We start from the raw sequence: 101206 nt of genomic DNA, 5'->3' as shown, positions 1-101206 counted from the left end.
CCTAGAAACAGGCCCATGTCATCCTCCCCACAGGAGAGGATCATCGCTTGAGTCATTCAAGATGTCACCAAGGCCCTGTAGCAGTTTTTCGACGGTGCCAATCCATCTTGGTTGCTGCTTCATAATCCTCTGTTCAATATTCAAAGACATATCTCAAGGTAGGAGGCTTTATGCGACATAATAACAGTATCAATGGCATTTAAAATATACTTTTGTAATTTTATACCTAGTTTAAAATGTCTGAAATGGAACCTTTGATAAAATGTATGGAGAGTCCGCTGTCTTGGGTTTCTTGGAAGTAGTTGTTTTTTTTCATTTCTGCCCCCCGCATCAGTTGGCGTAATTCAGTACTCATTGAACTGAAAGCACCTGAGAGGAAAAACCTTCACCACTATACTGTCACGGCTCCCGGGGTTCAGGCCTGTTCGCAAACGGGTAGAACTTGACCCCTACGAACGCCGCGGAGGCCGGCTCGTACGCGGATGGCCCCGGGTCGGGACGTGGGCCGCGGGCCGCGAGAGAGGACACAGCTGCGTCTCCGGAGGTCAGGCCTCTCCTTATCCCCCCCTGCTACGGCTGCGGATTAAAGATTAGCGGAGGAGCTGCCGAGGCGCGGGCACCTAAGGGGCAGGTCCGCAGCGGGCCAGATGGAAGCAACAGCTGCGTGGGCGCGGTGGACACACAACCCCCCTCCCCCCCACCCTCCAGCCTCCCTGCCTCCGAGACGTCTTCTGCCAAAAACCATAAACATTTTGTAGATTTAAATATATAAAGCTAACGCAAGGAACAGAGACAAAGACGTCCTATGAATATATATCTTCTTCCTCCTTGCCCCGGGAGTACTGCATTTGGAAATGATAAATTTGATTCCTTAGCACATCCAGTTTCACTCACACACACACACAACATTCTTTCAATGTTCCACTGTAGATGTGGCTTGATTTCTCACGCATGCATCATTTTGCATATCTCAGCGGCTGTGCAACACTGCTAATAATTTGTCCACTTTTAACATTCGAATATTTTTATTTTCTGCAGTTGATCTACTGCCGTTTGATTCCTCAGTTGGTGGCTGCTGCTGGCTGCGTCTTCATGTGTGGGAGAGAAATTGGGTTACTTCCAAGCAGCCAAATTCAAATTTGAGCAGCGGAGTCTACCGCGGTCAGAACGCATTCCGAGTGCCCTCGCGCGGAAACCAGCCCGAGCGCCCCGAACGCCTGCGAGAGCCCTCGTCATCGCCACGGCCCAAGATCACCTTGACGCACCGGCCCAGAGCAAACATCTCGTGTATCTAAGGAAGGGACGGCTCGGCGGGCCCGGGGACGAGAGGCGCCTCGTTACGCTCGCGACGCGGTGATCATTAACCAAATGACAACTCCGCGGGGGACACGGATCCTGTTCCGTCACACAAAGCGCCACAGTGGAACGATGACATATTTTCCAGAAGTGGTTCAGAAAACGGACAAGCGAAGCGCCTCCTTAAATAGCGCGCCAGAATGTAAACACCTTCGGAGGCAAGCTCATCTGGACCGGGATCCAGCCGAATAGGACGTCTCTTTCCGTGGAGCTCCCCAAATGTCTGCTTTTTATTGTTGGTAGTTAAGTAACCCCATATGCTATTTTTCCACGTGTGCGAGACTGCCACGTCCATCATAAAAAGGGAAAAGCACACAGGCTTTAATTGCATATGCGGTCAATGCTCATGGCTCCTTATCAGCAAGTTACTCAAGAAAATAAGCAGCTGAACAAATCATGCACTTTCCCTGCAATGTTGTCAGCACTGTGTCTATCAGAAACAGTAAAAACAGCACGCATTTATGTACTTATGTTTTTTTTTTTTATTATATCCTAACAATTGTTTTGCATCCCAGAGCAGAATTAACAACTTTTACATTTAAGACAATGTTTTTTTTCCCATAAATAACACTGAACAAGCATATTACAGCGATAAATATTAATTTACACACTGTAAAATTCTCTGTATTACAAAATACAGTATATGTGTAATGCACTTGATACAATTTGTGGAGCCATTTCACAGATCTTGATTCGTCCTAATCCGGGCCAAGGTGTTTTGTGTATGACCTTGTTTGAAATGGAGATTTCTGCCACAGAGCAGGGCTTATCCGGTGCTGTGAAAGACCCCCTCCCCTCCCCTCCCCTCCCCCTTAGTTGAATTCCATTGTTGCATAACTATACGTCTATGTTAAGTAGAGCCAGCAGATATAGCGCGATGGTATTGATGTATTTAAACCATACAAGGTTTGCTGATTTTTTTTTTTTTTTTTCCACTTTTTACATTTCCAAAGCAACAACATAAGAGTCTGTATGGTCCATCCTTACATCCACTGTTTTGTTTTTTTTTTTTTATTTTTTTTTTGCATTTGTCTTGGCAGAGCTAAGTCAAATCTCCCCGCTCTACTCCCACAATTGTACCAACAAGACACCTGCCTGGAACATGAATGCAGCAAATCCGTATGTAAATAGTGTCCTCACATGTTCTAGGCAGCTGGAGTTAAAAGGCAGGTTAATACTGTAAGCACAGGCCTGGGAATGTCAGATGCGTACAATATTGTCCAGTTGTGGGTTTTGTTGCGTTTTCGCTCGCTTTTCAAATATTATTGCTATATTCAGAACTCACAGGGCCTATGCAGTCTTAGCGAGACAGACAGACAACAGGTTCAGGATACACGTTTGCATTGAAAAATATCCAACAAAAATAACCAGGAATGTGTTTCAAATAACCTAACATCGTCTATTGAAATGATGTCTTGCCCAGCACGGCATTTATAACCACAGTAAGATAGTTTGTCTGTTATGAGTAAACCGTCAGTTGTATCAAAGTCAGCTGTATAATCAAGAGAAGAAAAAAAAAAAACATTAGCGGTGTTGCAATTTTTACGGGAGCCCTTGTCGACATACAATACCAGCGTTAATCATTCAAACGTTGAACGGAAATCTGAAAAGCAGCAGACAGGAAATAAAAATATATATATATGTACAGGAAAAAAAAACTGTACATCCACTCATTGTTAGGGACCACACCGTATCTGATTGTCTGTCTGAAACTGAGATGCCTATCATGACGATGCAAAGTCACAATTGCGTCAAGTCTTATAAACAGCTACGCTTCGTCTTCCTGTAGAGTATTCATGCAAACGCTCTCCCCCCGGTGTTTACCCATGGGCTGCATTTTAAAAACCCGAAACAGAATCGAAGCTGTACTTAACAAATATTATTTCATCGGCCTGCTGGGAACTGTGAACCTTTTGTGGTTTTTGGGAGCTGAATCTGTGAACAAAAAAGTTTTACGATCATGTTTCTTCCCCATCTGACTGATCAGATTCAGCTCTGTATGAAAAAATAAATCTACTTCACCCAAAGCTCAAGTCTTTTGAAACTTAATTATGTATAGTTAAATTGTGCATGAATGGTTTGAACTGTAGTTTCCCTGCACATGTGGTCATGTACATTACAGTCAGTGAGTCACGCTGCCTAGGGGCACCTGCCGAGTGGCTTAACAGCACTGTTTAACTGCTGGGCAGACGTGGCCTTGTCCCTGCTGTTGCTACCATACCCTGCTCTCTAAAGCGTAGCCTCTTGGCTACCGCTGCGGAGGAGGGCCATCCAGCAAGTTTTACAGTCCGAACTGGTTCGAACGAGATTGCGCGGAGGTGAACCGTGCGGTTGCAGGCGTGTGCTTTCGAGCGGAATGAAAAGCCCACGGAGCTGCATGCTTCCCAGATCAGAGCCAACTATCTCGCCGTCTGCCGTTTCCCGGGATACGAGAAAAAAAAAAAAAACGTTTTCCCAGAGAGAACCCGAGGCTGCATTTCAATAGCCTCGATCCAAGTAAGTCATTCAAGGCTCGGAATAAGGCCATATCTAACTTATCACTCTAGGGCACGATGGTAGGCCATGCCAGTTCTCCCCCAGCGTGTCACGCTAGTTATATTATGCAGGCTCATTGGAAAACTACTGGAATAATTACATGGGAAAGCATGATCTCCAAACAGCGTGACGAGAGTCACTCTCAGCTCACAGAGCCACTCCGTTCACGATGTAACGCGTGACACAAAGTAACTGTGACTCCTCTCTTCTCTGTACCCATGAAGTGTGGTGAGAGAGGAGTTCATTGTGGTGGGGTGCTAAAGAACAAAATGACACACTTCTGCAGCGCTGACAGAGGCTGTTCTTGGGAATCGGTTTTCAGATCACTGGGTTCTGCCGTATTGAAACAGACATTCTTCCTCTGAGCCATTTCTTATTTGTATTACACCAGAATCTGTGCTGCGTGATGAGCACAGCTTCCAGTCACGTCAGGAACTAGGCCACTGAGGAGTTCAGAGTGAATGCCTGTCTACATGGGACTACGAAAAACAGTATAATATGAAAAAAAAAAATGGCAACCAATTAAAACCCATTCTGAATGCAATTAGAGATCATTGTCATAGTTACTGTAGGAGGGAGGAAACATGATCCGACTTTTATAAAGGCTAATGGCTGGCTACTGCATCCGTCTGTCTGTTGACTTAATCAAATTTTACCCAAGGTTCTTGGCAGGACGTGGTAAAATTCTGGCTGAGAATTTCGCCTTCTGCCCCACCTGTTCCTATTGGAGCTGTGAATCCAAGAACCATGGTAGAAGAGATTGAGCAGGGCATAGTTTCCCCAACAGGGAATGCAGCCATGGTTTTCATACAGCATATGCACAAGGAGGGCATGGATAATCCCTCCACATCTAGCACAACTGTCCAGCTGTGCTCACGGACAGCTTATTCCATCTTGCAAAATAAAATAAAAAAAGTGTTATAAATGTCACCGTACCTAGGCCTATATAAAAAAGAATGCCCTTGTTTAACTTCTTCAAAACTTTCAAATGTGGAAAAAACCACAATAAAAAGTACCACGATACATCTGAAACTAAAGCACACCTTTGTGCATTCCAGTAGTTGTCTCGAGAGCGCCACCTGTGTTCATTCCAGCTCATTACTCACCGTAGAAACCTCAGCATGGGCGTGTTTTTGGGGGCTGAAATGACTTTCTCTCCAGCATCGAACAGACTGGTGTTTGTCACATACATACGCCTGCTTAGCCAACTATGAACTTTAAATGGATCAAATTAAAAACTCTAAATTAGTACCATATTTGAGGAAAAAAAAAACAAAAAACAATGAAGCAATTAAAAATCCCACTTAAATGTACTGCAAAAACCATCGTTTTAAACCGCCATTCTAATAGATAATTAGTTCAATACTGGCTCAGTGTTCATACACATCTCACGCTAAGGGAGCGCATAGACTACTCAGCTTGCATCCGATTGGCAACTTACACTTGGAGACAAGAGCGTCTGACCCCATAGCTCTTTGCTCAGGCTTGGTGTCGGCAGCAAATACTAGATACCCCCCCCCCGCTTGATAACACAGTACTGGCAGGGGGCAATGGCGGCGCTGCAAGCCACCAGAGCTGTATTTCCACACATTCATTCGTTTGGTGCGTCTTTACCTTGGCATTCAGTCCACGACTGCATGATTGCAAATGATAATAATAGTAGCAACAATAGCAAAAACGCACAGGACAGGAGATTTTGGCATGAGGTTTAAACCACGTTGATCCCGCCCCCCGCCGCCGTCCGCTTGCTGCAGTAGGTGGAGCCGCCGTGGTTGGCGGCGCTCCCGTTCATGTAGGACGACTTGAGCTCCATCTGGCAGGCCGCGATGGCCGCGTTCAGCTCCACCTGTGCCCGGTGGACCACATAGAACATCAGGCCGATGCTGATGATGATCTGTGGGAAAGGGAGGTTACAGTATTGTAAATAAAGGACGCGGAGCCGACCTGGACTTACACTGGGGATGCAGCGTTGCCCACAAGAATGCAAGAATTCCTAGCAAGTGCAGGTCATAAGCTCATGTTGATTAAGTCGTAGCAGACAGCAGCATACCATAGTGGTAAGGAGCAGAGCTTGCTACTGAATCCTTAGGCAAGATACTTAACCCAGAGTTGCCTCAGTAAATACTCAGCTGTATAAATTGATAGCATGTAAAAACTAACCCATGTAAGATGCTCTGGATAAGAGCGTCTGCTAAATGCTGATAATGTAATGTAATGTAAGAAGTTTAATGATGAGAACAGGCCGTTCAAGAGCGATATTATCACTGTGTCAAGCCTGGGCTTGAATGGCGTGGCTTCCACTGCAGATCTGGGTAGTTCCATGTTATTCCTTATCAAGGACGTTGTGTACTGGTTGTGTATGTAGGGGCTCAATAAGAAGGGAATGCCTCTAATGTTCTATAAGAAGGGCACACAAACCTTGGTCCTGATAGTGCTGGAGATGAATTTACTCCATCAAATCTCTTATTCAAATAAGTGGATCCGCTATAACACCAAACTTATACATTTGAGCCTGTGCATTTAGTGAAATGCTGAGAACCTCCAGAATATGGCCATCTTAATCAATTCAGCGTAACATGATTTATTTGATTATGTAATTCAGAGCTCCGATGGAACAAAACCAAGAAATTTCTCCAATGCTCCCTTGGCTGTGGTTGGTCTCCCCCAGATTATAGTGCAAAAATGGAAGAACAGGACACATCCTTTCAGTAAATAACACAAATGGGTACTAAGGGCTCTTCTCTGAAAAGAATATTAATAGTTGACAATTATCATTCAAAATACATATATTTAAATGAGTGTGAAATTTAAGTTTTGTGCTTAAAAAGGCAACAAGCATGTTGAAATGAAATGAAAGTGTGAAGTTGGACACACCAAATAACTGGCCCTCATCCATGAATTTCCAACATGAACTGCACTGAGCTTTCGTTAGTAAAGGGTGTCTCAATAGCAAAATGGAGGGAGCATAAGAGTGCAATGGAGCTTTTGGTTCCCTCATGGTGCCATGTTCCTGAGTCTGCATCCCACTGCACTCAGAGGTCAGAGCCTCATCGCTATGTCTCAATCCGAGGACCACCACAGGACTCCTCTTTTCAGGAGAACTTTCTTGCCACAGTGTCAAAATAAATGTCACAATCAATATCCAAGGCTAATTTGCTATTGGGTCTGTGAAATGTATATTTAAAATAGCAAACTTCAGCAAACCTTGTTATTTTAACCTTGCTATCCGTGTGACAGTATTATGTATTTGTACTTCTACAATGCTCATTTGTTTTGCTTACACTGTTTACACACACACATATGCATATATGTCTTAGCTAAAAATAGAGGACGCTGAGGAGCATTACTTCAAAATTACCCACCAACAGGAACTCCCCTTCAGCAAATAATTCATGCATCTCTTTGAACCAGTGTCTTACGGGAACAGCTCCTCTTTACCTATGCAAGACACTGCAAGTCTTTTGCACATGACAAAAAGGATGTTTTGATCCAAGCTGGATTCCTGTCCGGGAGCTGGGAGGTCTGGGAGCTAAAAGTGTGCAGACGTCTATGGTCCTGTACCCCGCCTGTCTGACGGCTGATGAGAACTGAATGTACATCTGTTCCCTGACTGCCGCTTTACTTACGCAATCTCTGATTCGCTCATCTTATCATGATGTCGGGAACAGTGGGGTAAAAGGGAACAAAATCCATTCACATATTCATAAAACGACTGAAACTGAGCAACTATCATACAACTTAATAGCCAGTAACTAATTGTCCAAGTCTTTTTTGTCCTTAAATTTTTTACTTAACTACATTGGCTTTACATTTAATTAATTTTAGCAAAATGACTCCTTTTAGCTGAAATGTTATTGCAGTGTGGTGAAACAAAACCCATCGGCCGGATGGTGGTGTGTGTTAAAGTGGTTGTGGTGGTGGTGGCGGGGGGTGCTCAGACAGGGAATAGGTGTCGTTGAAAAAGCAGCCGCGGTTGCTAACAACACGGCAACCTACTTTTCTGCTCGTCAGCGGCAGATAACAGCGCTGTCTCTGAGCAGTGACACACCCCCTTGTTACCTCCCTGCCTCTGACGTGAGGCACAGACTCGCTTCGCCTTGAAGGTACTCCATTTGGGACGGGGCCAAGGGCCCTTACACGGCAGATCTGTGAGCGCTTCATGCGCCTCACCAAGCATGCTCCCTGGGTTTTCCCTTTGTGAGAGAACCACCCTGGGTGTCCTGACAAACACGACAGCAACCAGGCAGCCTGCGGCTGTCACAGAGATCAGAGAAGAAAGGTAGGACCCACCCAGCCCTTATGGGAATGATCCCACGTTACGCCCCAGAAGAAAATGCCCCACAGGCGCAAAGCCACGTCTGCACTTTCATCAGAAGCAAAAATATCTTTCTCTGCCCCCGAGGGACAACTGGAAACATTAAAGATATTTTGCCACCACCTGAAAATCTTTGTTTTTGGCCAGTTTTGGTCAACCAAAAACATGAAAATCCTTTACTGAAGAATGGGAGGTTCTTGTTCAGGCCTGGATGATGTCAGACACTATGAAAATGCAGTATGACATGGTGGCTCCATTATCTGCTGAGTTATGCGTATAACAATACATGGACTTTAGCACCATGCTTATGTCACTTTGGGAGACATTCCAGCGCTCAGGTGATGATGCAAGGTGGGAGAAGTTGGACACACTGCCCAGGCCCGCACATGTGTAATTGCGGTGTGATCGTGACGTCTCTGCCACTCACCTGCAGGCTGAACACGAAGTAGCCGCTGACACTCTGCTCGGCGATGACGTCCTCCATGGTCCGGAGCGTCGTCCCCAGGTAGGAGTTCAGGAGCTGCGTGGGGAGCAGGCCCACCGTGGAAGCCACTAGGTAATTTGGCAAGGACACCTCTGTGATCTGCGGCAAAAGGACAGCGCAAACAAGCTCTCAGACAGGCGGCGGACCCACGGCCGCGTAGAGAGACTATCCGTTTGCAGGGTTAACACGGTTTGACACATTGTCAGAAGCCATTCTTCATACCTCAGAAGTCACACATATAGGAATCAGACCAGTCGACTCAGACCTATGGCGAACAGGTGCAGGAGTGTCAGCCCTAAGACATACACCTGAGTGCAAATTCCTGACAAGAATCTGTGGTTTGTTTACACTGATTTGGAAAGGTTTCCTTGACTGGCCACGTTCTTCAAAGCATCAATCAGGTGCCCAGACTGCCAACCACAATTTAATAGAACCAGTTTGTGCGACCTTTATACCGCCATACTTGGCAGATGCAAAGCAAGTACTTTCGAGGGTTTCCTGTTGGTTCTTTTTCTTATGTCAAAGTCGACGCCCATTGTCTGTGACTTAAGACTTAAGAAGTTTACATCCATTTCCCTTTGATGTGGATTCGTGTGAGGACTGTGTTTGTGTGGCTGGATTTAAGTCTCTCAGTAGTTACCCGACGTATAACAGCCTGCCGCTTTTGGTTTATCGATTTTACAAAAGCATCCGTGCGGAGAACCTTCAGCCCACACTGAAACCACGCTGCTTTAATTAAAGACGCTAGGCTACAGCCCCTCCTGTTCGCTAACCCCGGACCACGCAACAGTTTCCACAGTCTGTAAAACTGTCGTGCTGTTCGACAGGCGCTGTAGTTTCTGTTTCGCTGCAACCTGATAGTGACTGTTGCTTTGCATCCTCATAATACCTGTGGTCACATCCTGCTGTAACTTAGAAGAAGTGTGTGGCAAACGTGCATATTTTTACCAGGTCCCTTCCATGTTTAGAGCTTCTACCATGACTGCCTGCATGAACTGTGCCCCCAAAAGGTCGCGACCTTTGAGGAACAGCAGACTTGAGCGCTGGCTGAAAACAAACGCTAACCTCATTTTCACAGCTAATTACTCAACCACATTTAAACGGTGATCCTCAAGGCTCAAAATCCACACGACCCCTTTCCTGCTAATTAGACAGGTCACCAAAGACAAAGAGGGCATTAATATACGCTCAGTATATCATGTAATTTGATGCAGCCCAGGTACAAATAAGCGTCTCCCTGTCGATGGCTGCCAAGAGACGGTTTTGCTTGCTTTGCAGTGCAAGCGTTTTGGGTTACCCTTATAATGCAGCGCCTTCTGCTTCAGCAAAATGTGCAGAGCATATTGAAATGTTACCACTGACACCGAAATGTGCTTACTGAAAGCAGCCTCAACACAATTCTAGCGTGACTTATTAAGTACGTGGACGCAACGCACCCTTGAGTCATACCTTTGTGTTGGTAAAAACACAGACAGAACGTGGAAAAGATTACCGCGGCGTGAGCCGTCAGGTAGGCTTAATTGCAGTAGCACAAAGGGGGCATATGGGGGGGGGGGGGGGGGGGGGGGGGGATGTTTATTTGAACCTGCCTCAGGGTGAAACGGAAACTCTGGAAGAGAGAGCTTGTGCTTATTAACCTGCTTCAGGAGTGAGAGTGAGAGCCTCCGGTGATGCTGGCGAGCATTCTGAACGCTCCGTCCTGCTAATCCTGTCCTTTTCGGAGAGCAAAACCGCTACAAATACAGCTCCGGGAACACTCACGGCAGCGGGAACAGCCTCGGCCATTTTCACAAGTCTGCCATAACTTCGCCAACAAAACGGGGTTGGGGGGGAGGGCGGGCTCTTTCGACTGCTGACGCGCCAGAAAGCCACAGTGGTTGGCTTTCAAGCATTAAATTTCTAAATTATAAAGCTGCGGGCTTTCCGCTTGCCCAACGCACCCCCGTGGTCTTATTTAAGAAGTGTGCCAATCTGATGCCCCCAAAGGAGTTGCCACCGACAAAAAAACTGCATGGGTCATGACTCCACAAAGTACAGGGAGGTGTGGTTTTTAGGACAATGGAAAACCTAGTTCAGAATCCGACTCCTGGGCAAGACGATCCTTATTTGAATTCAATTGAAGCAAACACCTAGCTGTGACAAAGAGCTCAATGTATGCCCTGCTGTTCACACAGTCAGCACAAGCCACAAAAATGTAAATTATAACATAACCCACCCCACCGTCAGAGAGGCAGTTAATGAACACAGTCTCCTCCTACAGTGCTACAGGGGGTAACATTACCAAACCTGCAGAAACACTATGCCAACAGCATTATGGAAACAGTAAGATTACTGCAACCATGCGCAATCTGTGACATCCAACAGCCTCATTTGTTAAAAGTTCTTGTTCGCACAAATTCCCAGAACTTTTACATGTGAAATGAGTGATCTACCGAAGTGGAAAGTAGCGCGGCGGCGCTCTTTTCGACAGGAGAAGCTCATTTTCCTCGTGGCAGAAGAGGTGAACTGCAGGACTGAAGTGCAATCCTGTCTCCTCTTGACATGATGCATTATTAATGACGGCCAAGGCCAACGCGATGTTATACTGTTTCTAGCAATTTCAGCAGAAGTATTAATCTTAGTATTAATTTCTACAAATGCCTTCTAGCCTTGCATCTTGTCTACATCTCTTGCAAATGTCATTACATGTCCTAAAGCTTGTTAACTACAAGCTCTGGAAACATACCTCTTAAACAATACTTGTATTATCTACTCTGCTGAAAAGTATATAAAGAGGACCAATGTCTACCCCAAAAAATTTATACTGTAACGTGGGTAAAAATACTATGAAGCAACTTAAGTCTGTCTGGATTTCAGCAAAATGCTTATACCTGTAGTACAGGCACTATATAGTTGTGACGGTAGTCATGGTATGTCAGAGCACACCCTTTGACAGCCTATGAAATTTAGCACAGGAATTTGACTGCAATTATGCAGACCTTATTAAGTCAGTATGTAGTCCTTTTATAGCACCATTCATCTAAAGTGTTACGGGCAGACCCTCAGGCAGTCTGAGTGCAGAAAGACAGACTCTACACCTCTTTCAAATGAACTACGGGGCAAAGTCACAGTATGTGTCAGCGCTGTGTGGGTTGCTCTGCACACGCTGCACAAACGCAAAGCCGGACCCGAGAAGGCCGACCTTCCAGGGCGAGCCGCCATTCGTAATCGCGGCACGCCTGTCAAGCGCCTGTGGTCATGTACCACTCCAGTGCCGAGAACTTTCAGCACCGAGTTACCAGACAATGCTCCTCAGACCGCGATTGTATTTCAGAGCAGGTAAGGGTGATGTCGTGCAAAACTATTATTATCCGGGGTCTGTGGACTTAAGCCATCTACTGCTTGGCTAAATACCACAGAGCAAGGACAAATAGCTTATGAAAGAGAAGGGGGAAGTTGTGTAGCCAACAGGGGGGGAGGTATGAGGTATGAGGCAATGTTGGCTAGCAGATGCCCCACATAAAATTAAGATAAAGATAAAGACAGGGACAAATGTTACCTCACAGGTATGGCATATTTGCTGTAGCATAAATCTTGGAGGATTAACTGCGCCCCCATTATATAGTGACAAATGGAGATACAAGCATCCCCCCCCCCCCCCCCCCCTTTTTCACCTAGCAGCATCTGTGTTTTCTACTATAGTTGTTAACTAGTTGTAAATTAATGTCAGTTTTAAAGGAAACTCTGTTTATTGTTAAAATTGGTTTTGTGTGCTCCTTACTTTGGTTATTTTCCAGATGCCCATCTTACATCCACAACCTGTTTTGTTGGTGGCTGCTCTAGTTTACTGCTGAATCCACGCACATCCTCTGAATGAGCACAGGCTGGACACAAAGTCAGCCCTGCATTCAGGTGTTGCTAGACACCTCAGTCACACGCAACTAAATGACAGCACACAATGAACACCCAGTACAACACTAAAGCTAGACGTTTAAAGGTGTGAAGTAGAGACAATGCAGAAGAAACAATAGTTTACTTTCTCAGCAAAATTTGATGGATGGCACCCACAAGCACAATCACTACCCTAAGTGTCAAAACAATACGGCTGAAACCAAGTAATTCACATACTACGTAGCTTGCTTTGTCTGAGAAACTACTTTGCCATCACGTGTTAAATAGAAGCAGAGGAAAGATTTGTAAGATTTAAATAGGAGAAACAAACATGGAGGTGGCTAGTGATAGGGGTAACGGTTTATTATAAAATGATCAGCTACTGCAATGACAACCAGACATCTGACTCCCATCCACTTTCATCTTCAGCTTAGTGGGAGGGTAGCTGGACCCTAAAGAGGCATGCACGGATTTGTAAAGGCATCTAGAGAAGAATGTGAGTCCATTCCAAATAGAGATGGGCAATACAAGGACAGTTACAGACCTTGAGCCTCATGGAATCAGTTCTCATTCAGTTCTGATCCCATGTCCGACCCCCGTTCTCCCAGGAGCGTCCCAGCCCCCTCCTCCCCCACCGCTGATAAGGAAGTCAAGGTCAAATATCTGCCCGGTATTGCAAAATTCTAAGAATATCAATATCAGCTGTTCTTTTTCAAACTTTGTCAGAATACGCATTTCCAAAATTTCACCCGCAGCGCAGAATGCATAACCACTGTACACAATAGCTAACTGGACGTTACTTTTGTACTCACCGAAAAAACTGCGTTTTGGAGTCCAAAGGGTATCGGTGTGAGTCTTGCTAAGGCCACAATTTTAAGTCCACTTCCACCCTCAACAACCCTTATGACCGCACTCAGCTGTTCACTGTTTCCAATCTTGGTCAAAACCCAGTCCGTTAATAACCGCTTACAAACGACATGGGCGATGAACGTCCCAATCAACACCCCGACCATCACCAGCCCCATGCCCAGCACGAACCCGTACAAGTATCCAGCCGCCACGTTGAGAACTATGTATCCCCAACCGCAGGGAAAGGAGACTAAAATCAACCCAACGATGAACAGCAGAGCCCCAACCAGGCTGTCCAAACTCTCGACCCAAATAAGCAGGTCCTTGAGGTACTGGCGCACGAGGGCCACCGAGGAGAAGCAGACAGCTGTCAAAATGCACACGAGCAGAGCGCTTTTGAAACAACAGGTGGTGATACAGCACGGATGCCTGGCGTCCCCGATGAAAGAGATCCCCGTCTCATTGTTGATGTCGTTCTCCAGGTCCACGTCCAGTTTCCCACCCGCGCCCCGCTCGTCAAACGCGTTACAAATTAAAATATCAATTTTATCGCAGTCCATGGACTCCTGGGCCGATCTTTGCAGCCAGCGGCTCAGCTGAATGTGCCCCTTGCCTGCCGTGTGTTTCAGGACTTTGACGAAGAACTGCAGCGTTGTAGATCCCGGGTTCCACATATTTGCCCTTCCAGGGGAGTCCTGACGTCGGGCAACTTCTACATGCGCTAACGTTCGCTCGTTAGCTAGCGACGTACCAAAGCGTCCTCGATCGGAATGTTCAGCTTGCAGTTATTTATTTCGCTCGTTTCCTTGCATTTGTATAACTCTCCCAGCTAGCCAGCGGCAATATTATCCATCAAGATTCCAGCTGATGTCGGACTGCCTTGGATCATAGCAAGTACCTAACAGTTGCAGAAAATGTTGCTAAACGTTGCCTTATGTAAATAAAACCCATTTGCTTGCAAGGTACCTAGAATTAGCAAAAATCTTAATTAGCAAGCTAGCTAGTCTACAGCACAGAAGACGATTATCCGATATAGCAAGTCAGATAAACAAAAGCAGTTCTCAATTCATTAATCCCGTCCGTTTGTTCCCATTACAGGAATTCATTCAGAATGCCAAGCGGGTGAATTTATCTAGGATACACCAATCTAGAGTCATGCCAGTTCAAGGACTTGTGGTGTACATTGGCTGGCTTCTTATCCTTTGTAACAAATGCCATACTCACAGTTAACATCGCAGTGCACGGCATTGACACTATCGAAAACCGTTTGCTAGCAGGCTAACACTATTAGCTAGTTAGGTAGCTATATATTTAATGCGTTAAGATCTCACTAACAATTCATAGCCAAGAGATGATAATGAATCTGTGCAATCCTCCAACTTTTACGACTTCTGGCCGTGTTGCATTAGCTAGCGCTAAATCATTGCAGTGCGCTCCACTCTTTTTCCGCCTGCTCCAAGTCCTGTTATCCAATTCAACGTTTCTGTCATTGCACTATCAAGCTAACGTTGCTGCGGTTTCATCGATTCAAGCAGAATGACACTGCACTTAAGTTAGTCCGCGTCCTATTATAGACAAGCAACCTAACGGTGTCCTAATTTTCACTTTACCCACAATAGTGAACGCGACAACGCTGGCGACGCTGTTTTTCAGACCACTGTTTATTTTCCCAGAATGCCAAGTACGCCACCCACGTGACGACAGCTGTTTAAATTCACGTGGTGGTATGTATCGCGAGATTGACTACGGTAGGTTCGATTCAATGAAAAGGCTGTGTACCACGTCGCACATCGGATGCCAATAACTTACTGTGTAAAACTGTACACAAGGATAGTGTTACCAAAGATTCGTGCGTCCTGTTTAGAAAGGGACATAATTCAGTGTGTGCTCAACGCATTTCTTACATTTTACCAACGATTTGTTAAGATCGATTCACATGCCCAAATTAACATACCAAGTGTAATCAACAAAGCTGGTGGAGAGAGACGTAAATTATGCATTTCAGCGGTTAGACATTTGGTTTGCTTATTTTAACGTAAATTGATTAATATTTTAATATATTATGCATTTTAATTGTGGTATATTTAGAAAATATAGTTAGTAATTAGAAAATATAATATATATATATATTTTATAATTACGTTAAAAAAAAACTGAACACTTTTTTCAGGAAGACCAGCGTTGAACGTGGTAAATCTTGCCACCTAATGATATTGTTTTCACAGGGCAAAGGCAATAATGATATTGTATGTGTTACGGTATCCGATGTGTTATTGCTATTATTTTGCCATAGCTGTGTACCGCTCGGAATTGGAAGACATATATCATTTTCTTCCTGACAAGGCGGTGGCGGTCTCAGGCTGTTTGAAGGGCAGGGGCGAAAAAATAAAAAGGGCACCTAGTGCACGACATGGGGCCCCACCAGCGCGCAAAAAGATATGATGCATCATGTATGATGAAATAGTCTTCATCCTTGATTAAGATTAACATTATGTTATTAGGCGATCCAGATTAAAAGTATAACCACACCTCTATGATAAAAACACACAGGGAACGATAAACCTTTAAAATGTTTATTTCACAAACACCTCCGAAGTAAAACACAGAGGGAACTATTAACATTTGTTTCACACACACACACACACACACACACACACACACACACACACACACACACACGTGATAATGTCAATGAGAAAGCTATGATTTGGGAGCTTAATACTCAGGGAAGGGAGATGGTGGGTGGTGGATGTATGCCATCTTTGCCACTGACTTGTGGCAAAGATGGCATCCTATTACAGTGCCACGTTTAAAGACACTGAGCTCTCCAGTACGACCCATTCTACTTCCAAGGTTTGTCTATGGAGATTGCATGGCTATGTGCTTGATTTTATGCATCTGTTAATCAGTGTGGCTGAAACACCTGAACTCAATAATTAGGAGGGGTGTCCACATACTTTTGGCCATATAGTGTATGTCAATGACCTCATTATGGTCAACTGGGATATCCCTCTCAATTGACAGCAGTAGAAGATTGGAGAGCCTTCTTTCCCCACATCAGTTTCTGAGCTGGGTTTTGATCAGCTTCAGTTTAGAGAATGATCGCTCTACTGTAGCAGTCACTGGAATTGTAGGATATGTTTTGAGGAGCATAGTCAGACTAGGGAAAGCTGATTCCACATCATTGTCTTTAAGGCACCTTAGCACAGCTTTGACGCAGAAAAGATTTGTTAGCGGCCATACAATGTGTTTTGAATGTAAGCAGGGTTTGAGAGGTAAATTCAAAATCTTATCAAAGTATTTGGCGGCACCCCTAGACTGTCGTCATGGCACCCACTTTGGGAAAGCCTGCCCTAGGGAGCACATTGTAGGGGAGACTGTAGGGCACTGCATCTCATTTTCTTCACTGGGATTTTTTTTCTCTCCATTGCAAGGGCACCTCATCATGTTTTCTCACTTGGAAGGGGAACTAAAAGGGCACTTCATGAGTTTTTTTCATCAGAAAGGCACCTGTAGGGAACCTCAAGTTTATCCCATAGTAAGGGCACCTATCACACCTATCACCACATCACATTTTCTATTCTATCTATTTGGAAACTTCCCCACATTCTCACACATGTAGGGACACCCTTTACAGCACTGCATTCCATTTTCTCTACTGGAAAGGGACACTGTCATGCAGGGGCAGCATAGAGGGCACTTCATAAGGGCACCCTTTTCCATTGGAAGGGCACCAGTAGGGAATGTCAAGTTTAGACCATTGTAAGGGCACCTTATAGGGCACTGCATCACGTTTTCTCCACTAGAAGGGCACTCATTAAGACATGTTAGCGAATTTTCTTGCTCTAGCTTGCACATCATCATAATTTATTGCATGAAGGGGCACCCTAGAGGGCACTCAATCATTTTTTTCCCATGTGAAGGGCAGCCAGTAGGGTAAAGGTTTCTTCACCCACAACAGGAAATTTTAAGATGAGAGCATTCAGACTATCCTTTTAATGCTTCTGGAGCCACATTTGTAGGACATCAATACTAACATGTATAATAAGTTGGAACCATGAACTCCAGCTCTCTTAGTGAACAAAGTGTCTCTTAAACCAAGATATAAGTATATGCTAACAGGAAATGTGACTGAAAAACTGTATTGTTATTTAATGATTGAAACATCCTATTGTTTTGTTTGACTTAAAATGAAAGCAGTTATTAATTTTGTCATTTGAATGCCACATGTCAGAGAGAAATACATCATATAATGAAATGTTTTTTTTTCCCAGGGTTGTTCTTAGGCAGTCCAACTCAATTTGCATTTGTGAAAACCACAGGAGGTGTGTTGCATTATGCAATAAAACATAATATAAAATAATAGCATGCCTGGTTGAAGCATTATTTAGCTGGCACTTGTTGTGATTCTGTTTTTCCTTTCACATACTCTTAATGCCATCTTCTATTAATGCAAAGAAAACTTAAAAATTATATGGGGAGAGTTTACAGCTGAAGGCATCCATCAAATACTGTCCAAAAGTGTTCCAGAAATACTGTTTGTATTGTTAATATTCCAAAATCATGTAAGAGCATAAGAATTTCAACAATATGAAATTAAATGTCATGTTGTGTAATATCATGCTGTTTAAATCTCCTGATTTGCTGTGGCACAGCAATGAGCTAGGATCGTCTATGGCCCAGAGACAATCTAACCTCAGTATGCTTTATCCTATATTTGAGTGAGTAATTAGGTCAAACAGTCCTGAGTGACAGTGGGAGAAAGAAACTAGAGAAGAGTATTACACTGGGGATACGCACACTTTACGGGTGGTTGAGGTGCTCTGTTGGTACAGTCAGATTCTGCTGACAATACCTTCACTGATGGCTGACACCAACTCTATGTATTGAATTGGGAACAGCAGCCATCAATGGCAGAGGAACATAGACTACATGTGGAACACACCATGGTGACTACAGGTTGGCCAACAACAGTTTTTTGACTGTCAGGTGTGTGTAATCCCAAGATTTTGCAGTTCAGAAAGTGTTTCTTCAAAATGAAGGTGTAGAAAAGAAGAACTGTGTGGGGCTCTTATGGGCACCCAGCTTCAGAGTAAAGGTTCAAAACACAATGAAGTCCTTCTCTCCATCAGGAGTTGGTTCAGTACATCTTTCTAATGATTTCAGTAAACTGAACAGTGATTAGATAATTATCCTGTACGCTGGGGGGATTTCACCTCCACGCTGGACACGACTAAGGGGTATTTGCAATGGCCTTTTTTGCCCAATTCAAAGGAGAAAACCACCCTATCCACACCAATGGTCTTTTCCACCAGAACCATTTTATTTTGGTGTCACTTGGGGATCCAGCCACCCTCCACTGGTTGATGGCCTGTCTCCTGCCTCGCTTACAGCATACCATAATGAACGGAGAGTTGTGGATGTTCCACGATCTCCCAAGTTGTTTGATTCTGTTAGTGAAAAGAGAGGAACAGAGGGAGCTGCAGTTGGACGTTGACCTGCAGTGCATGCCCATAATTCTACAGCCGACTGCAACTGTGAAACAGGAGGCAGTCGTCTGATGAGTAAATCAGCCATAGCTGTTTCCTTGGTTAGCTTACTGGACAGCCCTGACAATGGCCCTGCAGTAGCGGGGCTGATGTATGCGTATGCATTGGAGGCAGAGGTGTCTGGAGGCCAATGCGGCTGCCCGCCGATTGCCCGATTCCTTCTGCCCCCCTTAACTCTGAGCACAGCTGGTGCAGCAGGGTGTTGCTGCTACTGCACGTGTCATCTGGGTGTTGCTGAGCTGTGAGCTGCGTGTGGACAGCGTGACCAGAAAGCCAGGAATCAGCTCATCACAAACTTGTCTTGTGGCTGATTATTCTAGGGGCACGTCGCTGGCCACCAGTGTAACGTGGTGTCATAGAAGGCATTGGGATGAAACCATTTGATCCACAAGATCACTGGGCATTCGAACTCATTCGTTGCATACGTCTGCACACAGGATGTCAGGGGTTAGACCAGCCTGTCGTACATAGTTGCACTGGTGTAATGTTGGCATGCTAGACCGTGTCCATGTTCTCCTGGACAATGAGTGGGACATTGTCTGTCTTAGTATGCATTGCAATACTGTCCACCAGCATCCCGGACTATAAGGCCTGTTCCTTCCAAAGCTATGTATGGGGGACCTGAGGGTGATGTGTATGCAACTTAAAAACATAGCTTAGATGTCCTCGGATTTCTTCAGCATCTGCATGAGTATCTGGTTAAGCTTTTAGCTGGACTCTGTCCTTCTGCACATGGTAGACTGATGTGTGGTTCTGTTTGATAAGTGACAATTCAGGGAGTCAGAATGGAGTCTTATACTTCTAGATGTAATGTCTCATCATTTACATACATCTTATTTACATATACACATAAGTAATACATGTCTTGTATATTTTTCATCTGGATTTAATACTTGTACAGCTATTCCTGTTTCTGAATTGATTATACATTTTACAAGCAGACACAGTGTTGGTGCTGTGGATTAGGGAATTTATGTGTGATCAATGGTAAACGTTTGTTATCTGATTAATTAGTTTTCAAACATAGGTTTTGCCTGGGATGTCTCCTATACCCTGTCCTCATCTAGGTCGACACAAATGAGATTATGTACAACACAAATGAGTTCACTCTGGTAAATTATGCAAACAATATGGCATTAGCCTTCTTTTTGAAAAGAAGGCATCCTCTTAACGTATGCTTATTTCATTAACATTCTCACTTTATGGTCTGATAAAAGCTTTTTAGAACTGAATGTTCAGAAGACTGAGATGTGGAGAGAGACAAGCCCTGGAAGCATTCAGGCCCCTATCTGAACCCTATCTGAAGGTAAACCTACAAGCCGTGAAACAGGTTTCATGGTTTAAATATTTTCACACTGTGCTAATCCAACATCTTATGTTTGCTACAAATGTGTGTAAGTTTTTTCTATGATGGAGCAATGACTTTTTCCTCTTAAAAATGGAATAGGCTGTAGGCCTATATTAGGAAGGATTTTAGGCTGTAATATTATGATCTTTCGCTGAGAGTATATTGCATTTTAATATAGCTCAGTCCCTCAGATAAAAATGAAACTATTTTTCTGAGCTGTCAGTTACACAAATGAAATAATAGGTGCAAAATTATCAGATCTATACCATGACACAGTAACAAGTAAATCATTCTAAATTATTGGTGATCCCATACATCCACTCAATTCTAAAATTTTACATCAGGTTGATAATTTAAAGGCACTCTTGTATGCAGAAAGTATTGGAATTGATCCTTCATCAGTAATTTCCATTCTTAGAGAAAGGATATGAGGTTTGAAAATGACCAGATTTTAAGAGAAAAATGAGTCTGATGATAATGTCCTAGATACCATGTAAAAGATTCTTTGAGTTGAGATCCTTCCTTTAGTTTCGAAGTTGCAGTTTTCCTTTGACTGCCTATGGATAAGCTGTGGATTACATATTGCCATGAGGCCTCCCCTGGTAGTGTGTTTCTTGGTCCAGTTAACATATAAATCAATCACCCTGCACTGGACAACTTACAGGTCATAGTTCCAGCAGACCTTATCGGCTTTGTGGGTAATTGTTCAACAAGTAACCTCTTTAGAGATGGGTCATTGTGTGTGAAATGGGACTGGCTTGTAGTTGTAACATGGAGATCGGCACTTAGGCAACATTTGTCATTCATATCATAAGTATTTTGTTGAGATATTATTAATTTATTATGGGTACATCATTCAATATCGTACACTATCATAATTTCAGTAATATAATAAGACTCAGACACATTAAGTAAAGGCAATTTGTTCACAGCTTGTCACTGTGAACATGGCTCCGAACTGTATGTAAATTATCTATAAGTGGAAATATGAGTTATACAAGTCAGACATTTCTACTCATGAAAAAAACTACAGGCCTCTGCAGAAATTTAGCTGTGATGCATTCAGATTACACCAAAAATGTTTCGAGAGGTTTGAGAGCTGTCTCAGAGGGATTGATTGTAAAATTTCCATCTGCCTCTCTAGCAGCCGGATGGAATAATTGTGGAGCTCTCTGTAAATGACTCCAAAAAACTGACACCATCAATGTGCTCGCTGCTAATGTTTGTGGTGTTGAAGGTCCTGGAGCTTCAATGAGCCATGGTCATCGGGAGACATATTTCAATTCTCCTGGATAAGAGCTAGAGAAGGTCAATGAATGCTTGTCTCTCATTGGGGAATCTCCAGTACAAACAGGACATTTAGAAAGGTCAGCACCATATGAAATGAAGCAGAGGAAAATAGTGAAAAAATATAAGAAGGAAACCAGACCTGCTGTCATCATTTGAACTATAGCCTTACTATGGTACAAAAATGATTGCTTACTTAAAAGAAAATCAATTTTATACAAGGAACAGCGATTAGAGGTAAGTGTTGACTCTCTTGTGAAAAAAGCTCTCTTGCAAGACCAGTTTGGAGCTTTGGAAAGGCAAAAGGCTAGTTGAGAGCTGAATGAAATCCAAGGTCTAGAAGGTTTTCAAGACAAAAGTGGTAGTGGAAAATTGATGTGGAAATATTGCAAATTGTAGAATGATACCAGACAAAAAATAAAATAAATTAAAAAAAGACTCTATCTCTGTTTTGGTTCAAGAGAAAATGGGACATTTTAAGAAATGGCTCCCTCTGTGTAATTTATGTGAGGCATACAATTAAAGATGGTCCACCCTTTTGTGATGATGTCAACATTTGAACTTCACTGTGATTTCAGGAACTGCAGTGTACCTGTTTGAAGGGATGTGCTTTAATCATCTGTGTGAAGTCCATCATTGGTTGCGGCTGTCGTCATCTCATGACACAGTGCAGGCTTGATCTGGTGGAGCTCAGCCAGCATTCGTAAGAAACACCTTTAATGGCTGGGCCACTCAGGAGCCGCATTAGACTATTTAGCCACCGGTTTGTCTCTGTTCCTCTACTTTCGGTAATGTTAGCTGTTCAACCTCTCAAACCTTTATTAGCTAGCTAGCACTTCATAGGATGAAAGAAGAGCCAAGCTTCTCACAGATGCTGACAAAATAGTTTTACATGTAACTGTTTACATGTGTCCTGTAACTGCCCTTAGTGTCGCTGTGCACAATTGGCTCAAGGGCACACCAGATCAAGAAACCCTGGAAAAACAACACAGTGGAAAAAAACAGAGGGCCATTAGCCCTTGTTTCCACGTATACTAGCTGTCATCGTGGTAAAAGAACTGTTGTGAAGTTTATGACTGAGAAAACCTTCTCCCTCAGCAACAAAACATTCATTTCCTATTTTGTGGTCATAGATTTTTAGTCTGTTGGTAACTCACACAGGTCATTTAGCTGCAAGCCACCCACAGTAGCTCTGTGTTTTTACCAGGTGATGTTGGATGTTGCTACATTCCCAAATGATTACATCACCTGCGCAGAAGGAATGTCATTGTCACACGTTACAATGGTTTGTTGACACAGAAGTAAATGAGGCAACCCTTTCTGTGCAATGCAATGTTGTCTAAAATAAAGTGTGGCAAATTCTTATTTAATGGCTGTCAGGCTAAATTAAGATTAATGTCAAGTATGCCCAAATGACTAGCACCTGCACTCAAATGCCCATCATTAAAGTAGAGGCAGGATTGATCAGCTGTTTTGAAATAAAATTTTAAAAAGAGAAGTATTTAGTGAGGTTAGTGTGGTATTCGCTTAAATCTTAACATAGCCACTGCCCCTTTTGCCTTTTGAGTCTTCAAGGTACATTAAAGCAGTAAACAAAATAATTTCTTCTAAACATGCCTGTCATGGTATATTATCACCACTAATGTCTATGATTATGCTTGTTTCTGCAATTAATTCTAGTCACCACAAGAGAGAGCTATTGTTCAATCTAATGCTCTGAAAGGATAACTAAAAGGTACCAGATTAATACAGTAACAGTCATTATGCTCATGTTTTTTTTTTTTTTTTAACCAGGGACATTGTATGTAGTTGATAATACTAAATACAATGATAATAAGTAATATCAAAATAAATACGAGGATTTTTTACCTATAAATTTATGTTAGTCATCTATTCTTTTACTATTCTTGAGGATTTTCTTCACCAGTGTGTCTTTATTGTAACTTCACTGAATTTTATACAGTTACACTGAATTGTCTTTGCACTTACAAATGTAATGAAAAGTAACATACACAGGAAACAGTGGACATAAGCTCCAAAGAAATTAATGCCATCTTGCATGTTTCCCTTCAACATTCAGTTCAATTCAATTCAATTATATTCCCACCATGCTTCTTGATCTGTGTCAGAATAAAATACATTTGAATTGGGATGAACTTCTTACAACTGCTGATGACTGGTACATATAAAATTGTTAGTTCAGATCCATTATAATGAAATGTACTTCATTACAAATCAAATATACTGTAACCTGGCAGTAAGAAGCCACCCCTCTTATCAGCATAGGAACCCCTGGGCTCCTCCACAGTAGGAGAATTACAGAAACTGGTCAAATTAATTGCCGTTGTGTTAGATTTGATTGTATTTGAGTCATGTCTCGGTGACCTTTAGCAATTACAACGCCACATTTACATCTAATAGTATGCCATTGCATTGTTGCTACATAAAACACTTAAAACTTCTGTAATGATACGTTCAGAGGATCAGTTTATTTTAATGTCTGTTCTTTTACTTATATATGCAATGCAAATTGCTAGAGGAGTTTAGTACCCGATAATGCAAGGAAATAATGCAAATGTAACAATAATCTTTTTTATTTTGCGTTATCGTTGATCAGTAAAACTGTAGACACGTTAATTCATCTGAGATAAGCCAACACAGGGGCTAGCAGTCAATAATGAAAACCACTGTTTTTCTATACATAACACATTCCTTTACTCCATACTAAGAACATCGTTAAATGCACGGTTTTTGAGTCTGCCCGGCACAAGTGTTCAGGACAATCAGAATAATTCTGAGCCAAAAGATGTTAATATTCAAAAACACATTCCTACTGCCTTACGTTATTTGCACAAAACACGGCCTAATCTGACACCAGTTGCAGGCAGCGCGTTTTCCCCAGCGTTTACTCTGTGTCCTACCTGGTTTTTGTCGCAAGAGGCGCGCTTCCCATAGAGTTGCGGAACGAGTTGAGACGCGCCCCACTGCGCAGCGTTCGCGTGTGTGGCATCTTATTATATTGCCTTCTTAGCTGAGCGCTTTGAGTAAAGATTAAATCCACTCGTATTAGTTTGTGAGCGCGAAGAAGAAATGGATTGCTCAGAGGAAGTACAGTCTCTGTCAGATGAAGCCAGCACCCCGATGGAGTTAAAGAAGGGAATGTCAATATTTCTGGATGTGAGTAGATGTAGATGTGAGTGATGGACAATTGTATGTTTGTGTGGAATTGTAATTACCTGTGTACAATGGATGAGGCTGGGATAAAACAAAGATTATATTTTAATATCAACCCTTACTGCTCAAATAAATGCGATAAAGCCCATGCACAGTTTCGTATAATCAAACTTTGAAACATTAAAATGGCACTATACATCACTGAGCAAGTAGTTATATTTCATGCAAGAATGACTTTTTACACCTACGGTTTGCTCAACGGTAGAAAGATGAAAGACATGGTAACGTTGAGTCTGCATGGTTTGGTCTATATGGGGTAGCCAGTCGCTAATAGTTGTAGTCGTATTGAGCATTACAGTTTTGTTCAGAAATAGCACGAACATCTTGAATTACAGAACTAATTCGGTGTTAGCTGGCGGCGTTGAAAGCAATATGGATTTGACTGAAACAGCCAGCAACAGATGGACCCCGCGAGACCACCGTAAGATTTTAAAGGAACGCAGCGTCTCGTAAATGTAAACGATATTTCTGCGCAATTGACAAGAGCTGGCAATAAGCAAACAACTAAACAAAAAACATAAAATACGTTCGTTTGTGTTAAAAAACAGTGATGATCGCCTAATGTCCTGTTACATCTCAATGAAAAATCTAATAATGACATCCTCCATCCCTGACAATCTTTCACGCTCGAGGAATGTTGACTTAATTTGACAATACTGACCTTTCCATTTTGCCAGCTGATCACCAGTTCCGTTTAAAATATCTTTTTTTTTTTGCCATCTAAAAATGTTACGTCGAACTTAACACGGTCGTTTGCCAAAGATAACTATAAGCTAGCCTATATTCATGTGTGCGCAAATATAAAGTTAATATGAATTCAGTTGTGTGTGAGGTAAAATGTTGTAACCAATTTTAGGTAAGCTCTCAACAGGTGTTTAATAACCGAAATGCATATCATACTGTCATAGGGAGTATTGAGTTCCCCAGCCTAACACACAAATTGGGATTCTGTCTCTTTGAATACAGGAGGCTAGGACAGAGGCAGAGAAAAGAGGAAAAACCTTGCCTCCTATTCCTTATTCTTATCCAAAGACTTATCTAAAAGAAATTCCAAAATATTTATTTTTTTCTGTTGAAAATAATCAGTCCAAAGTAAAATACATTATTTACAATTCTGTGATAGTGAAATATTAAAATGTACCATTGATGTGGAATCTTGGTACTTCCCTCCTGGCTTTGGTTGGTGTGGAGATGCAGCACTGTGAACACTGATGATACGTTCCATCTCTTTTAGCACTGGGATCGTGTACTGGTGTGAGAATGGGATTCAATCCCAGTTTTTGGGACTAGTGTGATTGCTGGTCCACTGAAGTCTGGAGCATGCATTAATGGAAACATATGGAGCTTTTCACTGTGGGTCACTGCTGGTAACTGCAGGTATCCCTGATCCTACATCAGCCAAAAAGGTCCAGTTATCTTCAACCTACTGTATGGGAGGCATAATTTCTGTTCAGAAGGAGGTATGGGGCAGAGATTCTCTGCTGTGGGAACAGTGTAGTGTCCATGCTTGTGGCTGCTGTTATCAGTATATAGAGGTGTACCACCTTGCTACTGTGTCTGATTATAGTTCTTCAGGTGGCACAACCTTGATATCCCATCTCCCCTCTTCATGCCACAATATTTTGCAGACAAAGAAGACACGTGCAATATTTTCTACATATTATTTTAATTTAATCCACGGTACTGTATGTCAGTTTGACTGTAACTGTAAAGAGTTAAACACCCTCTAGCTATCGGTGTTTGTACACATATTGTCTTTGGGGCTACAGAGAGAAAATGGAGGACGCATTATTGTTTCCCTGAACTGTTTTATGTTTTCGTGCTACACCATTCCTTTAGGTCAGCCTATACCCTCTACGTCCACCGATCCACTGTGGTTATTCTTTGCGGTGATGGGAGAATGATTGCCCATAGAAAACAAAAAACTGTCCCATTTGTCTTAGTTAGCGAGGGAAAGAAGACGCCGGATGAAAGACAGAAAACGCCGAGCGCCAGGCTCAAGTGTTCAGCGGGAGCAGGAATAAAGAGAATGTCAGAGTGTGGCATCACTCTCCCGCTTCTATTTGCATACAGAACATGAGTTGCGGAACCCTCACTATTCATAATCTAGAGTCTCTTATTGTCCTCTGAGTACAGACAGCTGCAGGTGATGATGTCCAACATTTTGAGTTGTTGGATGCAGTAGATGGAAATGGGGTGGGTGGGGGGGGGTAATGCTGAACGATTCATTGCCATCATGCTAATACCTTTGTTCATGAGCTCTTATGTAACCCTGAGGATGGTTTTAGATGGTTTTAAAGCTAAATGAAAGTAGAATTGGGTTTTGACTTTGTGGAAGGGGTGCTGAGTTTCTCTGCGCCGTGTGCTATCCCGGGCACAGGAGGCTGCTGGACCTGGTTTGTAATGGCATGTGTGTTCAATGCCATCTCAGCTGGAAACCTTTCATGTCGCAGACACTGGAGCGCCAGAGGGGGGCATCTATCGGTAGATAACAGTCACTGAGGTACAGCGGCCGAGCCACAATGGTGTCTGGGAGGTTTTCTCTGCTTTTTCTCAGAATGGGCACAGAAGACATTTAATGCAGCAGACACTGGGGGGGGGTTTGGGTTCTTTTAAAGGCTTATAATGTGATCAGAAGTGAGGTCCCCCCAAGGTCCCCCTTGTTCTTTCCATCCACGCTATAACCCCTCCCCAAATGACATAGGAAATCATGTCTGAGGCAGAGGTGTGAAGAGCTCTTGGTACTGGGGAATGGCAAACTGCATAGACAATTAATACTACAGCCATAGGCAAAAAAAAATCATTCCTCTCTCACCAAAAACACTGCACCAGTTAACCAAGTTAACCAGGCTTTGGTTGGACATAGGGAATGAAAGCTGAAGGGAATGTTGTTTGAAATATTGGACTGCCTTTACTTTGGGAAATGGTTTTCACAGGAGAGAGAGAGGGCAATTAAATATTTAGCATAACAGCAGGATCTCATACAGAAGATTCATAAGAATGATGTAATTCGGTGTGCATTTTCATATGAATTGTCAGTGCAGAGTTATTTCTACAATAACATTGCAACAGCATGCAATAGTTCTGTGAGGAGATACAGTAGTCAGACATATCTGCAATTACACCACACACAGGACAATCCCAGCGAGGCATCCTGACATTTAGTTAATGTGTTTAACTAAATTAATTTAGGTAATGTTTAACATATCTAATGTCTAAAAACAGTGAGTTTCTGTGTTTACATAAAGCAAGCTTAGCTGTTCCTCTCCATCCATGAGAGGACTGACTTTAGCATTGTCCACCCAAATGTGTTGTTTTTAATTATCGAGCGCCAATCCTGGCGCCGGTATAGTCTCCCTTTCAGGTCGGCGGCGTCACAGAGCTGGCGACAACGGAGGGCCGTGGTTTCAAAGCCAGCGCGGTCATCACTCTCCCTTTCATCTCCTGTTTTTTTCCGAATTAATAATTCATCTCCACAGCGCCTTTGAATATAATCACGGCAATGTGTGTTGTACTCTCTGAAGATGTGAAAATTCCATGACGGCCCCCTCTCTCCTCTTTTCTTGTTTCAGATCTTAAGGAGAGCAGATAAAAACGGTAAGGGTTTCCCCGACGCCGCCACCGGTCCGCCTGCGCTGGGTTGGACGCTTGTGTTGCGCTCTTTCCGGGGCCGAAGGATTGGCTGGGCAGATGTAACTTCTCAATGAAATACCATTTCCATTTTCAAACTAATGGCTGCTGTTTCCCCGTTGTCATGGAAACACCGGGATAGTTTTTAATCCCTGTTCTCTAATGACAAACAGTTGATATTTTAGCACTGTTAGATAGGTGTTGGGGAAAAAAAGTGAAACATATTTTCTGTCCTCAAAACACATTTCCGTTATAAAATTGTGAGTAATGGACAGATGCCCCTGGAAGACCGCACAAATGAGCATCGTGTCATATTTCGCTGGGTGTGTTTGTCAGCATTGAAACAAGTGTGTCCACTGTCTGTTTTAAAAATGGCACTTCAAACCAGTTACCTTTGTGGTGTGAGAATTGCCAATACAAAACACATTTAAGTGGTCCTGAAGGTAATTGTTCACATTTTACTGTATGAATGGCTGTACTTAATACTGAGGATCCACATTCATGGAATTTTGGCATAACTAGGTAAAGAAGAAACTTCTGAGTGGGCTTTCATACAACATAGCAATTCTGGATTCTGCCAATATTCTGGTCCTGTGACTAATGACATTGTGAGAACACAAATAAATGGAGCAACAATTATCAGCATTCATTATATGCATGGTTTCACATGTAGCCATTATTGCACCAAAATGTTGCAATTTTACACATTCAAGCACGTAGAATAGTAATGACTTTTCTTTTTAGTATTAGATTACATTAATAATTGGCAATATTTTTTTCCAAGTGAGAGCTGTGAGCTTATTTTATCCTGTCTGTAGATTTTTAAGCATTTGTAATCGTGAAACCCATTTTCGTTCCACATGTTTGTGTTCTGAAAATGTAGCTAGCATTAAATAAGCTCTTTTAAGTCTTGAATGTTTAGTTGCCAGTTTTATGTATACACTCTATCACACCAAAACTCATGGGACGTGGGTAGTTATGAATAAATCATGTCCTTATTCCAAGAAATTAATATGTTGGTCTGCCTTTGGCCCTGAAGACTGCTTCAATGCATTGTGGAAGACTGTCTACGATTGTCTGGTTGTACTCCACAGCTCCTTTAAAGCATTAGTAAGTTCCCCTACTGAAGAAAACCATCTTGGCCTTGCCCTAAATCGCCATTCCAGTTCATCCCAAAGATGTTCTGTTGGGTTAAGATCTGGGCTGTGTGTTGGTTCAAATGTTACAGGCCCCCCGATATGAGGGTGCACCCACAGTTGTCTCTTTATATCCTGATCTCTACATGGTATTTATTACGTTTTTTTTTTAAGATGTGACTTATTGTGCGCACCTGTGGATTGCAATTGCACCCCTCCTGGCACCAGGCCTACAATGTTATTGTCCTAAAACCACAAAACACAATAGTTTTCCTGCAGTCAGATGTGGTGTCCTATGACTTTTGGTTGGATACATATGTGTGTGTATATGTATGTATGTATATGAATGTGTTTTATACCCCATTTTGGTAATGTGTCTTGCAAAGACAATGTTGATTTTGGAGGAAAAGATGGTATTTGGTCATTAAATCTAGGTGTGGGTAAGTCATGATAATCAAATTCATTCCCTTCTGCTATAGTGAGTGGAGACCATTCAGGAGACTTTGCGTAGAAACTATAACTTTTATAATTTTAATATAATATGCATGTGACCTTAACTTGATTACATCCAACTTCTGGTGATCGAATTGGAACTATCAGGCAGCTTTGAGCAGTTATTCAGTAGCAGAAAGTGGAAAGTTACTGCAGATATCAGATCGCTTTGCACTGGCTTCTGACTGATGAAAGACACCAGCCGGTATAGTAGGTATACTTTGTCTGAATGTACATATGGAACACGCACGCACACACACACACACACACACACACACACACACACACACGATTATGTTCTCTCAGCCAACCATTTCCAGTAGATTAGTTGACATGTTGCTTAGAGGCTCCAATTATTCGAATTTGGAAACAGAATATTGTCCTCAGTAGCCTCTCAGTGTTTTGCATTTCTGCATATTGCGTCTCACTGCATGCGACACATGCATGGCAGTAGCCAGCTAACAGGAGGGAGGCAATGTTGTAGCTAAAACACAGCAGGGGTCTTTTTTGACTTGGCATTGGAAGGGTGAGTGAACATCAGACAGACCGGATTCTATTTTAAAGCATCCTCCAGCAAGCTGTGCCATAACACATTTCTTCACTGTTTCTCCACATGAGCACAAGTGTGAATTATTCCCCCTTAAAGAAGAGCATTGTCTGCATGTGTTAATTGGGGAGGCCGCGGGTTCCCGAATGTCACAGCTTGCGGCGGTTTCTTGGTTTTGTCCACGTGTGAATGTGGACCTGGCTGACCTCTACCTACTCAGAACCATCTTCATCTTGTATAGACTAGTGTCTTTCGTCTGTATATCCTGTGCTTCTTTTGCTGTCAGAAAATTCCTGGCCGATCATTTCATCTGATGTTTTAGAATTAGTCGTCAGGCGCATTTCACTTCAGTTATGTCAAAGCAGCGTGATTTTGGCATCAGTAGTACATGATGTAAGCGGGCTGCTTGCACACGCGTGTGTGATGTGCAGGCTAGCGCAGTGCACACGCAACACCGCACGCGCACGCCGCACACACACACCTGCTCAGAGAGGTGCGTGGTGAGCTCGCGTGAGCCCGACTTGGAGCCCGGTTGGTGACAGCTTTTTTTTGGTCATCGCCATCCTCGTACACGGTGCCTGCTTTCGCTGCAGCCGTGTTCTGAGCCTCACGCATGACTCACTCGGGCTCACTGATGTCATAGTTTGTCGAGGACCCCGAGGCTAGAACAGGACAACAGGGGGCTCTGCAGCGTTCCGGCTCCCTCACATGCATAAACATGAGCCAGCCTGGAGATTAGCGCCACGTAAAGGCTGCACCGCGCTGCATTGTGCTATCCCAGTATGAAATACAAAAGTGCTGCTCCCCTTTCTCTTTCAACCTCTGTCTCTCTCCCACCCGCCTTTTTCTCTGTCAGAATGTGAAAACCTTTTATATGCTAAAATAAAATGTGATCACAAAAAGAATGTAAAAACATTTGTGAGGGAGACAGTATGACTCAAGCGGTGATTGCAGTTTATTGTGACTATCAGGGCATGAAAGTACAGAGTGAAAATGGATGTGTCATTTACAGGGTGATGCGTCTCTCTGCTCTGTTACTACCTGAAGTCATGTGATTTGTTGCAGATGATGGAAAGCTGTCCTTTGACGAGTTCAAGGCCTACTTCTCGGACGGAGTCCTGACCGGAGATGAATTGAAGGAGCTCTTCCACACCATCGACACTCACAACACAGAGTAAGGCCGGCCGATTCAGCTGCTGTCTCTCTCTGTATCTCCACCTGTTTCCAGAAATATGTCCCTGAACATCTGAGCCCCACCTCAAGGATTTACATGTCATAGTAGTGATAAATCTATTGCAAGTAGACCTTTCATACATAATGTTTACATGTCACTTTTTGTGCCTCATGTTCAGGGATGGGGGAGATTAGCTTGATCAAGATTAAATTTTAATGGCCATCATTGTACATGTTCACTGTCTGTCTTTTCACACAATGTATTGTAGCAGTATTCCTTCGGTAAATAAGCCAGGCTGACTTATCTGATTTCAGTCTTATCTTATGGAGGCAGCTTGGACAGTTCACAGGATAGATTTTTATAGATGCTGTTTTCTCCTTCGCCCTTTGATCACTGTTGGTGGAGCTTGAGGTGGATTTTGCTTGTTTGTGCCTCGAGCTCGCGCTGCTTGTCTTGGTGACTGATGGCTTGTGCTCTGAGCCGGTGATCGCTTTGTCACCCTCCCCTAGAAATAGTGTTATGACAACAGGGCCTGCCACGAGTAGCGTCTCGAGAAGCAGGGAGCACATAGCAGGCGGGGGAGTGCTTGGCAGGAGCTCGCTTACATTTCATCGTCTTCATCGTCATCCTCCACGTCATTGAACTTAGTAGCAGCGGTGCCATCAGCATCATCATATGCAACACTGTCATCAATCTCAATATCAACCATCGACCTCACTATCAGCATCACCCCATGCATCAACATCAGCAATGTTATCATCATCATTACGTGCAGGAGGTGGGGATTTGTGCAGAGATATGGTTCCAAATAAGAGGAAGACCTACAGAAGCTCATAATTACATACTGAGTGGCCTTGCACAGCTAGAGAAAACCCACAGCACTGTGCAGCGGACTGTTAGGAAAGGGAATGGGAGGCGTTTGATCTTTCCCATAGCGTTAATACTAAGGGCTCTTTGGTTCGCAGTGAAGTCTTCACAAGGGAAGCCCATTGGATTGCAGTCAGCAGCAGAGCCAGCCTCTGTGATTTCCCAGTTTGACTGAGATGCAAATAGCTACTGTGTAGGAGCAGGGCGGCTCACAGCTCAGGCCCAACACTGAACACTGCTCGAAATAATTTGAGGTGGAGACATTTTCAACTATAGATCTTCGATTGTTCTTGGATCGTTAACAATAGCACAATTATCTTATCATCATTTCATAAAATTGTTAGTTAATAAAATCTCAGAATAGGAACCTTTTTTATCCCCATGACCTGCATATGCGGTAATGAAAAACAAAACCGGGCTGTGATTCTTTGACCGCTGTTGACTCTTTGAATCAGGAAATCCATTCCATCACCAGCTAAGTTTTTTATTGGAATTTCTGACCATTATTGCTCATGGGAAACTGAAAATGTTTGTCATACTGACCCAAGATATGAACCACAAGGACACATTGCTACAGAGCTCAAGAGAGATAGTCTTAAACCTTTCAAAGACTAGTTTTTCAATGTGCCTTGAAAGCTTTGTTTGTACATCAGTTGGATATGGATAAAATCAAACTTAAAAGGCATCTTGCTATCCCACGCTGCATACTAAACATGTATTTATTATCTGCTGCACAGTGTTAGGTGAATATCATACTTATTTCCCCCCAAGTCAGATGCTACCAAGTCACTCATGTCATCCTGGTTTCCATGGCAGCAGCTTCCCAAGCAGATACTCGGGGCCCTTTGTAGTTTGGTCTTGATATTCTCATGTTTTTCATGTGGCTATGAAATCTATTAATAGCAGCTCATCTTTTAATACCATAAGCACTGCAAGAGAGGCCTATATGTTGAAAGGGATTTTTTTTTTCAGAAATAGGAATGAAAGCGAGACATGGACTCTGGAAAGCAGAAAAATGATGCAAGATTTATGAATCGGCCCTGTAGAATTTCTTATTGCGTGTTTCTTCCAATCTGAAACTTCAACGCTCGATTTTTTGCAGGGAGGCACCATTACTCAAATGCTGATATTAAGAAACATTCATCAAAAAATGTTTCCCCAGTACATAATGGGGACGTACATTTAATGTCCCAGTTGAAACCGGACTGTGTCTGAGGGTTTAAAGTGAGGAGCGTGGAGCCGTGTTTCTCATAGTGCGCTCTACTGTGTTGAATTTGTCATCGCCGTTGGGAGAGCGAGGACTCTGGAGGCCCCGTGGCTGCATGCCAGGAAGCCCAGTGCCCACCTCCCAGCGCCGCTCTTCATTGTCTTTTTCACTGATGCCTCTATAACTCCGCCTCTCGCGGAACAGGTATCGCAATCGATGCCATTTTGTAACATGTCTGTTTCTGCGGGGGTTCCATTAACAAAGAAGGATCTGGAGCTGAGCCGTCTCGCAGACGTGGAATCGATCTCAGAGCTGTGGGAGAAAGGCTGCGAAGTATATTATGGATTTTTGACATGTTACTTACAGTTAGTCTGGACCAGTGGGGTCGTCAGGGCCGGCTATAGCCCTGAATATTTTAAGCCTAGCCCCGTATATTTTCGCCCTGAAACAGGAGGTGTTTATAGCAAAACAACAGACAGCCTGTGTAAGAGAGCGGAACTTGACTTGCAGCGTCCGAAGGTGTGATAATATTTATTTCTTATAAGGTAGATATAACCTCCCCAACCCACCAATGCTGATCTCCCTCAAAAAAAGACAAGCCCCAGGCAATCTTGACTTAGCCCCTGATCTTTTCAATAGCTAGAAACGCCCCTGGTCTGGATGTCTGCCGTCTGTTTTTGGACATGCGACGTTATGTGGATATCAGGTGGCAGGTCGGCATTGTAAAAGAGATGTGTAATTATATGGTGTGTCCTATTTCGTATGATTAAAATATTCTGAATTATTCTGTGGGGCAACCCAGTGTTAAGAACCATCAAGAAACATCTGATTCATTAAGATTTATTTTATCAGAAGATGCTATGTGGGAATAAAGCTTGTAAACATTAAACTGGAAATTCTGAGGATGCTTGCAGGTACAAACATGACATTCAATTTGCTTGAGACTTTCAATTTGCTGTATTTCAACAGATATAAACATAATATGAAATGATGGCACTATAGCATGGAAACAATATTATACAGGCAGAATCAAGTGTGTGAGTCAGCTCCACTGATGTGTTTTGTCTTGTATTTTTCCAACGCCCTTTGCAGTTGAAATCTGCATTGAAGGTTATGCCTTGATTGGACATGTGTAGTGACATTTGCAACAAAGCAAGCAACCATGTCCCTGCTGAGAAAAAAACACTAGTTGTTTAACCTCATTTCAAGTCTGTTTGGCCTTTAGCTATAGAAGCCAGTGCAATCTGCCTGTTCTGGCAGCGGAATCCATATGTCTGGGAACCGCGGTTACCACATCTAGCGGAGCGGAGGTGTGGTTGTGAATGTGCAAGACTGAAAATGGAGATATTTTCTCATAGGGTAATTTATTTATAAATCAACATGAATTATTATTTTTTTTTTATCTCGAAGGTAAGACAGTTTGTACAACTGTCAGAGGAATGCTTTCATTTAATATTGCATAACCCACGAAAAGCCGTACCTTTGGTGATTGATCATGACCACAAGTGGTAAAAGGACAAATCTCGTAATTATTATGATTAGCATAATGTGACTCTCAGCCTCTTACTGCAGCCGCTTGCTCTTGCAGGGCCAGTCACACTAAGTGACACTCAATCATTCCCCAGTGTAAAAAAAAGAAGAAATTAAGGGTTCACTAATAACATTGAGTGTTTGGAAAATATCAATAGGTCATAAGTTAGAGCTACTGGCGCCCTAGTAGTGAGGTAGCAGATGAGAATGCTGCTCTCAGACTACTGCCATACTGTGCAGATCTCCTGTCTTTGCAAATGTTGAATGTAGGATTAAAGGCAGCTTTAGTGTCTCCTTCTGAAGCAAACGTTTCAGCAGATGCAAGAAAGATGAAAGACACTTCCTCCCCGCCCCTCGATGCGTCTGTCATATAAGGCCCATTTGTGAGCAAATTTGGCTGCTTGGTGTTTGTAATGAAAGTCTGCGGTGATGACATTCTCAGAAAGCATACACACATGCACATACACGTGTGCTGGCAAATGGACACATACACAGGAACACGTGTGCTCAAACAGACATGCACATGTACATGTAAAAAGACAGACAAATAGACAGACTGACTGACAGACAGACAGAAAGACACACACACGCAGATGCGCTCTCTCAGTTTTTGAATGCGAATCTGCTTCTCTCTCCTGGGAAGAGCAATAGGAAGGATGAGGACTGTTGTCTCTGAGCTAACCCCATTCAAGCATCTGTGCTTGTAAACACTTGGCCTGTCAGTCAGGCTTAGTGCTGGGCTGGTGTGTCTCGCCCGGGTTCGAGCCCCTGCTCCATGCGGATGGCCTCTCCACAGCCTGTTCCATCAGAGCTTGTGCTCTGATGCCTCTGCTAACAGCCATGTGTTGTCAGATCCGCTTAATGTCAAATATTTAGCCGGTCAAATGCGTTTTCTCCAAACTTTGTTTAGTATTCTGTTCTCATGCTCTAACCTCTGAAAATGGAGTTGCATAATTTGAAATTTGCTACATCAATGATGGAGGTCAACAGTGTTTGCATTTTTGACAGTTTTTATTTTTTTTATTTTTATCCTGTTTCAGTAATGTGGACACTGAAGAATTGTGTGGTAAGTTGAAATGATTTGCTTGCCTCCACATTAGTAATTACGTTTGACATCATTAACAAATGCACAAAAACGACTGTCCTAAGGTACACATTCTGAAAATGGGATGACAGTATTATGTAGGAACTATGTAGGAACTGATTTCACCAGCACTTGCACAGTAACTATAAGTAGAAGTTTCCGATTTAGGTTTTACTCACTGGTATTCCATCAATAGTCATTTATGTTAAAAACTAACAGGTAGCTCATTTCACTCACATTGCAAGAGCTGTGAACATTATTTGGCTTAAGCTGTGGTACTTGGTCCATTATCTCTAATGTTTGTTTTCATTTATCTTTTCACCTAAATGTTTTTCCTAACAAAAACTTTTTGCTTCTTTTTAAAGAATACTTCTCTCAACACCTTGGAGAATATGAAAATGTCCTTGCAGCCTTGGAAGACTTGAACATCTCAATACTGAAGGCTATGGACAAAACCAAAAAGGTATCTCATTCTGTTCAAGCAGCTGTCATTGGTTATGATAAAATATATCAAAGGTATTCACACAATTGTGTACAGTGTATGGAGTAGTATACTGTAGCACACTTTAGGTGTGCTGTGACAGTATTCAGAAGCTGTGTTTTGGGGGCGTTATTTTTTGGGGGGTGGGGGTGGGAATTCCTATATATGTCTTTACAATGTTTACAGCTGTGTATTAGTGAATAGCAAGTAGGAAATTATATTGCATGTGGTCTCTGCAGCGGTCAAGGTGAAAAAGAAAAATGGCTTCAGATCAAAGGCGCGGTCCATGCTGCGACTGCTCTCAGCTTTGAATGCATAATCGTGCCTGCCGCACTAAATGCAAAAACTTGCTGGTTTCGTTCCGCAGAATATCCTCCAGTCTGACAGCAGTGGCGGTGTAGATTAGCGGGGTTAAACGTCCCTCAGAAGTGTGCTGTCGGAGGAGGCGGGGGGAGGGGCTGGGCCTGGGGGAAGGCGAGTGCGAGCGGGTGGGCCGGCATCGACAGCGCGGATCAGAGAAACGCAGCACATTAAAAGGCGAGCTCTCCTGTGGTCAGTGGCTCCGCTTCCAGGACTGAACAGGGAACATCTTTTGAGGGAGAGATATGAGATATTGGTATTCTCAGCCTACTCATGGAGTGCAGTGGCAGTTTTTTTCCCCTCCCTTTCCTAATCTTCCTTCTGCCGTTCCCTGGGCCCTAGTGTAAGAACAAGATGTGCAATTTGCAGAGAGTCATATTAAAAGGCACCTCTCGCAGATGGTGGAAGGGGATGGGTGAGTGTGGGGAGTGCTACAGACAGCAGGGAGCCGTCTGTGCCCCCACAACGAATCAGACTCTGTTATATCATCAGGTGGGGTCTGTCTAATATCACGCGGTGCTTGTCCACTGACCTTTCAGCCCAATTCTGTAGCCCTGTGCTCTCTCCTTGAGGAAAACAGTGAGGTGAGCACTCAAAGCGTTGCCCTACATACAAATCCACACACTTGATTTTGACTGTCAGAGAAACTTCTTCAATTAACCTGCACAGCTGGACGCAAGGAACTCTCACTGTGCATTGCATTTCTCAGCGAAAAAGTCATTGGCAGTCAATGGACTTGACATTTTATTTTACTTCATTAGCAGTATTTCAGAGCTTATGTGCCAATGTGTGAATTTAAGATAATCAGTATATTAAGGCACTGGCATTTTTCAATATTGCTAAGGCATTGTCAGTCAAGTACCATTGTCATTGTGTGGGATCGAAACGAGTCTCATTCTTTTGTCGGGCAAATGCAACCAGTGAGGTGCGTGTTGCATCCTTTTCTGCCTTAGTTCAAGCATTTTGCACACCAACTCGCAGTCACAAGTCACAAATACAGTTTTAATCTTGCTAGTTGTTGCAAGTGTTGCTTCACAGTTTTCTCAAAATTTTGGTTCGTAAGCACTAATTTGTGGTTAAAGGCGTAAAGGTGTAAACGTGCTGGAAGGAAAAGTCACAAACTACATAGCTTCAAACCCATGCACTGACTATGATGTTGGTAAATGCAGAGGTGATGGAACAGGAGATGTAGATGCTTTTATGGGTGCTTTTATCTGTGTGTCTGAAACGTTGGCAGGGTAGGAAATGGGATGAATGGGACATTGGGGTACTCTGCCATTTTCAGCAGTAATAAGGTTCGTTAGCTTTGAGCCACCCACTGCAGGGCTCCTGAGGTGAGTCATTTGAGAAGAGATTGCCGGCTTTATGGGACAGAGCAGCGGCAGCCTCGTCCACACAGCATGTTTGTGGATGTGCCCATTGCTTTCCTCACTGCTGTCAGAGATCAAAAACAGTATGATTAATGCTGGGTCATTCACTGATCGCCTAGGAGAACATTACTAAGAAATGATTGAAAACTGTGATGTGCCACGTTTTATACAAAATGTGTTTTTAAAAAAACTCCATTCATCATTACAGTATATATTGAATGTTGGGTTAGTTTTAATAGTGATGACGACTATTGCCTGACGACTTGCGTTTTAGGGGATTCTGATTCTCTCTTGATGACACCATGTATAGTGCTGTGGAAATATACTAGAAGGTTATTAGACTTTAACCGCAGTCCGACAGCATAAATTATTACATCTACAGAAGGAACTGTTCTAGTAAGATCTTAAAATATGAATAATAAGATAGCAAGTTGTGATAAAAAGGTGCCTTAAAGCCTTGGGATATGCCGGCATGAGATATTGATCACGTTCATTTAGAATAATGTTTTAGCAAAGTTTCTATTACTGCCAAAATGATATTGGTGAATGTAACATTGTGCAAAATCTTACACATTTGTCAAAAAATGGGGAAGCTGAAGGGTTGTTAAAAAAACCCCTGCTACTGACACACACACTGGCAATACAACCCCAATATGGATGTAACACTGTCTTGGTGTTGTCACAACACTGAATTTTAAACTTGACAGCGGCATCAGCTCACAGAAACACTGGCATACATTTCTGCCTTGACAATGAAAGGAATTAAGAAAAAAATCCATCATATTCTGTGGAGGTTACCTTTGGAATCGATGCAAACGCTGGCAGTTTGATTCTGAAGATAATTAGGGAGCGCTGACATGCCTTGCCTTTCCTCATGGCCGTTTTACGTGAGCTTTGAGGGAATTGGCATTGCTGCAATACTCTGACACGGGGAATGTAATATGCCTTGCAGAAGTGTGCGTGAACATTAATGACATTAGTGATGAGCGTGCACAGTTTACAGCTAAAATTGTGAATAGGCACGGATGATACATATGGACTCTGTATGAGTGGTCAAACCTGATGTTTACACCTCCTGACTCCTGTGGCCACAACCTACCAGGGTTTATAAGTACCTCGGTATCTTCTTATTTATGAGCAGAGATAAGGTTTAAATTCAGTCATAGCACTGGCTTATGCTGCTTGATTCAATGAAACATATTCCCATGTATGCCAGGTATCCTGCAGCCCTTCTGGAATTTAATTGCACAGCCAGCACCCTTTTCCTCCTCACTTTCCCTGTCTCAGAAACAGACTTAGAGCTGATTACAGCAGTCTACCATCTATCTACTCAGCACACAACGTTTTTTTCACCACAGACTGACCTTTTGGTGAGTGCCTTAGCATTAATGGGTGACTAAATGAGGTGGGAGTCTGAAAACCGTGTAGATTTAGCACCACACCGATAATGCCAGGCACCGGCAATTACTCCCGTCAGCGCAGGAACGCTAATTCACGTCCACGTTTTAGAGAGGTTTTTTTTTCTTTCAAAAAACATTAATTGTCACATTGGGTAATGCAATCCAGTGCTGTCCTGCTGCTTTCAGAGTGGCGAGTTTTTGAATTTATTACAGCGATGCGAAAATAAGACCGATTTCCCACCCCCTCCATTTCCTGCACCGCGTGAGCAGGAATGTGATTACCTGGGAGCAGTGCAGTCACCGAGGCCCGAGGCGCTGGTCAGACATGACGGACGACGTACCGGTGGTTATCGACGAAATCTTTTTGAGGCGAAAGCTGTGGAACGGCAAGTAACCACTGTGATGGATCTTCATTAATTATTTGCGAGTTAGATTTTTTTCCCCTTGCAGACATTAATGACGAAAGTCACGCGTTGGTTTGGAAACGATAAATCGCGGAAATGTAGACACGCAACACGATTAGATGTTGAACTTGAATGCTGCGGCTTGTTAGGAGTGCCACAATATTATGAAGAGTAATTACAGCGGCATGTAAAATCGTAGCCTTTCAACCGCAGCCCCACTGTAAATGCCAAGCATGATGCTACCAGAGGGGCTAGTCTGCCGTAGGTCTGTGCTGCGTTTTGAGAATTTTTATCATATTCCTAAACACAGTCATTCAGAAAGGTAGCCCTTTATTGCGAAGAGTGTAGGCTTTTGCGCACCGCGGGATGAAAGCTCGCATTCAGCTCACCCATCTATTGCACACTGCACTGAAATGCAGCCGCTGCTAGAAGGCCAGAAAATGTCAAGCCATCAGATCAGTCAATCTGCCTATAGTTTCTACTGTGCTGTAATCAGACCCCCATTGGAAGGGGTTGGTGGCCCTGAAAAGGCGTGACGCAAAAAGGCACTTTTCTGTGAGCAAGCATATGTGAAAAGAGCATGGATGTCGTAAGATTAGCCCCTGCTGCATAAATAATGTGTAAGATTAGAGAGTGATGTTTTTTGCTCGGATTTGGACTTTTAAGTGCCTGATTTTGCTCAGGTGATGGAGTTTGTCAGACAAGGTATAAGATATGGGACATAATTTATGGACTGAGTGAAATTACAGCTGAGAGCGAGAGACATATTTTATGAGAGCATAGGAGCCAAAAACATTCATATCTCATGATGACGACATCATATACCCGTTTTATCATCATGTTGATGTATAAGTGAACACATCACTGTATGGCTAAGATACATTCAGTTTACATCTAATAGGGTTTTTAAATGCACACGTCAAAACGCGTTGTTAGAAAAAGCAGACCAAAAACCAAGACGAAGACCTCTCGCCGCATTCGGAACTTTCAGAAACCTGTCACGCATTCTGTCGCGGGAGCCCGGCGAGAAGTGACCCTGCTGCGGTGAACTTTTTTTTAAAAAAACGAACGGTTGATTTTCGCGACATGACGCGTGCCTTTCGGATGGAGAGGCAAAGAGCCAATTAAGCTGTCCGCGGCCGCCTTGTCTCAGGAGCACGGCGAATGACACGGATGCTGCAAATGGAAAAGCACTGGCTGAGATTGCTTCAGAAACAGGTTTCAAACTGACGGGTTGGCCCTTACGCATTTCGGAGAGGGGACGCCGGGACGCATTAGAAACCGGGAGTCCATCACCTGTACGTTCCCTCTTAAAAAAAAGTAATTTTCGCACTTAAAATTGGAAACGAGGAAGTGTGGTAAAGGTGTTAGAAACGAAACAATATGAAACACCTCAGCATTCCTTAAACTCGTTTTACTTAGTATACCAGCCTTCAAAAAAGGATAGTTTGCTATTGAGCTGTATTGCTGTTGGGCACAACACAAAGAGAACTAGGAAATACTGGAATGGAAGCAAACTGTTAAATGATGAAACATAAGCACAGAATACCAAATGATGGCAGCAAAAAAAAAAAAAAAAAAATGGAATAAAATTATCATGAAACCGTAGGCTGACAAAACATCACTTACAGGACAGAGATAAAAAGCGATGCGAAATCTCGCAAAACAGCTTGCGCGCATCAGATTCGAAACTCTCGCTCCATCTGATTCTGGGCTTGTTGTGAGACAAGGCAGTTTCAGGGAGATGCACATGAGTCACGCCGAAACAGGGAACATGAAAGATTGTTACAAGGGTAATTAGGAAAGTATTTAATTCTGACAGGGTTTTCTTCCCCTAAATAATTTCAGCGTGGTGAAAGGCAACAGGAATGAGTCACGCAGTGTTTTCGGAAGCTTGGGAGGGCGGCCTGCGCGCAGGAGAGACGCAGGCGGAGAGGTGTTGGGAGCGCACGTTCGAGGCACCTGTGCCACCACACATGTGCTTGGTCGAGGGCAGAGATGGGAGGGATGTTGTCCGGGCACCATACTCATGATGTGTTATTATTTTGAAGGGATGTTGTCCGGGCATCATACTCATGATGTGTTATTATTTTGAATCAGTGGTGGGACACGAATGGCTTGCTGTTGAAGGTTGTTTTTTCCCCGAGATGGCCCATTAGAAATCCAGTGTGTGAGGCTGAAAAATTTATGTGGGTGGTAGTGCCGGTGGTGGGGGGGATCCGGCGGCTTGGAGGTTTGGTCACAGGTTTGGTCTGACTTGGCCCTTGGCTCCCCATTAGCAATTAGCAGATGGGACACGGTTTCCGATGCTGTGCAAATTGATGCGTTTGTCTTTTGCAGTCCTCGCAGAGTTAAACGGGGCTGGCGATTAGCGCCTCGGACAGCATGAGTGTGCCCAGAATGTCAACGAGAATCTGTTATGTCTCGGGAGGGAAGGTTATGACTGGTGGTTGATGACATGGCGGTGTGATCTGGAAGGATATGAGTCACGACTCATGAAATACACTTGACCTCCTTTGATCTTCGTGTTTTGTATTCACATTGTGGTTTGCCTCAAATCCTTTGGAAAGAAAAACAAAGATATTAATACACATATTAGTTAGTGCCATTCCTTTCTAAAACCAACCAATGAATTTGTTACCAAATTTAATAAATGAATAGATGTAGATAAATGAATATATCCACACATTACATGACAGTTGCTTAGCAGACATTCTTTTCCAGAGCAACTTACATATCTTAATTTTTTTTTACATTATCCATATATACAGCTAGACACTTACTGAGACATTTGGGTTAATTGTCTTGCTCAAGGGTAAAATAGCAGTGCCCCCTTTGGGAAATCAAACCGGTAGCCTTTTTGGGTTCCAGACCTTATTCCTTACTGCTTTACCCCACTGCTTCACACAGTTTCACACCATTTTTCAGTTGAAATCACTGTCAGACAGAAATCATCTTTGGTCTGGATGTTGGATGCTGGATACGCGTTGTTCGAATGATGGCGATTGCGTGTAGGAGATGCATGTGGGAGAACACCATTCCCTGAGCTACTCCTTAGCGATTTAGAATATAATTAGACACTCCATTTCTGCACGCTGAAATCTAATAACTGTAATAAAAGCTGCCAATAACAAACACATTGCTCAATCTTTGCTTCGGGAGCGCTGTCAAAAAGGAACCAAATCCAAAAAAAAGTGAGAAATGAGTACAACAATTTGGAGTATAATTAGCTTGGCGTGACTTTCAGGAAAGGAGCGCACTGGAATTGTTTGCAAGGTCTATCCTTTGCACCACTGACTCCATCACCTGGTGCCTTGTTAAACTGTATAAAGGAATATGTGTGTGTGTGTGTGTGTGCGTGTGTGTGTGTGTGTGTGTGTGTGTGTGTTAAAGCCACGCTTTTGGCCTATTGTCATTGATGGTGCTGGATGGAATTTGCTGTGTCCTGTGTTCAATGGTATAGCTACAATGGCTTTCAAAAGGGGTTTATATGTTGTTTTGTCTGCCGGATACTACAAATATGTTTTGAGAATGTGCCACCAAAATACATAAAGGAAAACCTTAGGTGTTAAATTGTGTTTCATACCATCAAACTGTCAGGTTTTCTACAGAAAAGAAGGTAAAATGTATGTGGTGCAAAAGCATTCCACACATATCATTCCACACATATGTTGAAGATCTGAACATTTACTTGTTTGTTTGGGTCATTTCAAGAATACATTTCAGACTGTTTTAGCTTGTACCACGTTTTGCACCCGCAGAAGAAGACATTTCATTACAGAAATTCAAATTAAAGTGGGTTAATCAAGAGTGGTTTCATTAAAAGGAATCAGATCAAAGTTTTGGTTTGATATCAAAACCAGCTTATCAGCGAGAGCAAAGCTGTAAACACCTGGTGTAAGATGAGGGCTCATTAATGCTGCTCTCTCAACATCTCATTCACAGGAATACCAGGAGTCCACCCATCTGGAGCAGTTTGTGACACGCTTCTTGCTGAAGGAGACGACCAATCAGCTTCAGTCCCTCCAAAGTTCCCTGGAGTGCGCCATGGAGACCACGGCTGAGCAGACCCGCCAAGAACGGCAAGTGGCCCATAGTTACATGTCAATTTCAGCAATGGCTGAGCATCTGCAGGAGCCCAGCAGCCATATTGAATAAGAGTCACTCAGAATATTGGTGTTTAATCTATGATGGCAGCTGCTGTGATTGTAGATTGTCTGATATATACATACTGCGTTTATGTGATTTCAGGACGGTGTATTAGAATGGATAGAGTAAGGAAGTCATATTCAATTTTATTACAGTCCAGTGACTCTGTGACATTGAAATGCGCAGACCACACAGAATGACTACCCCATAATTCTGACCACACCCTTATATTTTACTGTGGTGATGTGTATGTGGGCACTACTGATGAACACTACTAGTGGAGACTGGCGTTGAAGCACAATGCAACCGGCACGATAAGCAAAGGTAACATTTGTAATTCTGCATTTCACAGCTTTTGCTATTCATGATATTATACATCCAAGGATGATGTGAAAAATCATTATTAAGCTGTAGGCTAATGTTAACAAAAATTGTCAACTAACATTTCGCGGTTGACAAAGCTATGGAGCGGCATACTATAGCAGGCCTAGAGACCAGTGCATACACACTGCTAATGTCCACTAAGCACACTTGCAATTACCAAATGTTCCTTGGCTCATATGTTTAGTAGCTAGTATTCATCATTGTGAATTTTTGCCACTTTAGAAATGTAGATTTTTTGGGACTTGCCCAAATGAAACTGGTATCATGCGTTGAAGTAGTAGTTTGTTGGATCTATAAAAATATCGTACCTTGCAGTAAGGTTTGATACTATGAGAGAATGCAAAAGGAATGGCCTAAATGCACCTAGGCTGACAGGAACAGCTGCATTCTGCACAAAACTCATCTTATTAAAGTGATCATCATTTTGTTGTATGGACGTTTGATATGCTGTCGCTCAAATCGTTGCGCCCACCTAGTAGCGATTGTTTTTAGTGCACCTGTATAAATTCGCTCCAACATTCTGATGGAAAGACAGCTAATTAGTCATTTGTAATTATTTACTTTGCCCACTTCCAAGTCCTGGTGCCTGGAGCCCGGATTCTTCTGCAAAAACAGGCTGTTATATTATGCGCTGTACCTGCAGTCTGATGTGCGAGCTCCGCCACAATGGACCTGCCAGCACTAAGCTCTGACTCACCAGATGTGAGGTGAGGGAGAAGCTCGGGAGACCCCATGCCAACAGCCGCTTATTTAAAACCTGGAATCTGGGCGTCTCGAATTTAGAGCGCCGTTCGCTCGCGCACCTGGAGGATTTGCGTGCCTCGGAGCAGGATGTGACCGAATCAGCTGGCTGCGCTCGCGCCCGGCTGGCCATATGGCACAGCTGCGCTCCACGGCTCGCCCCCTCCCCGGAGAGTCCCGCGCAAGTGATGATACATTGATGTGATGTATGAAGCGCACTTAATTTCTTTTGTGCGCAGAGGTTCAGGCTTGACCGTGCCATCAGGTGTCCTTTTTTCTGGACATATAAACATCCTCACCACACTAATAGGAGGATTGTGTGTGTAACATTTATCCTAGTAGTTAGCTGAATGTTAGGTAGTTGGATGAGACAAGTGGGGAGTTGATTATTGATTGATTATTGGTGTTTGATATATATACAGGTATATGTATATATAAAACATAGATGCATGTATATATACACACTCACACACACACACACACACGTATACGTACGTACTTACATACACACACGTATGCATGCGTACGTACATACATACCTACGCTAGTACCGTTTCATATGCTTATTAATCAAAATGAAAATGAACACGCAGCACACAGTACTGAACTGCCTGTCTTCTGTACAGCTATATTAAGTAAACAGTCAAGGCAGCAGAGCTCCTGTCTCCCGCCTGTCTCTCCTGTCTTTCCAAAAGGCCCTGTGAGCATAGATAGATTTGAACATCTGACCTCTCAACCACAAAGCGCTTTAAATCACTCCTTTTTTTCCCTTTGCTTTCGCAAGTAATTTCAGAGCTCAATTCCCAGTCCTTCAGCTCCTTTACGGCAGCTCCTCAGAGGTCACCCCCAAAGCTTTTACTCAAAGCGCCCCTGTCATTCTAAGACCTTGCAAACATCACAATTGCATTTACAGACTCAGGATCAGCTTCTGCTATAGTGCTTTGTTCTCATTTGGTAGTGAATTAAAGCTCCTTTTTACCCATTAACACAATGTTGTGAGTTCGGTAGTCACTTGTGTAACAATGTAGGGATAAAAAACTGCGATAGTTTTCCTCAGGCAAAGGAAGAGGCACCATAATGGTGAGATAAAACGAGGGCCCTTATCTCATTGAGGGTGTTCATTAGTCAATCCTGCTCCATTCACTACACAACAGATGCACCATCTTGACAAGCCAATACAAAATGCACCACATTTAAAGCAATTAATCACTGTTTGTTTTGACTCTGTTTCTGTGAAATCTTTAGATTGATGATTCCACTGTAACACTTCTGAAGGAAGATCCCAACTTTACATTGCCACTATAATTAAGCTTATTTTTTTATAACTAAACCTATCTTGATAGTAATTGTATAGTAAACCATATATATGATGTAGTTACAATTATGAAATGAGCAGGATGATTATATACAATATATATATTCAGTTATGGTGTACATTTAATTATAACAGCTGTAAAAGACCATCATTTAGGGCATTGCTGGAGTGTTAAAGCAACACAACAAATACCCATTATGAAAAGAAGATTCATAGGTGTGAATGTACCATTTTGCCTGTCCAGTTCATTGTTTTTCTCTTTATCGTCTGTCATGGATTATGCCCTGCGTCTGATGGGCTTAAAGTTGCCGGTGTCCAGAACAAATTGAAACAGCACAATCCATTTTCTATTCTGTCTGATGTGTTTAGCGCAGTCCTCTCTGAAGCTGCAGGGAACAGCGGGAGGAAAGAATGGGACCAGGGTCTATCAGGAGATGCAGTCTGTGAAGGATAGCCTCTGCTGACCTTTAGCGTTCACCATGAACTGCAGACAGGTGTGGAATACAGCCTGCCTGTTTGGAGTATGGCTTGCCATGTCGTCAGACTCGTAAAACGGCAGCTTGGACCGCTACTTTGAAAAATACCACCTGTTGTTGACCTTCAAACGTAATTCAACATGCATGCCTAATTAAACATTCTCCAATAAAATAGGTAAGACCCAGGGAAAATGTTTAGCTGGACAGTGACACACATAAGGCTCATTTATGGTATACATCCCCAAGGTGCCTTGTGAGTCTGTACATATATATAATGTGACTTAAAAGAGGAAAGTGAGGCTGAGACAAGTTAGATTTTGGTTTCCCAGAAACTGTAAGCTGTGACTTGCAGAAAGTGTAGAAATCTGTCCGTCAAACACTTTTTTGCATCTAAAGGATGCCAGCACTTTAGTGAGATGGCAGAGGCACTTTGCAGAGACACTTTAAACACTTTAAAAAGAGAACTATGAGGAGTGACACCAGAAATACGAGACTATTTATGAGATGAAAAGGGCAGCGCTGAACAGGAAGTGTGTCAGCCTAACATCTCGTCTGGCATTTTATCATGAAAAACTATCAAGACCCTGTGAAAAAAACAACATAGCTCTCAGTTTGAAGAACACGGAGACGTCTATTTAAAAGTCAACAAGCCGCTGTTAATGCGACTCTCGACATAATTTGAATCCTTCTGACAGAGGGTGGGCTGCCATGGGCAGACATCAATTGAAATTTTGTTGGCTGGCATCGGTGCACTCAATAATGTACTGCGTGATTTGTCTTGTGGTTGTCTGCGTGCAGGTGCTGGTTAACTACTGTGCTCATCACTTCACTGAGGCTAAAAGCTGCTTTCTGAGAGGGGACCTGTGTTGCGTTTGCATGTCTGGAGGATCGTACGCTGGATAGTAGATATAAAAGAGGGTAATTAGATTGTGTAGGGACTCTGGTTGGAGAGGTGGTCCAACAATGGTTTCTGGGGTGTTTCCTTATGGTATGGCTTATGGTAATGCTTTTAACCACCGATAATGTGTTGGATGAGATAACATCAAATAAGGAAGCACACACACACACACACACACACACACACAGTAAATGGTACTCACCTGCCCCCTCCAAAGTAAAAAGTAGTTTCGAGTCAAATTTAGACAAGACATTTTTGGGGGTGTCCCATCACTCTGAATCCTTCTAATGGGTAACGCTGTAGAACTGAACGCATCCTACTAAACATGTGGAAACTGGACATGCTTTTCCATCCAGAATAACCCATTTTATCTCAGCCCTAACAGAGTGTTTTAATGTGCTGATGTAAAATGATTCACTGCCTGCCTACATTGTGTTACTGTTTGTTTAGAGCATTTTGACCTAAGCAGCAGCATTTACTAGGATCATGAACCTGCCTTCCCACATATAAAACACCCCTTTTCTGACGCTCCTCCTGACGGCGCTGCGTCTTCATTTCACATCTATATAAAACCCGGTTCGGAGTGCTGCCTCATCCTGCAGGAAGAATATAGTTAGCACTGCACTCTAACCTTTTTTTTCCCCGGTGAGTCATTCCTCCGGCATAAATCAGAGGCGCTGTAGGGCTCTGCATGCAAAGAGCTCCCAATTAAACCTTTCCACACAAGTGTTTTCGAAGGATCCAAACACACAACAGGTAACACGCAAACGTCACCTTACGGAAATCTTCTCTGATCTTGAAACTGAAATTACCTGTTGTACCTTTTGTTAGAGGTTGTTCTCCTTTCTGCTGTAGTATGGATTATGTAACTGGTGAAGCGTGCACCTTCTGGCCTCTGTGATGAGGGAGGGGGAGGGGGAGAGTGTGCCCGGGGGGCGTAAGGGGAGATCCTTGCCGCCTCTCGGCGAGCGGGAGAGAGAGCCGCTGCCATGTTGAACCGCCGCGCTTGTATTTCCTCCAGGCAAGGACCAGTGAAGCCCGAGGTGCTGTCGATCCAGTGGTCAGGGAGGCGATCAAATCGGAGGCTTCAAAGGAATAACAGCCTGTCTCCGAACAACCCGCCCCTCAGCATCGTCAATTCAGGTGCGTTTATTCTTAGCTCCGCCCCCCCGTTCCCGGGAAAGGGCAGCCTCACAGGCTGGGCCCGACGGCCCCTTGCACTAGGAATGCAGAGAGACACCAGCTCCTTAACTCCCATGAGGCGTCTCTCGTTGCATGGGTAAAAATACACTCCTTAAGAACCACGCATGTCATAGGGGCCCGTAGTTTCTTTGCGCGAACATTTCCAGCATTAACATAAAACACTAGGATCCTTTTATCGATTTCTAAGTTGGAATAATAAAGACTAAAACACTAGGATCCTTTTATCGATTTCTAAGTCGGAATAATGAAGACCCTTTGTGCCCCACCACTCTGCTCACTCTGCTTCTGTAACTTTCTGCTCTCCCCACCTGAACAGATGGTAACACGGTGCCACAATAACGGCGTGTTTGAAGCTGTCCTGACTGACCCAGATTTATAGAACAGTTTGTGATATCTGCAGTGCACTTTTGTATCACAGGCGAGACACAGGTGTTCTGTTTCTGAAAAGGTTTGAAATTGAAATGAAGGGTCAGTATAACTTCAGATCCGAGTTGTTATGCTGCGGCCTCGAAAGCAAAGCTATTCTGCTGCTCTGATTGATTCTGGCTTATTCAATTGTGCCGAATCAGAGAGAAGGCAGCAATGCATTGTGGGTCAGCTGGAGGGAACAGAAACGGAGTCAACCCCCTCTGGCAGAAGTGAGGCAGATATTTTGTCCTCTGTTGTATTATTGCTCTCAGGTCTTTATGAGGAAGACAACCAGTGGATGACCCAGATCAACAGACTCCAGAAACTGATTGACCGCTTAGAAAAGAAGGTACCAAGACCTCAATTCTAGTGTCTGTTAAGTAATGTTTAAGATGTTATGGTGTGAACAGTCTTTAGGAACATGCAGAACTTGTTAAAATGTCAGACCTATTCGTAGACCTAATTTTGAAAATCGTGTGTCTGCTTCACTGTGTGCCTCTTTCTGTCTCTTATTCTGCCTCTCCATCTCATTCTCCATTCTTCCCCCCCCTCTCTCTTTACCTCACTCCCTCTGTCTCTGTCTCTCTCTCTCTCTCTCCCCCTCCCTCCCTCCCTCTCTCACACTCTGTGGGTGATGATTGATGTATTCTGAACCTTGGAGGAAACTCAATAACCCATTAGCAATGCAACAGGAATATAAAGGCACTTTGTCTCACACACAGCCGGGCACGCTCATGAGTATGCACGCATACACACACTCACGCACACACATGCGCACACACACGCGCAGGCACACGCAGTACCCTGGTCCTCCCGCAGCGGGATCTAAAGTGAAATGTTGCTCTCTATTTTGCATGGCTGCTGGACTTCGTCGCCAGTGACGCAAATGCTTCTTTTCCACAGGAACTGCGGCTGGAACCTGTTGAAGAGGAAATCTTGGAGGGGACCACTAAAGCAGTAACTCATCTAGAATCTTTTTTATTTTACAATGATTTACACCTTAGTGCATGAGAAAAAAAAACAACCACAGAAGTTACCACTTTATTAGCTAACATAGGTGGCGAAGAGAAGTGCGTTAGCAAGCAGAGCTTGGATATTACCTGCATTCTCTTCCTGTGGTGTCTGTGAGTCAGTTTGACACTGTGAATATATTGTCAGTGCAACAGCACATTCATTTTGGTTGTAGCATATGCATGTCAAGTGCTGGAGCTCACTCGCCATGGATGCCAGCTGGTATCTGTCGGGAGCCAAGACCGGTGACATCATTCTCTGCCCCAAAGGAAACCCTTTGCATGAACAGTCATTTTATTTCATGTTTCTGTCCGTTGAAGAGTGCTCCTCATTCACAAGCGTCCACCACACTGTAGCAGCTGTGCGTTCGAGTCCGAGGGTCAGTAAGAAAGGAGAAGAAAAGGATGTGTAGAGTGTAGGAGAGGACATAGTCAGGCGGAAAGCGAGGAGAAGGAGGGGGAGTGGAAGAGGCTGCCCTTACACCGAGAGTCGGGAGTCGCGCAAAATGAATACAAAGATTTCGCCCCTGCTCCTTTTTAAACCTGGACTCGCTCCGGTGAGAAATCCACATGCCTTTTGTCAACGCCAGCGGTGAGAGGGAAGGTACACGCGTCTGGCAGGGTTTGGACTTTCTGAAAAGGGGTATGACGCTTCACACCTGGATTCCCCAGATGAAGCCAGGCCTGATCGGTCCTTTTTTGCGAGCTTGCGAAGGTCAGTCCGCGTTCCAGTCTGTGAACACTTCTGTATCTTCCCTCACTGCTGCCTGCTTGCAGTGCATGCTGGGAGTCACGGTAAGGCATGAGGGTTGTCATTAATGTTGACAAACAGTGCGCTGATGAGGAAATAAGGTGAATCTCCCCGAGTCGCATAATTTCGAATCAGAGCATGAGCCTACCGTATGCGGCCTCTAGCTTTTGAATTTTACTGAGCTGGAGAGGCGGTAATTGGTTTTATGTGTCAGTTCGCGGTGAGAGATGCAGAGAGCAGGAAAGAGAGGCTGAGATAGAGAGGAATACATTTACTCTTGCCATGGACTATGTTACTCTATTTCATGGTTGAGGGAACAGACAGAATACACCGGCAGTGGAAAGCGCCTCTGATTCAGAGTCCTCTCAGCGCACGGTGTGAAACGCATCATTACAAGCCATGCGTCACAAACCCGCCGCCGCGAACACCTCATCACGCGCTCGCAGTCACAAACACAGCCGCTACATCACACGGCACCTGATCGCAGGAAGCGCGTCACGCAACCCTGCTGTCGGGAGACGCCTTGTCACCGACACCTGGCCGCATATGCATGTGCAGAAGGCCCTTACCATTCACAGATTTGGGATTTGCAGTTTTGAATACTCATGCCAGGCAATTCCGCAAATCCTCAAGCTCATTCTCTACCACTCCAGCTCTCTATCCTTTATTTTCACATATTACATTCTGTTAGAGCATTTTTACATCAATATGCATATCAGTCACTGGTTTATAATATTACTTCATTATGTTTCTTCTGAAAATATGGTTGTTTTGTGTTGGGAGGAATTCCCATTCCCGATAAGTCTTTATAATTGAAATGGTACACTTTTACATTTCCAGATTTCCCTGTTTACTGGGATCTCTAGCACGTATCCGTTGGGAAAGGCAAAAGTTTCCTGTAATCACAAAATAAGCATGCCAAGTGCAGCCTCACTGATACATCATTACATTTTATAGGAAATCCCGCAGCACACAAGAACAGTGTGCCCTTTTTCATTACTTTAACAGTCCAACGGTCACCAAGATTAAAGCTGCTTGCGGAAACCAAAGCAAAAAAACAATTCCGTGCTTTGAAAGAACAACAAGCTGCCCTGCAGTTTTACTGAAGATGAGCCACTGCTTGATATAGCCGAAAACCGCCAATGTGTCAGGAGCGCGTGACAGAAGCCCTTTGAAGGCTTACATCACAGACGCCTCATTACGCTCCTCTCCCCAGCCTCATTTGACTGAGGGTTACGAGGGGGGAGCGCGGCGGCGGTGTAGGCTGCGGCGGGGGCCTCGGAAAAGGGGGACGTTATTGGACACGGCACCGGCGATAATCCCGCGGAGAGGTCACAGGCGTCCCCAGGGAGGGAGCCTTCACTTCCCATTCCCGGCTCACGGGCGCGCCTGTCACATGGCGCGCAGCGCCGCGTCATGACGAACATCAGCTATCGTTATGTCAGCGCGGGCGCGCTCGGTGGACGGCCCTCGCTCAGGTGGATTAAGGGGCCTCGCAGCCCAGCTGCTCGCGCATGTCCGTCACCGGTTTAACACTGCTGGGTTTTTTTAGTGGAGTCGAGGTACGATATACTTTTTTTTTTTTACTTTTATTGTCCCCTTAGGGAAATTTGTCTTGGACTCAATGCTGTGCACATAAAATGCCAATCACAACAATAAAATGCACATAACAAAATATTGCACACACCCCGTGATAAAATACATTGCATATTATGGGTGGGGGTGTGGGTCGCGCATTTCTCAGGGTTCCTGAAGCCCCTCTCCCTGTCCTCTCTCTCTCTCTCTGTCTCTCTCTCCTTGGACAGCACATCCTGATCGTCCAGCGGCAGCTGTCGGTGCTGGAGGAGGAGCTGGGGGAGTTCCGGCTGGCGCTCAGGCAGTACATCGAGTGCTCCAACGCGCAGACGGGCTGCCTACAGTGAGTTCAAACGGGAACGCTCACCGCGCGGGGGCCCTTTGTGCGCTCCCCCCCCCCGCCAAAGGCCAGACGCGAAGGCCGTGCCACGCGGCCGTCACTGAGCCGAGTGGCTGCTGACATGGTTTCCACAGTTCCATATGCCTGGCTTATTCTCTCTCTCTGCATTGCATTACATTATTGTCATTTAGCAGACGCTCATACCCTCAGCAGCTGTAACATAGGTTAGAATTTTTTTTTTTTTACATCACACATTTATACAGCAGGATATTTGCCAAGGCAATCCTGGGTTAAGTACCTTGCTGAAGGGTACAACAGCAGTGCCCCAGCGGGGAATCCTGCTTCTTATTACTACAAGTGATACAATGCCGCCACTCTCTATCTGAGAGGAGCTCTGTCCTTGTGTTTCCATGTGATTGCTTTTGACAAGGAATGTACGAGGTGTTTAAAACCTCGTTGGCATTGTCATTTCATTAAGCCAAATCTTTGGTCTTCATCCCAAATCTTACATCCCAAAACTTTCACCACTAGTGAATGTTGAGTGTACTTCTAAGTTAATATGCTGTTGAACAGGATAGTCAGTACATTGGCTAAGATTTAGATTCAGTCTGGCTGGAATTGTCAGGGCTCAGGCAAGTACTCAAACGCGGACACGAGAGCTTCAGGTTCCGAGGGGCTTTATTGATAGCGTCAGGCGAAATAGCAAAACCAGAACAGGCAGTGTTGGTACGGGAACGGGCAGGGTCAGGAACCAGGCAGTCAGGCAATCAGGGCAGGGCGGCGAGCAGGAACCAGGTCAAGGTACAGGCAGGATCATAACCAGTAGTACTCACAGGCAGAAACCACAGAGGGAACGAAACAGGCACAAGACACTGCAACAAACTGGCAAACAAGACAGAGACAAGCAGGGATGATGTAGGGCAAGACTGACAAGGAGATGGGAAGCAGGTGTGGAAGGTGAACACGATCTCGGTGATCAGGTGGGTGGAGACAGGGCAGAGAGCGGATCAGGGCTGAAACACGAGGAAAAACAATAAACAAAAGCACATGGACCAAAATGACAGATGGGGAGAACATAAACACAACAGCTAGGGGGCCGGAGTACTGACAGGAATATTAGTGCTCCTCCTTTTTGCCACTACTACTATCAATACTGTTAAACTGAAAGAAGAAAAAACAATACAATACCTGGAATTATTATCTTATCATTGCAAGATTTTCTTTTCCTGTAACATTCTTTTTATTTTTATGAAGGACAGAAAGTTGACACAAACGAACAGTTTTTCAATCTGTGAGGTAAAATTCAATGTAGTATTACTTAAGGGTATAAATTCAGTAAGGATGTAGTTTTGGAGTAATCCATTAATGTCATATTGGAAGACATTTGGTTTAGCCCTTTGTGAACCTAACAACTTATGTGACATTTCCTCATGTAGTTCTCCTTTACCAATCGAATTCAGAGTCTGCTGACTCTCTATGACCATTTGGTCAAGCTCATCAAGGCACCTGAACCACAGTGCTGTGCTGCATACTCTTTCAAAAGTCATTTGGGTCAACATGACAGTCCCAGAATCACGTCGGAGAACAAGTCAGTCAGAAGAAAAGGTCGAAGGCCTCCAAGTCCAAAAGACAACCTTAAGTAGAAGCGACTACAGGCATCAGACCCCGTGTAGGCCCGAACAACCTTTACTGTGATTCAGGGGACCCCGAGAGCCTTTGACAACTCACAAGAAGTATCTCCATAATCTTTGCTCCCCTGGCTCCCTCCAGCTGATTGGTCAGTTCGCATCAGCAGGAAGCCGTGAAACAGAGGCCTGGGTGGGCTGCGCCTAGCGACACGAAACAGGAGAAACAAAACGCTGTGGCTGTGCTGACCTGTGCCTCAGACACGCGTGTTTACAAAGGCCCCGGGCCACAGGAGTGACTCACCGAAGTGTTGTCTCGCATTCCAAAAACGGTAACCTAATGTGGCCCCGAGCGTCTGTGTTCCCTTTCCCGACCGGCAGCAGAAAAGGTCTTTTCGCTTCTCTTAAACGACTGCATTACTCTGAGCGCAAATTTTTCAATTGCTGAAAACTTTACAAAGCCATCCAAGGGAAGCCTCTGAGTACAGGCTTTATTCTATTTTGAGAAGCTCTGCTGCTGAGTGACTGACACATTTCAAGGTAACAGAGCAGTGTCTGCTCAAACAGACAGGATGTTTGCCAAACAAATGTCAAGCCATATTTTATCTGAGCAGAAATACTGAAATTGCTGTGGCTCTTTTTCCTTATTTTTGAGTAAGGAACTGATGGATGTATTGTATTTTAAAATCTTTTGCATCATTACATGTTTGCCTGTCTGTGTTATTAATTAAAAATGTTGTGTGAGTCTATATGAATAGAAAACAAGTTTCCCCATTCGAAGTTAGGACAGAGGACCACAAGATTAAGGAGACATCCTGTGGGGTTACATTGAATGCTTCCCCATGCTAATGGGTTAATGTGCTGTTAATACTCTAAACATGTATGTGATTTTTGCTGTTGGCAGTATTGCTGTCCAGAGGTTGTCCAATGAGTCCCGCTTCATACTGTATGAGTTCTGGGAGCACAGCAACGTGTGGAAAAAGTATGTATATCTGCAAGGGAATGTCACCTGTGATATAGTCTCAACAGAATAAGTGCTTAGAACTTAGATTTGTGGTGAAATTTTTATTGAACTAAAAATACTAGCTTATAAAAATATACGTGTGTTTATGACTATATAGTACACATGTATATTGGAGCCATTCAAATATTTTACATATTGTAATATACATATGCTTGTATTTATGTATGTGTTTTATCTGACATTACTAGTATTCAGAGCAAAATGAGAAATAGAAGCTCGGATTAAAATGTTTTCGTGATGTTTTGTAATACAACTCTAAACTAGTAGCACAGTGTGTGGAGGTCTGTTTTCCAGAAGACTCGGAGTGAATGCAGACAATAGTTGTGTTCTTATTTTGTTTGGTCTCTTCTTGCAGTCATCTTCAGACCAACTACAGTAAAACCTTCCAGAGGGGTAACGTTGATTTTCTGGAGACGCCAGAGATCATGACGACAATGCTGGTCCCAGGTAGAGTCCTGAGCTTCCCCCTCCCTGAGACAGCTGTGTGGTCTCTCCTGCCACTCCACCACGGTGCATTCCTGAGCTCATGCTGATGGTGTGACGCTGTTAACCTTTGTCAAATGCGACGGAGTCCTGTCTGCGAGGAATTTACGAACACAGAATACTGATTCCATAACCCCGGAGCTCATAGTCTAAATTGCAGTGACAAATATGTGCCTAAGTATTGTTTGTGATATGCTGAGGAAATTGTTAGCATTTTACTAAAAAACACTGGCGCTCTAAAACAGTTATTATGTTGACTCAAGCATGGAGAGACAATTACCTGCGATTTCAGAGTGGTTGATTTCAAAGCGAACATGCCCTTAAAGGGGCAGGACGGGCAGGCCGCTGCGAAGCACCGCACGCCCGCCGATCCCTGATGTTTGACGGCGCGATGAGTGGCCACGGGCGTTTGTGAATAATGGTGATTGACAATGAGCATTAAGAACGTTAATGGATGGCCTCTCGCAGTATCACAGAGCGCTGAAATACAGGCGTTGCGTGTGCCTTCGCGAGACCCTCTGAAGCGAAGCGTCGCCATCGGCCTCTTAACGCAATTTTCTTTTCTTCTTTGCAGCCTCGTGGTGGGTGCTGAACAATAACTGAACCTGCGTGTGCTTCGAGGTGCTGTTAAATCGGGGCCGAAAACATAGAGTCATAGCCGTAGTTTCTGTCAATAACAATCAGGCTCCTGGAACTGCACTTGTGTTGGTGTTTATTGTGAAACTTGGTGACTGCATCAGACCGACATGTCCCATTCTCTGTATCTATTGATCGTCGGTACCACTAGATATTCTCTCCTCAAGCAATGACTCAAGTGATGGGATTTTTTGGCGATCCACAGTCCTGCTACCAGATGAAGGTTTGAAATTCCTATTGTACGGTCCAGTCATACAGTGTGATGTAGTGTACAGTGTGTTGGCCGTATTTGTAGCAGTACCTGTTGCAAACGTGTGTGGCAGTGCTTTTTGAGATAATCTACCTATTTGTCACCTGCCCACCATAACGTGAGGAAGTTACCATTTGTGACAGATCACGTGACCTACTGTGTACAGTTAGCATCTTCACTGTCTTCTAAGTCTGTAGAGGAATTTGTCATAAATAAACATACTGTTTTGTTGTCAGCTCCTTCTCCTCATTTAAGTGGCTATAATACTGAACATAGACTGAACTCTATTTGTCTGTTCTTTAGCCTCCCATTAGAGTAATGTTTGCATGAGGCAGGAAGGTTGAAAGTAGTAAGAACCAGTCTAATGAACAAGTAATGAACAAGTCTCTTGCTCATATAACTTGGATGGATGTACGTCTGTTCTTTTGTGCTGGAAGTCACTCTAGTGCCTGCTAATTGCATGTAATGACTAATGACTGAAACAGCACCATTTCTGCAAGCCTCTTCGCTCTCCAAACCTCATGCACAGAAAAGCCATTGACACTTACTGGGAATAATCTTTTGCTGACGAAAACCTCAGGAGGGCATTAAACGTAAGATCCCCAAGTACTTCTTGTCGGATTGACATAAACAGACACATTATAAATATCCAAATTTTATTCTGCATATTTACTCTGGAAATATTTGCTCATATGTACTCTGGAAATACACAGATGCCAGATTTGTTTACATTCAAGGTCATTTGTCCATACTATTGTATAGGCAAGTAAAAATACATTTCATATTTGCAAAATGATATTTATATATACATACATATGTATACATGCATAAGTACTGCATCAACATTAATATGCCAGCTGACATAGACTGTCATTGTGAATAACCTGTCACTGTTGTAAGTAATATTACCATGACATACCAAACCAGAATGTCATATAACATTACGATTCTTGATTTGATCTGCACATTTTAGTCATCTTAACACTAATTTTTCAGTGGCCCTTAATTTCAAATGAATTTGCTTGATATATTCATGTAGATCAACATGAGTGTTGTCTGGATATGTAGAATCCTTTAGCTTCAGAAATCAACAAATTATTCATCTAAAGATTATTGCGAGGACGTTAACAAATAATTGAGAGACCCTCACTTCAAATATTCACGACCACACGCCACCGCAGTTGAGGGACATTCAAGCCTGCGTTTAGGCGTCACTGCCATCTAGTGGAAATCTTAAATCAAAAGTCCAACATTTCGGCATTGGGCTAGTCTTTTCAAAGGAAAAAGCAATTCCATGATAAATGTGGTTTTGTTGATATGAAACGTTGATTATCAACATGATGGAAGACTGAATTTAAATCATGATGGTATGAAAAATCAAGCAAATTACTTTAATGGCATGCCCATGTCAAAAAACTTTCTCTTAAGGTAGAAAATAGCATCTGATGTAATATTCACAACACCACTGAGGCACTTAAGACATGTAATTTTTTAAAACTAGGATACAAAAATGTGCAGGGACATTTCGTGGGCACGAGGATACTCCTCAACATGACTGTATGTTTTGTAAAGCCAGCGACCAGCTTGTTGTATAACTCAACACTGGAACAACAGTGCCACCTATGGGACAATATTTACATTGCGTCATGTTTCACCAATGGATATTCCTGTAATTTCAGCAAGTTACTTAACATACTGTCGTCTCCTTCAGGCGTGCAAACTCTGTTACTCCCTAATTACATGGAGAAAGCACCATGCAAAAATTGCTGCTCACATTTCTTAACATCTTCCAGATTCCAAGTGTAGCCTCCCTAATTCAACACCTCTTCAAAAAAGGGGTGAAGAGATCATACAAGAAGTCTTGTTTAAAAATATGTATTTCCATCACAAACAAGTACAGAATATTTTTACATTCCTGTGGTTTACCTCATCAGCATAGATACAAGTGAAACTGTAAAGTGAAATGTAAACTCTAAAGCCACAAACCAAAAACAACAAACAAAGCATTTTTGTTTTCTGCCTTTTTTCACACAACAGCATGAGAAAGTATAGAAAGGCACATAAATCATGATAACGAATGAAAATGTCGTGATAGAAAGAATATTAACAACATCAGAAATATAAGCACGTAATAATGACAGCTGCTTGAAAACAGTTTATGCTTTTTGATGGACAGCCGGGGTAACATAATCATTTCATTTCCCCCCCTTTAAAATCTGTGTCTGTGAAACTGCTCCTTAAGTTCTAGAACATCAAATAATCTGCCCGCTCAAGGAAAGAATCAGTAATAGTAATTAAATAATTAAAGCATTGCTGCTGGTTTATCCTCCAATGTCTCTGTTTCTGTGTTTCCTCATGTTTTTTAATGAAGTGAGTCTAAGTTCTAAAGAAATACACTTTCACTGTGAATATTTAGGGGCGATTTAGAGGCTTTGGCTCAGACGAATGTGACAGAGTTGTTTGTTAGTTGACAAACTTGCAGACAGGGCCAAAGTTTAGGGTGTGGTGCATCTGTGGCTCTGTGAGATTGTCATTGTATGAAAATGCAAATGAAAAGATACTTGTTTCTAATCCCCGAACAGGGTTTAGCATTCAATGAAGCACACGAACTGCATAGGAAGAACACAAAGATGTGATTTCACTAACAAAGTATTTTTGTTCTGAGCAAGTAAACCGACTGGAAATGAACATAGTGTGAGATGTATGCTAATCTAAGTCTCTTTGATATGCCTTACATGAAAACTGAAAAGCTTCTCATCTTTCTACAACAGTAATCCCCAAATATATTAACTCAGATCTCATGATTATCATTGTTTACAATTTGATTCAGCCCAAAGAAATCTAATGATCCCAGAGTATCACAGTAATATCAGTAGGACTGGTAGATGTTGTAGCAGTAGTGTTACAATACATTAGGTAGGGAACTGAACTTGCAACCAAAAATACAAATTCACGTGGGGCACTGCTGAGCAAGGTGCCTAACCTGGATGGTCTTCTGAAATCCCCAGCTGTGTTACTCAATAATATATATATTAAGTTGAACTACAGTATGTATATATGCCTGAATTATAGGCGATTGTTAAGAAAATTAATTAAAGGATTTACCTTGTAGCATAACTGATGTTCACCTAAGTGATGCAGTGGCTATGTTTTCAGAGATTTATTGTAGATCCCTTTTTTCTGATATTTGCCTCACGAACAAGAATATTCTTAATATGACTTCAAAATTTGCACATGTGTTATGGTTTAAAATTCCAGTGGGACAACAGTATGAATAGCTGCTTTATCTATTTTAAAGAAACTCACAAAATGTTACAGCTAGCACCATATTTAAGTAACTATTCACAGCTGTGTCTGTGTATTCTATGTATGCATATTTAATTGAAGCCAAGATAAGGGTGACATTAAAACAACAAGCAAAGATAGTGTTCTGTATTTAAATCACCTAGTTGACTATGGGTCAAAATAAATTTACAATGACTATACAATAATCTGTATCCTTTGGTGTTAAGGCATGATAAATATGTGTTTCTTGGCGCAATAGTATTTAGTAAAAAGAACAAGTGACACTAATAAGACACCTATTCATGCCTTGGGCAGTCAAATGCTAGCAAGGATGTTAATTAAACACAAGTCCTAATCTTTGGGGACCGGTGGAGGTAAGCGGTTTAACCAAGCATCTTTAGATTTTAACGTTTCTGTACAGGAAGTGTCTGATTGTGATGATGTCTATGCCTTACACAGCCTCGATATGTCTGCCTGTGTTATAGGCTATGCCTTGCTAAGCTATCTTGGTTCCTAGGAAATAATCCAGTTTTCACTGGTGTTCCAAGTGTTTGAAGTAGTGGCTCTGAGCAGTGAAAAATGACCATGTCTGTGTGCCTTATCCAGTGGAGAAGCAGTAGCATGGTGTGGTAGTTAATGGAACTGGACTACAAAGAAGCCCAGAAAAAGGTGAAAAAGAATAATAATAATAATAACAAACAAACGTATCAGCTCAGAACTATACCTTTTGCACAACACAGAGTTGTTGTAACTCTTACAAAAGCCCCTATTATGAAATGAGTGGGTGAGCCAAAGAAAAAAGAGAACCTGATGGGCCTAGCTAACCGGTTCTGTGGTGTCTGGATGGTGTTACACAGACAGCCAGCTTTGTGACAAATTGCTTGTTTCCTGTAGCCTATAGACTTCCCCATAATAGTTCATTTCTTTCTACACAGATATAGATAATATATATACTTTTGGGTTTGTATTGATACAGGTGTAATTCTGCGACATTTGTGGAGTGCAAAGGTTGCAGTGGTTCGCCAGTGAAATATTTTTTTATATATTTTATATTAGCACATACAGTAGGGACTCGCCTTGTTTTCGTCACAGCAAGGTAAAGATTTCATTCCACAAGAGGACACTCTTGCACACGGAGAACATTATGGCACACGGACAACATTATGGCCGCCTTTATGATGTAACTGTGTATTTTTAGTCTTCTAACACCATGACCCTCCTCGGAGGCGTGGGACCGCAGCGAACAACACATCTCATCACCGCGTTAAAAATTCATTTCCAGAGCGCATCACCGGTGTCACGCTCCCTTTCTGCGGCGTTAATGACTTTTTCAGGCAATGCTATCCGCTAAACTACTTTTTGCTATTAGAAACGCAAGTGATTGTAATTAGTGAACGTGTCTCGGTTGTAGGAGATATCGGAAATGTTAGCATGAATGTAATAATGTGACACTGGCCTTTGTGTCAGCCGTGCGGCAGATTGATGGCATGGGGTGTCTGAATTGCAGTAAGGTGAGATGGATTACTGCTGGGGTGAAATTAAGAATGAGAGCACACCCTAAATGCACCCTCCGTGCTACATTAGCGGCTCTCTGTGAACACAAGCACCTTCCTGGAGAAGCTGCACCAGACAGACTGTGAAATGCATGTAAATGATGGTGTGTGCTGGCGGCATGGACTAACGCTGGCTGGCGGCGGTGCCACCTGGAGGAATGGGGGAATCTGGCCATTTCCTGCGGCTGTGAGGGGGACTTCCTGTGGGGATTGGTGGTGTACATCACACAGATGGCGCAACCTGAAAGCGTTGCCGCTGGTGTGAAATGATTCAAATACATACTTGGACATTTAATTAACTCTTGGTATAAGAGGGATGGCTTAGAAAGTTTTTTTTGACAAGATTCGAATCATATCTTTCAGTGGATTTGAATCCAGGTCAGAACTCTTCTCTCCTTACTGGGTTGTTCCTGGCATCCCAGCAGAGCCAAAGAACGCAGTCCACTGTACCGTGCTCACTCCCCCTCAGCTAAGGAGTCATTGTTTTTTGGTTCTTCCGCGGGTGTACAGTCCTGCAAAGCTTCCATCATTGAATCATCAGTAGGGGGACATCCATGAAGGTGTTTAGCATGGTTGTAGTTCAACATATTGTCCAATTAAGCATTTTCCGTGGGGTTCATTTTCAAATATTTACTTACAGAAAATGAAATATTTATTTAATTAGTGTATTTAATAAATTAATACTCATATTTAAATAAATGTGCATATTTGTTTATGAAATACACATATTAAAAGATACATACACAGTATACTACCAATGAATCACCCTTTTATGGTGGTGATCTTTAACACCGTGCTTTACTGGCATGTTGGAGTGATGAAAAAAGGCCAAAGGTGACACTTAAAAGGTGAGGTAGATTGACACAAACCTGCTTGAAAGAATAACCACTGAAGCACACAGAAGGCAAGAAACATTTTACATTTTTATTGATAAATTAACCTTTTTAAAAAGATCCAAGCCATATTTGAACTCAAGCTACTGTTTCAGTTTGCTGAATTAATTCTGTACAAAGAGTTTCTGATTCCTCACATTCAGAACGAGATTAATTGTGCCCATTTTCTCAACAAAATGCTGAACTATGGTAATGCTATCAACATCTTTTCATCAGTCCAGGGAAAGCACTGTGAGCAGGAGGGAATTACATACAAGCCGTGACAGAGAGCAAGAGGGTGAGGCGGCAAAAATGTCCGCCAGGTACTTTTCTCCGACACCGACAGGATAAAACACCAGCTTGAAAAGGAAACTCATGCACGTGTGACTACTAGTGTCTGCTTTACAATTTCACTTTCATTTGGCTAATGAGAAGGCTGTTTGAATGTACAGCACTACAGTACACAAATGAGTTGGAGACATAAAAGATTAAAGACAACAAAAAAAAGATTAAACTGATTGGTGGTGCAGCGTAACAAAGACTGAAAAAACACTAGAGCAAGTGTGAGCTCTTTTTCTGAAAGGCTACTCCTAACACACATCTGTACGGCAACTTTGTTGAAAATGGCACAAATGGATTTAACAAAGATTTGACAGAGTCAATTTGTTCAGTATATTAAAAACAAAAAAAGCATAAATAATTGTGTATACAGGCCGGTTCTGACACATGACATATGACGTCTCAGCTTTTTATGGCTGGGTAATCTAGCAGCGACACAACAGAATTGCATAAAATTGTAGTGCACTGGGCAATTTTTCTTAAAATATTACCTCATTTGGTCTAGTTGGTAACAAACTCAGTACTTAAAACGTGTACAATTTCCAACCAGCCTTGGCCAGCATTGGTCCTGGAGAGCCCAAATCCAGCCCACATTCAGATACATCGCACTTATTAAGACTTGAGCACCTTCATTGTAACACCAGTGCCTTTTCACTGTGTAAATCAAGAGTCCATTTGGACAGAAAACAACATCATCCCAAATGAAATAAATCCAACAGCCACATACGTAGGTGACCAACTGCGAGCTCTGAGGGCGACCCCCCCCAATACCTGGGCTGGATCTGGGTTCTAGAGGACCCCCTTGGGTACGGCCGACCGCAAACTGGCCGAATGCGAGTAAAACGGAAAAGCAAAAGGGCTCTTTATTGGACGGGGTGGGGACAGGAGGTCTACGCAAAGCTGTTTTCTGGATAACTCACTTTAATGGCTCCCCAGTAACATGCCCGCACCAGACAGATGAGGCCCAGGAGGTAGGCGAAGGCCCAGGACACGTAGGTGGCGTGGTAGCGGCTGGCGAAGTCCTGGGTGCCAACCTGAGAGAGAAAGGGGGGAGGAGAAGAACAAATAAGTTTGGGCTTCCTTCATGCAGCAAAGGTACAACAGGTCCCCCTTTGCTTAGCATTTAACTACACCAACAATGCACTGCTTCAAACCTTACACCAATCAGCCAAAAGACAACACATATATTTTTGTCATCTGGCAGACAGTCTTATCCTGAGTGACTTACAAATGTTGTTTAAATGTTATTTATTTGTTCATTTTTTTCATTTTCATGTATTAATAATAATAAACATCAATGAAAATCATAAAAGACAATTTTATTGCAGTATATATGCTTAATGTGTAATGGCTTCTCTAAAATAAAGGCCATGTGACCAATCACGCCAGGGGAGTGGGGGCTGGGCATGCACTCACAGTCAGCCCGACACCAATGAAAATGCAGATCATTCCCACAGTGATGTAGGCACAGCAGCGCCTTCGTGGAAGAGCGCTGCCCACGGAGGATCTGAGGGGGGGGGGAGAAAAGCAGACACGGGGCAGGTCAGGTCACGTCACGTCCAAACTAATCTAATAAAGCACTACTCTGTTGGATGCTGGGGGACTGCTCCAAAATGTGGTGCCCAAATTCATTCTGAACAGCCAAGCATGAAAACGCAATGAATATGCTAAAAACCTGGGATTATTCTCATAATTGAGTATCAACCTATTTGCTACAGATAGAAAAGAGGGAGAGCATGTTTGAATAGGCAACTACACAGATGAAGATTGCAATTAACACACTCAAAATGCAGCAAATGCTCAGCTTGCTATTCACTCCTCCCAGACAAATGCCAACGTTATATTGCTGCAGGGATAGATGGATACACAAGATCTCTGAAGTATTTTACAGGCAGGCTCAAAGCAACATTGTGTTGGTACTTCATCAGACCTAGATCTTGCAAACCTTTGAATGTTAGTGTATGGTTCACTTTAAGTACCAGCTCAAAGGGGAAAAACAGCTAAATGGAAGCTAACTATGGAAGGTTCTCCCAAAACTAGTAACCTTGCATGTCTGAAACGATTATTGTAACGACACTGGTGGGCAAAGATAATGTAGATAACTGGACAGCTCTGGCAGCAGTTCTGAGCTTACATTTGGCTAGACTTTATTGATTCTATTTTATCAGTTTGCCTGGCAAGCCTCATATAACCCTGCAAGTCTGCCTGGAGAAGGGTGTTTGCTACATGAATAAAAAATAAAAACCATCAATAATAATTTGTATTCCTGGAAAAGACAAGTCAATACTCATCATGATGTTATTTCTGAATGTCTAATTATGACAGCTGAAACAATTTGAAATGAGATTGGTCTTTATTCACTGAACTGGATTTCAAAGAGTTTGAATATGCAGTCTGAATATTAAAAAGGATTATTGTTTGAGGTCTGCAGTCAATTTCCCTCTGTGACTTGTGCGAGAATGTTCTCAAAAGACAACTTTTGTGTTTGAGTATTTGCTAATCAGAAGAACAGCTATGGCAACAATCTGCGTTCCCACTTTTGTCTGCCTTTTGGAGGAACATTACAATGAGATCCTGACTCACTGTGGTCATCAAAAGGTCCTGTGGCACTTTATCATGAGGAGTAGGAGGTCCCCTAGTGTCCTGAGCAAATTATGAATTACGAATCAGGTTCTTCTCATTGTGCCATGTAATAATCTCTCAGTTTAATTAGCTAAATAATCCCTTCCCTTTTCACTACAGCATATATGTGGTGAGTGTTTTGCCGTAAAATGGCCGCTGTGCATCACCCACGTGGGTGCTACACATTGGTGGTAGCTCAGGTGAGTCACCACCCATTCACTGTGAAGTGCCAGAGATTCTTGAAAGGCACTATTTAAATGCAACACATTATCATCATTACTGTTGTTATTATAATTATCTTCTTCCCCTTTCTATCACAAGTCCCATTAGCACACACACACTCCACAGAGCAGGCGCATTGCCTAATCTACAGTTCCACACTGCTGCCCATGCCCTGGAGAGCTTTAGAGAAAAAAAATACTGTCATTCACAACCACTCATGACCACTGCAAATTCCATTGGGGGTTCATTGCAGGCTGGTCAGATGTTGAGTGTGCTTGGTCATTCAGGAGGAGAGGCAACCAAGCTCAGTAGGATTTACATTTACATTTATTTATTTTGCAGACGCTTTTATCCAAAGCAACGTACAAAAGTGCATACAGTAAGTATAGTGACAGTACGGGGACAGGTGGTACCACAAGTACAAGTGTAGTACCACAATGAGACAGTAGCTGTCAGCTGAGAGGAAAGTCTCTTTGAGGATGCAGTACTAGCTAATTTATACAACTACAGGGTATAGGGCAACTAACAAGATCCAACTTCAAAACAGTGCAATGAGTGCCAGAGTAAAGGTAGTAACAAGAAACAAAAAAACAAAGAAGAATTTAATTAAAACCCAACAGTGCATGTCACAGTGAGTCTAGCAACAGAGACATTAGAACAGCAGCAAGTATATGGCTATTTAGAGAGGAACCTTAGCCAGATAAGCGGACACTTCCATTGCTTGATTATTTCTGTCAGACAAAGGCACTGGCAGCAGATCACATGACCAGCGCGGCTCCGAGTGGAGTCTCATTAGGGCTCCCGGCAACTCCTCACGTCTCCCATGTGACTAGATTGGCCAACATTCTTGCGGAATTGTGACAAATCGGCTGGCTCGCACTGAGTTCGACCTAATCTCCCTCCTTCCCACTTATGGACCTTTTTCATATCTGCCTAAATGGCGTTTTTTTCCCACTCTAAGAAGCTCAACATACAGTCTGAGCCTCAAATCACTTCCACATCATCAGATAATATATAAATCACCCTCTAAACCAATCCGATCAATGGCCTCGATCAGTAAAGATGCTGTAACAGCTGATTATGAAAACAATTAAAAAAAAACAACAAAGCGATTTTTATGTTAGCATAAACATATCCTCATACACTGTTGGAAAAAAGAGATCTGAACACTACCAGGTTTCCAACGCACTCAGCTACATGTTTGACTCCAAACCCACACCCATGGAGTTAAAGCTGCAGCCTCAACCTTGTTCTGTGAAAGGAATGTTCAAATGTAAAATGTTCAAAAGGCGTTCAAAGGGGGGACAACAGTGGGTTTCACTGCTGCTTCAAAGCTCACAGAGTCTGTTCAGGAGCAATATGCCTCTATTACATCAGAGAGTCATTCACTTCCTCGTCTCCAGCAGCGCAGAAGCATTCATTTCACTGGTTGCACTCTGGCAGACCGGACACCTGTGGGCAGTCCTACGTCAGGCACTGCTTGCGTCACTGACGCCTCTGTCAAGTCGCCCCGCTCCCCTGGCTAGTCCGCACTGGCTAGCCTCATTGTTTGCTAGCTACAGGATTATCCATTCAAACTCGAGCTGAACCCCTGGTCATAATGCTAGTCACATGCTGACATTAGCGACTGCAGTCTGAAAGAGGAGGGGAAGCACAGACGCTAACGTGAGTGTGGGTTACTCGAATCTCCAGGGACCTCAAATGAACTTCAGTTCGCATAAATCAGCTGAGGAAATGACCTATATGCGGTATGACTGAAGTCATTCATAGACATGAAATTTTGATGTATGTGCACTTCACTGTACAATTAAAAAAATAACAACCTTGAAATTTAAGGCACTTACATTTTTTTGCAGTGTGGGCACTTAGCCAGCGTGTTAAACCGGAGCTCCATCCACTGTGAACACAAACAAATAGACATCAAGGCAGAGAACACAGGAGCGACACGCATGTCCCGTTTCACGGGACGCACTGAAACCGGGTCTAATACACGGTCGACTCGCTTCCCTCTCCAGGTGAGAGTGATTCGGGAGAGCAAGCCCAAAGAATCGAGAGGGAAGCTTCCACACCGTGGAGGTCTGGAGCTCGATGATACCCGCTTTTCATCGCAGACTTCCCGCCGAGTCCCACAGAGGAACAAAGCAGTCTGAAGTCTGGAAACATGCACTTGTTTTGGGAGGGGGGAGGGTAACGACCTTTCCTGAGGGTCAACCAGGGAAAAGATCAAAGACAAATGACCCGTAGCAGCTATGTCTCCCCCTGTTCTTCTTCCACCGAGAGATTTCAAAAGCTCTCAATATTTGGAGAGAGGGCGTGACAGAGCGTTTAAAGGCCGACTTTTCGTAGTGCTGATATTCTGTTGTTTTTTTTTTTTTTGAATCTCAGCTAACAGAATTGTTACTTTGTTACGAGTAGTGCTCGTTTCAGGTTCGGAGGGAGTTACGCTGTTATACTGTGTTAATACCACCACCCGAGAAACAACATAGCGCAGGGCAGAGGGAGCCAAGCTTATGGACCTGGAAAATGGATGAGGCTCCTTCGAGAGGCAGGCCAGAAACAGTCTGGGATGGTGAGGCATCGTCGCTGCCCTAGACGCCAGAGGTATAACGGGTAGACAGTAAGTGCGAATGTTACTTCTACCACTATATTACTATACTACTACTCTACTGCATATTATCGCCGAAAACCTAGCACTACATGCACACACACACACACACACGCACACGGACACACAATGTCACACATGGACACGTGCACAGTGTACAGACTCCAAGGATTCAGTGAGCCACAGATATTCCATACTATCACCAGATAATTGGCTCCTGTGTTTCTTCCCTCCTCCTTACTCTATAAGTTAGGAGGTTTGGTAACAGTAGGCTCGAGTGCCTGTGTTGCTATGCTACCCATCGATGTTCTGTTTTAGACCACGGCCCTCCAAGAATGTTCATAATGAGCCAGCCAATCAGAACACTTACAGCTTCACCAACAGCAGAGGGAGCTGAATATCTGGTACATGTATAGAACATCTGTGAATGAGCCTTTAGTATGTGTTTGGCTGGTGTAGTGCACAGATTTGCATCAGTGGGGTACATACGAGGAATGTGTTCCCGCAGTGCCCACACACCACACGCATGCCCTCGGGCTGGATGGGCAGGGCAGGCTGCGTGGGCTGCTCCTCAGGAATGACCATCACTGGGCTCAGGTTGATGATGCGTCTGCTACAGGAGGGAACAGAAGGGTGTGATGATGTCATAACGAGAACTTGCCACTTGAAATCCCTTTTTTTTTTTTTCCTTTTTTCCATTTAGTGAGACTTGAATGAAGGCTGTCATGGTGATGACTGAAACTTGAAGCAACTATTGTCCACCAACACAGACATGCCCCACTGGCATGCCATGGCTTAATATGAATATGCCCAAGATGTCAGATAATTTGCTAAACACGTACCTCTTTACATTATGTAACATGATATACCTAAAAAAGGTCACGTAAGGCCTCCTCAGTGGTTCAGTTGGTTAAGGTACCAATTCCAAGCTCAGGCTACAGCCCTAGTCATCACAGGTTTGAGTCTGGGTTGTGCCATTAGCTGACAATGACAATGACCTGCATTCCCGCCTTCACAATGCTCAGCAGCATCTGCTGGCAACTCGTCAGGCGCCTTTGAATTCCTCAGATGACATCACTGGGGGTTGAACCTGTCCTCTGTTCGGTGTTTACTGTCCAGTGGTGCATTGTGGGGCTTGTAGCGTGTAAAATAGCTGCTGGCTCAAAGGATTGCATTCCACATGCTTCAGTACAGACGGTCAGACGAGTTTTACAAGTTTAATGAGTCTAATAAGTTTAATGAGTTTAATACCATTGGTGGTTCCAGGGGTGAAAAAGGCAAAAAAAGAAAAAAAAATCGCACTTTAATCGTTATGAAATGAACAGATTTTGTGGGCATAGTCATGATGGATAAGAATTCCAACAGACTCATTAAGCTTTTTCTCTGTATGTTAGGTAGGCATTAATGCACCACTTAATGAGCCCAATCACAATATTATTAGTAATTCAAAGCTCACATGCTCTTTTGCAGTGCTCTAATCATGTGTAATGTCCTTCCACTCTTCCTACAAGCACAAATTTACCAGCGCTTAAGAGTCCCGAACACTGCCCTCAAAACTTCAAGCAGTCACATGTCATAGCCACATGACAGTGGATCTTAAAGTACAAACTTACCATCAACGTGTACAACGTGCAGTGTCTATGTTGAAAAGGGAAGATGCTACAGCTCTGCTTATTGAAACTTACCAGTTGGGCCTTGGACATCCTATCCTCCGCGATGTGTCTTTGCAGATTAGAAGGCAGTTACACGGACATCTCACATACTTCTTCCCAGTTGGCGGGTTCTTGATAGGCTGGGAGAGGAAAGAACACCACCTTATTAATACCCCTCGTTAAGAGAAGCCTCATGAATTTGCAGGCTGCAGGCCTAAGATCTCCTTACCAGCTCTACCAGGTATTTCCACCTTTCACACGTTACCCTGGATTGGCTGCTTGGCTTGAAACATTATTTTGTGCCTTGACTCAGGAGAGAGAGAAAATAATTGGTGGTGCTGCTGTATTGATTAACGTGATTGTAATGTGGTCATGGGCACAAACTCACATCAAACGCCCCAGCCATTTGAGTCTAGACAGCAGGAAGTATCCGCTGTAACAAGTGCACCACTACTGGGGTCAGGCCCGCTCTGATTGACTGAATATTTGATCCCCTTTAAATGGGTTTGACTGCTGGGAAACATGCTCTATATACAGAGAAAGAACTGCAGACTGTAGAGTGATTGTAAAATAATGAGTCATTGTTTCCCTCGCTCAGTCCTACAATTGAATGTGACCATTCAACTGAATACCAAAGGTAGGAGGCATTTCTTTCGCATGAGAATGGAAAAATACATCAGGCGAATGCAAGAGACACTCGGATTCCTCATGCAGATTGACACTTCACAATGAATAAATGTCACAAAGGTGTCACACGCAGTCGATTTGGAAGGAAGCTGTTGTCACTTTATGTGATGGATTCGTTTTGGTGTTTACCCAAATAAAGCAGAAAAAATATGTACGGAAGGATATAATCGCTTCCTTAACAAAAACATAACTCATTCTTAGGCAAACAATCACGCATGCTAATTTTACACAGGCTATATATACAATTTATGCAGACATAAAAAATGGGTGAATAGGTCTACAACATCTTCAGTGGGTGAGCAGTGAAGTGATTGAGTGGTTTATGACTGGCGTCTAATTCAATTTTGCTATGCTGTTCTGTAGATATCTAGCTGCCTCTCAGAGACGCAGGCTGTGGAAGAGTTGGGCTGAACGCAAAGCTCTGAGGCTCATTTTAAAAGCCAAAAAAGGCATCTCTTGATGAGCGGACGCCAGACCGTCCTTTCTGGCCTGTAGCTTGGCAGGTGGGGAGCTGTCGAGGGGTGGGAAATTATCCTTAAATTATCAATACTGCCCAGGACTTTGTGTTCCTTTCCCCTTTTTCAGCACGATTAAGGACATTCCGATTATCACAATAACGCACCGTCATGCTGCCTCTCCACTTCCCGGCACTGCTCTGCTAACAGCTTGGCCAATTAGGTTTCGGTTAGGCACCGATCCAGAGCAGGGTGCTGCGGTGTCTGTGGCCCATAAAATGGCAATGACTAACAGAAACTGCATTTCCTTCTGATGGTGTCAACTGAAACAGACGACGGGGTGTGTGGTGGCAGGGGGTCCCTTAAAGCCCTGGTCCAATTACGCCACCTATCCTCCACGGAACACCACGCACACACACCGCTGTGGGTGGAGGCAGATGCCGATTCCGGCCATATGGCACTCGCCGAAATCAATCGCTCCAGCTGGATGAGTTGTTTACTCCCGTTTCCAGTTGGGCCGGGGTGGAGGGGTGTGCTGGTGGGCTGCAAATCCCCTAGCTATGCTGGAACGCTGGACAGGACTGCGGAGGACTAAAACTGCAACGGAGCTCTGACGCCACACACTCAGACCCAAGTATTACGACAACCAAGACCTGAACTAATTAAAACTAATAAGGACAGTGAAGATAATGAACCGAGAAGGAGAGGACAGCCTGGCAGAGCGCCTGTGCAGCAGCACAAACCTTACCAGAGTGACCAAAAGACACTTACACACATTTAATCAGTACTTATTTTCTTTAACTAGCTGCTGAAAATCTAACACATTACCTACATGTTTACTATTCAGAAAGCAACTGAAAATTTCCCCCCCTGGGAAAGCCTCCAGCTCAACCCCTAGCAGCTTTTGTTAGTCCATACCAAGGACATGGGGTTGACAGGCGGTGATGAGAAAGTGAGGCTGAACAAACAGCAAAATGGATGGACCAATCAGGGACTGCCAATGGCTCACTGATCTGAACCAGCTGAAGCGTTTTTGCTAGAGGAGAGCAACGTTGTCTGACTGGTTCAGGTGAGTCAGCAACTGGCAGCACATGGACTGCAAAAAGAGCCATTTGGAGGGCAACTTAAGCGACGTTTGTCTTTGAAGAGGAGCGGGCGGCGTTGTCAGGAACAGGGACAGGAATGGGAATGGGACATGGGGGCGACGGAGCAGCAGCGGGCTCACCGTGGCCTCGTTACACACGGTGCACTTCACCACGTGCTGGTGGAGCTTGCCATCCAGGTTGATCAGAGACTGGCACACCCGGCAGTTTATGACTGGCACTCCCCCAGCGTCCGGGCTGGCGATGGCAGTATACGGGGGAGGGAGCTCAGCTGCAGGGGGGGACACAGACACGGGTCAGAGCACCACCCACAATATCTAGAACATCACAATATCACGCAAAATATTTAGATACAATATCCTGCATGTGCATCAATGGTACCTTCATGTGCTTTTACCTCTTACCTGCTCCATAAAGCTAAACCATTTTAGACTGCAGTAATTCAGGAGAACTGGCTTAATACACATGCAGTGTCTTTCTCTGCATCTGCAATGCACGGGCCAATTATAAATCTTATAAACTTATAAATCAGCAAAGTAAGAGCCACCAACTTGCTGCACATTTGGAACTTCTTGTTAGACACTTCCTGGGGTTTACTCTCAAACAATTATTTACTTTCCTGAGCACTTTAAAGCAGTTGCATATTCTAACAATAAATACATCAAAAGGTACTATACACAATCTTTTTATTTTCCAGAAAGCAGCTTATGATGCATTTTGAGGGTTCAGACTCTTTTCTCTCGAGAGCCAAAACCACTAATAATACTGCATGTTGCCCTGTGTGAAATGAAGGAAATGAAGGAACACAGGTCCCTGCTGTGCATTTGGGGTTACAGTCGGAACCGTAAACCTGTGCCGTAACACGCTAACCCTGGACCATGCAATGTCACGGAAAATACACCGCACCACAGGATGGCTTATAGACTCTTCCAATAATGTCCTTTCTCTCGCTCTGTCTGATGGTGTGGATCCTGGTGTAATATCTTCCCATCAATTTAAACTGCATCCCTTCATGTGAGAAGGGCAATGCCAGATATAAGTCAATTCCTGCACCTATTAGCGCACAATGCTGTAGACAGAAACCTCAGCTGTCAGGGCACCTCTCATATGCTGCTGATGGGGGAAAATGTGAGCGTGATGCTGTATCATTAAATGCCGAGCAACGTCCCATGCAGAGACTCCATCTCAAAAAAACAGGACTCCATACCCCACCATGCATCACTGTTTTTGTTTATTACACTATGTATAATGTTTTCAGGGGTGCATCGAGTGATCAAATACATTTTAGTTCATACTTTTTCAGTTAGATTTACCATTTACAATGGATACTCAAGAAACCATGGCCAAACATACAAATTCTTACTTAGGCTAAGATTCGATCTACCTGTAATGCTCTATGAGTAACAAATTCACAATAGCAACAATTACTCAATGAGCACTTTTTATTGCTAAAATTAACAGTATGTGTAATAAAAAAAAAGGTAAATTTGGAACTCAAAGACAAAGCTATCTGTGGGATCAACCTGAATGTGGCCTTTGACCGCACTGGTGTAGGAGTCTGGGAGCCAGCCTGACAAGACCTGTTCCAGGATTGAAAACCGATAATAGGGGTCATGATGGGTGAATGACCATGATGGCGAGTGATGCCTCATAACCCAGTGAGAGAAGAGGACCTAATCTCTTGTTGGAATACTGTTGCTTATCAGTGGTTTTGTAGGAAAGGGAAGGAGACTATGCCAGAAATCTTTTTATACCATAGCATGTTTTACAAAAAAAAAAAAAAAAAAAAAGTTTTTTGCATAACTTTCTCATTTGTTGTAGCGGTAAGAAGAGCATGAGGTTGCAGATGTAATTCTCAGATGGGGCAGTGCCATTGTAGCCTTGAAAAAGGCACTTCTGCTGAATGGCTTCAGCACCTTCAGTAGCTGTGTGAGTCGATAATATGGAAAACATACCGTATGGAAATCGGACTTGGTAAGGACACATGCCATACAGATAAACACAAGTAAAAAGCACTCACAGCAAAAAGGACTCGGAGCACAAATTTAAACCTATGCCACATTAACTAACATCAAACAGTACAGCATATAAAGTACATGACTTACAATAGTGTATATTACACTAAAACATATGTTGGGACTCATGAGTGGGCAGTATCACCGGTAGCAATTTTACCATGAAGGTGGTACACGCCACACACCACAGAGTTCCATTTACATGTACTTCATATCCGCCATACCAGTCTGGCATCTGACTCTCTTGGTACACTGGGGTTGAAATGTGCAATGCCTTGTGGTTTCCCTTACACCACTCAGAAGACACTGAAAGGGGAGAGGCGCTTTGCACCACAGGCTTAACGGCTGGAGGCAGCTTCACTTGATACTGTTGTTCAGCCATTAGGAGCCCAGCCGACTGGGATATGGAGCTCACTGACAATAATCCTCCGGAGTGAGAGACCGATTTTCTGTGCAAGCACAGTAAGTGAACACATTTCATTAATACAAACTACCAATACTGGACTTCCTCCTCCACTTTGTCTTATTTGCTAAGTCAGCAGACACCTTGCTAAGGCTAAGTACTTTTATCAGAAGTACAAACCCACTGCTCAGCCCAGGGGTTCCCTAACATCTATGTCAATCTGCTTCACAAAAGTGCTGACTTATTAGGTCATGCTTGGATCTTAGATGATGCAGGACAGTGATTACAGGAGAAAAATAATTCAACCGATTGGCTTTCCACGCCCTGTATCCTGTCTTCCACCAGCACATAAGGGATAGGCTATAGACATTTGTGTACATGTTAATATAATGGATTATGCAATTTATGTATAATAATTGGACTTGTGATGGTGAAATTGGTAAATTTATAATCATTTCCAGTTGTTAAGGGCCTGAGAACTCAAAGTAAATCATGAGGTGGTCCCTAGACATTAAATCATTGCTCATTATTGATATAGATAAATGATTCATTCCCACACAGTACTCTGAGGAGTCACTCCTCCAAGCTTGGATGTTTGAATGCCCTCTGAGAGAAGAGAATGATTCATGGCAACAATTTCATAGGGATAGAAAAAAAATGCAAGAAAGCCTTTCTATCATATAGTTTAGATTTGGGTGGCTGAAAAAGTTAGTACAGAGTACAGTTGGGAGCGTTACAACAGTGTGTGTGTGTGTGTGCATACTTTCATTCACAATTTTCAAATCTGGGGCCTTGCACCTGTGAAAACCTATGGGTGTGCATTATGGTCCCTTTGCCAGCTCCACTGTGAGATTGCAGCTGTCGCAGTAAACAGATATAGGGGCTGTCGCTCTTAGGGTTCCTAAGTCAACACAATGACACCCTTCTGGAACATTCTGTTTCCTGCTTGGAGAATGACAGTATTCAAGTAGATAACACGTGAATCTGGGCTATGGAACAAAAGCATCCCATATATCCTTCCAGTGCCTATACAGTCTGCATAGAACCTAAATGGTACGTCTCGCCCAGGTACAGCATCTCAGAATCCCTAAATAATCCCATGCCAAATCGCACAGCTTTTTGCTTTTTGTGGGTTTAAGAATTCAAATCATGGGCTTATTGTCTGGGTTGAGAAACTGTCTATGTATGCACAGAGCTCTCGGTATTAACCTAGAGAGATCTGCGGTACAGAGGGCTGATTGTTCACAGATTGGCAATTGAGGGAACTGTTCCATTTCTGCAGCAGACACAGTAATATTACCATCGATGGTAAAATTTTTGAAAGTATTTTCCTGCATTAGCCTAAATCTTTTTATTAGCCAACAAAGCCCGAATTCAAAATCCCAAATTGTCTTTAACTTGATCGTGTGACTTTGCTAAATGATGATGCAACTCATGAATCTCGCGATATCATGACACCAGCACTATGTGCAAATCTCCCAATTCACGTTCAGATACAGCTCTTTGAAATGCTTTCCAAATAGACCACAGAATTAACGAAGATGCCGTGTACAGGTCAGCAGTCATTATTCCTGCCATTGAATACAAAAATCTCACACCTTTAACAGATATTCTAGGATACATATTTCTGGAGTTTCTAAATAAAAACATGACAGTTTGACACAATCTTAAATCAGATTATTAACAAATAGCCTTCAACTGTACCACCAACATTTTGTGAGAATTCTTCAAGCTGTCTGCATGGACACAGCTCACCACACTTTCAGGATAGTTAGGGACAAAGTTAATAGGTTGAGTACTCTAATATAAACCCATAGTCAAACATTTTCACTTTCAGAAAGTGATTCAGTTTTTCATAACAAACAGCAATCTTGGAAGGAATGAGATGACAGAAATCATTAATCATTAATGAATAAAGATCAGAAAATCAGACAGATGAGGCACTGTTAAACAGAACACTTCCTATAGCCATCTATTATGTTGTAGAATTTCATTTCCTGTAATCCTCTGGAATCCCAGTTTACAGCCATTTATATATGCTTAGAATATGTCACTGGTGCCTCAGCATCTCTGGTGTTTGGCTGCTTGAAAACCAGCGATGTATAAATAAATGTCTATGTTTAAGCAATTTACTCATTCTAGCACTTGGAAATCCATGTTTTGTCTTCTTCTGGAAAAGAACTCCAGACAAGAATTCTATTGTATTCAGCACACAATGATTAAAAATGATAGTTACCAGCAAGTGATGGATGTCATGTTTCGATCGGCTAAGACAGGAGGGCAATTTGCTCGCCATTCACATAATCTTGTCTCATCTCAAAACCAATACTAAACCATCTAGCACTTTGAATGCATCACTGTGAGGAAGGCTAACTTTTACTGTATGAAGTGTGTATACCACAGCAGTCAGTCCAGAGCCTGGCTTTCTCAGATCGTGGAGGTGATGAACTTGCTTGAGTAGATAGGAACAGTCAAGTCTGAATAAAGAGGCAGAGGCTACTGTGCCTCAGCCTATAATAAAGATTGGCTATAATTAACTATGTCTTTTCATGTGTTTTACAGTAAACAGGGAAAACTAGGTAAATTTTGTACATATTTTCTTGTGATATTGTACTGCTATTACAGGATTTATTGATTATTTATTATTATTGATTATTAATTTATTAAGTCCAGTGTTTGCAATAAAGAAACATTTGGCCACAATGTCACCATTGACTGTTAACATACTGCACAGCACTAGCTAGCAAGTGAATAGTCAAATACCTTTGTAGCTGGTTAAATCATGAAAACATTCTAAACACAACTGAAACAGACAGGCATGGAAATACGTATTCATTACATCTATTTAATACTCTTAACTTCTCTTGGGAAGTAGAATTTAGGAAATTGAAGGTTTCAGAATTAAATGCAACTCCATTCATTTCTGTTGAGTTTGTCACGCTGTTTTTCCACAGTCATAACTAACAGTTAGTTAGTTTGCCCTCTCACAGGTGTCATAATACTACTTAGAAATAAACAGAACAAAGACATGGCCATAGCTGCACAAGAAAGCACACAATGGCTGTTTCTATACAGACACTGATGTATTTTGCCTTATGAGCACTGCTTAAATAACACTGCATTCATGTGCAGACACAGCAATTTTCTTCTTTACTTTACTCTTTTGCATTTCTTTTGCACTTCTTTTTCTTTACTCTTTTGCATTTCTCTTGAGCAGCATTGTGGTTGTCCACTTACTACATTAGCGCACGCTAACTGTGATAAATGTTTGTTTGTGGCTTACATGTGGTTGCTCTCCACTTCTTTGATTGCCCCCTTTCAGTGTTAGGTCATTGGGTCTCTCTCAGTCTGACGGTGACCTGGTTAAAGCTGTTCACAAATGGCTTACAGAAGGATGCCAAAGGCTCTCTTGTTGAATGTGAGCTCAAAAGGGTAAAGCACAGAACAGTAATTGTCCATATACCTACTAAAAACGATCTGAGTAAGTCCAGGAAATGCACCCGTCGTGTTTATGGGACCTTTCCTGCGTTGAGCTGGGATATCCCGCAGGACTCTACTCGGAAACAAACCCTCGACAAATAAGGGCGATGGGCCAGTTTATTCTTAGGCCTCCCGTGGCCTGGCTCCACAGGACTGCCAGGGAAGGTTTAAGGTTTCATGGCACTCTCCACAGTGCAATAGCCACACATCTCGGAATTGTACTCCGAGTTCAGAGAAGACTGGAGGCCCAGCTCAGCAGTTTCAAACTGCAGCCACAGCTAATCCTTTTCACACATAGACATACACAGACTCGTAATGAGATCTTCTTTAGGAAAAGGAACTAACAATGATCTGAGGCTGAATAATCTACGCCTAAGAGATGTTCAACATACGCCACTAAGGTGCCTCACCTCCTGTCTACTGTGAGAAAATGCACTCTCTAAAAAGTGTTACAAAGTTGTAAGGTCACTACTAGACCATTCTCTGCTGTAAAAGTAAAATGAGGATGGATTTGTATTCAACAGACATGTCCACAACACTGGAATACCAGTCATCAAAGGTGACATTTGTCAGTTTGTGGCTGGATTCACACCATTGGCAAAAGAAGCCTGCAAAATGCCTTAGGGCCTTACATGTTCAATAAATCTGCTCATTTCCACAGATTAGAATGCCTGGTTTTGTTGAAAGGAGACCTGCATGACAGGGAATACAAAAGTGAATATTTCAGGGGGTTACCTCACAACTACAAAATGTTACGCTTTTTATTCCCAGCAGAGATCAGCCTTGCCATTACAAAATTTTCCCGTTTGTGTCCATCAGGTATGGTTCACTTAGCTCTACCTCTGCAAGTCATGTGGATGACCTTGAGCTTGACATTCAGCATTCTTCCCACCAAGTAATTTTTCTTGTGTTCTCTGGGAAGGTAAACTCAGGTGAAGCATTTTTGTTGAACATTTGAAGTGTGCCTCAGTCATATCTGTAAGGTCCATATACCTCATTATTACAACTGAACACTTTGCTTGGATGTAATAATAGGCTTTTTAACTTTGGACAGAAAGGTTCAAATCCATTTTAATTTCAAATAAAACGCTAATGCACATTAATAAGGAGGCCAAATCTTGATGCCTTTTCAGAGAACAACTCTTTTAAGGGTTAAGGTTTAAGGGTCAGGGGTATCTGTTTTCATCTTCCAGCAGGGCCTGTCCAGTTCTATACCATTTGCAGTTCTTTACAGCGGGAGAGAGATTGCTTTCGGTTTCTGTTCTTCACCGCTACTCCTGTGTGGAGATTCAATCTGGCCACCCGACGTGTAGATCTGTCAGTGCTGACTATGGCATGCCGTTTATACTGCGAACTCTTGGTGACTCCAAGCCTCTGGCTCTGCACGGGACTGGCCCAGCAATGGTGGCCTTCTCCTGTTCTGCTGCCTTATTTAATGCGATGCATCTACATCACTGCACAGCGCAATAACATTGACAGAGTAGGTACTCCTATGAATTTTTATTTGGCTGGGAGGGCAGATTCTTGATATGGATAGGCCCTCGTTTCTGGAGAACGCCATGTGCTGTAACAACTGCAACATCCCTGAAACTGGTTTTGAGTCATCCCTCACTAGGTCGGTCTGCTGATATCTGTTAGCACTCCTTGATTCTAACATGTACATATTTAGTTGGACTAGTGTTGGGTTGGGTAATAACTGTTATGCAATTTAAATGCGCTTTGAAATATGGTAAGTATGTACTAAATACATTCCCATATTTATATACAAATATAGAAACAGCTTGCCTTCTACCTCACTTGCTAAATGCATTGGTTAATAGATAAACAGTCCTGTGCTTGGCTGATCATGACAGAAAAGAACACATTATGTTATACACACAAACTTTATACCCTGAATGGAGTGGCATTTTGTACACATAACACACAAGATTGTATCCAATAAACTGCCAAATCTAAAATACTGACATAGTCTATGGTTTGCTCTAGATGGCTGTATTGCTTCCCTTCCCTTCCTTAAAAGTGCTTGTTTACTTAGAATGACACTGATTGAGATAACAGCCAGTAATGGTGGGGTAAAACACACTCATTAGTACAGTGTGTATGTGGCTTCAAAAAATTTATCTACTCTGTCAGACTTCACATTCTTGCCAAATACAACGATTCACGGGCATCACCATAATGCATTGGGCACTAAATAATTAAATATATCTTGTAGAAAAACATTAAACTAGCAAATGTTTCAAATACTAAGGCAACACTCAGTATGTGTCCCATCTGCATGTATTCAATTTATTAGTTATTATAACGGACATTTAAGAAACCATTCCATATGAAAATAACAGCATCATTTTAGGGAAATATACCATTCACACAGAGCAAAGTAATGTTGTCTTTCCGATCGCTGTAACCCAAGCCAAAACACCCCACCCGAGGAGATTTCAGAGGCTAGGCAACCGTAGCACAATAGAATCGTGCCTCCAGAAATTAGACATCCACTGGTTATCTCGATTGCCACACCGTTATTTGTAGTGGATGGCTAACAAGCATGCTATCAACAGCCGCACTTTTATTTTGCTCAGAAAAATGAGCAAAATAGCGACTATGTTATGCAAATATATTTGTTGCAATGGTACAATTTGCCAATACTGTGAAAGACTGAGGGCCTAATTCTACTGCTTTTACTGTCTAAAGCTCCATCTTTCTCAACCCGAATCACTGATCCGCTGCAGATGCCCTTGCCCGCTCTATCTGACGCGCTATACACAACATTGCACAAGAAGATACGCCCAAATGAATCAGCACGGAGCGTCTGTCATAAGGCCGTTTTACTTGTACCTCTTGGACTGGTGTCCTGCAGGTACGGCGGTGCTGTGGGTGTGACATTCCCGGAGTTTGGTGCTGACAACAGAGGGGATCGTTCATCCATGCCGTCAGAGGCCATGTCTGCAGCGGTTACACCGGCGGAGCTGGGCAGCGTCGGCGACAGCGAATAACAACAACCCCCGTCGGCTTCCCTCCGTCCGATCTTTGGGAAAGGAGCAGTGACTCGTGAGAAGTGCTCCTCCGGCTCCGGCTAGGGCAGCCTCTCGGAGGCGGGGCGACATACGTAAACGGGGAGGGAAGAGCAAGAGAATGCGGAGTAAGGGGCGTACCAAAATATTGGTGGCTGATAGTTATTATTTATAGTCATGCAGATTCATATCTGTGTCTATGCGTGTATGTGTGTGTATTTATGTGAGCGCGCGTGCGTGTGAATGTTCATGACTGAGGTCCTTAATCATGAGATTCATGTCCATTAGCTATACATCGGATCGTTGCATGTGGTACAGTGCATGGTGCACAGCAATCCGTTAACCACTTATCCTGATTATACAGGAATGGGACATTAACAGACCACGGAGAATCAAACGTGCCTTTAAATTCACATGCGGGTACATTTTAATTATGAGGCTGTTAACAGAGTCCGTTTTCATACACGAGTTTAGGATTAGTTGGGCTGAAGCTTGTGGTACCACTCGAGGCAAAACTTGCACAGAACATAAAACGCAGTCCGAGTAGCAGACATTTTCAAAAACTTAAGGCACGCCAAAGACACCAGCTAATTTCACCTGGAGGTAAATGAAAAGAACTGATAACATCTAAATCATGTGAGAACACCAGGCTCATCATATCAGCTGTTAATCATTTGAAAGAACAATTCAAATATCAATGCGCCAGCTATTGATTACGTGGTTGAGGTTAGAGTTAGGTTTAGGGTTTGTTAGCTTTAGGGTTTGATTGCCAGTATGTCTAATCAGTCGTGAAAGAACAGAGAAATGGGATGTGAACAGTCCCTTGTGCACTTGTTTGAGAGTGTTAGCTCTATATTTTAGTGCTGACACCTCTAGAAAAGAGGCCCAGTCTCTGATATCCCCAGAAGATAGGCAAGCACCAATCTATCCAGGTGAGATTTCTCCTGTCCTTGTGCAGCTAGGTTATTGCTGAATGCAAGTCTATCAGATCAGTAACCATGAGTTGTTTAGGCATATGAGCAAGTACAAACCTTCTGCATTCTGTCTGATATTTTCTCCTAATAACCACATTATATAAGCCATTTTGCTTTTGAAAGCAAGTTAGATAAATGTACAGAAAATTAGACATTCTGCAATTATTCTCCCCTTAATTATGTGATCTATGATCTGTGATCATTGAGAGCATTGGGATGTGTGGAAAAACAGTCATGGGCATTTTTTCTTACTGTTTAATCTCACTGATGGTAGACATAATATGCCTAATCATGATCTTAAATGTACCACCATAGGCAATCTAATGTCTTATTTCATGGCTGAGTTGGAGCTGTGCTTATGACTTTGGGGTATCCACTGTGTCTTCACAAGGATCAACTGATTGCATTTTCTCACATTATCCAAAAATGATTTTGCATATTAATTAACTTCTAATACCCCCTTTCTTCCATAGAAGTAAACACAAATAGAAACTGATGGTGGATGTTGGTTGCTTTGTCCAAGGGGCTTTGAGCACACACACTTGATCCATTTGAGCATTCATTTCAGTGTGACACATACTGTCTGTGAATAGAGTGACACATGGCATCATGGGGTTTTCAGATATGGGCTGCAGTGTGGTGCAGAGGTAGGGAGCAGGGTTGCTAACCTAAAAGCTGCTGGTTTGATTCCCCGGTGGAGAACTTCTGTTGCACTTTTAAGCAAGGCACTTAGCCAAGATTGCTCCAGTAAATATCCACTGGATGCTAGGAAGCTAAAAAAGGATGCTGTGTCTGGTCAGCAAATAATGTGCAAGCACTGGAAATTAGGTTGAGTCTGGAACATTTCTGGGACTGTCACTTAATCCTGCTCAATGATCAGTAAAGTGAACAATAATGTCTATTACGGGCAGTCATGCAGGCTTTGACAGGGGGAATTCCATATATGGCATCCCTGGCCCATAAAAGGTCTTGTCCAGTGAAGTATCATTGTGTAAGGAAAAACATACATAACTCTCATCTCTATGTAATGATGCCAGCAGAGCATGTGACACAATGACAGAGCAGCAGTGGGTGACAGAACCTCTAAATATGTTTGCTCAGCAGATTCTTGCATCTAGGATGAATTACATTGCTTAGAATTGTTTTTATGTTATCCATTTATGCAGCTGGAGATGTGTAATTCAGCAGTTACGGATACAGAAACATTGGCCTAATGTGAAAGTTAACTGATAACCTTTGGGTTACCTCCATGCAACAGTAGCCCTTGTTCCCTTTGTATGTGTGTATTGTGATGGTTGATTAGATTAGCATTTTAATCACATGTGGCTGATAGGGTAAATAGTAGGGTCTCCCATTTTGGGTCTCCAAGCTTGTCTCATTTGACAGCCCACCAGTTGACTGTAAGCAGTGCTTTCATCACAGCAACTTCATCAGATCCCTAGTAAATTGGATTAAATTTATATTTCTGTCTTTCTATTCAGGAAATCCTCATAACAGAGAAACAGTTAAATGCAGTGAGCTGCATTAATTTGTCTACGCAAGCACAATAGTATTGGATTGGGCTTATCATGAATAGTGATATGTTGAATTGTCTGTTTAAGAAAAAAAAATCAGGAATGTATCTTGTATTTTCCCTTGCTTGATGATCTCAGAAGTAGTGATCCTGAAGCTAGCTATCAAACCTTCTCAGCTATCACGAGTAAAAACAGTCCTCAGTTGTAATGTAAATAATATTCATTTTGATACAAAATAAAAAAATATAATATTTAGATATCAGAGAGTTTTCCTAATGCCTCAACTTGTATATTAAGAGAGTTTTTGAATTACAATACATTTTATTTTGCTGTTTAAAAATTCATTTATTTCAATTACATACAGTAGTATGACACAATTCATCCAAATAAATATGAGTAAGAGTGCATTTTAATTATGCACTGATACATTTCCACACATTTGCTTGTTACACAGCCACACATACAAATGGTAGAGATTTTAATGTTGGAATCTATGTTTTCAGAGCTAGGTGGTGGCCAACTGGCAATGACATTTCAGCTAGATCCGCTTCTCCAGTTTCACACAGTGCTATGATAAGCCAAAGTACGATTGGTGCCCTTTTTTTTACTTCCTTCACAAACTTTGTGTATCACAATACGATATTTTGGATGGCATGGTTCTATGGAAGAAATCCGATTAGTGTGAGATTTGCAGTGAGAAATCAGAGCTTGTATATATATGGAGAGAGAGAGAGAGAGAGAGAGAGAGAGAGAGTAATCTTGGGCATAATTACCCTTTTGCATTACTATATTCATGTTAATGATGTCTAAAAAATGTTAAACATCTTTTACTAGTCAGGATTTAATCATATGTGCCAAACATAAAACATAAAGGTATGTTGAAGTATTATATTAGTGATTACTGTCTTAACTATATGTAATCTAAGATGTTTTGAAGCATTACTTTCATTTGTCCATGCATTTCTTCTCAGTTTTATATGGTCAATCTGAAAATATGACAGCCTTCCCTTATGGACCAAATAGCAGACCAATGTCATGGTGCAGTGATGGGGACACTGTACTGTAGGAGACACTGTCATCTGGATGAGATTTTAAACACATCTCACAGATTATTGAAAGATCCCATAGCAATTAATTATTACAAAGAGTGAGTGGTTCCTTGTAGTCTTGCCAAATTCCCAAACAGGCTCTTTTAATCTGGCTATGTAGGCTAATAATACTTAAATTTCATTTTCTAATCTAAATCATTCTCTCCCCCTCCTTCCACCTGAGGTTTAGTGTGTGTTCTGTTGGAAAATTAGTGTTGCACATCACCCATGTAGGTGCTGCACATTGCTGGTACATGTCGTGAGTCACCTCTCATTCTCTACATTAGTGTTTTGAGATCGTTGGCACTATATACATGCAATTCATTATTAAAATACATGTAAAATACATGTTCTTACCTATACCATAGCGTACCTATAACTGGAGCACACAGAACACACCTAATTTCAATGCACTGTTCCATATGCATTCATTTCCATATTAATTATCTACATAATATTTTATTTTATAAGATATTTTCTTACCTTATAAACCTGACCACTGACAAAATATTTATTCTTCCTCCCAGTGGAATTCTTAGGATCTCATATGAAAAACGAATAATTATGTAAAGTTTTGTAGTTCAAGGTTCTATCCTGTGGCACATACTGTTCCGTTTTTTTAATAGCAGACAGGTGATGCGTTGCAGTCATCTCCTTTCCACAATCTTGAAAATAGCTTCTGTTTAGTCTCTTCTACTAAAGGACAGAACTATTCCGCACGTCCTGTGAAGTCCTCCGGAAATATTAGGCTTTCAGAACATTTAAGCTGGGCTTTTATTTTGAAAGGCTTCCTGAAAATGTACCGGAAGTTGTATTCTGAGCTTCACACTGCCCGTTTACGATCATGGCAGCCACCAGGATTTCACACTTTCTCATGTGAATTTTATTTTTTATATACACCTTCAGACAGAAGCCATGGAGGAAGTAGAGTCGGCGGAGGAACTTTTGACGAAACAACATCGTAAAGAGAAGAAGGACTTGCAGGGTGCGTTATTGACTCACGGAGTTTTCTGGCTAGGTAGCTAGCTAGCTAGCATTCCCACTGCGAGACAGTTCATTCATGTGATACCCACTGGCTAAGGTAGCTGGCTGTCTAGCTAATGTCGCGTTTGCTGTCTGCGTGTTAAAACGTAGCTGACAAGCTTACTATCTAACTTAATAGCTATTCAGGATGTTTGGAAGTCTTGTTAAGAGGGGGGACCTGATGATCGTGGTTTTTGTTGCTGACAAGCTAACGTTAGATAGGTAAGGTACACGCTAAACTGCCAGATGTGCAGTTAAACATGCTGTGCGATGGAGTTTAAATTTGCTATCTAGCTATCCATTGCTATTGGGAATATGACCGATTCCATAGTTCGAGCTTTGGAACTAGCCAGAACTTAACCTTCATTTGAGATATGCTAAATTTGCTAACTTATTTATTCGATTCATAAGAATCAGGAATAGCTAGGTAGAGTAACCATCAAGGTAGCCAGCAATATAACGGCAGCCCTTAGGTAGCTGCCTTAGTGAAAATCAACGAAATGTCAAGACAGCGGAAACGGAACAAAATACTTTCGGCAGTTTAGGCAATTAGTTAGCCAATTCATTAGCGATCATCTCTGATTCATGTAGCTACAATACCCGTCCTAGCTAGTTAACATATATTTCTCCTTCGCTTGTACTAGATAGATAGATTTTCTGAGTTCTCAGTTATCGTCACTCGTCCCATAGTAAACGTCTTAGTGTACACATAGCTGAGGAGATATTTGATTTCTTTTTCTTCAGCCAAAATCCAGAGCATGAAAAATGCTGTCCCCAAGAATGACAAAAAGAGAAGAAAACAGCTGGTAGAGGACATCGCCAAGCTGGAGGCTGAACTCACTCAAAAACACGAGGATGAACTTAAGCAACTAAACAATAACAAGGGTGAAGATAAGGTGCGTTTACTTTCACTTAACTACATGAACGCCTTATACAAATGTCTACATACAGTTTTAAGACAGGTGCATCTCATATTTTATGAAATGCCAGTCTTCAGTACATTTGTGTGTTTTTATTATGATGTTTACAAATAACTCATACTTTTTCTCAATTTGGTATTTACTTTATGTGCGTTTTGCAAGGTTGACACAGTTGCAAATGGAGTCGAGAACCTGGTTTTGGACAATGAAGAACAAAAGGAAGCAAAGCAAGTTAGACCTTCCAAGGCACAGAAGAGACGGGTAAGAAACAATCCTTCCTGTGACCAAACATGTTTACACATTCTAGAAATCGTTCTGCTGTGATTGCCTGCATGTTAAAGTCTTACCGATGTTTTTCGAAAATGCAATGGAACATATGCACCTGACCTGTGTTGCTCCGTGACCGATGCTCCTTTCAGGATAAGAAGGCCGCCCTGGAGAGGGAGAGGGAAAACAGGATTGCCGAGGCTGAGGTGGAGAACCTGTCGGGTTTCCGGCACCAGGAGGGCTTGAAGCTGGCTCAGAAGCTGGCCGAGAGGCAGCTTCAGATCAAGGAGATCTCGTCGGACGGGCACTGCATGTACCGCGCCGTGGAGGACCAGCTGGCGGGGCGTGGCCAGGCCCTGGGCCTGGTGCAGCTTCGCGCCCTCACCGCCCAGCAAATGAGGAGCAACGCCGATGACTTCCTGCCCTTCCTCACCAACCCCAACACTGGGGACATATACACAGCCGGTGAGGGATGTACACTGTGCTGAGCTGTTCCTTGTGCAGAGAATTTTTCTGGGGTTTATTACAGAGCATTTTATTTTTTGCATGCCTTCACCGAAGATGACACAGCAGATTTTCTGTATGCAGACCTGATTTTGATGTTCTTCAAAGAGTAAAGCAAGTTAAAAAAAAAAATCCACTACCATGATACTTTTGGGAAAAAAAATGTAAATTGTATTCTATGTGTATTGTATTCTATTCAGTTTTAATCTAAGTCACATGGTAGTGTGACCTTGAGGTATGTTCTCAGGCTCACAAAACACTTCATTCTTTTATGATTTTGCAAATATGAAATGACAGTATTACATCTGAATATAGTTTGGGATTGACGTCCCTGTATTTGCACGCACTAGTAGTGAAATCCAATGTTTTCTGTCATATTTTTGCCTTTGACATTAAACTTTGTGTCTGTGTTCTCAGATGAGTTTGAGAAGTACTGCAGAGATGTGGAGAGCACAGCAGCCTGGGGTGGGCAGCTTGAGGTAAGGACACTGCCGCTGCGTCTCACCCAGACTTCCCCCTGGAATGATGAAATATTTAATAAACCAGAGCGTATGTGTGCGACTGCTACATGAAATGCTTAGGTTGTGGTGTCAGGGTAATAAGAATCTCCATGTGTTTTTCTACAGTGTTTTTATGTGCTTCCCTGGTTACTGTCAATTGAAATTTCTCATCCATTTATTCAGGTACATTTGCTGGAATGTAATTTAGGTGAAATGGAAGATGGACTTTAGTGTCTTGCTGTCATTTCTGCCAGATCACTTAAAAATTGTTGTTATGAAAAGTCCCTTTATTGATTTTATTTATTTATTTTTTTGTTTCATCACAGCTGCGGGCTTTGACACAAGTCCTTCAGATGCCAATAGAGGTCATTCAGGCTGAATCTCCTGAAATAGTGATTGGGGAAGAGTACAAGAAGACACCAATCACTCTTGTGTAAGTAGACTCCTGAGCCTGCTCTAAGGTGCTGTATGAAATTTCAAAGTAATCAGGCATGGAGTGTGATATGGAAATTAGATTCTGTTCATTTCTGCTGAGGGACAAAATTATTCAGGGCTGCTGGTATAATTAGAGTGGTACATGTTATCATGTTTATAAAGCTTGAAAGTGACAACTTGGGGGTAAAACTATGTCTTAACAAGGTTTTCAACACACATCCCTTTGATTAAAAGTTCAATTCTTTAAAAATTACTGCCATATACATTGCTTTATTATTTGTATTTCTATACCAGACCAACACTGAGCCAATTGTAGAAGACTACAGTCCAGTTGCTCTGATAATACATAATAACCCCAGCTCCCACGGACAATTGCAAAGACGATACTTGAACTCATTTAGTCAAAGTGTGGGCAGAGGAACCTTATTAAGGGTTATGGTGATATGGAACACCAACCTCAAATAATGTGCCAGAATTCAGTAAAAAAAAAAAAAAAGAATTATGTTGCCATTTGATTCTTCTTGGTTATTTGAAGGCGTTGTCCAGTCAGTGCTTTAATCTGCTTTGTTTGTATGGTATTGACCAATCATAGAGTGCTGTTCCATTAATTATGATGATTTATGCATTAGGCAATGTTCACTTGGCTGGCCCTCCTTCATATGAAGTTGTGAAAGGGAGAGTGTTGACTGTGTGGCTGTGCTGTGTTTCAGATACATGCGTCACGCCTACGGGCTGGGAGAGCACTACAACTCCGTGGAGCCTCTGAAGGAAGCGACCAATGAGGAGGAGAGCTGAAATTCCCAACTGCGCCAATCTGTCCCCTGCATCATTCTGAGGAATATTTAGAGTTACTGTATAGCTAGCTGTGTCTCCCAGGGGTGAGAGAGGAACGAAGTGACCGTTGAACCATGTTTTCCCCTCAAACAGCGGTTACGGTGAATAAAAAGTTTCCTTTGAGGTGAACTGTAAAGAGGATCCGATAATGGATTTTGTAAGTTCTTCTCAGAGACTAGTCATGCCATTTTGGAAAAATATGTGTAATTACATGCTAGGTTTTGGCAACGTGCCATTTTATATGTTGCCGGCCAAAACCAGGTACCGTGTGTACGTTATGACAGCATTGTATCTTGCAATTAAAGTCGTAAACGATGGGTTTGTTTTGGTTTAGCTCAACATTTGTGAAGTCAGGCTGCCCTTCACACAGAAAAAGATTTTTCAGTGAAACCATGAGTACCATGCAAATGTGAGACGCGCAAGCTGAAATTACAGAAAAGGATGCATCTACTGTCATCAAACTGACACACCGTGCTTAAGTCGAGCCATTACTGAAATGTCAAACTGTCTGGGCGTGTTTCATATCCTCACCAACAAAATAAATGTCTGCCAGTTAAAAAAGAAATCCTTTTGACATTGCATCTACCTGTTTATTACTGCTAGGAAAGCTGTGTAAGGTGAAAGGCATATGGTTTTCTTCAGGAATTTGTAACAGGAATCACACCCACTCTGCTCAACCATTTCAGAAAATGATTTAACTTCTGGCCATTTCTTACATGTTTGAAAACATCCACAAAAGAGGCTTCTTTCAGTATAACAAGATACTCTGTAAAAGTAGGATGCACTTTTCTGGGTGATTTACACAAAGCATCTGGTTACAGTTTTGAGGACAGCTCAAATAATAAAAGCACAGACTACGACAGCAATGCAAAACACATAAAGGTAATTAAATGTTTCTGAAATTGAATTGTGATATGTTGTGGTGATATGTTTTCACCAGTTTTAATTTTTTTTTAATTTAGGAAGTGCAATGCATACTTCAGTGCATGTGAGGACACCTGGAATCTGAAAGGATGTTAAAAATGAAATGGCTTAAAATTACAGGCTCACAAAATTTAGTTGGGTTATCCTGTCACTAAAACGTAAAATGCTGTTTTTGTCACTTAGCTGAGACGGAAGTCAGGTACCACTGCGCTGCATAGTATCAGTATTGATCTGGAAATGTTTAGTACAATAATTTAATAATTATTGAACGTGATTTTTGAGATAGGATTTAAGCATCACCCTGTTAAGAATTTTATTGCATTAATACAAATATACCACTTGAGGTCGCTGGTGTCGCGGGACCGGAGTAGCACGTTTGCCCTCTAAGCGTCTTGTTTCCATAGAAACGCAATCCCTTGGTTGTGGAGATTGAAGCTAGGAAAGCCGATGTATTCAGATGGCAAACAATCTGGTCATCAGAGCTTTTAAGGCAAATGCCAGATCATTCAACTTGAGCTCTAAGAAAATTGACCAGGTTCCTATCGCAGTCGCAAAGTTTACAAGCCTTTTAAAACTCCAGTTGAACAATAATCGTCTTTCAACTCTACCGACTGAATTACAGTCATTATGTAGCGTGAGTAATATCGCTGACGTAGCAGTTTTAAAATACCTATTGTATTTGGATTTGTTTACAGATATTTTAGTTGAGGTTTGACAACTTGTCCTCGATTTGAGATTTAAGTTTCTATAATGAAGTTTCTTACCCCATATGAGAAGTATTGTTTTACTTTTTATTCTGTATTAAACTGTTATTTATTTACTGGAAGCTGGCAGAGCTCAATCTGGGAAATAATCTTTTCGAAGAGATTCCACCAGTCCTGGGTTCTCTAACCTCGTTAAGAAAACTTTATTTGTTTGGAAACGAAATCGAAAATTTGCCTAAAAACGTGTTAGGTAGGTCCATCCCGCGCTTGACCATCTAACCGCACATATTTTTAAAATTACACTTACTTTATGAATGGAGCAGTTTCTTTGAGAGTGCACTGCAAGCCAAACCTTAGTGGAGCTGTCCTCCGCAGGTGGGCTCTCAAATCTTGTCCTTCTCAATGTGAACCACAACAAAATCAGAGTCCTTCCACCGGAGATAAAAGGGTAAACAATAACATGATTTGATTTAATAGCAAATTTGTAGCTGTAAAATAATACACATTTAAATACCTGTGGCGGAGATTTGCATATATAATAATGTTGGGAGGGCTACAGATTTCTATGTTATCTTTAATGGAGCATAATCCAAAATACGTGATGTTTGCTCAGTGCTGTATGCTGAGTTCAAATATTGTATCCTGCGCTTTCCACAGGCTTGCAAACCTGGAAACTCTCAGTCTAACTGACAACAATTTGGAAGTTATTCCTGCTGAAATATCTTTCCTAGAAAAGCTAACTGAGATAAATTTAACCAACAACAACCTCGTCTCCTTACCACAACAACTCTACTCGTTACCACAACTCACCAAGCTCTACGTAGCAAAAAACCACCTGAAAGAACTGCCAGAGGTAAGTGCCATTTTGTACAGGGAAAACTATTAAATTATACTTCTGTTTGCCGAGCAGCCATTCTTATTAGGGACAGCTTCTAATTTTTTACACATCTGTGCTGTTGCAGACATAAAGAAAGAATTTTGTAAAAGGCCAGTGTTCAACACTCTTACCTCTTCCTGCGCTGTGACTTATAGCATCTCAGCCTTAACCTTTGGCAGTTAAGGTAGAGGAACTAATAGGAGGGAAATTATTGCTGGTTGATCAATTAAACAAGCTTCCTTTCCCTGAATGGTTTTTACTTTGCTAATGCCGGTCCTCTGTTTCTACAGGGGATTCTCAGACTGTCCAAGCTGAGAGTGCTGGATGTGGCTGGAAATCGCCTCACCATGTTTCCAATGGATGTATGTACTGCATGTTGTTTTAGCTGCTTATCCACAGTTGCCATTTCAGTGCAACCATGAGCTGAACATAAATAACATTCAGAATAATACATAATTTCCCTCAAAATAAACAGTTACTCTATGGAATTAGTCATTTTTAAACAAGGAGGGGGTTTCAAATTTAAGTGTAATTTCAGTCTCTCTGCAGTTGTACAATATTTTCATTAAAACAGATTACCGGTCACTGTGGTTGTCCATAAGTGTCCATAAGCTGTCCATAAGTTACTGGTCTTTCAGTTCCAGTTTCTTCAACTGGAGGAGCTTTTCTGTGAAGGAAACTCTTTTGTCCAGCATGAGCTAGTGGAGTCCGTTCAAGAGATGGAGGTGCTATCTTTAAAGGTAACACATTAAAACTGTTGTGTCACTTTATTTAAGCTAGCATTTGATGTAATACCTTTTTTCTTAGTAACATACCATCATCGTAATGGGAACATAAGACTTTATGGAGCAGTAGTGAAGGTGCCGTTCATGCTGAATAATGTAGTATATTATATACTATGCTAAAAAATATAGTATTTCTTCATATTTTATCAAATTCCGGAGATGAATATGGAAATTAATGCCAGAGGAAACAGAATACATTTTTGCCCACGCCATTCACATACACCTCTATATACAGCAATTGTCATATTATTTGTGCCTGTGCTATTTATGCCTTTGCCTTTGCTAACACAACTAGGTCAGTAAACATTTCTTCAAAGTTATATTTTAACTCTATTTCCAATGAAGCATCTGAAGGAAATGGAGCTCTCAGTACAAAGTGATCTCTGAATCATCCTGTGTGATAAAACATTCAGTAGCGATTGGTGAGTGAGGCTTCGTGAACTCGATGAAGGGCGGAGCTATCATGAGCTTTTGATATCTCATTGGTCTAAAAAAAGGAAATTGTTTTGCTGTGGGGAGCAAGGTCCTCTAACTGGTTTATGTAAGTCAGTGCTTGGTGGCAAACAGTAGCTCCACTCATCATGGGGATCATGAGGCCTCTCTCTCCTATTACTGCCATTCAGTGTGTGAAGAAACTGCCCAGGGCTTTGAAGCAAGACTGCTGATACCTATCCTTTGTCACCAGAGAAGAGCAGAGTAGATGGTTGTTAGTCTGTATTTGGGAAGAGGGGTTAAAAATCCAGCTGTGCAAATTGCTCACATAGAGTAATGTATGTAACAACGAAAGTCAGTCCAAATCAGGCTGTCCAGAGGGGAAGCAGGAGAAAGAGTCTCTCTGAACCTTGTTCACTATGGGCTGACGCACGGTGTCTGACCAGTAGTGCTCGTTGTGGTCTGGTCTGATCAGGAGCTGGCGGCGAGGCTGGTCTTGACTGAGTGCAGGAGGAAGCCATCTTTCTTCTGTGAGGCCCTGCGGCTCTACCCAGCCCTGGCCGACGTGCTCTCCCAGGGGGGCAGCTGTGCCCTCTGCTCCCAGCCGTTTCTCACCACCTGGCTGGAGTGTGTGCAGTTTGTCAGCCTGAGGAAGGTACAATCCTGCTTTCTGTGGCAGCACCAGTCGCAGCCATTGACATCCATGTACCTTTATTATAGTGTTATTACAGTGCTATAGAATTACAGCTGGGTGGTGCCAAGTATGAGTCTTGGCAGAGCTTATCTGTGATGCAAGCCTACTAGGGGGATAAATATACCACTCTGAAGAATGGGTGAGGTTGCCAGTGGTGCAGAGTGAGTTATATCAGAGGGGAACAGACACACAGTGCAGTATAGTGGTCTGAGGGAGTGAAAGAGATCAGTATTACAGTGTTATTTGTGCATTTTGATACCTCTTCCCTTGAGCACTGTGCGTAGCCTGAATTAACCAGTAGCAATCTGGTGATTGACAGCTGGTGGATAGCCAGTCAGAGCTTGTGCAATGTGGGCATCTACCATCATCTTAGACAAACATAGCATTTCAAACTAATATGTTAGGTTTCAGTTCCTAATAGATAAGAAGGTTATGTACATTTTATGACTAGCTGACTGAAGGAAAGACCCAGCTGTACACATGAATAGATGATGTTGTATGTCGAATGAAGTATGACTTTTAAGAGAACAAAAGGTAAGTAATGACATGTGCTCTACAAGAATGCCAAATAGAACACAAATTATACTTAAAGGGAGGGGATAGGAGGGGGTGTTCTGCTGTGTGAAATTTGGAAGAGGTCAGACACTGTGGTTGAATTTCTCCCCATTTTTTTTGCTTTCAGGACATGAAGATGAAAAGTTCACAGACCGTGCCAGTTCGAGTTCTTCTCTGCTCCTACAGCTGTTTCAATAGGAGCGGACACATGTATTATGGTGTTGCTTCTGTGTGAGCGCAAAGCGAATCTGTGTTCAGCCTGGTTTGCAGTGGTACGTTTCTGTGCCTTTAAATGAGGTAACTTGACTTTTAGCAAAACGGTACTATGCTAAAAGCTGTCGCTCACATTCTTAGGTGTGATAAGGCCTGTATTTTTAATTCTTGCTCCCTAATTACGTATCCGGAAGACAGATGGATATTTATGTGCCATGCAGCTTGGTATGTAATGCGCCAATTAAAATCTGCTCTTGTTGCCTGAAGCACAACACACAAAACTGTCTTGTGGTTTGCAAACTGGCAAGAAAAATTTTCTGAACTGGTCATGTCAAAACAGTACATAAATCTGTACAGTTGCTCTGAAGAATCATATATAAATCATGCCATCTTTTTGACAGTGGACTTCAAATGAAAACACTTGCGATCAACTATGTAACACAAGTATTTTCATTAGTGTCTCAGACTGGAAAGAACTGCAAGTTATCTCACCTCATGGCAGGTCTCAGGTCTACCCCACTAGGTGGCAGCAGTAGAACAGGATGCACAATTCATGCTACCTTTTCATACAGACTAACTTGTTTCTGACTTGTTTACCGTGCTGCAATTTTTTTGCCCGTCCTGTAATCATCTGAAGATGCACGGACTGAATTATTAGTCGATGCTTTTGTTGTCCATTTATAGCCATTGAATTATATGTCATTTTCAAAGGGAAGGTGTCTGGTATATTGTTTTGCTCTCATCCGAGATTTTTGTGTATCATCACTCTAGATTTGGCATCACATTTTATCTACTCTTTGATCAGTTGGTACATACTTATAAAAACTTCAGTGTTTATGATTTTAAATTGATTTTGAATAGTAAATGAAACAGTTAAGAACATAAGAAAGTTTAATGGGAAGAGGCTACTTAGTCCTTGTAGGGCTGAAATGAATGATATGTCCAAAGGAAAAAAAAACATTAAACAGGACATGTCTTAGGCTTTGGGAGCTTCCCCTGTGCAAAAAGTAGTGCATTTTAAAGTTGTGCACATTTAAATAAGCCCATTTTTCCAAACTGCAAGTTTCCAAATTGATGGAAGAATTTCAAAAAGGCAGGAGGTAAAAGTTTCTTGGCACACTCTCCATTATTCCATCAGCACAGGGAGAAATAGTCTATCATTGCTTTAAATAGAAGAAACGAAAGGATTTTTTTTATTCCCTTCTCCAGCTCAGACCAATGGCATCTGCTCAATCCTGAGAAATACGTGATTTCCCAGAATTAATTTCCCATCCAGGCCTCGAGAGCTCGTTGCGGTGTCTAAAGACTTGGGGCTGATGAATTATGCATCAGGTTTAATTGCAAACCCAGAAACTAATGACATTGGACTGGTTAACAGCAGGGGGAACTGCACATCTCTGCAAACTGAATGAAAAATCAGTTTTCAAAAAAACGCTAATTGATGAATAATTAAAGCTTGCGCTACAGGGCATAATTGTGACATTTTGTTTCAATCAATCCAGGAGTGCCGGGAAAGTGCACTTAGAAAACTACTGTCAGCGGAGACGTCCGGTCGAACAGAACCCCACAAAAGACATCAGCTTATTTTAAGCGGTCGGAGGGGAGCGACAGCATGGAGTCGCGGCCTGAGTGCCGGACTCCTGCAGCGCCCCAGGTAGTGGCGGGTTCAGCTCTCAGGTGGGCCGCCACTGTGAAACTGAACGTGGGACTCTAACATGCACATCAATACACTGTGATCACATTAAAGTATCAACATTATTAATCTGCCCATGAATATTTAATGAGATGAAATGTTGTAATCAGGGAGAGAATACATGGACCTACCTGGGGTCTGACCCCACGACCTCCAGGTCACAATCCACTGTCCTAGTCATTCATTACTAGCCAGAGTGTTGGCATGTTTTATACCACTATATTTCATAGCAGCATATGAGAGTTTTTATGATATGATATATGATATGATAATACTTTAATCTTTCCTTAGTCCTTGTAAGTGCAAATCTTACACACAACACCTTACTATATATAAATGCAGGATGTTGCAGAAACATATCCCTTTGTTCACAAACCGTCTTAGCCTGAACATATCTCATTGTGCCATTGTTTTTAATACCGTTCTATTGCTCAAGATAATGGCTTCTTTGTCATCGTTTTATAATCACTGTTCACCCTCCATACACTTCATATTACATTTGTTTGAGCTTGCATTATTTCTGTGTAATGCACTCTGTGAAGATGAAGGCCATGACAGTTCATTTGTTCAGAGCGATATATTAAATACAATTTGACTGAGTAATGTATTACAATGACGAAACAGTTCAAGTCTGTTGAGGTGTAATGACAACATGTCCTGTCAGCATCAGTATGAAATATAAGAAATACTCTTCTTGTCATTAATAAAATGGAAGAAAAGAAGGACATTTGCATTCCTGACGTGAGGTTTGCCACGTGACATTTCCCCATTAGTGAACGTTTCTGCCACCTCTAAAACGCGCCTTTGAATTCTCGCTCTCTTCCTCCATGTGAGATTACAGATGCCGATGTTCATATCTGCCACAGATTTGTTGTCATAAATATATTTAATGAATCTGCAGAATGAGGGGGATTAAGAGATTTCTATTCCAGTGGTTTGAAGCCACTGAAATGGATTTGTCCCTGCTTCTAAAACGCCGCAAGGCATCTGGGGTATTTCTTTGCCAATTACAGAGTGTGTGCACGTTTCTTACAATTATATACCCATCTACAGGTATTTAGGGTCGGATTACACTGCAAATGAGTTATGTGTGGAACAAGGAATTGTATTTCAGTTATCCTGGTGGATTACAAAATGTTACCTTTAAATCCAGGACTCAAAAGAACTCAAATAGGATAAGGGCCTAAGGGGAGCTGTGTTGTATTGTATTTCTTGAAAATTTCGCTTTTGTAAACCGATTTGGTTTTCCTTTGAAGCTTCTTTTTTTCAAAGCAAAGAAAAAAGGCAACTACAAAGAGAATAATCTCAACAGCACGACACATCCCTGATTGCGGCGGGGACGCCAGCCTAATTATTCTTGCGTGTTTCACTCCCTCTCCCAGGTAAATGTTTCCGGAAACAGCCGGGTGGTTTGAGTCAATGGCAGAGCGTGCTTGTCGTTCCTTACTCTGGTGAAAAGAAACGGTAACTTTCTGGAATTCTGGTGGTAAGTTTCCGTGTCAGGGGGTGGTGTAAGGAGTGGGGTGAGGGGTGAGGGGTGGGGGGTGAGGGGTGGGGGGTGAGGGGTGAGGGTTGGGTTGGGGGGCGGGGGCTGGTGCGAGCGTGGGTGAGGGGGGTGACGGCACGGTCAGAGCGTGTCGGGGAAAATTCCGTCCTCGGAGCAGATAAGAGGCTGCCAGGGGTCTGACCAGGTGACCCCCTTGTCTTTTAACGTTAAGGGCAGGTCAGCACTCTGTGCTGTGGCACCGTGGAAATAATAAAAAAAGCACATTACCATCGAACGTACATTATTCCAGGGACCAGATGTTGGGGCTGGGAGCCGCCTAGCAGCCCCGAGGCCCTGTCTGGTGTCAACCTTGTGTGAACGTCTCTTCATAATGAATCCAGTTTGTTAACACAAGGCAACCAGCCTCTTTGTTTTCTTAACCTCATTTTACAGATACTGTAAAAAAAAAAAAACACTGTGCTTTACATATGTTGTGTGGGCACACCGAGTACCCCTTCCAATTTGTATTGAACAAACGCACATTTTTGAAAGAGGAATGGGTTGTGTTTGATGTACGTTAATGCCAGCCTCGGATTCTTATCAAAGGAGAAGACAGCATTCAGAAAGGACCGGGACGAAAGCTTTCGAAAATTCCCTGCATGTATCCTGTATGATAATTAGGCGGTGAGTTTTGATGTAATTACTGAGAAGGAGTGTTGCCCACAGAGAAAATCTTTTAGTATTACCTCATGGGGAATGTATCGAATGATGAAGTAGCTGTGCATAAATTTACATTTCCCGCACTCACAATAGACTGAGTGATATTCACTCGAAGTGATCTATTGAAAATCTCCCCGGATCGCTTGCTTATCTTCTGTTATTTCTTTTCTTTGGGCTCATATAATTTTAGAATCATGTTCAAAAATGAAATTCTTTCAATACTCATTTCAAATGAATATTATTAACATTTCAGCCTTGTTTACAGAGAAAGGATATAACAATTTGTTACACCTTTCTTCTGAAACACCTCAGTGACACTGTGGCATGAACGGAAATGAACATCAGACTATTTAATGTCAAATAATAATTAAAGAATATACATACAAAAAATTAAATATATCAAGAGTATTAGAGGTATGGATACTGATTATCTAGCAGTGTCCTTTTGATATCTGCTCAAGCTCGCTCTTGCGGAAAGGGACGACTTCAGATTTACTTTGCAACCCTGAGGAATGGCTCTACAAAAAAAAAGAATATTATTTACAGCATAATTATGCAGGGGCTCATGCCTGCCTGAAAAAATACTCAATACCAAGCAGTGAGCTGCTGTCGATCTGCATGGAGTGCACTCCAATCAGAGAAATCTATTGTCTCGCATCTTATGCAGAGTGAAGGATCTCCTATTGTGCCGCTGGCAGCGTACCAAGGCATTGTCAGCATACTGTTCCTATGATCAATCCTGTCTCCGGCGCAGCCCGTGCTGACCCCATTGCCCACTAGATGGCAATGTGTCTCTCCGGAGCACACCTGCGCAACGGAAACAAATAAATGGACGTGGCTTGAATTCAGATGCAGCCCCAAAAGGATACAACTACCCACTTAATTAAAAAAGTGAAGAAAAAAAAAGTGGGATGTGGACTTAAAAAAGATATACATGGGATCTGGGAAATACGATCAAGACTATGGAAGAAAAAAAACTGCGGCACGCCAATGTGACATCCATAATTAACAGTAACAGCGCATAGAATTACACATATCAAAAATGTCATTAAAGCAGTGATTAGATGTAAATATCAGACAGCTGGTGTTTTTTAGTAGTTTCTTCATGTATTTAATAAAAGGCATTTAATAAAAGGCACGTGTCCTTGTGATCACGACTATGAGCATGGTAGTGTAGGTACACAGTGTGTCAGTGTGAACAGCAGTAATTCAATAATTCTGACTCAGTCTGACATCAGAAGGGAGTGCCACCATTATGAGACCGTGCCTTGTTAGTATAGTCGAGTCAAAGAGCTGGCAGACGAGCTAGTGTCAGTTTTGGCAGTTTCAGGTTATTTCTGTTCTGGCAGCAAAACACCTATATTGTTAAGAGGAGAAAACACTGCTTAGCAGAAACTTCAAAGGACATAAAAGCTTTAATCTTCTGTTGTGTGCCCAGGAACCTTCCGCGCGTTTCGTAATGACTACAGACCCTCCATAGGGGGTAACAAACAAATCTTCAGATAAGCTTCCTTGTACAAAAAAAAAATTCTGGTTAGAGGAGAAAAGTTTTCATATTGAAACTTCCAATCTAGGTTCCTTTTTAGTTTCATTATCTCAAACTGGACATGGTTAGGCCAACATATGGACAAAAACCTATGTGATTCATGCTGTGCGGAGCATGCTAACTAAACAGGAAATGAGGAGCTTATACTGTTTGCATGCAATACACTGGTCTTTGCTACAGAAATTGATCTGTATCTCAAGGCTGCTTGATTCACAAGGATCACATTTTTATGTACATAGCATATGTTGAAACAATATCCCCCCTTTTTATCTGACTTCAATCCACAAAAAAATGGCTCATAAACCAAGCCTTTTTTACAATATGCAAATTGTTATTTGCAACAAAGATTATTGTCTTACAATAAGCACTGCATTTAAAACAATGAGCAGCTTTTAATTACAATAAACAGCATTTAAAACATGCAAATTACATTTCAT

The 101206-nt window shown here is 42.6% G+C and overlaps 5 protein-coding genes across 7 annotated transcripts; 3 read left to right on the top strand and 2 right to left on the bottom strand.

Moving 5' to 3' along the window:
* Positions 1-2170: 2170 nt before the first annotated feature.
* Positions 2171-14435, bottom strand: tmem64 (transmembrane protein 64). The gene is made up of 3 exons (XM_036515883.1): positions 13373-14435; positions 8634-8789; positions 2171-5785 (listed from the first exon to the last, which is right to left on the bottom strand). The coding sequence occupies exons 1-3, from the start codon at positions 14081-14083 to the stop codon at positions 5600-5602; spliced, it is 1053 nt and encodes a 350-aa protein (XP_036371776.1). The 5' UTR covers positions 14084-14435; the 3' UTR covers positions 2171-5599.
* Positions 14436-24561: 10126 nt separating this feature from the next.
* On the top strand, positions 24562-57883 carry necab1 (N-terminal EF-hand calcium binding protein 1). Of its 2 annotated transcripts, XM_036515802.1 has the most exons (13): positions 24562-24770; positions 28400-28424; positions 31698-31806; positions 36451-36476; positions 36860-36957; positions 44455-44591; positions 49494-49615; positions 50356-50432; positions 50987-51040; positions 53650-53762; positions 56289-56366; positions 56764-56855; positions 57466-57883. In XM_036515802.1, exons 1-13 carry the CDS (start codon positions 24684-24686, stop codon positions 57492-57494), a joined length of 1047 nt encoding a protein of 348 aa, XP_036371695.1. In that variant the 5' UTR covers positions 24562-24683; the 3' UTR covers positions 57495-57883. The 2 variants fall into 2 exon arrangements, with proteins under 2 accessions (XP_036371695.1, XP_036371694.1); XM_036515801.1 differs by lacking the exon at positions 57466-57883 and having other exon boundaries at positions 56764-57024.
* A 6694-nt stretch (positions 57884-64577) lies between these two features.
* pip4p2 (phosphatidylinositol-4,5-bisphosphate 4-phosphatase 2) lies at positions 64578-82146 on the bottom strand. 2 transcript variants are annotated; one of them, XM_036515667.1, is made up of 8 exons: positions 81906-82146; positions 73295-73443; positions 70961-71067; positions 69765-69888; positions 69187-69258; positions 68515-68567; positions 65243-65333; positions 64578-64860 (listed from the first exon to the last, which is right to left on the bottom strand). In XM_036515667.1, exons 1-8 carry the CDS (start codon positions 82009-82011, stop codon positions 64717-64719), a joined length of 846 nt encoding a protein of 281 aa, XP_036371560.1. In that variant the 5' UTR covers positions 82012-82146; the 3' UTR covers positions 64578-64716. The 2 variants fall into 2 exon arrangements, with proteins under 2 accessions (XP_036371560.1, XP_036371561.1); XM_036515668.1 differs by lacking the exon at positions 69187-69258 and having other exon boundaries at positions 64581-64860.
* Positions 82147-86479: 4333 nt separating this feature from the next.
* On the top strand, positions 86480-90705 carry otud6b (OTU deubiquitinase 6B). The gene is made up of 7 exons (XM_036515853.1): positions 86480-86642; positions 87425-87576; positions 87763-87861; positions 88020-88332; positions 88789-88850; positions 89198-89304; positions 90017-90705. The coding sequence occupies exons 1-7, from the start codon at positions 86573-86575 to the stop codon at positions 90099-90101; spliced, it is 888 nt and encodes a 295-aa protein (XP_036371746.1). The 5' UTR covers positions 86480-86572; the 3' UTR covers positions 90102-90705.
* Positions 90706-91521: 816 nt separating this feature from the next.
* Positions 91522-95346, top strand: lrrc69 (leucine rich repeat containing 69). Its single transcript, XM_036516224.1, has 8 exons — positions 91522-91698; positions 91892-92018; positions 92144-92216; positions 92426-92621; positions 92936-93007; positions 93284-93385; positions 94338-94517; positions 95239-95346. The coding sequence occupies exons 1-8, from the start codon at positions 91522-91524 to the stop codon at positions 95344-95346; spliced, it is 1035 nt and encodes a 344-aa protein (XP_036372117.1).
* Positions 95347-101206: the final 5860 nt, after the last annotated feature.

This window comes from Megalops cyprinoides, chromosome 21 (genome assembly GCF_013368585.1).
Source record: "Megalops cyprinoides isolate fMegCyp1 chromosome 21, fMegCyp1.pri, whole genome shotgun sequence".
NCBI lineage: Eukaryota > Metazoa > Chordata > Actinopteri > Elopiformes > Megalopidae > Megalops > Megalops cyprinoides.
Note: the sequence above shows the minus strand (reverse complement) of the source record. Positions and strands in the feature narration are given on the sequence as shown.

Bases quoted from the DNA above. Each gene is read 5' to 3' on its own strand.
- pip4p2 (XM_036515667.1), bottom strand. From the start codon at position 82,011: ATGGCCTCTGACGGCATGGATGAACGATCCCCTCTGTTGTCAGCACCA. The intron at 73,444-81,905 runs GTACAAGTAAAA...CCCCCCCTGCAG, and splicing joins GCAGGACACCAGTCCAAGAG to CTGAGCTCCCTCCCCCGTAT. The intron at 68,568-69,186 runs GTCCATAAGCTT...TTGTGTTCACAG, and splicing joins GAGCCTCATCCATTTTCCAG to TGGATGGAGCTCCGGTTTAA.
- otud6b (XM_036515853.1), top strand. From the start codon at position 86,573: ATGGAGGAAGTAGAGTCGGCGGAGGAACTTTTGACGAAACAACATCGT. The intron at 86,643-87,424 runs GTGCGTTATTGA...CTTTTTCTTCAG, and splicing joins AGAGAAGAAGGACTTGCAGG to CCAAAATCCAGAGCATGAAA. The intron at 87,577-87,762 runs GTGCGTTTACTT...GCGTTTTGCAAG, and splicing joins ATAACAAGGGTGAAGATAAG to GTTGACACAGTTGCAAATGG.
- lrrc69 (XM_036516224.1), top strand. From the start codon at position 91,522: ATGGCAAACAATCTGGTCATCAGAGCTTTTAAGGCAAATGCCAGATCA. The intron at 92,019-92,143 runs GTAGGTCCATCC...TGTCCTCCGCAG, and splicing joins TTTGCCTAAAAACGTGTTAG to GTGGGCTCTCAAATCTTGTC. The intron at 93,008-93,283 runs GTATGTACTGCA...CTGGTCTTTCAG, and splicing joins TCACCATGTTTCCAATGGAT to TTCCAGTTTCTTCAACTGGA.
- tmem64 (XM_036515883.1), bottom strand. From the start codon at position 14,083: ATGTGGAACCCGGGATCTACAACGCTGCAGTTCTTCGTCAAAGTCCTG. The intron at 8,790-13,372 runs GTGAGTACAAAA...CTTTTGCCGCAG, and splicing joins TCCAAAACGCAGTTTTTTCG to ATCACAGAGGTGTCCTTGCC. The intron at 5,786-8,633 runs GTGAGTGGCAGA...CCTTTCCCACAG, and splicing joins ACTTCGTGTTCAGCCTGCAG to ATCATCATCAGCATCGGCCT.
- necab1 (XM_036515801.1), top strand. From the start codon at position 24,684: ATGGATTGCTCAGAGGAAGTACAGTCTCTGTCAGATGAAGCCAGCACC. The intron at 24,771-28,399 runs GTGAGTAGATGT...TTCTTGTTTCAG, and splicing joins GAATGTCAATATTTCTGGAT to ATCTTAAGGAGAGCAGATAA. The intron at 56,367-56,763 runs GTATGTATATCT...CTCTTCTTGCAG, and splicing joins CACAGCAACGTGTGGAAAAA to TCATCTTCAGACCAACTACA.